Here is a 144179-nt window from a genome sequence, read left to right as displayed (position 1 = left end):
ATGCTTTTTGACAATGCTCTTAGAACAACGAATCATTTTTTTTTTCCTTGTCTGAGTAAATAAAAAGGCAAGCAGAGGAAACAAGACATATTAACCTGAGTGCAACAAAAGCTGGTTCAGATTTCACCTGCAGTGGAAGGTCTAGCCTACTGTTTAATAAGGTTGCGGCTTCAGACTTTTGGTACATGTAGAAATTGTCATGTGTGGTATAAATTCTAAACGTGCCTTCATTAAAACTTGCCCAGATGGGGATTAAGGGAGTGTAATTTGTCAGTGAACCAGAAATCAGTGCAGGGGTTGTGGTTCAAGCTGATAAGGCCTTGAAGGAAATTCCCTCCTACTGTTAGGAAAGCTGGAAAGCGGAAACCTGAAGTATGACTGCTTTAGCTGATAAGAGAAAAATAAAATTATCCTAAATGAAGGAGGTTGTTTCCTTTTTTTTTCTTTTTATTCTTTTTTTTTTTTTTTTTTTAAGTCTCTCTATTGGTTTTATCAAGAGGAAAATATTGGTACAATATATCATTAAGCCGAAACTTAAGGATAGGTAAAACTTTTTTCTTTTTTTTTTTTTTTTCTTTTTTTCTTTTTTCTTTTTTTTTTTTTTTTGTTCATGCCAGCTGTATTAATTAATAAAGCATGACGTGACTAAATTGGTAAGTGCTGTAAGCTGAAGTAGCAAGAGTAAATTTTCAGTTTGTTTGTCATTCCTTTTAGGCGTCTACTTAAAACGACTGCAAATTGCTCAAGTGATGTTAACATGACCCTTCATCTTAAATACAATTATTAAACACTTTGGCTTTATCAGCTGTGCTGTAGTTTGCAGTGTTTGGAAGATGTGGTGAAAGAGTTTTAATCAAAATGGGTAACAGCATTCCCTTCAATTTCTGCAGTATAATTATCCAATTTTCACTTATTTCATACCTGTGCAATGCTTGCCGAAGGACTGAGGTAAAAGTTATCTTTGACTGTAAAGCTTAAGTTACTGTGTACATAAGCTTAAATAAATTAAGAGGACAGTACAAGCTGAGGTGCCAGTTTGCTGTTACAAAAAATCCTGACCTCTTTCATATTTCCTGTGTGATAGTTTTATAAACATTTAATTTAAAACCTACAAATTCTGCTTGATGCTTTAAAATTGTCACTTGGCACACTGTTGCATCATGAAATACCTTTTCATTTGTGTATCCATCATAGCTTGGGAGGTTAGGACAGCAGTGGTCATTTGTACTTGTTCAGTCATCTAAGTGAATTACCTCAGGTGATGGGTTTGCTCAGCCTGGGAGATGAAATTTCTTCCTTTTCTCTGAAATGAGAGAGAAGATAGGGAGTGAAGTGCCCAGGGTAAGACAAACATCTTACCATAGGTGACGAAGGATCCCTGGCAATAAGGGTAGATGAGCAGGGGGGGGAAGAAGGAGACAAAGACACTGAGAAGAAGTACAAAATGCTTTAGCAGCAGAACTAATCAGAAGCAGAAAGGAAAAAAGTGCACATCCTCCCTATGTGAAAACAGAGAGATCTGGTAAGATCTAAGTGACAAGAAGGCTAGAACACAAAGTGGATTCAAATATGTTTGATTGTCACATTAAATTGGATTTTATCTGCTTCATATTTCATGCAAATACCAAATACCAGGGACTTGAACATAAGACCTATGAGGAGAGGCTGAGGGAGCTGGGGTTGTTTAGTCTAGAGAAGAGGAGGCTTAGAGGTGACCTCATCACTCTCTATAACTACCTGAAGGGAAGTTATAGCCAGGTGGGGATTGGTCTCTTCTCCCAGGCAGTTAGCAATAGGACAAGGGGGCATGGGCTTAAACTTTACCAGGGGAAGTTTAGGCTGGATATTAGAAAGAAATTCTTTACAGAGAGAGTGATCAGGCATTGGAATGGCCTGCCCAGGGAGGTGGTGGACTCGCCGTCCCTAGAGGTTTTTAAACTGAGATTGGACATGGCACTTAGTGCCATGATCTAGTAAACGGACTAGAGTTGGACCAAGGGTTGGACTCGATGATCTCTGAGGTCTTTTCCAACCCAGTCGATTCTGTGATTCTGTGATTCTGTAATTTGTTCGGTTTCACTTCTCAGGCATGCAGCTTCAAAATAATTTAATTGTAAACCAAAAGACTCACACTTTCAGTGGTATTTTAGAAAGACTATATTAAAGTTTTGGGTGGAGACAGGGGGAGAATATGACTGAAGAGCCAGTACTGAATGTAAACAAGTTCCTGGAGCTCATCAACTATGAGAGCAGAATGCTGCTGGACCTCTGTTCAGAGCTGGAGTATTCACACAGCCCGAGTCCTTGGCAAACACTTATTTGGTGGCTGAGGTTAGGTTGGACTCTGCAATGGACTTCTGCACTTTGGTACCTGTAACCCATCAGCGTTCACTCCACTCCTTGACAGGAAGCAATGTTGATAATGGGGCCAGGTGTTTTGGTTTAACCTGCTCATTTAGAAATTAAGTACATGAAGACTAGCTGAATTAACATAGAAAGACTCAAGAAGAATAGTTTGCTTACAGCCTTTCTAAACAACCCTCAAAACATATTTGTTTGTTTGTGATTGTTTTTGTTTTGTTTTTGTTTTTCTCAGATCCATTCTTGGCTCTCTTTTAGTCACTGTTTGGAGCTTCCACGGCCTTTCTGTCACTATCTGTGGTGTTTACAAGTGTTTCTCATGCACACTGAAGAAATACTTAGTGAAGTCTCTCTGTTGGCAGTCCCAGAGTGTCCTTGTACATGGATTTCTGGTTAAGATGGTGACTAGTGCTTTCACTTTGGTTTAGGAACTTTTTTCAGAATTATATTTTCCAGTTGCAACTGTTTCACTCAAAGCTATTTTTTTTGTCTGTCAGCTTAAAGGCATTTTAACCAATACATACCAGACTTTTTGAACCATCCTGTGAAATGAAATTGAAAATTGTCCCTAAATACTCTACTAAAAAAAAAAAAAAAAAAAAAAAAAGAGAGAGAGAGAGAAAAACATTTTATAGTGTTTTGATTTTTTACTTTGATTTTTTACATTTTTTACTTAGTATAGTGTTTTTGTAAGGTCATATGCTACCTTGGTATGTGCTGCTCCTTAGGTGTAATGATGCAGGTTGGAATGTAAACTTTCTTCCTTGTTCACAAAATCTGCATGGTTTTTCAAGTGAATATGATGCAGGACATGTTGCTAACTACTAGAGAGGCAGTATTCTATTAAAAAAAAAAAAAGGTGGTAGATAAAAAAAGAAGTATATTGATCCATATATTTTTGGGAAAAATGACATATGAAAATGAATTTTTCCCTCCAAAAAGCCTTGTCAGTGAAATAAGTAGGTAGAGTCTGAAAGACAAAATACCATTATCTTTTGATTAAGGATGATGTGGTGCATGTGCAGGTTGTTGCCACAAGAGGAGTCTCACTCTCTCACTTTCCATTTCTTGGCACTAGATCTGGGAACCAACCCACCAAAAAAAAAAAAAGTCTCCATTCGTTTGGACTGGCTAAGTGAATAAAATAGAGAACTGAGAGCAAAATAAGTACTCAGCAAAACAAGTCGATTCAATGTGAATCACGCTAAAGCCATTTATTACAGAAACGAGTTTCCTTATATACGTAACTATATTCTAATCACGCGTCCGCGCTCCAAGCATGGATTCGCTAAATGAGTATCGTGGGCTGTCCAAGCGCCGGAGTCTCACTGATGATACGTCTGATGATTCACGCCACGCCAGGACCCCGCTGATTGAGGAACGCCCCTCTTTCCCACAGCAGACTCTGTTCTCAGCTTCTCGAAGCGGCCTTGAGATTCCTTTGAGCCTGACTAATTCAGCAACAAATCTTTATCTATCAAAACCCCTTCACAGAGAACAACACCCTGCCACCTGCCACTGAGAACTGAAACAAAAACCTTCAAGTCTGGGACTGAGTTAGACACCATTTCAGTCAGAGACAAATACTCCCAACTAACACAAATACAGAAAGCTACCTGACATTTTAGACACTAGTTTTTCACCTACAGAACTTATTGTTTTCATGATTCCTGTTCAAGCCTCTTTTATTACTACTGAACTGTGAAACTGATGTTTTAAAAAATATTTGTGTTACAGTAGCAGTTTGCAAAGACAAATTTTGCCACTATTCATAAAAAATGTGTACTTTATACTACTATAATTGCTTTTTTTTTAAGTCACAGTATTACTCATATTTGTCTTTTGAAAGGCTAAAACTCAAATAATAAAGAAGATTTTTTTTTTTAATTTTAATTTTTTAGGCTTTGGGATCACACAGTAGCATTGTAACACCAGATAGTATCTGCTAGGGCAATTTAGAGAACTGAAATGAGATTAAGAGTGTTAAACAAAATAGGGGCATGTAGGAATATTATCCTTTAATTTGGGGCTAATGCTCAAATGCATAACATTGATTTCCATTTTGTTCTGTTTGCTTATTTAATTCTCTCCTTACATGTGTTGCAGTCTTTTACATTCAGGTCAGCTGGACAAGGGTAGTTTGGCTTGGTAAACACACTGTGCAAGCACTGCGATGGTATGCAAAGGAATCTGTTTTATTCAGGGCAAGTCTAGAATGTTTAACAGGAAAAGCAATGTGTACTGAGGTTAGTGAGATAGATTTCAAAGTGTTCCACAGCTTGTCGAAACTGTGTAATAAATGGGATACTCCAAACTGGACACAGAGGAGAAATATGTCTTTGCCCTTAATATCTGTATCACTGATAGCTGACACTGCTCCTCTTGACTTTCTTGACTTAGCATTCAGCTTCAGTTTTGAACATCTAAATATTGCTCTGAAAAATAATCTGGCATTGTTCTCCAAATGGTTTGCATTGTTCATTGTAGGCATATTAAACGTCATCACCAATTGTGTACCTTTCTGTTTGTTAAGCAGATATATTTGAGCTACTATTATATTCTCTGGTTTCCCTGCAGAAACACAAATAGAAATAAGTGCACTTAGTTTCTATACAAGTCAGTTTCTATACAAACATCCATAGGCCTGATTCCAGTCCCATTTACTCTTGTTATATCAAACATTGCTCATTTTAAGTGCTGGCATTCTCAAGAGCCAGATGAAGAATTTTTTGTACAGATTAAACAGTAGCAGAAAAGATAGAGATGTGGGATGTGCGGAGAAAGGAGTCATTCCCATTCAGCAAGCCTCCCACCTGCTACTGAAAAGCTCTCTATATTGGGCTCAGGCATTGCAGTGGGAAGAGTGCAGAAGATATCTTTTCTATCTGCTTCAGCAGAAATGCATGATTCACTTAATGCCAATTGACACCGATTCTCTCGGTGCAAAGTATTACCAGACACTTCAATATGTGCAGTTTTTAAGACAACACTTGGAGGAGAAGCACGGGAATGAGCTGATAAAAGTTGTCACAGTTCCATTTCCATTAGTGGAACCACCATCCTGATTTATACCAGCTGAAGGCGTGCTAACAAAACACCCACAGGAATGTTGTATCTAATTTAGAAAAGAACAGCTCACTTTTTTAGAAGTATTTTTAATCAACCATTTAAGGTCTTACAGAAGGGATAGTACTGTTCAGTTTTGCATGATTTGGATCAGATTGTGCAAAACCATTTCTTTATTGAACTTAATTTCCTTATGACAGTCCCATAAAAAGAGGCATGGTAAGTGTCAGAGAAAAAGGACGGAGGATCATTTTGGAGGACCACGCTTATTTGCCTATTTTAGTTAGACTTGTATAAAATGCCTAAATCTTTGGCCCTTCAGATGTTTCAGTCTTTTATATAATAATTATTGCTTCATCCTAGCAATGTTCTAGTGATGAATATAGTTAGATGGATTGGGACCATGCCTCACAGAACAATCTAGCATAGGGAACGATCATGATGGAACAAATAAAATGTATGCCGACAACACTGAAATTTTAGCCTTTTATAAAAACTATGATTAAGGCAGCTGACAAAACTTTAGCACAGTTTATGCATGTGCTCATTTATTGTTAAAATCCTCACTATTTTTTTTTAATTGATTAATAATCAAAGACTTTCTATTGTTTCCAGCTAAGAATGTCAGTCATTTGACTGCGATATATCATTCATTGTTTTCCGTGGACCTTAATGTAAGGTCATGTTGACCTTGTGTAAATTTTGTTTTAAGAACTAACATCTATTAACAATAGGCCTCTTGTGCATTTGTTTCTGTATGTCTTGTTGACATCATATGAAAAGCATTTTGAAAGTATAAGTAAAACCCATCAGTTTTAACAGAAATAATGACCCCATTTGCCATGGAAACTAAAGGACTTTATGAAAATGCACTGAGCTGTTTTCCATACTAAGGTAAAATTATTTTAAAAATAGGATTAGTGCTTGGTGTTAACTGGCCAAGTAGCAGAGATTTTACTTTCCAAGCCTTTTCAAGCAAAATATGAACACCTCTGAATATTTTTTGAGAAAATCAACAACTGATTTTTTTTTTCAATATTGCTTTTCTTTTAAAAATAGAAAGAAGAAATCAAAACAATAAATTACTTTTTTAAAACAGCAGATTGCTAGTATGAGTAAACAGATGAAATTTAAAATGACATTTAAAACAACTCTGTAAGAGAGTAAAAAGGAATATATCACTACAGGACACTCTTGTCCTGCCTTGCTTTGCCTTGCCGTACCTCTCCGTGCCTCTTCTCCCCTTGCCTCTTGCCAAAGTTTTCTTTCATATACACAAGAGTGGTCAGGGACAAAAAAGGCAACTGTAGTAAAATTGCTAAACCAAAGTTTCATGATAGATGCTGTGGCAAGTACCAAGGATTACATAAACAAGTAAGAACTGGGAAGAACTACAAGAAAATAAAAGCAGAAGGAGGTAGTAGGAAAAAAGTATCAGAATAGAAACATTAATATAGGAAATAAACAAAATAAACCAAGCAATAAGAAAAAGGACAGACTTGCATGAACCCCTGGTTTCCCAGGCACTAGAATGGGGAGCAATGTACAGCACGGAATATTAAGTGTTACTCCTGGTTCCAGTCCTCTGATTTACAAGCAAATTTTTTGGAGAATAAAACACAATATCCATGTTAGCTGTACATCTGGCACAACTAGTATAGCTGTATTGGTCCTTGCCTTAAGAAAAGGTGTTTGTGGAAAAATTCTGAGCTCTCTTCCCAAAAGTGCTATTTGGGGATCATGAAGACTTTCACAGCTGTTCTCATGTTTCCAGACAACACGATGGACCAAATTTCTGTCACTGAATCCCCTCACAAAGGTAATGTTCTATTCCTTGGCATGCAGAAAGCCAGTGAAACTGCTGAGCTACTGTGTGCTTCAGTAATAATGGGATTCTCAAAGTGGGTTTTTCCATGGAACAGGACAGGTGCATATGCCACATACTTCATTAATACCACAGTTGCCTGGCATATAGTTGGTTTGTTTCAGATATTTCCTCTTCTTGATTTGGAGCTGGGACTCTCAGACCTCCCTAGTGTCCTGAGTACCCTGAGATATAATGTCAGCAATGTTTTTGCATCTCTTATGTTATTGCTGACAACAGGTGTAAGCAGAAACTAGTTTTGAGAATGGCAAGTATTACTGTACAACAAATCGTTTTACCAAGTTTGTTATTCCTATATCGTGTATGCTTTAGGAACTTGAAAGCATAGCAGTTCTCACAAATATTTCAATATTATGTATTAGGATATATTTCAAAATATATCAGTTACTAGTTGTGGTGTAGTAGCTTGTGGTACTCAACTGCAGAGTCACGAAGAACATTGATTTTATAATAGAAATTCAAATTGTTGGAAAACCACTGTAAGTAGGACATATGAACAAGTGAAAGTAGATCTGAACTGGATAACAAATAGGAAGCCAATTAGATGACAATGGGACAGGACCAAGAAAGTAAGTTTCTACTCTGAACTAGGAGGGCATATGCTGCTGACAGGACTTGTTAGCTGTAAGTTCACAAGCTACATTAAGATGAACTTGGAAGTTACTGGGAAACTGTGGTGGCAGTGAAGTCACTATACTTTTTCCTAACATACTTTGATTCAGAAAAAGAGTTGGGACATGCACGCAGCAGGGACATGTGTGGGTAACTGTGACTAGAAAGACGGATAGGCTGGTAAAACAGGCCAGTACTAATTACACAGTTAGACCAGGACTGGTCTTCTGTCATGTTTGTTGCATCATAACTTTCTTTTAAGTACTGAAATGAAACAGAAATTTGGAATTTCTCCCATGGTCAAAGCTCAAAGGGTCTTTAAAAGGACCAAACTAGGAATACTTCTTTGCAGGTATGGGCCAATGAATGGGATTTAGAGTGGTCTTATGAAGAGTTCTGCGAAAGAGTTCCCCTGAGAAGGGAAAAATTAGTAGGATGAGTACATGACTGAAAGCTGTCAACCAGCTGACAGTGGGAAAGTCCAACAGATTCTTTGTATAAAAAATTAGGTACACACCAGACTGGACAGAGCATTTGACACTACATCATTTCTTCAGTGTATAGGATATCCAGGTTCAGATATTTAAGTAAAAGAACAGTAGGAGAAGAGACAAAGAAAGATTCACCACAAGAAATCTATTCACTTGGGCTGTTTATGGCAGCTGGAAACCCTCCATAGATCACTCTCTCTCCCCAGAAAAGTTTATTTCGGATCCTTTTTTTCCATGGCACACTGAAAAAAAATACCAACAACGGTTTCTTGATCTAGTCATGAGGCACAGGCCTCACCTTCTTCTTAGAGTTTATAACCAGAAAGTTAAGTGGTTCCCTGTGAAATTATTCCACACAAGCTCTGCTCTTCACCGTACTTTGCGTTGTAGAAAAAGCTAAATTAATTATAAAGGATTTTATTAGGCTTCAGGACATCTAAAAGTTAAGTATTGCCTAGAAAGTGTTGCACTGCTTCAGTATCTCTAGGGATTTTGATCTTAGCGACCTATGGAAGATATTACTCCTATGTGTAAGACAGGTCAAAATTTTGCTGTCACTTTAAAAATTCACCTTTGTGATAATGGAAAAAAAAAAAGACAAAAGAAGAAAAAAAAGCTTCTAGTCACATTCCTGTGTATATTTATCAATCATAAACTGATTAAGGAATCTGTCAAAATACACTTAATCTAAGCTTTGGACTGCGTAGTTTAGCAGTTCAAATTTAAAAACCCACAGAAACTAGTAAATCTCAGGAAGGATAGAATTTGCCCTAAAGGCCACCTAGAGATTAAAAAGAGATGAAATGATTACTGAAGCATTTTCACTTTTAAAAAGGCATATCATCAGGAAATTTTCATGATTTTTCTCTGGAAAACTTAAAATTTTCAGAACGAGTCTAAAAATGTGCATGAATGCTTCTATTTATCTTCTTTTGGATTTCTGTGTTAGCAATTGCACTTGTTTTTACAGATGTGTCATTCCATAGAAGAAAGAGTTTAGATGATATTTTGTATAAGCAGAAGTTGAAGCTGGCCTAGAATCAATGAATAATATTAACATTCCTTCAAGAGATCAGTAATTTAATTCATTACATTCATTTAATGTAACTATTCAAATGGGAGTTGGGTATAATTATCTTTTAGTCCCTGACTTTGCACCTCTAGGGCCACAAATCAATGGTTGGTGAGGATGACAACAATTATTCTAATCAAAAGGATGTAATGCACTCTAAGTTAGTCAGTTTCATTTCTTAAAGGGATAAAGTCTTCACAGAGCCACACTGAGGTCTGGCACAGTTTGTGAGTTGGCAGGCTTCGCTCTAAAGAGACACAGTCTGAAATGAGCATCAATGGAGAAGTAGAGTCTCATCCCGCTGGAAAGCTGAAGTGTGGTTCCACGAACAATTAACACAATTGTGCATTGTCACTGTCTGTTCCACACTAGCCTCTCATAAGACCATAAACCTGGTCTCAACTAGCTTGATCCGTAGTAGTTTGATCTTAGCTTCGTCCTTGAAAAAGCAATTATCATAAAACCAGCACCCAGCTGACAATGAGTGAAATCAAGCACTGCTCTGTATTAGCATTCTGATTTCTCTTATTGCAATGGATTTTTTCCTTAATTTCAGTTTGACACTGAGGTATATACAAATATTTGAATTTGAAACACACAATCAAATGTTTATAATCAAGTAAACCTTGTAAAAAAATCTTCATAATGTTTAACCTTTTAGGAATTTTTCTTTTATCTATGTCTATGAAACTAGAAATATAGGACTCACAGCAAGTTAGGAAGATTCAGTACAAAAGTAATCAAGGGATATATAATAATTTATTTATTTTTGTACACTACCAGAAGCTATACTAAACCTTCACATGATTGTATGCCAATAAAGTCACAGAATGTTTTCATAAAAGGGAATATTTATGGGGAACAGAAATGTTTAATTTGAATATATTACATATTCCTTCTGGTTGGGTTTAGCACTGAGACGTGCTTGCTTTAGATGATATCCTTTTAATCCTGGAAAAAATGTAGTCTAGAAGACAGATTACAAAATGAGGAGGAAAGTGTAATTCTGAGAGACATATAGTAATTCAAATTAGGAAATTTTCTTTCCCTTCTTGCCATTTTAATGTCACTTTTTTCTTCAGAATGTTTCACTGAGCTTCCTTGATATAGGAGAAGGGGTTCAGATAAGGGCTTAGTATTAGATCAAGGAAGTGACTGAGGCAGGTATTAGGTTTGACACTTCAAAAAAGGATGATATTTGTCCCTTTTTACATACAGAATACAGAATGATGACACAAGCGTGTAAGCAACAAGAAGAATTCCAGTCTCTGGGCCTTGGCTCTTTGATGTTTAAACTAGTCAAGCAGATCTGGGCAAATCCTTGTAGTTAGCTGTCTTGAAGGCTTATGAGAATACTTTTTACTGGTTTACTGGGTTTTGAAGAAGATTGAACTTAGGGTTGTTTTAAAGTGTAAATACACATACTTTCACATATTGTGGGGTTTAACATGACTCATATCCTGTTCTAGGAAACAGTTCAGTATTTCCCGTGCCTAGTAACATTTCATTATTTTTTAATAAGACCTGGCGATCAAATGGATAAAACCTCTATTGTTTAGGAATTGTTCTAGTATATGGGGTAGCTTGTCAGCTTCTCTGATGATTTTTTAGGATTGTTCATATGTAAAAAATGCCCAGGTGCCTTTCAAGTATTATGATTGCTGTATGCCAGGGGTATACTCCAGTAGGAGTAGTTACATTTATACAGTCCTAAAATTACATTCTGCCCTTTGAAGGCAACTGCAAGGCTAATGTGGGCCCCAGAGAAAATAAGTTTGACACCCCTGCTGTATACTGTAGATTTCTGTATGATGCTTATTTTTCTCTGACAGATGTTGTTTTGTTTAACTAGATCTTACCTGCCTCCTCCTTAGTGGGATAAACTTTAACCATAATCTCTGAATATCTTTAGGATATAAACCTGGGAGAGCTTAATGAAAGAAGTGCTTAGTGTCTGTCCAGGTTCTTGCTGGAGTCATGGTTGAAGACTGCTCAACTGTTGCAAGATGGGGATGGCTCTGAGGCTACTTGGAGATCCTTTTCCAGGCCATCTGTGAAGCATTAAAATGCTCACACAGAAAAAAAAAAACAAACAAAAAAACTCACTTGTTGCTACTAACATGCCTCTAGATTTAAGTGGAAACAAGCAGCAAAATTGCAGATTTTGTTTGTGTTGTATTTGTACCAAATAGTTCACTGTGTTACCTGGATGTGGTCATCAGTTGTAAGTCTCTGACTCCTATCCAAGTTACATCTTCTCTACTTAATTTGTCTGCATTATAGATACTAGAGAGTATAAGAAATGATAGAGCAGGAAAGATTTCTAATGTCTAAATAGATTATTAGATAACTCCAAGTATGTTTTGAATAATGCTATTGAGACATATTCTAATACTAAATAATGTCTTTTAAAGCAGTCTGCACGAAAAGCCTTGGACAAAAAGCAACCTCATCAGAGAATATGTGAGATTTTTTAAGGTACATTATATTCTGTGAATAAAATTACACTACAAAAAAATAAATGTGAAGTACTATGCTGACTTAGTCAATCACAACAGGACTAGTGCCATAAGATAATTACTCAGCAAATTAAATATTTTTTTTGTATTTTCTGTGTTATCACAATGTGATTAAAATTGAGTGTATATTCATGCATTGGAAAAGATTTCACTGTACGACTGAAATTTTGTGCATAGTGCGCCTTTCAGAACCTTTCCAAGAAATATCAACTCAATTGTCTCAGAATGTATGCTAAATTTACATTATAGGCTGCAGCAATGCCAATTTGTTAAAGAATCAGACAAAAAAAAATACCCTTAAGAATGATAAGTCTTGCAAGTAATAGAAAATTAATTATGCTATTCTAACCAGCAAACATGGGAGGAAAAAAAATCTTAAAATAATAACCCACCCAAAGCAAACACCCTCCCCCCCCATAACACAACAATGCCATTGCTATGGAAAGGTGAATAAATACAAAGAATCAGGAAGGAAACAAGTTATGTCTATGTGTTTTTCTTGGATTAAACTGCCCTTCAGACTGTGTCTGAATCCCTTCGGTTCTAAAGCCAAGCTGATCAAAAAGATGAACAATAACAAAGTGAGTTACTGATGTACTTGTCTTTAAAGTGTAATATTTAAGTGCCTTTACAATTCCCCTTTTCATGGACATAGTGGCTACAGAGAGCCTGACTGACTACTTCAGATGTAGACCTTCATAACTGTGAGATAATAACCTTTCATTACTTTTCTGTGTTGACACTGGATGAGGCTAACTTGCAAGGCAGGTGCACTTGTGTTGAACCTCTCAGTTCTGTTCCATAAGCAGCCATATTACAGCACCTACTGAAACCAACCACGCTACTGTTCCTTAAGTCTATGGTTTTCCTGTTAGTTTGTTTATTTGTTTGTTTGTTTGTTTGTTTATTCCCGGAAACTGGCAGAAATGAAGACAGATAAGCAGCCTGACCTGTTAGCTGAGAATTGTATTTTGTTACTTTTATAGGTACCCTTTGATGATAAAGTATACACTGGTGATGAAAATAATCACAGTCACAGAATGGTCAGGGCTGAAAGGGATGTCTGGAGATCATCTGGTCCAACCTATCTGCTAAAGCAGGTTCACCTAGAGCAGATTGCACAGGAATGTGTCCAGGCAGGTTTTGAATGTCTCCAGAGAAGGAGACTCCACAGCCTCTCTGGTCAACCTGTTCCAGTGCTCTGTCACCCTCAAAACAAAGAATCGTCTCCTCGTATTCAGATGGAACCTCCTGTGCTTCAGGCTATGTCTGTTGCCCCTCATCCTATCATTGGACACCAGTGAAAGGAGTCTGGTCCCATCTTTTTGACATCCACCTTTGAGATATTTATAAACATTGATAAGATCCCCTCTCACCCTTCTCTTCTGGCTGAACAGACCCAGCTCTCTGTCTCTCTTAATAAGAAAGATTCTCCAGACCCTTAACCATCTTTGCAGCTCTCTGCTGGACTCTCTCCACCAATTCCTTGTCTTTCTTAAACTGAGGAGCCCAGAAATGGACACAGTAATCCAGATGAGGCCCCACCAGGGCAGAGTAGTAGGGGAGGATAACCTCCCTCAACCTGCTGGTCACACTCTGCTTCATACACCCCAGGATACCATTGGCCTTCTTGGCCACAAAGGCATGTTGCTGGCTCATGTTCAACCTGTTGTCCACCAGGACTCCAGGTCCTCTACTATGCTGCTTCCTAGCAGGAGTCTACACTTGCCTTTGTTGGATTTCATTCGGTTCTTCTCTGCTCAGTCCTCCAGCCTGTTCAGATCTCACTGAATGACAGCACAGCCTTCTAGCGTATCAACCACTCCTCCCAGTTTCATATCATCAGCAAACTTGCTAAGGGTCCACTCAGACTCTTAATTCAGGTCACTGATGAATTGACTAAACAAGACTGGACCCAGTACTGACCCCTGGGGAACACCACTAGCTATAGGCCTCTAACTTCACTCTGCACCATTGATCACAACCCTTTAAGCTTTGCCATCCAGACAGTTCTCAATCTGTGTCACTGTCCAGTCATCCAGCTCACACTTTATGGGCTTACCTATGAGGATGTTGTGGGACACAGTGTCAAAAGCCTTGCTGAACTCAAAGTAGACAACATGCATTGCTTTTCTCTGATTAGCCAGCCAGTCATGTCATCATGGAAAGCTATCAGGTTGGTTCCTTGGTAAATCCATGTTCACTACTCCTGATAAACTTCTTTTCCTCCACATGCTTGGAGATGACATCCAGAATGAGCTGTTCCATCACCTTTTAGGGATGGAGGTGAAGGTGACTGTCCTGTAGTTTCCTGGGTCATCTTTCTTGTACTTCTTAAAGACTGGAGTGATGTTGGTTTCCTTCCACTCCTCAGACACCTCTTCTGTTCTCCATGACCTTTCAAAGATGATAGAGAGCAGCTTAACAATACCATCCGCCAGCTCTCTCAACACTTGTGGGTGCACCCCCTTGAGGCCCATGGATTTGTGGGTGTCCAGTTTGTCTAAAGGTTCTCTAATATGATCTCTAACTTAGTCAAGGGGACAAAGTAAACTAACCTTAGATTTCTGGGTGGATAATAGTAATATGTAAAATTTATTTAGCACACATCTGAAGAAAATCAATCTAAAAATAATTAATTGGTCAAAGATCAAAGAGTCAAATTTGTAATGAAAGTAATGTACATCAATAAATTTTGACCAAATATATGAGAAAATACTTATTAATAGCCACTTATTTCCAAATAATTGTTTTCACTTTTTTTTTTTTTTTTACAAATTGTGAAGAGGTAATTAAAGTTGTGTGTGTACAATTGAATTTAGGGTTAGAGAGTTTATATTTACACACTTTTCTCTAGGGATATATTGAATGGCCTGCCCAGGGAGGTAGTGGACTCGCCGTCCCTAGAGGTTTTTAAACTGAGATTGGACATGGCACTTAGTGCCATGATCTCGTAAACAGACTAGAGTTGGACCAAGGGTTGGACTCGATGATCTCTGAGGTCTTTTCCAACCCAGTCGATTCTGTGTGTGATTCTGTGTGTGAATATTCATATAAATGGTAGCATGAACCTGTTCCTTTTATGAGTTTACTGCAAATATTTATTTCCTAAATACATTAAGAAGGTCAGGATGAGAAAATAAATGGGTTTATTTCTCCAAACAACTTATTGATGATGAAGTGAAAAGAGAAACAAAATGAAAATGCTCTTCATTCTTTCAGTACAACTCACCTACACACTCACATAGTTTGAGAATTGGCCATCTCATGTCTATTAATAAAATCCTGGGCTTACTAAAGCTGTATGAAAACTGTAACATAACAAGCCTAAGATAGAAAAAAACAACCATCCAATCAACCAAACAAAAAAATCAGCAAAAACAGTAAAGGTGGACACCTATAATGAGGCTAGCAGATGCTTTCAGTGTAGATGCAGCTAATTCAGATAGGAAGTGGTTTTATTGCATTATTATTCATTAGTCCCTGAAAAAATAAAAAAGAAATTACCAACATCAGAAAAAAAAAAAAAAGTGCTTGTATTACTGTTTCAACATTGAAGTTTTTGGCAGCACACAAATGCTGTCACTTGACAGAGGCAAGGTATATCATACTAAGGGAATGAGAGCTCTTGCATTAGGAAAAACTAGCAATTACTGCTCAGGTTCCTGGCAGAACCTTAAGAAGTCTGTAGCCATCTAAGCAAAAAGTAAAGTTTGTTGCTTCTACTGAGAACATAGATATTGTTATTTTAATTGCCATATTTCCATAACCTTAACATAACTGATAGCTGACACTTACTTCAAGTATTGGTGAATGCAAATGAGCTTAGGAAAGCCCAGAGACACTCGGCACAGAACATAAACAATAGAAGCACTTGGGGCATGGCAATAGCCTACAAGAATTCTGAAATGGGACGAGATGCTGGGAAAAAGAGTGCCATAAGAGTTAATTTCCTTTCTTTTCAACTAAACACCAGTATAACTATACTTTTGCTGAACTATAATGACTTTTTTTTTTTTTTTTTTTTTCCCCCTCTCTCTCTTACAGATGACCTACAGAGTCTACCTATGAAAATCTAGTCTCTGGTAACACATTTCAGAAAACTGAAATAAATGTCTTTTTGTTGTCCTGTTCTAGACAAGTGGGTGGAACATCTGATCTTCCATTATACAATATTATTGCATTGTCATTATGTCACTTTGATGTCTTTAGGTGGTTTCAGTCCTCACAAATAATGAAGTATCACTTTAAAAAATCACACCCAAGTCTGACATGTAGAACATTCCTGGTAAACATATTTGAAAATTTTCACAAGACAGGACCTTTTTATTAATAACAAATATTTTTTTCCACAAAATGTTGTTTTTCTATAGTCTTTTAAATAGAAAAAATGTTGAAGTGAAATGTGAAATATTTAAGTATATCTCTTATTTTGTTGTTTCCTTTTAGCACTGATTTTTTTGTTTTTCTATGTTTGCATTTTTTTTTCTTATTTAAAGGAAACATTTTAAAATTGTTAAAATAAATTGTTTTAGTGTTTTCAAGTTAATATATTGGGGATTGGGTATTTTTATTGCTTAGGAAAAATATCAAAATTGTGATTACTTCTTTTTACCTTATATATGAGGAATTTCAGAATTCCTTTTGGAATAGACATTTCTTTATAGAACATGAACTGTTTGCTATAGCTTGGTATAGCATAATATAGCTTAACTGAATATAAATGTTGTGAAGCCAAAATTACGAGAGGTCTAAAGTAACTTTACACTTAAGCATTGCCATTAGCACAGATTGATTTCAGTCTTATTCCTATGATGAGTGATGTGGTCATGGCGACAAGACTGTTTACCTTCCATTTACATCTTTGTGAATCTGGTCCCAAAATGTATTGAAAGAAAAGAGTAGTGGTTTTTAGATAATAGTTTGGAAAATGTGTGTCAAAATCATCGGAAAGTGTTGCACTTTTGTAGAGCTACTGGAAAAACTAGCTGTTACAGAGTGAAAGAGAACTACAGAGTTCACCTTAGAGGTGAGATGTTGGCAGAAATAAAGGTTGGAAAGCAAAAAAGGTAATGACAAGAGTTACATATAAATAAAACCTAACAGCTAATTTAAATGAGAAAAAATGGCCTCAGATACTTTTATTCATTCTTATTTACAAAGAAAATGCATGTGTCATACTATATCATATCACATCATATCATATCATATCATATCATATCATATCATATCATATCACATCATATCATATCAATCATATCAGGTGTTTAGCTTTGATTGGATGCTCATTTACAAACCAGTTAATCTGTGGTGGAAAACAGTTTCTATATTCTGTAGAAAGAGGATATTTAACATCTGCACAGTGATTATGGCCACTGTATACAGGTTCAGCACTGCCTTACAGTTGAGTGCTACAATTATGAGTCAGTTATGCTAGAATATTCCTAGTCAGAGGAACTTCTGCATCTGCATACAATATGCTGTATACCTGCTCATCTTAGATTTGTATTACATTTTTTTAATTTCATCCAGCTCTATTTTTTTTTTGGTGATTTGTTGTGGTAGATGGGAGAGTTTCTATCTTCTCTCCAAGAAAAAGACAAAAACAAAAAACACCCCCACAAACTGTCCAGAAGGAAAGCTAAAGCAAGCAAATGTGTTCAGAAGACAAGACACAGGATTATATGTAAGGCAATGCTTTTCTTCCTACTTCCCTTTTCACTCATGAGCTGCTCCTTTATTTTTTTTTCTTCTTTATTTTACATGTTATTTTTGTGTATGTGCAGTATGTGTTTTTCACTGTTGCAGCAAAGTATTTTAATACTTTTTTACTTTATACTAAAATTAGATAACACTTAAAAGTAAAAGGAGGGAAAATTCCTTTCTTGCATATTTTGTTTCCAATCTCTGCAGGTAACAAATATCAGCATAAATGCAACTTGCACAGGTATTACTGAGACTCAGCCATGGAATGCTGATGAGCTGCCATGCAGTATTATCCCTGTTCTGCCTTTGGTGTACATTTGAAATGATTGGCAGGAGAATTTAGCACTTAGAAATTGCACATATTCCTTTCTTGTGCCACACTTCTGAGGAAGATACTGCCTTTTCTCTTTAGCTGTTTATAACAAAATGTACTGTGCACAGTGTGTATGCACATGTGCATCCAATTTGGGGTTATGGAGACAGTGTTTAGCTTCAAAAACTTGTCCTGAATGTGAAGCCAAAACTCCCCACAAAACACTTGACCTGTCAACTTAGCTGTTACTGAAGAGACAGAAACAACAACCAGTCAAATAAATTTAAGATATCCATTGGTTACCCAGATGAGTGTATGTTGAAAAATGCTATCTATTTTCAAAACTTATTTTTTAAATCTACTTTCTTTAACTGCCCTTAGCTTGGGTAATTCTCAAGCCTGAAATTCTTCTTGTCCCTAGACTCCTTTCATTCATCCTTCTGTCTAGTGCTACCATATCAGATCTCTTTAAGAATCAGTCACAGACTTCGACTTTTCAGTCATGCCTTCCACACACAAGTATTCACTTGATTTTCTCATACCTCCTCCCTTCCTATCTTGCCTAACATCAAGTAATCCTAAGATAAATGCTGACACACAATATGCTATCTTCTTGTTAGAAGGATGTTAATATTATTTTTTATTTATAAAATTTATTTTTTTTATGTTGATGTCTTTCTTTTTTTTTCTTATGATAAAATGTCTTTCTGTGTATGCGCTTTCAAAACTGTAAACAATTTTTTTAATGTTTACTTTCACCAAATCTCTGATTGAATAAAATGCAGTGTGTTAAGGGATTCTTCACTATTTGTTCCCCAGATTCCTAGCAAGTGCGTTAATAGATCCATGCACTGTGAGCCAGTAATAACCTCTAATTTTCTATGTGTTCTGTAAGAAAACACAGGGTAGATCCTGACCAAATAACATCTTTCCCTCCCTTCCTCTCCCTTTACTGTACTGTAATATACCAGCATAGGTGTTGAAAATCAATTTATTTTATTAAGCAGAGAAGTTAAAGAAATGTTGCTTTTAGTAAGTAAATGACCAAAGATGTGCTTTGTGCGTTGACACCAGTGGCCAATTACTGGTTAAGAAATAAGAGATAAAAAGTCTTATTTTGTGGTGTTTTTATTTTATTTTCTGTGGAAGACAACTTTAGCGCATTTGTTAGTGTCGATCCCCTTCATGTTTTCTTTCTTGGTCTCACATTTGATTTAGCAATAATGGAAAGGGGAAGATATAACCCCCTGGATAATATAACCCCTGTTTCTGAGGGACTGGTTGCTGGCAGGAGGAGGAGATTAGAGGTATGAGTCTGCAGCCAGCTCAGACTTGCCAAAAGAGCTGATAATTTCTGTTTACAGGTAGGTTGCCATAGGTCCCCCCCAAACAACTTTTTTGTAGTGAAGTGATAATGATAGCCGTATTCATATTTTGTTTCTCATTCTTGAAATTTTTCAAATATCAGTCACTGAAAGTAATAGCTTAAGCTGAAGTAACTTCAACCCTTTGAAAGTAGTTTTCTTTGTCTTGAACAAATGCTTTATCTTCAGGATTATAGGTGTGGCTGAAGTCTGAGTGTTACTAATCACAGTAAAAAATACAGAGATTGCTTATAGGAATGATAGTGAGAATCACGGTAGGAATTTACATATAATCTCAGCACTGAGCTGAAAGATTTCATTCTCACTATAAGGCGTAGGCAAGGGGAACAGAAGAGGTGGAATGTTTTCTTCTAAACTCATCTAAACTAATCTGCTTTTCAGGTAAAATGAAAGTTCATTTCACCAGCCTTTACTGCTTTATCAGAATCCAAGGGAAAAAAAAAAAAAAAAAAAAAAAAAAAAGAGAAGAAAAGAAATGCAGTGATGCTTTTTTTTTTTTTTTTTTTATCTGTTAAGCTTGCTGTCTATTATGATTAAAATAATTAAATAAATGGACTCTATCAGGTTTCCTCTGCTGTCTCCTCCTGGGTGTATTTTCATGTAGTTGATTGCAAGTTAAATTGCACTGAAATTTTTTTCAACAGTTTACCAGATGTTAAACATAAATAGAATAACATGTTTATCTAAATTTCTTACAGTTTTTTAAAAAAACTGATTCTTTCTAGCCCTTCTCCATTCAGCTATGTTTTACTGCTGTTGGGGAGAATACTAGGTGGATCTCCCTGGCTTTATAGGCCTAAATATGTCCAGATCTAAAGATTGCAATACTCTCTTTCTTTCTTGATTTTGCCTATGACTTCTTTCTCCCCATATTAGCTATTGTTGCATTGATACAGTGCACAGAGGTACATTTTGGCATTGCTATCTGTTCTTTGTATTTTTTTTTTCTTTCACATAATTCAATTTTTATGTAAAGTATTATTTTATCATCAGCATTTTTCACTTGGCTTCCTTAGCTGCCAATAAGAAACTACATGATTACAGGCAAAGTAGAAGACAAGATTATTTGCAAGAAAACACCTTTAAATAAAACAAATTAGGAAAATATTTACAGAAATAACATTGTGAAGATGCAAGGTGTTTGTTTGAAATGCCTGACCATACTTTTCCTTTAATAGTCTTGATGTTTTTTGTTTTTATGTGAGTTGAAGGCCCAGAATCAATGGCGAAAAATTAACAAAATGACTAGCAGTCAAGTTTTCAGAGTAAAATGTTATATTTATTTATTTAATATTAATTTTGCTGTGCTTATTCTGATACCTCCATGTGTGACTTTATTGTACCCAATAAGAAGAAATGAGATGACCCAGAGAATGTGTGTCTGAGGTGTGAGTACTGACGCTGAGCTTGGAAATCCCTAAATGAAATGAATGTTTATAGTATTTGAAATTTTTTAGGAATGTGATCACTTGCAATTATTAGTCATATTGAATGTGTGCTGATTTGACTGAAATGGAGGTGATCATCTTTATGCAGTTAGAAATTTTATGTTTTGTATGGAGCACTGTCTTTGTTTTGGATTTAGAATAGGAACAACGAGATAACAGTATCACAGTATCACAGTATCACAGTATCACAGTATCACAGTATGTTTGGGATTGGAATGGACCTCAAAAGATCATCTAGTCCAATCCCCCTGCTGGAGCAGGAATGCCTAGGTGAGGTTGCACAGGAACATATCCAGGTGGGTTTTGAATGTCTCCAGAGAAGAAGACTCCACAACTTCCCTGGGCAGCCTGTTCCAGTGCTCTGTCACCCTCATTGAGAAGAAGTTTCTTCTCAAATTTAAGTGGAACCTCTTGTGTTCCAGCCTGATCCCATTACCCCTTGTCCTATCATTGTTTGCCACCGAGAAGAGCCTGGCTCCATCCTCGTGGCACTCACCCTTTATATATTTATAAGCATTAATAAAGTCACCTCTCAGTCTCCTCTTCTCCAAACTAAAGAGACCCAGCTCCCTCAGCCTTTCTTCATAAGGGAGGTGCTCCACTCCCTTAATCATCTTTGTTGCCCTACACTGGACCCTCTCCAGCAGTTCCCTGTCCTTCTTGAACGGAGGGGCCCAGAACTGGACACAATATTCCAGATGTGGTCTCACCAGGGCGGAGTAGAGGGGAAGGAGGACCTCTCTCCATCTACTAACCACTCCCCTTCTAATACACCCCAGGATGCCATTGGCCTTCCTGGCCACAAGGGCACAGTGCTGGCTCATGGTCATCCTGTTGTCTACCAGGACCCCCAGGTCCCTTTCCCCTACACTGCTCTCTAATATGTAATTTCCCAACCTATACTGGAACCTGGGGTTGTTCCTGCCCAGATGCAGGACTCTACACTTTCCCTTGTTAAATTTCATAACACTGCTTTTTTCTAGGACAGAGTAAATATTTTTCTTTCAGTGTCTTTCCAGTGTTTGAGATTTGGTATGAAAAGAATGTAAGAACTCTTTGATATTTTAGCTGTTGTTGAGGGAACCAAGGTCTTTTCTCAACTTTCCACTTGCAGGTGTAAGTAAAGGCAGCTGAGAGGGAGAACAAGTGAGACAGTATCTAGATTGATTGTCATCCAGATTGATCAATGAAATATTCCATACTATTAGCATCATGCTTCATATATAATTGCAGTTGGCTTATCCAGCTAGTTAGGTCAGTTCTTTACCCTGCTTGGGTGAGGTGGGGGAGTGAGAAAAAGCCTAACATGGTTCTTATTTGCAAGCTGGGGTTAAGCTGCAACAGAATGCAAACCTAAGGATGCACAGAAAAGGAGAATAATATCTTGACACAAAAGATTTATTTATTTATTTATTTATTTTTTACCCTGTCACATTATAAATAAAAGGAGAAAAATAAACAAAAAACCCACAAAAAGACCCCTCTGTGTTCTTGTGGTAGTACAAACAGCAGCAGCAAAAGTGAATTAGGGATCTTTTAAGAGCTTGCTATGTTTTAGCTATCATTGATTTTCAAATGCAGCTGCTTTCCATTGCTTCCTGCTTTTTTCCATAGTTTCCTGCTTTCCCAAAGTTGTTTTTTTTTTTTTTTTTTTTTCCCACCTATTGTCTTTTCATCACAGGCTCTAGTTAATAATGCAAAACGAAGGCTGTGATTCTCCAGCTAGATACTTATGGTCATAGTCTTAATAATTATTTGTATACTTCATTTCATGCATGTGAATACATACTACTGGTACACAAAACTCAATTTGTTTAACAGAAATGACACATATATTTATTTTATACTGAAAATGGTTATATTTCTGTTGTTAGTGACTGCTATTGCAGAAATGCAAGGAGTGAGCAGGTAAATTTTGTTTCTGTAGATGCACATGGAGTAAATTCACTGTTTTCAACATAATTACTGCACTGACAGGCATAGCTACAGTCCTGATCTCACCTGACAACTAAAATGGTTACTGTCGCCATCAGCAAAATTAAAGCTCACAAAAGAACACATAAATAAAAATAAATCCTATAAAATATCTTCTCTGAACATGCCTGGGCCATGAAACAAGCTTCTGAGATATTGGCTCTTATTTAAGAGATGTTTCCTTCAAGGTCAGGCTCCAGGCATGTTAACAGCATTTGGAAATCATGCCTGTTACTGTCTTTTTTCTATGCTCCTTGTGAAGACAATAAAGGGCTCTCAAGTTCTTCATCCAGCATTCTATGAAAGTGCACAAAATTGAAAAACTGTGAGAACACAAGTCTTGATATAAATTTGAAGAGGAAAATATACAAGACAACCTCTTTCTTTGTGGAAACCACCCAAGGAAATATTGTTCAATACATTTAAATACACCCTCTAGCAATTGAGAATCTCACACAAAATTTGCTAGAATATTAAGATTCAGCACAAAAAACTAGTGTGCTGAGACTGTACTATTTGTAAATGTTCACAAAACAATACAAACTTTATAAATTAATTTTTAATAATACAAGGCATATAGGTGGGCATTTTGAAGAAGAGTCAAAGTGTTTGGATATGGGTATGCAGGAGTAGATGCTAGAATATGATAAAAATGTTTTCACTAAATTGGTCTGAAAAACACTTAAGTTAGGCATTGAATAAATAAAAGAACTGCAACCTAGCTTCAAGGAAAAATCTTTGTAAAATAATAGCAGCCATGTACTAACAGCTTCTGTCTGTCCCATCTAATAAAGGACTTGGGCTAAGGGCTTGGGTATTTTGCAATGTCCACCTTTTGAGTATTTGGTGCCAAAGTTGAATTCTGTGTTAGATAACCCATCTCCATGCATAAAGAGCAACTCAGAATGTCATCTACAACAAACAGCAGAGGAGAATGTTCAACTTTTCTAGAAGTGTAGGAGGATGACAGGTCAGTGTCCAAAGGTATAGCTTTCTAGGTTATTTGACCTTCTTGAGCCAAAAAAACTTCAGATTCATAACTTTGACTGGTCAGGATGTTTTCCTAAAAAGCAGAAGAAAAGTAACTGAAGTAAGAGTTTTACCTTCCTCCTTCTTTGGTGAAGTTTTTCCTTAGGGAAAAATCCCTAAACTTTGTGTCTGATGGGTGGAGTCACCCACTTTAGTTGAATGTTGCTCTACCTTCCAGACAAGGTCTTCAATGCAGATTCCACAGAAAATTCATATAATTGGGTAGGAATATTTAAGAACAGCACACAAAAACACATACATAAACTGCTCAGCATTTTTATTTTGATATTTCTCAAGTCTATTGACATTGGGTGTGTCTGTGTCAGTGTTTTGCTTCAGATCAGGGCTGCACTTTTGAAGTGGATCTCCCAAATGTCCTGTCTTATCCTGCTTTGGCTCACATTGATAAGCAGTCTTGGAGTGCGAATGTTAGACTTTTTTTTTTTTTTTACCTTAATGAAACATGTTTGAAAGGTATCCTCCAGGAATATATTTAGTGCACTTTCAAGGACTGATAGATGGTCAGTCCATTGGCCCAGGGTGCAGCCAATCCAAAACACATCACATGTAGATGTTAGGATTTTGGCATAAATTTTGCAGATCCACTGCTAGAAATATATGTCACGAGAACTGGCAAACAGACTATGTGAAGTAAATCCTCTTTAGACACCTGCTCCAGTCATTATGAAGCATTACCTTCAAGATTTTTTCAGTTCTTAATTCCAGTGTGGTTTGCCTTCTGGTGTTGGGATGTCCAAACTGTAGGTAAGACAATGCAAATTTACATTCCAAAATCTAGGCTGATTCGTTGTTGTCTCTCTTTGTATCTTAACTGGTTAATGGAAAAATAAGATTACATTTTGATAAAATAACTATAATAATTTTGATCAAGTTAAGACCATCTTGATGTGCAAATGATCTCAAGCCTGAATCGGTATGACGTTCTTAATTATACTTTTTATTTTGACCTATGCATTTCCTGGATAGCAAGCAGAAGAAGGTACTCTAGAAGTAGTTTTGTATGCTGTCTTTGAATATTCACTGACTTTCTAAAGCAAGATAGACTTAGTAGTATGCACAGATCAGGAGATAGTAAGAAGGTCAGGGATAGTGACTTCTTCTTGATCATAAAGTAAAAGAAGAACAAAAGGAAAAACCTGGGAAAATCCTTCTTCAACAAAATGATTATTTGCCACACTGGAATCATGGCGAGATTGAGTACAAAATATATGGCTTTTAAACTACCCAAAATAACTTCTCTTTTTTTTTTTTTTTTTTTTTTTCCTAAGAATATACTCAATACAACTGTTTTTCTCTGGAATGTAGACTGTGAGTCATGGAAAGGATAAGGCAAATTCCTCTGCTGTAGCAAATTCTTATTGTGCCTTTGAAAGCAGTGGAATTGCATACATTGATTTTCTTAAAATTATATCCACATATAAATTTGATGCCATTTGGATTTTAGAAAACTAACAGAGATTTTTCCCAGTGTTGAAAGTCTATTTCTAAAATAGCCTGTTATGTTTGTAATACTACAGGAGTCTGTGGAGAGTAACATTAAATACAATGTCTTTATAGTCCCAATGAAGTTTTTCCATCCATTACTTTTGCAGGTTTTTACATAATTATTTTGTCAATCTAGAAAAACCTTTTCCTTCACAAGTGCAATACAAAGAGTACTTACAATTTATGTTCACTCTGCAAAACAAACAGGAGAGATAAATTGCATCAATTTCTAGGATAAAGTAGAGTGGATTTTGAGGTTTATAAGAATCTTATTTTAGAGCCAATGTTGTGTGATTTCAGTTTAGTAGATTCTAGAAAAAAACTATTAGTTCATGTGTTCATTTTGAAAAGTTAGAATAACACTCATAGAAATTGTGTGAACTTAAAGCTCTTGAAAATGAAATATTAATACAACTTGCTAAGGCTAAGTATATTCTAAGTATATTCCAGACAGATGTTCGTAGGTCAATCCTTCAGTTGTGGCTTTCTATTATGTTCCTCTTGTTAGGCTACCTCTGAGATGTAATTGTGTAAATCTGAGGCATGTTTGTGTGATGCGGAAGTGTGATCCAATATTTATATGTGTCCATGTTTTATTCACTGTAAGTCATTGCTGCTATTGCATTGAGGGCCAAATTTTAGTCTTCAGAACTGAAAGGATACTGAAAGGTTCTGGGTAAACTAGTTCTTCCCTAAAAACACCCATAAGGATTGACTTGGGAAAATAATTATCTTATTAAGTATTTTTTATCATAAAAAATTACTTCCAAATATAACAAATAGATAAAAAAATTATAAAATATGTTGTTACCAAACAAGGAAAGTTAGACACCTGAATTTTTACACATGATTATTACTTAGCAGTCAAAGAGAAAAAAAAACAATTAAATGAACAAACTTGTTTAAACAGAACTGCAGTAGCCATGGATTTAGAATATAATTGTACATTTTCCGTACAACGTTTACAGAATGTGCCATTGTGTTTTTAATGACCGTAGGTGGGTAAGTGTTCTATTTCATGTCTCGTAAAACAAACAAACAAACTATGTCATAAAAGAAAAACCTCCAACCTTCATGCATGGTCTTTGAATCATTTTTATGATATTTAAAATACGGAATGTACTCCTGTTATTGTTAGATCTGTGTTACTTCAGAAAACCACCTGCTTTCTCTCTGCCACTTTTCATGCCACTACAGTATCGATACAAGTTTTTATGTTGATCCAGTCTAGCCTTGCATAGTTTAGCAAGTACAAATAAGTGCCTGGGCTGCTATAGCTACTGATAAGTATACGAGAAGAAAACTACTTGGAAGGATTTCTCCTGTTTGTTTCAGCTTTTCACATCAAGAGAGCTGTAAGTGGGAATCTATCTCTGAAAATATGTTCAGAGCTTACAAAGCTGCAGTTGGTCACCTTTTAAATGTGTTTTAAAGAGAAGAAGCACTAGAAGAATATTTAGACTACAAGATCTATTTAGACACCCTATCATACTTTGTTCAGTATGATGGGTCAGAAGTTTTTGTCTTAAAACAAGTGAAGTAGAAGGTTAGAAAGAAAAAAAAAAAAGTTCTACCATAGGCTACTAACAGCAGTGGAAACTATACTATTATACTTTTTCCAAGCCATTATTTTGGGCTTCATTATGGACCCCCTTACCAGATATGGAGTGTATCCAGATTGTGCCTCATTGTCTTTCCTTCTGTCTAATTTGCATTCCACCTTTAAAGGTAAGTTTAAGAGCTAAACTATCCTTTAAGGCCAATACTATATTTTAGTCTTAGGTGTAATTGTACTATATCATATAGCATAACTGAATAATTTGGCTACAACTATAACCAGAGTGTTAAGTGAATATTTTATTCACCTAAAGATATGCACTAGTGCTTTTATAATTGAAAATACACAAATATTTCATTTCGGTAAGGAAAAACTTTGATTTTTAATCTTTTCACCTCTATTTTTTGTTATACATTAATTTAATATTTTATAACACTTTTTGTTATTTAATTAAAATAAGATAACGTAGTTGACAACTAATATTAATATTAATGTAAAGGTTAATTTTGTATTATCTGTCATGGTAATACATCATAACTTTTATTATGGGCTCAATATTCTGCTACGAGAACAAAAAAAGCACTATTCGTCTATTTTATTTGGAATATAAACATTTTATAAGCTTTTTTCCATGTTTTTTCTTTTAAAGCTTACATTAATTCCCCAAAAGAAGAAAGAATTTTCCACAGAAAGAAAGTTGATTTTCTGATTGTTTCTACTTGACAACCTAGACTCACAGTTTTCCTCCTTTACTCTAAAACCCCAAAATAATCTATTACTCATCCACATGAAATGATAACTTCTATTTACTAGTAGAAGCCATTTTATTGAAGGTGCTATAGTAAGTAAATAGGGATAAACTATAACTACACTGTTTTCCTCCCATTTCCACCATTCCTTATTGTCATTTTAATCACTTCCTGTCTGAGAATGAAATTATCAGGTACTATACAGCTGTACAAAGCTAGTGACCGAACAGGTTATCCTGCTTTGCCCTGTGTTCTCAACTGCAGTTTTGTTTGTGAATTATCTCTTAAGTATGAAGGTGATCAATAAATACTAATCTCTACAGTAAGCACTTGGGAGCAGATTGAGACACAGTGTTGATAAAATATTTTATTTAACAAAGACCATTTCAGCTTCTTTCAATTTTTGTTTATCTTTGGACCCTTCATCATCACATAACAACATTCAGATACTAGTTCTATTAATATTCTTACATTCACAGGACAGTTATTTGGTAGATGATTAAGAGACCTGGGATTTCAGGCTTTCCCAAGAGTGAATATTGTAACATGCATTATACATCTCTTTCAGTTCTTGCTGTATTTTTCATGGACGGTGAAAAAGGAATACTGTTTATTTTTTTAATAATCTGTCTACAAATTGCTTTTGCTTCTCTATCACTGAATAAAAACATCTGTTATTCATTCACTTCACAGTTGTAAAATAATTAAGACACACCTCAGAAGAACAAAGCTAGCCAGATGAAAAAGTAACGTGTGCAAAATATCACCATGGATTTGAACTGACATTTAAGAAAAAGATTAGTGTATTTTATTTTTGAAAAATGCTGTACCTGTGTGTTAATTCTTTAAGATACCCTGTGGGCAGAGTTTGATGAAATGAAATGTGTCATCCAGCTGCCTCCCTCCAAGACTGATCCATGGAACTGCAATTTACTGTCCACTTCTAACTTTTCAGTACTGTTTTACTGTCTGAATCTTTCTTGAAAGTTTAGCCAACACAAACTACACCTCAAATCTGCTTTTGCAGCAGTATTGGATGACTTTGTTGCTGAAGACGAAAGGCCCACATAGGTTGGGTACCCTTAATGTATCCTGAATATTCCCCACCTATTTCTTCTAAACAAATGGAAGCATTAGAATGGTTTCTGAAAATGTGCTTTTATCCAAAGTTTTATTTCACAGGTGTTGTCTTTCTTATCTATTTTCTTTTCTGTTTTCTAGAGCATATGCTTCTTCAACCTTTTGCTTTGACAATCTGTGACTCTACATAAACCCATGTTCCACCTTAATGCTTCCTAGGTTTTCTGTCTACCACACAAAGGAAGCTGAACTAGAATAACATATCTCCCCCTTTTTTCCTTTTCTAAGCTAGCAAAAACACTGCCTCTGCAGGATAACTTTTTGTACTTCTATGTGACCTGTGATAAGGTCACTCTTTGAAGTATTTGTGTATTGAGTACCAAATAACATTAGAAGGCATGCTGGTCTGTAACATATATCTGAATTTCCTTCACTGTGCTCCTTTATTTCTAATTACTGTTTAGTAGGAAAAATATGTGACACAATAAATACAAAATATGAAACACAATGATTTAAATAGCATGTGGTTGCATCCAAGCCACAAGTACTAGTCATGTTTTATTTAACCAATGTTTAACAATAGAAATTTTGAGAGTACATACATTAATTTGTGCTACTTTTCTAATGACATCATTTAAAGGCTCATTGTTTTCATTACTACCTGTCAGAAAAAGAAGACTGTGAAGGATTTACTGTGCCTAAATTTCTTGGAACATAGGTTTTTTCACTTACAGTGGTAAAAAAAGAGTGATTAGTGATTTAAAGTTAACAGAGTGGAAATGTTTGCTGAATTTGAACAACAGAACTTATCCCTTGTTTTGATCTCTGGATTTGTTCACTCAGAATGCATTTTTCAGGTCCTCTCATTATATCACCAGGTAGATATTTATTCCTCCTAAAAGATATAAATAGATTGATTTAACTAAACCACTCATGTTCTTGTATCATAATATTATATAAATATCTGTACCAGTTCCAACAGTTTTTCTGCAACAAACACAAAGTAACAGTCAAAATCATCATAATCTTCCAAACCTTCTATTGTGTCATTTTATTGTACTAATACTTTATTGCTTTTATTTATGAATTATGTCTGTTTGATTGCACTACTTTAATTTTATTTCTATATTTATTTATTTTTTTTTTTTCACACCAGGTTCAACTTTTAATCCGGGGAAAACTGCAACAACAAAATACTCAATAAAGCCATCACCTTTCAGTTTTCCCATCTTGCTTTAAAAAGCTCTGGTAATTTGATAGCAGTTAGGCAGGTCATGTGCATTTCTTGATGATTTGCTCTCTCACCTCTTTCCAAACATATACCATTTACTGAAAAAAACATCAGTATTGCAGTGTCTGTAAATGTTCACAAATTCAGGATGAAGAAGTAGTTTCAGGGAAGAAATAAAACAAAACAAAACATATATATACACCTGTATATGTAGAAGAAAAGAGGCAAGAATGATTCCTGATGCTTCTTTCCAGCCTTGCTTAATTTTTTCTAAAGTGGTAATTTTATTTTGATTTTTTTTTTTTTATGGAAATAAATATTTCTCATTTTGTTCCATTAAAATATTTTGGGTGGAACCAAGTGTTGGGATTTTTTGGTCAAATTACTGTCAATTGACCATTCAATTACATAGATGCATTATTTGTACAGTTCTTGCCCAGAGCTGACTTATTAGGTAGCGATCACAGGGTTAGCCTGTAGTTAAACATTCTATTGTTTCTTTTAGTTTTGTTCACAATCTTATCTATGCTGTCAAATTTCTTCCACTGCTTTGTTTGTTCTTCCCAAATATTCTGGTCCTATATTCTTTGGAGAAATGTCTTATTCTCTTTATGTGTATACTGTTTTTAAAATGACAGACACATAACCTAACAGAATCTAATCTATTGTATACATGAATGATAGCTCTCTCTTTTTTTTGTAAAAGATCTCATTATTTATTATAGCAGGTTAATCATTCTTCTGACATATCCCACTGAAAGGGGATCAAAAGTATTCTTAGCAGTGAAGAGAGCATACTTCAGTAGAGTTTTAAAACTGAATTATCGTTTATAAGAAAAACGTGATTTTATTGCCCATGTCCCAAGACTTCCAAATGTATTTCATACCTGCAGTGCTATACGCATAGAAACAGAAATCAGTGAGCTGAGAAAGAGACCTATATTTTTCAGAGCATTTGAACAGGGATTTAGTTTTGGCACAATTAAAAAAAAGGGTTACCTGTGATAATGATGATTAATCCTGTCTTTGGGCCATCAAGCTATCACAGAGTTTGGAGGAAGTTTAGGCTAATGCAGTGTGGATGAAACCGATGTACAGGATATTTTCTCTGAGTTGGACTGGAGATGCTAAGTACTAGAATTAAAGTTAGTTGTCTGAATTACCTGCAACCAACCAAAATATGACCCTTCTTACTCTCCCCAGCCACTTCTACTCAATTATTATTAAACTGTAGAGATGTGCAAGGTTCTTAGTGTAGTTATTTCATGATTTTTCTGTGTTTCTCCATTTGTATACATATACATTTGGGGAACAGATAGAGTGAAAACCTACAGATATTCCCAAACTGTTATACCTCCAGTCAGATCTCACACTTAATCAGGCACCAATGTCAACCATCCACAAAACAAATCTAAGGAGAACAAAACTTCATTACTTTTGCTGCTCAAAGAGCTACTTATTTTTCTCCTGAATTTCTAATTTCATATTCTCTCTAGAACACTAGTCTCTAAAGGTGGAATGGATCAGCTACTGCAGTTTAGATGGAATTCTGAGTTCTGAATCTGACCTTTCCAACACTTATTTTTATTTATTGATTTGGAAAATATCAAGAAATATAATTCTTTAAGATATTTATTGAATTTGGCATCACCTCTGTAAACCAATGTGATTGTAAAATATTTATATATATATATTCATTTCAGGAAAAGGTAATATCTCTGTATTAAAATATTTTATGCTATATATGATATTGTATATTTTATCTATGATTAGCTATGTCTAGTACTTCTGTTTTTATTGTACTTGTCTTTGTATTTTCTTCCAGTTTTCACAGAATCATAGAATGTCCTGAGTTGGAAGGGACCCACAAGGATCACCGAGTCCAACTCCTGTCCCTGCATATGACAACCCCACAGTTCACACCATGTGTCTGAGGGCATTGTCCAGTCTCTTCTTGCACACTGCAAAGCTTGGGGCCGTGACACCTTCCTGGGGAACCTGTTCCAGTGCTCCACCACCCTCTGGGTGAAGAACCTTTCCTAATGTCCAACCTAAACCTCCCCTTGCACATCTTCCTGCCATTCCCTCTGGTTCTGTCATTGGTTACTAAAGAGAAGAGTTTGGCCCCCGCCCCTCCTCCTCCCCCTGTGAGGAAGCTGCAGACTGTGACGAGGCCTTCTCTTAGTCTCCTCCAGGCTGAACAAACCAAGTGAGTTAAGTCACTCCTCATATGACTTCCTCTGCAAACCCTTCATCAACTTTGTGGCCCTCTTCTGGACACTCTCCAGTAGCTTTGTATCCTTTTTATCCTGTGTTGCCCAGAACTGCACACGGTGCTCCAGTTGAGGCCGCACCAGTGCTGAGCAGAGTGGGACAATCACCTCCCTCACCCGACTGGCAATGCTGTGCTTGATGCACCCAGGACACAGTTGGCCCTCTTGGCTGCCAGGGCACACTGCTGGCTCATGTTTAACCAGAACCTCAGATCCCTCTCTGCAGAGCTGCTTTCCAGCACCTTGTTTCTCAGTCTGTATGTATAGCCAGGGTTGCCATGTCTCAGGTGTAAAATCCGGTACTTGCTCTTGTTGAACTTCACTAAAATTATTGAAACAAACATTAATAAGCTATCTGGAATATTTTTGTAAAGTTTTGAGCCATAAATGCAATGGCAGGTGTGGCACAGAAGTTGAAAGCTATCAGCTGTAATAGTATTCTGGAACTATAGTAATAGTTTTCAGAGAAAGGCAGTACTTCTAGGAACACTGCCATGCTTCTTATTATCTAGTGTGGATTTAGCTGGAAACATTATATGCTGTATCAAGTTTGATATCTACTTCATGTCATAGAATGTTAACTAAGTCAAATTTACAAACTGAAGCAACTTTAGAATGCCTTATTTATATACACACATACCTAGGGAGATAATTTTTAGTAAGAAAAAATGAACAAATTCAGAGTATTTTGTGATGAGTGAGCCAATTGCTGATTACAAGCAAAACAACAAATAACAATCTGATTAGAGCTTGGAATTTAATCTGAGGCTCAGCTGTGCTAATACAAGTGACACTGACAAGCAGCTGGAAGTTCACATATACCAATTCCCCTTTCAATAGTACCATAAAGAGACTATAGCATCAACATCACTATATTGTCTACCTGTGAAGTCAAAAGCCAACCAACAGGCCAAAAAGATCACTGAGTCATGATTTCAGTCAACTGATATAAAACATTTTGGTCTGAATTTAAAAATGTGGCCCATGTGAATAATTTCTAATGGAGACTGATTTTGGAAATATCTGGAAATAGCATTACAAAAAAAAAAAAAAAAGGTTTGCATTCTGTGTTTGAAAAATAAAAATGGTCAGAACTCCTCCTTTCTGCCACAGACATTATTCTGTAAAATTGGGGTAAATGAAATCTCAATTTTTAATAGGTCTTGAGTCAAGACTGATCCTTGAAGCAAACTAAGACGTATTTTTTAAGAAAACCTCTGCGCCTTCTGTTTCCATTCTGTATGCGTTACCACTTCTATTATTTTATTAAAACATTATAAATTTTCCTGTGTAATCCTGTAAATGTAATAATTCTTATAAAATTTATCTGGTAACAAAGTAGAATGGCCATAGATATTTTTGGAGCTATAACATCAAGAGGTGTCACATATCACTTTAAGTCAAAATAATATAGAGGAAATGAGAAGGTTTATCCTGGATGTTGACATAAAACAGTAACATTAAAGTACAACCAGTCATTGAATTTCAGAACTAATTTAATTGCACAAATAAAGTTTTAAATTCAATGAAGTGTTCATCATACCAGAAAGAGAATAATATCATATAAAGGGAAACTACCTAACACAGGGTCAATTAAAATTTTGCATTTAATTTTCCTGTGTTGTTTTATTAATTCATTATGAATTTATTAATTCATTAAATATCATTAAGGCCTCCATCCTGCAAACTGTAAAAATTCTATGCACAGAAAGGAGTAATGTTAGAGCTTTATTGGTCTCAAAGGTCTTCTGGTGACTGAAGTTCTGTTTCTAGGCATAAACAGAAGCTCCTCAGTTTTGGTCAAGCAGAACAATTTGGTGCCTGCAACACATTAAACGCCTTTCTTAAACCAAGACAATAACTACCCTGTACCTATTGCTCATGTCAGGTAGTAGTTTCTAGTAGTTCCTTGTTCACCTTCTTGGCAATCACTATTTTACCTGTTTTTCCTTATAGACAATAGAATCTTGTATCCAGTAGAACTAATGGCGAAATCTCATGGAGTTCTATTGGTCAAAATAGATTTTGACACAAATTATACACGTAAAATTGTATCTCTACAACAGTCAAAAAAGAGCTTTATAGTGTATATGTAGGTGCCTAGATAAATGTAAAATAGTACATAATTTATTTAAAATGAGGAAAAGTTCAAAAATAGGTTGAACTATACTTCAATATATATATCTGAAATTTTAATATATTGTTATTTATTGTATGTATGAGGGACTAACTTTTTTCTGTCAATGCTGTCTTTTTCTTACAGCATTGCATAACATCAGCACATGGTATTTATTCATTATTTCTTTGATTTTTTTAATCACTTCACTCTGTAAAATATCGGAAAGTGCTTGGAGCTAAGAGCAGAAAGTCACGATAATTTCTCAATATAATTACTAATAAAAAATTATTGAACTAATCTGCACATTCATAGTGTTTTTAAAAAGAGTTAATGTAAAGTAAAAATAATTTTAATGAGTGTATAGCTAGCAAAATTCAAAAAATATGAATAATTGTATAACAATTCACTTCATTTGAGGAAATTTTTTGAACTTATTATTTTGTCATTAACAATAAGACATAAGTGTGTGTTGCTTACTAATCTTACCACAGAGAAAACAAACTTTTGTGAAGAATACTAATTGAACTTTGACATTTTTCCATGTAGCACTTTTTCTGTCTTAATTAATGACAGATATTTGTGATGCTGTCATGTAATGAAAATTAAAACTTTGTTTTAAAAACAATGCTATTGACAACAGAGTAAAATGAAACTTTTTTTAATGCATTTGAATGGAGTCCAAAAGAGCCTGCATGAGTGTTCTCGTTTTAACAAATTTAACTTTCATGAACTGTATTTTATCACCTTACTTTAATTCCTAAAAAATATTTACATTAAAAATGGAGAAGTAACTAAAGTTATTTTGGTAATCACAATGCAGATATAGAAAATGAAGTTTATTTGAAAATGTCTGCAAATTGCCTTGTAAGGCTTTTATTTGCTCTGGTATATGATTTTTCTGATACTTTTTCCTTGGTTAGACTCAGAGCTGTCACCACAGTTGTTCTTTTACTTTAATCGCACATGTAAACTCAAGAAGCAAAAAACATTATGATAATGAAAGAAATATTACAAATTGTAAACTGCATATCAGTTGTATTTGCTCTGACCCAATTCAGGTTAAATTTTGGTGAAGGAGGCTCTATGGCAATATTTGCCATTACTTATTTTCTAATAGATTTCTGTGGAGTTCCACTAAATAGCACTGTGGTTTCCAGTTCAAAAGCAACATCTCTGCATGAGAAAGCAATTACATGTAAAGTGGATAATATACAACTATAAAATATTCTGGGTTCCTTTCCTTTCCTTTCCTTTCCTTTCCTTTCCTTTCCTTTCCTTTCCTTTCCTTTCCTTTCCTTTCCTTTCCTTTCCTTTCCTTTCCTTTCCTTTCCTTTCCTTTCCTTTCCTTTCCTTTCCTTTCCTTTCCTTTCCTTTCCTTTCCTTTCCTTTCCTTTCCTTTCCTTTCCTTTCCTTTCCTTTCCTTTCCTTTCCTTTCCTTTCCTTTCCTTTCCTTTCCTTTCCTTTCCTTTCCTTTCCTTTCCTTTCCTTTCCTCTCCTCTCCCTCTCCCTCTCCCTCTCCCTCTCCCTCTCCTCCCCCTCTCCCTCTCCCTTTCCCTTTCCCTTTCCCTTTCCCTTTCCCTTTCCCTTTCCCTTTCCCCCCCTTTTTTTTTTTTTTTAATAGAACAACAGTTGGTCTTAAATTTCTACTCTCTAGTCTTTACTAAAATTTGTTGCAATTTTCATGTTGAATCAGTAAGAATTAATAATGACTTTATTTGTCTTTTATCACTCTTTATCATGAAATCATGAAGATGTGTAAAGTGAGTGTGTCACTCCATCTCATGGAATTGATCTTCATGTCCGAGGTGAAACAATTTTTTCTTGTAGTTCTCAAATTGTTTTTATTAAAAATTTTAAAGGTTTTTAAGATTTATTTTTATTTTCCTGTGCATTACTGAATCTGCTGACAGTGAAGGAAAAACAAATGGAAAAATTACCAATTTTCATTATTTATTTTTACTGTATTACAATAAGCTTTTCAGATTATACTGTTCTTAGCAATAGGAGGTAGTGTTTACCAAAGTCTATTTTCTTTATGTTCATGGAAAGAAAATATAAGATTAAAGAATCCTATGTTTCAGCCCTCATTTCCAGTTGTGTACTTGAAATCAAACTGACTCATTGACAGCTGATTTCCCAAAACTAATAAGGATTCTGAGCATACTATTAATCCTAAATATTGAATTCTCTCTTGGCTGTAGGTCTAGTACTCTAAGTGTTGATTAACTAACGTGTGTAAGTATCTGTAAAGGGTAGGTAATTCCAAACCATGGGAAAACTTTGATCCATCTAAGGGGCTACTTCTCCCATTTTATTAATGTTTTCTGGACTTCTGAATGACCTAACATTGAAAAACAATCACAAAATGTCATAGAATGGCCTGGTTTATGTAGCAACAGTTTAAACTGAATTTGAAAGTTCAATTTCCTGTTGCCTTTTAATTAGAACACTTCCTTTAATTTTCTACAGTGTTTATTGTTAAAATGTCAGACAGTCATAATTTCTTTGTAGGTTTGTTGTTTTGTTTTGTTTTGTTGTTTTGTTTTGTTTTGTTTTGTTTTTCAAACATTTGAAAACACCCTACCTAATCCTGATGTTGTCCTGCTAGGTTTGTGTCCTGATTAGTCCCCTGGAATTAGTGAAAAAATCTTTAAGCACACGCACCTGAGACATAACATATGTTAATTTAGATACATCAGGAATACAGTGGATCTGAAATGATTTTCCACTTCTTGGAAGGAGATCCTTCTCACTCTAGGTTAAAGTAATTCTGAAATGGAGTAACTCAGATCCTGCTAGTGCTTTAGCAGATGTTTAATTATATAAGGGAAAAATTTAACATTATAAGGAAGGATTGATAGAACTGTATCCCAGACACCATATAGTTTAGTTAAGAGCCAGTATATTGAAAAGGTGGAACTAGGATGGTATTTCAACTGTCAACAAAAGCATCCAAATCCCTTTACCATAGTTACAGTTGCTACTGCAACCCAGAAAAATGGTATTTGTCCGTTGCCTAGAAGAATCATGCAGCAACTCTAAGGAGCAGTGAGGAAGGCGTACTTTAAATGCCGGAATGATTCACTGCAGCTCTAGACAGAACATAGGTTGGACTTGGCAGAATTTTCTCATCTTTCATATTTGCCTAGGGAAATTATGTCCAAGGTGAATATCCCAGCTACAGGGGAGGCTGAAGCCAGATATGACCATTTTTATTTTCTAACAAATATGTAACGTATCTCCCCTTCAATTTCCTCCCCCTTTTTCTGCTCAAGAAGAGAGGATTAAAAAGATAAAATTACGGATTCATCCCAGTTAAGTGTAGGCACTTAACTGAGGATCCTATGTTAAGATCTGAATCATCCTAGGCTTATCCTAAAGTTAATGGAAATAAAGTTGCCTCCTGGGAGCAATTAAGACCTCAGTTGACTGAAATAACCAGCTGTAAAACCCCTTTACTCCCCATGTTATATCTCTAAAGCTCGTGGGATAAATCTGGACCAAATATTTAATTTGGGGTTTAACTGATCTGTTATGTTGAATGGAACACTTTTTCCAAGGAAGAAAAATAAGCAAGCAGAAATATTTCAAACTACCCATTCCTTGAGCTGTTAAAAAATGAGCAATTTTCCCTACTATACTCAGCTTACTATGCATAAGAATTGTTGTATTTATATTCCTCTTAAAAATATATATTTATGTTGAGGTGAGTTCCTGTTAGCATATTTATAGGAGTGTTTATAGCTGGTCACTTTTTACTTCAAATTGAGAAATGAAGCAATGGATGGTTTGCAGTTAAAAATATGATACTGCAGCAAAAGCAAGCCACTTGGTTTTCATTGAAATGCCTATTTTCTTCTCACTTTTTCAAAAGGATCTTCAGTAAGACTTTAAAAAAAATATTTTGTGAAACTACAAACATTTCCCATGTTTCTGTTAGCATCTAGTATTCTCAATTTCCTTCTTTTCAAGCCATTAATTTACACCTGCCTGAGCATCAGCAGAAGTCATCACTGTCTGTTTCTTCAAAGAGTAAACAAGTTCCACCATGGTAAGTTGTGAGTCTACTGTTTATGAGAAGCAATGGTATTGCTAATAAAAGAAAATAAGCCTGTGGTAAATTAAGAATAAAACAAACACAAAATTTACTCAGGCTCTCTGTTATTGTTATTTTAAATGCTAGATATCACATATAAACTTGCAAGAATCGTCTAATTTCTGCTTTTTGAAAGACTTCCATATATCCTCTAATATCTTTATGGTCTATGAACATGACCTTGGCACAATGATTTTTACTTCTAATACTAATACGATCGTGGAAGAAATCTCATGCTTAATGTTTATAGCTTCCATACTTTCGAAACCTGGTGACCACTCAAACTGAGTTAGCTTATGAATTCCAAATAGCAGTGCCTTGAAGACAAAGATATACTGCTTAAAGGAGCAACATCTGTGTGCTGTCACAACAAACTCAAACAAATTGAAAATGTTTTCTTCCTAACAATGTACAAGCCTAGCCAGGGCTTGATTCAAAACAACTCATTGAACTGTGCCTTTAAAAAAACTTATCATATTTTTCAGGTCATAATTTTGTGTCTTAAATTGGGTTTCTAGAAAAACCTATAAAATTTTATTTTTCGAATGACATTTGAGTTTGTGATTGTCTGTTTTGATCAAAGTAACTTGGTCTGTTAAAGAGTGCTCAATTCAAATTAAGATATTTAAGACAAATTGTTCTGTTAACAGTAGTTTTACAATATTTTGTTTTCTGACTTACAGCTGTCCCTCCAAACTGCCCACCACTTCCATTTATAACATATACTCTTCCCCCACCAACTCAATAACAATGTCCTTACTTCTTCTAAGAACCTACATGCTATAGTGTATCAAGGTTGTTTCCACTTCCAAAGACCATGAGTTCATTCTCACACTCTCTGCTCATCCAGGTTCTCCCTGATGCTTCTTAGGTTCTCACATCATCATACACTCAGCTTCTTCCCCATCTTTCACTAGTGCTACTTTACCTGCCACTCAAAATAAAGGCAGCAAATGCTGCAATTTTTTTGGAACTATATGCAGGTTTTTGGCTCTTTAACATGCTTATGCTTATTGGTTGTCTGGGTGCTACCATCCAGTTGACGGTTGACCAGATGAGACGCTAATTTCTCACTAGAATGCTGTTGAATGGTCCCTTTCATCAATTTGTTTTCTTTTAACCACTTGTTTTCATAAAACGTCTGGGCTGGTAATACCTTTGAGAATTCTATCTTTCTGTTAAATTTGATTGAAATCGGATGATGTAGTTGTGAGTTACCTTCAAGAAAAGAGGAGTGTCGAGAGGCAAAGTGCAGTAGCATCAAGTAATCTGGATATTCAGACAATGTTAGAAAGCCTGACTGCACATAGAATATCTGCCTTATTTTACCTATGATTAAAGCATAGTTCTTCAAAAGTGTCCTTAATAAAATTGTTTTAAACAAGGCACGTCTGTTACTAGCAGAAAGCACAAGAATCTGCAGTAACAAATCCTTTCAATTCTCATGAAGGGCCATAGAATATTCTAATATACATAGACAGAAATCTGTCCCACTGAAACAGATGATATTCATATTTTAAAATCTGATTTTAGTGGAATTCTGTGAGAGCACTCAGAACACATTGTAGGCTAAAAAATCAATTTCACCAACCTCACTGACATTTTTTACTGGGATAAAATATTTTAATAGTCTCTTGAAACTCCAGTAGAATTTATTAGTTTTATTGTGCAGTTCAAGATTTAAGTTAATGTCATATTTGGACAAATTATTTAAAAAGCATTTTATGTATTGGCTAAATAAAAACTTAATTGTGTTGAAGTTTTGCTGCAAAGTTACTATGTAGAAGAATAATATGGCCGTTACTCCTGCATCTTATATGAGAAGCAGGTTCTGTCTACAGAAGACAAGCTACAGTACTATTAAAATGAAAAAGCAAAAAAAAAAAGTAATTTAAATTACATACTGCACACCAAATATTAAACTGAAAAACCTGGACATCACGGGAGGACCTCACTTCATAACTTGTTATAACATCTTACAAACAGCTTTAGATTCAGTTATCTTGAACAGTAGCTTTCATCTGAAATTTTTCTAACATCGCTGCTCATCACTAGATTTTTCCAGAACATATATGAATACCTTGAACAGCTTATAAACCAGGAAAAGATTCTGGAAAGATTTCTACTGACCTCTGTCCATGGTGGAAATGGCTCATTTTCTTCCACTGTTTGTTTTCTGTACTTTTATTTCAGTACTTTGAGCATTTAAAGCCCTTGTGAGTCATTCTGTGACAGACTTTTTTGAAAAGACAAATATGCATACCAGCCCACTTTATTCACATACTTGTTGATTCTCAGACAATAGATACTAAAGGATGACTCTCCTATGCAGTAAGTTTCTGTCCCTTATGAGTTACAAATTTTAAAACATTTTTAATAGGTTTAGAAAGTTCTCACAGTTTTTTTCTTAGTGTTATTGTATATTAAATTCACATGTAACTTGTCATGTTTTATATAATCTTTTAGTTTTCTTATTTTGTATATTTATCCCATTTGAAGGTGGTTTGTTTGTTTTTTTTTTTTTCTTATGTCTACTAAGATCTCTTATTCAGTTGTTTAAGCTTTCTTTCAGCCACAGTGACTTTTTGCTTCTCTCAGAATTTCTCTGATCAGCACTATATTTTTATTTTAAGTGCCTACTACTGACATTTTTAAAAACTCAACAACCTGCATGTAAACATCTTGATCTTAAAATTCTTAGTTTAATGCTCCCATACTTAGTTCATGTTTCTTTTATGTTATAGGTTTTTTATAGGTTTTTGCAGTTTGAGGTGGTGTGGGTTTGTTCATTTTGTTTTGTTTTGTTTTGTTTGTTCTGTTTTGTTTTTGTTTTTGGTTTTTGTTTTGGTTGTTGACAAGAAATTGATTTAGAGTGTATTGTGATCAGTGATACAGAAATTTTTTGGGGTAGCTACATCTTGAACCAAAATATTATATACAGATCAAGAATGATACTGAGCAAATGAACTATGGACTATCTAACCACTTTATCCAAGAAAAAAATCTTCCACTATGTCTAAATTTTGTTGTGCCATGGAGAGAGACATGTATCAGTTTATACACCAGCAATCGTAATTTCTATTTTCATAGCATCTCTAATCTTGTTTAAGTATATCACGGAGTGCCTGTCATACTTAAAAATTTGAGTGATGTCCTGTGAGATTTTTTCCAACCCTATGTTCTCATGATTTTGTGAAATTAAATTTTTTTTGGTTTAAGAAGATAAATACTTTTGCAGTATCAGGGTATGTATTGTAAATGAATTAAATTTGGGTGCTGCCTGAAACATGTAATTATGATTACTATACAAGTATGTTCTTGTTGTTATTAAACACAATTATATAATTTAACTGCTGAAGATATTTATGTGATTACTGAGAAATAATGATCAGAGGTAACACAAGCAACTGTGCATTTAAAAAAAAAAAAAAAAAAAAAAAGAGTTTTATGCATAAATAATGTTTACCAGTGGAAAAATCACTGTGCATTACTGAAAACAGTTGAGTTCTTCCCAATGACATTGTATGGACAAGTATTAAACATGTAAGTACAGGAAAAAAAAACCTTCTTTCATTAGCCTTTCTGTGGGATTAACAGAAGATGAGAAAGTTGCTGTAGAAAAGTCACTTTCTTACAAAGGGGCATATGTTTCAATATTGTAGCTTGTTATACAAACAATATTTGTCAATATTTGAACACTTAAGATAGCATTTTTTATAGAAAATTGTTTCAGTGTAAAGCATAAGTTAACAGATACTTCCAGTTCACATTATTTACAGTGGAAATCATAAATGGTAGAGAACTTGTCCTGCTCACCATTTAGAAGCTTCTGCCAACAGGAAAGCAAAATTTTTTGTTGTTACATATTTTTATATTGGTATGATATTGTTAGTTTTGCTTTGGCAGAAAACCGGAATTGCATAGTAACTTCTGCATTTGTACATTATGTGTGTGTGTGCCTCCCCGCCAAGTATTCCTACTACTGTGATTAAACACAAAATTTTCAGAAAAGTTGAGTTTTGTAATTTGCCTGACTATGGATGATGTTTTCAAGTCAGCTACTATAAAAAAAAAAAAAAAATGAACTTTAGGCAACATCTGCCTTGTAGAATGTTTGAGATCAGAAAAGGGATTTGATTTGTGATTTCTGACTGCACAATTTATCTTTGAAAGCATTTTTAAACCTCAGGCCATAGCTGTTAGTCATCTCTCTTTGAATTAATCCACTCACTTTTGTCAGTTTGGGCTAGCTCTGATTCCCAAAGCAAATACAATTCACTTTTGGCAAATGTTTTAATGTAGAAGACCATGCCTTAGAAATATCCATCCCATATCAATGGCAGTTAATAGAGACTAACAAAGAGTGAGTCTCAAGATCCTCATTTAGAGCTTAAACATTTTTGAAGAAGAAATTTTTCTTCAGACACTGCGGGACCTGATATGACTGTGGACACAAAGTATGTTGTCCAAATTAAGACATGCACAGGTCTTTCCTAGGACTGTAACTGGAGTCCTGAATGCAGTTCTGGATCCCAAAAGATCCAGATAATTAAATATGATTGAGCAGATGAGATTAACTTTCTGCAAGGTCTCTCGGATTAATGGTTGCTGCCACTGCTTGGACAGCTCCCCCACTCTTCTCAGTACTCAATACATTTCAACACTTACAGCCTTTTTCTTTGGCAATTTACAGATTCTCATTGTAAGGAGAGAGGCTTGTCTCATGTATAGGGTTTAAGAAAACTTCATGCTTATTTCAACACATCTATTAGTTATTTAATTACAAATAACTGGCTACAAAACCTTTTTTCATAATCTGTTTGTCCTACCACCAATTGAAAGCCATTTATTAATTGTTAATTGCATTAAAATATATTCACATTCTGTTGATCAGAAATGCTCCACACTTTCAACACATGCTAATGACTTCTGTTTATCTCAACATTTATTCATTAGAGAAAAAGAACTACTATCAACATAAACCAGCCAAAGGCAGGTTGATTCTTTTAGTAAATTAAGGGAAAAGTATATAAATGTAGGACAGATTCCATTTGTAGCTAAGTTTCTCTATAACATTGCCCCATCCTGGTAAAGCAGTATGTCATGTGTCTTCTATTTTGGTCAGAATTGCATGGTGATAGCAGAAGACTGATGACACCTTGTTGGCTGTCATTCTTCCTTAAGGTTTTAGCATTTCATGCCACTAATTTGAAATATATCTCAGAATTCTTACTCTAACAGGGAAGGAAGAATCCTGCAGGAGGCCATTGAAAGTTATGCACCAAATGGAGAATAATGTCTAGCTCTGTCCCAACCAGAGCCTTGAGCTTAACCAAAACTAAGACTGGTTCTCAATTGCTCGACCTCCAGCCATGGCCGAGATGAAAAAGTACTTGGGGAGACAGCCAACCCCTTTCACTGGGAACCTATTAAGAGACCCATGAAAAATGAATCTTCATGCTTAGTCTCTCTTCAGGCTATAACTTTAACTGTAGAACTACACCTCAATGTGACAAGTTCCCTTGGAAGTTTATGTGGAGCCCAAAGAGCAATGGAACATGAGACTTTGACTTCTGCAGCATACCAATTATCTTGGCAGTGTCTTTGCAGTCCTGCACCAACAGGAGCTATGGGCTTTGTCGTTCCCCGAACCCTAACCCCAAATCTAGGCATGGGCTAAGCCTTAGCCAAGAAGCCCCAGCCATGACCCACATTATACTCAGGCAATAAATCTTTCTCCATCATAACCTTTCCCTTGGTAAACCATTTCAACACACCACATAAAGCTGCATGCTTTGTCTTTCTCTTAATCCCCTAACCCCAAGGGTGTCCTGAAGCTGAACAAATGACACCCAACCAAGACCCACCTGAACAGTTTCACAGGGGAGATTGCTTTCTGTAGCCTTCCCCTTCTTTTAGCTGTTTCACATCAACTGGAGCTCCATGTTTTGTCTGTCAATATTAACCACAATCCAAGGTTAAACATGATCCAAGGCTAGTGCTGAGTTTTATCCAAGGGCAGAATCACAGAATCCTGAGGTTGGAAGGGATTTCTGGAGATCATTTAATCCATCCTTCCTGTTCAGTACCATGTCAAATCAGGCCTGTTCCTCAGAACATTGTTCTATTGCATTTTTAATACCTCCTAGGACAAAGACTCCACAACTTCCCCGGGCAACTTATTTCAATGCAGTCAACCTCGGAGTAAAAAAGTGTTTCCTAATGTTCAGACAGGAACCTCCTGTGTTTCAGTTTGTGCCCATTGCCTCTTGTCCTGTCACTGGGGACTGTTGAAAAGAGTTTGGCTCCATATTCTTTACACTCTGCTATTAGATATTTCCATGCATTGATGAGATGCTTCATGAGCCTTCTATTCTCCAGGCTACACCATCGCACCTCTCTCAGATTCTCCTTGCATGACAGAAGTTCCAGTTGCTTCATTATCTTTGTGGCCTTTTCTGAATTTACTCAAGTAAATCCATGTACTGGGGAGCCCATGGCTGGACCAAGAATGCTAGGTGAGGTCTGATTTGGGCATCACCTTCCTTGATCTGCTGACCATGGACACATTACTGGTTCATGTTCAACTTTGTGTCTCTAGCACTCTTCCTGTGAAAAGATTCTTTCCAGCCAGTAGGCCCCAGCATGTACTGGTGCCTTGGGTTGCTCCTAACCAGCTGCAGGACTTTACACTTCTCCTTTTGAGCTTCACAAGATTCCTGTCAGACAAGTTCTCGAGCCTGTTGAGGTTCCTCTGACAGGCAGTTCAAACCTCTGGTGTGTCATCCACTCCTCCGAGTTTTGTATTATTTGCAAGCTTGCTGAAGGTTTTCTTTGTCCTATCATCCAGGTCATTAAGTAAGATATTAAATAGTATTTACCCCAGTGCTAACCCTGAGATCCTCTACTGTGGCTGACCTCCAGCTCGACTTTGTACCACTGATCACCACCCTTGAGTCCAGCCATTCAGCCAGCTTCCAGTACAGCTCACTGTCTGTCTAATCTGTGCTTCCTCAGTTTGTTTATGAGGATATTATTTGACACAGTGTAGACAGTCTTTTCTAAAGTTGAGTAGAAAAACAGCCACCAAGACAGTCTTCTGATGATGTAAGGTTGTCTGGTTGATCAGGCAGGACAATATCACACAAGGTTCTTCAAAACAAGAAGCAGATCCTTGAAGAAGCCATAGTGAGCCTTCCTGAGGTTCAGGGGAGAGTTTCTAATTTTAGCCTTGTTCCTTTCCCTCAGGATCCTTAAGTCCACTATCTCACAGTCCCTGCAGCCAAAGCTGCCCCAACCTTCACATCCGTAATGAGTTTTTTCTTTTTTTCTCTAAGAATCAGATCCAGGAGAGTGCTACCCCTCATCCACTGCTCAATTACATGCGTCAGGAAGTGATCATAAATGCATTCCAGGAAACTCCTAGATTGCTGTGTTGTCTCACTAGCAGATATCAGAGTGGTTGAAGTCACCAGTGAGGACTACGTTCTGAGAATGTAAGGGTTCTAATAATTATCTTAAGAAGTCCTTTTCTACTTCTTCCTTATCAGGCAGGCTGCAGCAGATACCCATCATGATATTGCCCACCTTGATCTGCCCCTTATCCTCACTGATAAACTCTCAGCTGTCTCACCATCCATTCCTAGACAGAAGTCCAGGTAGTCCTGTGTCTCTCTGACATAAAGGACTATTGCCCCCTCCTCACCTTTCTGGCCATCCCTTCTAAAAAGCCTATTCCCATCCATTTCAACAATCCTGGGAGCTATCCCACCATCTCTCTGTGATCTAAATCAGATCACAGCCCTGCAAATGCATGCACATCTCTAACTCTTGCATATTCCCCATGCTGTGTGCATCAGTCTACAGGCACTTCAGGTAGGCACTTAGCTCTGTGGACTTCCCAAGGAAAGGGCAAGATCTTCCCCCATAATGCTGTCCTCTCAGAATTCACTTATTTATCTACATACAAGTAGGACCCCTTGAACCTTGTTTCCTTGGCTTCAGGGTGTCTTTTGTCCACATCACCCTGTACTATTTGCTTGCAAAATCAGTCTGCCAATTCCTAACTTGACTGTGGGCACTCACCTATGGCACACAGGGAAATATTCTCAGGGGATAAATCTTTCTGCAGTATAACCTGCCCCTTGGCATCTCCATACCAACTGGAAATGGAGGCTTTTTCTCTCTCCCAGACTTAATCTTAAGCCTAACCCTAAGCCTTGGGAGGTTGTGGAGTCTCTTTCTCTGGAGACATTCAAAACCTGCCTGGATGCCTTCCTGTGTAACCTCATCTAGGTGCTACTGCTCTGGCAGGGGGATTGGACTAGATGATCTTTCGAGGTCCTTTCCAATCCCTCACATTCTGTGATTCTGTGTATGGGCTGAACTTTATTCAAGGACCCTAAGCCCTGACACAGATTAAAACATTTTCAGAGGAAAAATTGTCTCTACCTTTTTTTTTTCTGGAGAGGTGTTACTTTGCCAGTATTTATGTTTTGGTGAAATTTTCAATTATACAGTGTGAAAAGAAATCTTGGAGTCAAATGCTATATGGTCTTTTCAGCCTGTTGAACTCAAATATTTTCTAAAGATGAACCTTATTGTCAGCCTTCGCCTGAATGATCACTTAGAGAGAGGAATAATTTGACAAATGTTATGACCATGAATCTGGACTTGTCCGTTTATGAACTTTATTGTTTATCGCCATTGAGGCATGGTGGCAAAATGACTACTGTATTGAGATCTTCTCGGACAGAGGTACACCTGCCTGGGATGGGAATATTGTGAATTTATGCTTTCAGAGCAACATGATTACAATCACTGTGGAAATGAGAGAGTTTCTTTGAAAAATAAGCACAAATAATTCCGAGTAAAAATTAATGTATTTTCTGAAACCTAGCCTTCTGAGAATCAGTTTTCAGTAGAAACTAGCCATTTCAAAGCACTGTTTGCTGACTTCAGGCCTGAACCCCTGGCTTGATATCCTACCTTGAAGTACTGTCTATGAATAGTTATTCTTTTTCAGTTCCTGGTCCAGGCTTGACCAAAAGGTATTTTATGAGATTACAGTATGTTTTCCTTAAGTATAGTTTCTGAGGAATATGCCATTTGAAGTAATGGAAAACAGTGTCTATTTCCTTTAGAAGTAGTAAGTAAATCAGATTCGTAATACACTTGCAAGCTACATGTTCACAACTTGTCAAACCAGTTCTCATTTTTAGTGCTGTTAAAGGTAATTTACCTGGGAGTAGTGAGGTGCAAAGAAGTGTGTCATTCCTGGAGAATGCTCCACTGTTCTGATGCGTCATTTTCTGAATGTATTCTGAATACAAAATGGGGGGGGGGGGAAAGTATTTTATTCCCAATAAAACAAAGCATAAAAGGTACAAGTTGTGTTACTGGACACCTTTTCTAGCATTTCAAATTGAAATAGAAGCTACGTATTATCACAGAATATAAAGGAGTTCTTTTTTTATAATTTACATTGAAACTGGGAGCCTGCAAACCTCAGCTTTCTAACAGTGGAAAATTTTTGAAAACCTAAATTTGAGATGCACTGCGGCATACTGTAAGTGAAATGTAGTTTTTATATTTTTATTATATTAATTTCATTTATTGAATAAGGTTCATTTTCTGAAGATCACTTTAGAACTCTTAATCCCCAAGTTTACAGATCTAACAGATCTTCCACTCCGTGTTTAGCTCAAAAGGCAACTTTGATTACTTTTAGAGTATTCTCCTGGACAACATCTGTCTACATATACTGCATAAATCATTAAAAAAAACCTTAGGGATCAGACTAACTGATGACTGATCTGTATTGGCTCGATAATCTCTCTTTTCTGTTGACCTGCTTACGAAAGTAACATAAAAACAAGAAGTTCCAGCAATAAAAATAACTATAAAATATCATTATTCTTTAAAACTAAAAGAATGTGCTAAGGAGAATAATCTGTTGATGACACCAAGAAAGGCCTGTATCATTTAGACATTTTAAGGACTGTTCAGTGAGAATTAATTAAAGAAGCCCCAAACTGAACGTTCTATTTTTAGCAACTTAGGTGGAGTTTAGAAAAATATGAGATGTGTGTTATACACACATGACTGTGTTAAATCCAGTGATGCCTTTTGATCCTGAAAAAAAATTAGTAGCAAAAGCCTCTGTTCCTCTGAGTACTCTTTTTGAGTTTACATCTTAATGACCTCAACAAGATTAGTCAGTGCTTAAGTGATTTGGATTTTCTTTAGCAATATGTTGAAGATTCTGAAACTGGTTTATCAAGTATTTAAGTGTGAGCTTTAACTTCAAGCTCACAATTGTACTAAAGTCAGTAGTACTGCTTACTTGCCAACATTCTTTGTTGAATGAGCTCATGATCAGTCAAATTTTTTTAGACTAATTTTAAGCAACACATACCTGGGATCAATGTCTTGAAAAAAATAAGGGTATCTTCATAAGACTCTAATATGTAGCAAAGCTCATATAAAACCAAGTCATAGGGGTACTCAAATAATTGTTAATTTTCATTCAAGTGTTTAGCTATTTTACTCAGTAATGGGCAAAATTTAGAGCAATTTTAAGTAAATGGATTGGAAGCAAGCACATTTTATGAATTCCCCACCTTGCTGTGTAAGATTTATCGCTTGTAAGTCAGAAATACAAGTAAACCCACCAAAAATTAGAGTAAACCATATTTGTTACAAAATCCTGATCAATTATATCTACATATTTTGCAGTAGTGATTTTTTTTTTTTTTACAATCAAAAACATTAGTACTAAATTATCAAAGTAAGATTGAAAAGTGTTATTTTTTTTCAATAAGCTTCTACCCAAAAAACTGGTGAAGAGCAAACACAAAGATAATTACTTTATCTTGGCTGATGGCTTGTAATTTGCTAAGCTTGAACAGTGTGCCTGTATCCTTGTCTCTGCTAATGTAGTCTCATTTATCCCTACACATGCTAACACATTGTCAGATTCACTTATTTTCAGATTTTCTGCATGTAACTCCCAGTTGTACCATTCTAATTGTGACAGTCTCCCCAAATTCTTATCCAAAGGCGGGGCCTCTTCCTTCTCCAACCACCTCACTGTTTTCTTCACAATTTCCCTCTTAGATTTTAATTCTCAGACTCCCCCTCCCTCATTTCCAGGCACCACCTCTACTCTACCATGATTCCTTATCCTTATCTTGTTTTCTTCTCCCGTTCCAGTCTGGCTGTCTTCCAACTGTGTTCAAGTCACACATCTTTCTCTTCCTAACATCCTGGGAAACAGCAAAGAAGAGGAGGCTAAGCTAATAGAAGTGCAAAAAAAAGTTTTTGTTTTATTCTCTCAGTTCCAGTTCTCAATCCCCTCACCACTCACAAGAAAAGGAACTGAAACTGCAAGATAGGGAATGTCTAAGTAGACAGTCTATAAGTAAATATCTGAATATTTAAAAGTTATATATTATGTAAAATACAGTCTGAATACCATTTTTTTTTAATTCAAATATCTTTAAGCTCAAACTGCAGAACAGCAGATAAGTCCTCCAAAGGTATTCACAAGATAAATCAGTAAACTACAAATTTGGATGTTCACGTTGCAAAATGTTTGTTTGTTTGTTTAATTATCTGTGTATTTATATTTTCCTTCAAGAGGAGCATTGCATGCTTCCGTTTTTATTGTATGTCAGAAATAAACAGGAAGCAGTGTAGGTATCTGACAGTAATACGAAGCTAGGATAGTTTTGCAGCTGACTTTGAAAGTAAACAAATTCTTTATGTGTTTGTTCATTTCCTGAACCATATTCTTATTCTCCTTTGCAACTAAATGACTTTGTATAATAAAGAGTGCTTCCAGACAAACTTCTTTATATGCATATGAATAAAAAACTGGCATTTCAAGCTTTTTGTTCATGAATGAAAATATACATTGATACATTTTAGAAAATATAATGAAACTGTTAGTATCTGTTCAGGAGGGAGATTTTAATTAAATATAATTTATTTTCTTATGCCTTAGCAATTTTTACTCTTTCCTGTGTGTGCAACCATGGAAATTTCACTATTCACATTAGCATTTAGATCTTTGTTTCATTCATTGACTGCTTCTGCTAAGAATTTGCTGGATTTCCATTAAGCAGCACACAAGTAAAAGAAAACAGTCTCTGAAAAACAAACAAGAAAACAAACAACACATTAGCTCTACAAAACCTAAGGAGGACATATCTCAGAATCCAATTTGGGAATGAAAGCTGGTAGAAGGTAAGAATTTCAATGATTCCTGCCCCTCACAGACTCATGTCTTCAGTCCAACACAATCACAATTTTATCTTCAACCACAAATTTACCTTGAGGAGGAGAAAAAATAAATCATATTAGAAAATCCTTGTTTGAACTCTATAGTGTTACAGATCTGAAGAGCTAGAGAGCATTTGTTTCAGCAAAAGTGTCTGGATCGAAAAGTGAGGTAAACAAGAGTTGACGTGTGCAGGGTAAGTAAAGGAGCTGAAGGAGGGTGATGCTCTCCTCTGGTACAGCTTCCAAACATGCTGCTGGCCTATTGATAGCATTAGGATGCATAACAAGAAGTGGGAGCTGTGCAGCATTATAGCATCTTGACAGCGTCCCATCAGACAACATATGTGGGAGAAATTCAAATGAGTGGCTGAGCTTCTAATATAATGACTTCACTCCTCTTCTATCTACCTTCTATTTGCCTCTTAAGTCTCCTCTATATTACATTTTCATTCTATTTATAGTTTTGTCTGACAGGTCCCTTTGAAACTTTCTCCCAAGCATGCAAAAGGGAAGGAACGGCACCTGTAAGTCACTTTGACCTCTCTCAACCAGCACAAGCCGAGGCCAAGAACCTTGTTCTGTGAACGTGCTGCTGTGCTGCAAGACAAATAAACAGCTTCATTTGCTATATGTTGTGCAGACCAGGAGTGAAGGGTTTGTTAGCATTTGTACATCACTTCACGAATCAGCATACACCACTCATATCTTTTCTACATTGTTTTGTTTTTTTTGAAAGGAACTACAAAATTGATTCCTTCTTAATTCACTGTCAACATCTTCTGACATTCCAAGAAATATGCCAAATTCACGATACGTGGATTATTGGTGGGTCCATATCTTATATGAGTTTAACAAACATGACAATATTGAAATGATGAGGCACTACATAATTACAAACATCCTGATTTCCTTCCTCTTTCAAATTCTCACTGCTGAGTAAAGAGCTGGTTCTTGGTTCTCATTCTGCTCTGTGCTGACCATTACTGCCTTGATGTTTTTGAGGTGCAAATTAAGCAGATGACAGAAAAAGGAAAAGACGCAACATATGAAAGCAATCAATCTGGTATGCACCCATATGCCTCAGAGATTTTTAATTGACACTGGGGGATTTTCAAGGAATTTCTAAAATTAATTGCAGAGATACATACTCATACTCCTAAGAATTGCATGGTTATGTAAGAACACTATCAACTATCTGTAAGGACCAAAATTTTCACAAAAAAGGCTGCCAAGAAAACAATGCTCTATTTAACTTAATGATACATAAACAGATGCATGCAAGCAAGTGCAAAAAACAAAATTCTCTCGAAGATTTTTTTGTACATCTAGAACACTAATCAATAAGGAAAAATAAATCGGAGGTGCTTACTGCTTCTCAACTAAAGTCATATGACTGACTAAATTACACATTTCTGACTTTTTAAAGATTAGTCTCCAAATGAATTAGTCTCCAACTGCTGCATTAATGATTCTCTCTAGTTACCTGCTGGAAGACCTGCTAAGTCATAGGATGGAGTGAAGTCCAAAGAAATCAACATCCCCAGACAGAAGACTTTAGTATAATAAAGAAGTAATCGAAACAAATTATTTCTCTAATTTTTTTTTGACATTGTTTTGTTTGGAAGGTTTTTTAATTATATATATATATATATATAAAGAAAAACAATAAAAATAAAATATTATATATGAAATTAAATTTAGTATTACTTTATTTTGTAAAAGATTATCCATTATTTGTGCTTGGACATGTGGTATGGTCAGATCTGATAAAATTTTGCACAGTTCAAGTTTTGATCTGTATTAGTTATTTAAGCCTTCATATTATCTGTGTTAACAATCCTTCCTTTGGTAATTCGTATTATACTTAAATTAGGTTTTATCAGACAAAAGTGTATTTTATCTGAAAAAGGGGCTATCTTTTTTTCCCAGCTGTTATAACTGTGATATTTGGTTTTGGAGAATATAAATATGGAGCACAGATCCATATGTTCTGTAGTTGTTATTTGCTTTAAATTGTCTCTTGTTCCACAGGGAAGTAAAGGAAGAGAAAGAAAAAAAGTAAAGTAGAGTGATGTGTGGTGTCTAATAGTATTAATGTCTTCCCTGTAAGTTGCGTTTTTTTTTTGTGGATTTTTTTGTGTTTTTGTTGTTGTTTTGTTTTGTTTTGTTTTGTTATTTTATTTTGGCTGCAATCACAAGAATACATTGACTTCAGGACTTTGAGATAGAAACTAAGTACAGATGTGCCACCACAGGCTCCATGTCTGTAGAGCTTTTCCTGGATCATCCAAGATGAAGCTGAAAAGGTCCCATATGTAAAAGATAGCCGTTTGAGAACAGTTGAAAATCCATGTACAATTGCACTTTCGATGGACAAAAATAATTGTTTTATGCTGTTCTGGGTCGTATTTATTTCTTTTAGTACCATAGCCAATACCGTGGTTTTCTTGAGAACTTTTGTGTTGCCTACATTAGTTCCCCCAGACACAGCAGCAGTAGAAAGTATGGAAGTGTATTTTTCTGTCTCAGGAATAGAAGCATCTATTTGAACTCTTGCTGAGCGTACCTTTGTTGCAATAGGACACCAGCTGATTTTGCACACTTTGAAGAGCTTTTGGGAATACTGATCTCTGGTGGTTTGAACTGATTGTCTCATTCGAATTCATGACACAAATTAAGTGGTTTAAGCTGTTTTGGTTTTGAACATTAAATTAAAAGGTGATTTTTGTCTCAGACCTTCAGCCCTCCATCTTTTTTTGGTCTTTCCAACTACTTTCTATAAGATTACATAACAGAACAAATCCTTGAGAAACAAGCAGTTTCTAGGGAAAACACAGAAAAAAAATAATTAACATCCGATTGACTAGGCAAGAAAATAAATGATGAAACATGAGAAAGGACAAGCTATTTCTTAACAGTGTTTTTGGTTTGGTTTTCTTGTAGTTTCACATCTTATAGTTGAAATAGTGTATGTTCCTAACTGATATTTAATGTTGTCTCTTTGCTACATTAATACTTAAAGAAGCCTAAAGAGTTCTTGCTTTTAAAATATTCATGGTTGCTGCTCTTTTATGTGAAACAAATTTCAAAGGAGGAAGCTCTAATTCACTTATTAACCAATTCACATCTTCTCAATAGCCTAAACAATTTTTAGTGTTTTTATCCACGAATCTGAGTCATAGTGCAAATTTGATAATTGTACTAAATTAAATAACGTTGCGTAGATTTACATTTGGAAGTGTGGCAATCTATTTTTTTCAGCTTTTATATAGACAATAGAATTATATGACTTGGAAAAGCAGATATTTTCAGGGAAAAATATTGCAAAGAGTTTATCTGAAACATATCTTCAAAGCCTACTTTTACCCTTCAAAAATTTCTCTGATCTCTTTTAATAACAAATATTAAAACACTATCCTAGAGGTTGTAGCAGTGAAGGACCCTCAAGGAATGCAGATAATTTTCTCCTTTGGATACAGATTGGATCAGGAAAGGTAAGAATTTGCAGGATAGTATGGTAAAGTAAGGGTGGGCAATGAAGGCAGGAGTCACTGAAAATTGGAAATTACAAGAGCAGAAAAACAGGGAAGACATAGTTTGATGTTCATCTGACAGCTCCAGGGAGCAGAATTGTTCCTCAGCACTGGCTGCAAAAGTAAAATCTTCAACATGTGACCTCACTGCTCTTTCAACAGAGACTGTCCCAAGGAATGGGTAGGTAGCAGAGTTCACGTGTTCATTCAACTCTTTGGTTGCAAGTCTCCTGGAAAGAATACCAACTTCTGTTGATATGAGTACAAGATATGGACAGTATCTCTGAGACTACCAAGTTGTTTCACATGGAGAGCAGGTAACAGCTGTTGGGCCCCGTTGGTCACTACTACTCTAGTCTGGATTTACCTTGGCAGCACAGACGTGGAGAACTCACATCCATTATTAGCAATATGTTCAGACAGGACTTCCCTTAGTCTTGTTTTCATTTTCAAATGTAGTTTGTTAAAATTATTCTATCTGCTTTTCAGATGAGCATCACAAGAGACTGATGCCAATCTGCAGAAAATTTTACTCCAGCAACATAAATTTGAGCCCATGGCAGACTCTGCAGAGAGTTCTGTTGGCAGCATCAGAGATACTTCTGTGTTTGCCACTTAATTAACTGTTGATGGACCATCTGGGCAGCTTAGTCTTTATGCATGTCATTTTCTTTGGTTCATCTTGCAGACTAAATAAGCAAGGGACATTCATTTATCTAAAAAAATTAAGTATCCTTTGTGGTCAATGTCTAAGCACTATTTTGAAGGCCATATTGTACCAAAAATCTGTTACATTAGCCAATTTGCATACTTAGACATTAAGAAGAGGGGTGAGATGGTTAAAATATTATTTACCACTTTTTTCCCTCAATATTTTGCTCAGTACCTGCACAATAGTTTATATTATTTCTCAGGGAAAAATCTGAACTACAATATTCCATTGATGTCTTTAATTTGGTCTTACAAGATTTCAGAAGGTGAAAGCCCAAAAGATAGTTTCAAAGAAGAAGTAAAAGTTCACTTCTCATGACATAAACCCCAATGACTACGTAAAGCCTTCAGTGTATAAAGTGTATAATAAAAGTCATCATACCACACTTTATTTTGTATAGTAACTTTTCCAAAGTAGAATGAAATATTATTTTTGAGTTTCTTCAAATATGCTGAAGCAGAGTTTATAGCTTTGTTTTCAAAAAACCTAACTTCTAATTCAGGATTCACAGTTTTGAAGATAACAACAATAAATGCTTGATTTCAAGTGTAAGTGATGCCTACAGTTAAAGCTAATGAGAAGTGTGGAATTCAACTCCTGGGAGGGGTCAGGGAGGAGGAAAGATTAAATGATGACCCTACTGAAGTTAGCAGGAGATTTTATACCATCAGATTAAAGTCAGGAAGTCAGGTGGTTATTGAATGAGGAGTTCAAAATGCATATCTGAGCTACTGCAGTTACTCCAAAGAAGTTCAAATCTGAATGATTTACAGTTCAGATAAGTTCTAGTATTCGTCTGTTGTTACATACTCACAAGACAGAATTACCTGTTAAACGTATGTTGAGTGTTACCATGTTTTAAAATTATGACACCTCATGAAGTCAGATTTAGAAGATTGTTTCTTTTATAACAATAAAAAAGCTGTCTTAGATTTTGACAGATTTACCACTCATAACTGAGACACCTTTCTTGAGAACTGTGATATAAAGGATTTTTGTGTTTTCTTTTTAAGATCCTTGCTGGAGTAGATTTTCTTTGTATTGAAGTTCTAAATCACCTAAGTGGTCTAAAATATCTTAAAATACTATTTGGAGACAGCTTGGACTGTTTAGCCTGGAGAAGAGAAGGTTTAGGAGGATATTATTAATGTATATGAATACCAGAAAGAAGGATGCAAAGAGGATGGAGACAGGCTCTTTTCAGTGGTGCCCAAGAGGCAACCAGTACAAACTGAAACACTGGAGGTTCCCTCTGAACATCAGGAAATACTTTTTCGCAGTGAGGGCGACTGAACACTGGTACAAGTTGCCCAGGAAGGTTGTAGAATCTCCATTCTCAGAGGTATTAAAATCCATCTCAACACAGTCCTAAGCAACTGGCTCTAGGTGGTCCTTCTTGAGCAGGGGTACTGGACAAGATGACCTCCAGAGGTCCCATCCAATCTCATCCATTCTGTGATTCTATGAAAGACTGAAAAAGTCAAGACTTTTGTTTTATGTAGGCCTACAAACATATTCTTTCTTCAGAGAGCTGGGGTCAGGTGTAACATTATTTGCCCTTGGTATTGCATGCTTTTTCAAAAAGATATACAGGCTAAAAATGTTGCATGTCTGCACTCAACTGTGTTTTTTTCTTCTGGATAAACCTTTTTATTTTATTTTATTTTATTTTATTTTATTTTATTTTATTTTATTTTATTTTATTTTATTTTATTTTATTGGTTGGTGTTGTTTGTTTATTTGTCTGTTTCTTGGGGTTTATTTACCTACTATAGGTAAGAGATTATTAAAATGTTTTCAGGTTGATCAGTGTTTTCTCACACCTGCAAGCAGTTGTTTAGCTATATAAGCACTAATTTCAAATCCCTTTTTAGACATATTGAAATCTGGATGCCACATTTCTCTTAGCACACCCAGGAATGTTTTAAAACTCTTGTCCATTATAATAAGAGCACACTTCATGGTTTCAGCACTGCAGCATCTAGAGATAGTGGATTATTTGCACACTCATTTCTGCAATAAGGGAAGTTACGGATTTAATACAAAATTGAATCTTTTTTTCTTTTTTCTTTTTTATTAAGCATTGAGAAGCAATGATTCTCTGATAATGAAAATAGTTGAGAAGGATGGTAGGATGTGTATATTTCAAAATATATGGTTCAAGAGCCATAAACAGGAATTTAGCTTAGAAATAGAAGCTTATAAATAAACTTCATGGATATGACTCTTGCTATGCTTTGTAACTCTGAACAGAAAATTTGTTTTTTAATTCCTTTGCATTGACATATTTTCTCTCTTTTTTTCTAAAGAGGGTTAATTAAAAATAAGAAAACACTTATAAGATATGGACTAAAATAAAAATAAAAATAAAAATAAAAACAAAGTGTCTAAATTATAATTCAGGACAAAATTCTTAGTACCAAAAACTATACTTAATTTTTTAAAATTCTCTCTAAAATTACTCAAATTCTTGTGGATTCTTCAATTGATGACACTCAGGTTTTCCTGAGTCACCATACAAAAAATAAAATCCTATATCTGTAACAAAACCAATGAAGGAAACAATGGAAAACATAATCGTTAAGAAAATACATGATTTTGCAGATCAGGATTGTTCATTAGAAATGTTCAGATGTTCTGATGTGTCTGTGACATTTATGGTGTATTTTTTAAAAGGATATTATTTTTTATCAACTTTCTCCTTTCTCCATCGTCCTCTTTGAATTTAATCTGAACTATTTTTAGTGCTTGTGTATTTCAGTGAAGTCAATGGAGTTTGTTATGCTGACCACATTTCCTTGAAGGGCTCTAAATCAGAAAGAAGAGAACTTTAGGTTTGCTCCAGAGATAATTCAATATCTACACATTTTTGCAGCACTATGTTCTAGAAGAAACTGGAAGACAAGTCCCCTACTCTGACATACAGAGTTACTACTTGAATTAATTGTGATCATAATTTAGTTTGGAATCAACAGTGGATATTTAATTTTGTTTTGTTTTATTAACCTCCCGTTAGCTGTGGCATTATACTGTATTGTAACTGCACTGCATTGATAAGCAAGTAATTGAATACAGTCTTTTACTTTGTTTTACTTTTTTGTTATCCATTATCCATTTCAGGTAATATTGTACTTCATACTTCTATTTTTGCCTTAAGAGATACTACGGCAATTCTGAGCTGTTTTCCAGTGATCAACAAAGCATGTATTTTTATCTTCTCAATATTATAAAGCAAGACAGATTATTTTTGAATGTCTTTAGCCTAACTCAGGTTTGCTGCTTTTCCTTATTATTATTTATTTTTTGTATTGATATAGTGCCTGGAAACAGGTTAAGGCAGGTGGAAGATTTTATAGTTGAATTCTTAACTATTTTTACAGGCTGTGACTGAGTTATGAGGAGAAAAAGAGAACTTAGTATTTTGAAAAGAGAAGTGATGGATGAGCCATAAAAATGGTGTCATTCAGAAACACATTAACAATACAGAATGCCATCTGATCCTTCTGAACCTTTTAGGGGGTGCACATTTAATCCTGGTTTCTGAAATTGGATCCTCATGAGCAAACTCCATGTATTGGGCTTTTTGGAGTTTCCATTAACCAAGTGCCACTCTGCAGAATAGCTGGCCTTGCCTTTGCAAAGACCAGGTTGCAGAACTGAGACAGTTCATTAGGAACTTTCAGAGGCATGTTCAAGCCATTTCAGAACCTGCTAGAATAAGAAATACACACATACACAGACCCCCAAACCCCCTTTTCCCCAACCATAAAAGAAAGAACATCAACAAAAAACAGAAACACAGTTTCTTTTAGTTATTTGGGGTTTGGGGGGCATTGGAATGAAATAAATACTAGATACGAAGCCACAGTACTTAGATTCAAATAAGGTGTGTAAGCATCAAAAATGTAATTTCTCGCAGAATCAAGGTCCTTGGTTCTCATATGCAGTTCTGAAAATGTCTTCCAGCCACTGGGTCTGCAACCTGCTCCCTCTTCCTTATCCATAGCTATTGAAGAATGCAGTAAGAGTTCAGCAGAGTTCTGAAAATTTATTTGTTGGCCTAGGTGGTTGTTGCTATGAAAATAATTTTTTCTTAATATTCAGGAGGAGGAGAAAGAGGAGAAGACAATTTCCTGAAAAGATGTTTAATTGGTTACTGCTTTCTCTTCACAGTTCTTACAAGGTTATGATCAATACATTGGCATTGGAAAGTAATTACTCCTCCATGGCTACCATTTGCATTCACTGCATGCTAGTGGGCAGGTAGCATTTACCCCGCTAAAGATGCATTTATTCTTCTGATCTTAAGCAGTTAAACGATATGCCTAAAGGTTTTATTTTCCATTCATTAAAAAACGAACACAGGGATGTAGGTACTTCCAGATGGTGACACATATCTCTGTTTATTGAAGACACTTATTTTCCTTCATGGAAAACACACATTTCTAGGATGACTAGACTTAGAAGTAACATGTTATTACCTATGTAAATTAGGTGACAGGAATCTGGATCTCTGGAAGAAATATGTTTAAAAGCAAAAGCAAAATATAAAATTTGGCATTTCTACTGTTGGGATACTAATTTGTAAGTTAATATTTTTGTCTTTTTGTTTGTTTTTCCTTTAATTAAAAGCTGCAAATACTGCTCAAAACATTGAAATGCAGTTTTAACTGTTATCTCTTTTGTGTATGTTCCTTTCATGTAGCACTTCGTATTGTGTACCAGTCATCTTTAAATTATATCATAAAATGTTCAGAATTCTCTTAAAGTGGATTCAAAATCAGTTACACTGTTTAAAAATTAGACATGTAACAAGAAATAATACAGAACTGTGGATTTTTGTTTTGTTTAGATTGGGGTTTTCTTGCATTTATCTCTCTAAATATATTTGATGTTTGCCTTACAGAATTGCTGGCTGTTTTTCAGATGTTTCATTTTAATGGAAGGTTAACTTACTGAAAAATAAAGGGCTCAACTCAGCAGAAAATTCTACTTGAATGAACAAATTCATTTTCCATGCATATCATATTAGCATAATATAGACTTTATAAACTAAATTCTATCAAAAAATATAAATGAACTAGAGGCTATGCAATTCAAATTGAGGCAAGCATTTAAAACTTTGTAACAAGCATAGACTTAAAACATGCATCTAAATAAGAGCATAATTATATTCTGATGCACAAAAATTATCACAACAATAATAGAAGCATAAAAATAGGAGTGTAATAAGCATTTGTATGACATATTTGCACAGTAAATGAGATGAATTTCAGAGTGAAGTTGCTGTGAGAGAGTTACAAGAATCTTTTCACATAATTTGTCAATGTGCAATACATTTTGTTTTTAAACAGGAAGACAAGAACATTAAGTGTGAGGGTAAAAATGGAAGCTAGATTCATAGCATAACATTTTACTTATTAGCACTCTGGGTTCTGTAGTCTGATTATGACACAGCTACTGATCAAGCAAATAAATATATTTTCTTAGTAAGCTGAATTTCATTTGTCTTTATTTCCTTTTTTACTTAAGACATTTGATATTGCAAGGCTGCGTCGAACTATGTATATTTCTTACTTCACTTGGAGTGAAATCCCTTTATATCTGTACAGAATGAAATATATTCTTAAAAATGAGGGATCTCTAGATTGGGACTTTTTACACAAGTGTCCACAGAGAGGCCAAGCCAATAGGAACCAGCCACATGGGCTACTATCAGTCATAAGAACTAAGTGTCTATTTAATTAGTTTTCTCAGTTGTATTTTTTTTTTTTAATTATTTTCTCTTTGATGTGTTACAGGGGGACACAAACATAATAATTTCATTGTGGTATCTCTATTTGTCTCATTTTTATGCTCAGATTTACCTTCATGTTTACTTACAAAATACTTGGCTTTCCTATTTCAGTTTCCAGAAAGCAATATATCTGCATGCACAAGAGGACACATGTGCTGATTTGATTGAAAATGAGTTAATTTTCTTCATGTAGTTAGAAACCTTTCTTTTTCATAGCTAGCATGGTCATTATTTGGATTTAGTTTGAGAACAAGAGATAACACTCCAGAACAGAGTTAAAGTTTTCAATTGCTCTGGTCTGAGAGACAAGGACATTCTGAGCGCTCTGCCCACAGGTGTGAGGCAGTGAGGAAATGAGGCATGGATGAGGCAGAGCTTGACTGACATCCAGACTGATCAATAGGAGTATTCCATCCATTAGTGTCATGCTTCATATTTAAAGACAGTCAGGATCTTCTGGTTGTTCTCTCTCATTCTCTTTGCTCTCAGACACCTGTTCAGGGGAGTTCTGTTTGGGACTTTCTTTAGATCAGTCTTTGTCATCCTGCTGTTTTGCAGAGGCCTTTGGGCCTTTTCTGTTTTTTTACTCTCACTCTCTGGGATCAACTATTGGTACCAGGTGCTGCTTCCTGGGACTGGTTGCTCTGTGTGGACAGTTTGTGTGGAATTGCCTTGAGTATCTTTTATTTTACATTATATTTATTTTATATATAGATATATTTACTAGTAGTGTACTAGTATTTTGTTATTTTATTAAACTGTATTTACCTCAGTCCAAGTTTCTCCCTTCCCTTTCGATTCTCTCCCCTATTTGTAGGTAGGGGAGGAGAGTTAGTGAGCTGCTATTGTGGTTGTATTGCTAGCTCGGGTTGAACCACGAAAACATGTTAGAACTGAAAGAGTCACACCACTGGAAAACACATCCTTTTCGCTCTCTCCCCAGAAATGGCTGCTGGGGATGAGAGTGTTCTCCTCTTTGGGACTGGCTGCTCGACTCAGTATCACTTATTTTCTATTTTATACATAGTAGTAGTAGCATAATAGCAATATTAGTATTAGCATATTGATGTTATTTCATTGTTTATTAAACTGTTTCAACCTCAGTCCATGAGTTTCTCCCTTCCCTTTCTATTCTCTCCCCTACTTGGGCATGAGAGATGGGAGAAAGCAAGTAGTTGTCATGGTTGTGATTGGTAGCTGGGGTTAAATCATGACACTTTAAAAAGACTAAAATCTAGAATCTATGTTTAGTTAAAGTTAGAATTTTTGTAATTTGTAAGCAGGCTTACTTGACTCACAAACATAAAATCTGAAAAACAGATTTAGGAATTAATGATACATGTGTCAGTCCCTCAGAGTTATCAATACAGAACAGATTTAGCACAGCACTAAGTTTTTTGATTGCTATCACAGTGTAGGACATCACTGAAATATATTTTTAATAACCCACCATGGAAATCTTTTCCCAGCACCCACCTAAACCTGGAAATGTTGAAAATTCTGACATTACCTATGTTTCATATCCCACTCTACAACTGCTCATGTAGCTCTAATACTATTCAGGACATTCATGGTCTTAAAAGAGCTGAGCTCTAATAATCTCATAGAGACCCTCAAAATTAATGTTCTGCTAAAAGTAGTTCAATTCAGTGCCTGTTCTGAGGGCACATCTAAGAAGCTGAGGTCTTCAGAGAAGCTGGCTAAAACTAGTTTCTTTTAACTCACATCAGTAGGAAGAGGTAGTGCACTACCTAAATGTGAAGGTAGTAGAGCACTGAGCCTGGGCATTGCAGGCCATGGGTAAATTTGTTCCTATATTCTGACTTTGTTTAAAGATCAACGTATTTATCAGGTTATACATTGATGTAATGAGAAGCTTTAGTTTCTTAAATTATTAAATATAGATCTGATCTGTACGTGGGCTGTTGTACAAATCACTTGGGAATTTGCTCACTTCAGAAATACGGAGTGAAAACATAGCTGAAAGAGAACATCTTCTCTCTCATATTTGTTTTCCATTAAAAACTACATTTTCCTAACAGTGAAATTTTTAAATTTAAATTTTTTAAAATTTCTATTTCCCACCCCTGTCCAGTGGTCTCCTTAATTATGTTTACAAGTTTTTCTTGTGGCAGATTTGCAGTGTTGATACTTTTCATTCTGGGTTATCTCTGCTTTTGTGTTGTCTGTAGGCTGGGATTATCTTTAGATTTAAACTTCATTGCTAAATATGTAAAAGCATTACTGGCAGATGATTAATAAAAAAAAAAATCATGTTTATCAGCATCTAGAATATTGATAATGTCATATAAGAGAGTATTATAAATATTATATGAGAAACAAGCAACCAAATATTTAAAATTGATTGAAAGATTCATAATATTGATAATGGATTACAAAGACTCATCACAAGGGTTATTGCTCTAAATAAGTCCAGGTCAATAGGATACAGGCATTATTGTCATATAAGAGCTTTTTGTTTTCCTTTTTCCTTAGTGACCACGTCTGGACTTTTCTAACTTAGTAGGAAAACTTCCATTGGCACAAAAGTTTCAGGACATTGGTTACATTCTAATTTTCACTGTGCTTTAAGGAAAGAAAATGGCTTCCTATAAATGAGTATGTTTAGGCAGTGATTGTGGTGGATCTGTTGAAGGTGAAAAACTTCACTTTTGCCAGATGCCAAGGTAACAAGAAACACGCAGTGATATTGCTTTCATTTTATCTGATGATCAGATTTATTTTCTTAAACAACCTGCTGATAGGAATATAAAGTTAAATTATTAATTGACGTTCATTTTTATTTCAGAGAAAATGAAAAAAATGCATCAACTAAACCAAACTTTTAATGGAGACCTTTGAGAAACCATTCAACCTTTCCAAGTTTTAAATACCAGAGGACACGTGAGTGTTCTCCTCAATTTAAAAGCAGGAGAGAGACAAATAGATCATAGATGTTCTCTGCATTAATTTCCTTTTCAAAAGCAGAAAATAATTGTTTTCTCATATTTAATGTCCCAGAAATATTTACTGTAGTAAATTCAAATTTAGTACAAAGTTATGTAAATCCATACAAGAACTAACTAAATCCATAACTAACTAACTAACTCTGACTTTTCCATGCCCTTCTAGTCCTTTCTTCCACCAGCAAACTCCCCAGACACAAGGCGTCATGATATCTTGTAGACAATAAGCTGCATGTTTAATATTTTTTCTAAAACAATTGGGTGAAAAGTTATAAAATGCTAGTGATAGTGAAAGATTTTAGTACCATTTATTAGGGGATATTGAAGTTCACAGAACATTGCCAGAGTTACAGACAATACTTTCCAACTGCCAGCTTAAAAGCAGAAGAAACCCCCTCTGTTATTCAACAGCTTTCATTTGAAATATTATTCAGTTGCTCACATACACAGCAGGAAATAAAGAAGGGAAAATAGGCTTCCAAAAACAAATATTAAAACTAAATGTCTGTAGACTTACAGCAGATAATGAGCAAACAAAAAATATTAATGACCTTTGGTATAATTTACTAAACTATGACACAGCTGGAAACACTGAAGGAAAAACCCATAAGCAAATCTTTCAGTAAATATAAATTCTACTTAGCAGGGAAAGAAAAAGGATTGCTCTGAAAACCCATTAAAACTCACAGTATGAAATTATACGAAAAATTTTAAAAGGCAACATAATACAGTAGTCTAAAATCAGCATGTTAAATGGGAAATTGATAGAGATCATATCAGCTGAAGTACTTAATGTACTTAATATTTCAATCTCAAGGTAAAAATCTTACCAAACCACGTAATAATGTCAGGTGTTGTTGGTTTCTGTTGTTGTTTTGTTTTGTTGTTTGTTTGTTTGTTTGTTTTTAAACAACAGGTTTTGTTGTGGCATATTTTTTGAACTCGCATTTCAATTTCACTGAATTTTATCAGACATCTGACATAACTGAACAAGTTATTTGACGCTATGCTTAAATTATGACAATTTCTTATGAAAATTACAGTTTATTCTGGAAAATTTATTCAGGAAAATATTTGCAGGAAGGGACAAGAAGGTAAGGAATTTAATTCAAAGTTGATTTTGAAATATGGAAGCTTGTGACGCCTACTTTTATTTCTGATACTTCTCACCTTAATTTTGGACTTACACTCTTAAATATTTTCCTATGCAATGCTAAATCTTGCAATGTGTGTGCTCATATTTGTCTAGCTAGAACTTTGGGGAAAATAATACAAGTACAACAGTAATTTGGTTCTGCATTTTCTGTCTCTCTGTAGGTTCATAATGTAACACAAGTCTTTAGACTTAAATTGTGTTTCTGTGGCTCACCATAATCAGAGTAAAACTGTGTCACAGCACAGAGACTAGCACAGAGCTAGTCAAGTTAGTTTAGATGTCAGAAATAATGTAGTTGTATTAATTTAGGGATTAATGTGCTACACTTAAGTGAAGTGAAGTAGGGTATCTCTGCAATGCTATCCATTCATATGGCCTCAGTTTATTGCTTTTATGGCCCAGTACTTAGTCCAGACCTGGGGTTCAGCCTAGAAAAGGAAGAAAATGCAGCCTGTGAAATACTTTCCAATATTTGAAATTAGGGTGGCTGTTCCAGACTGATTCTCAAGATTTCCTGAGCAGAGCTGTATTTCCATGCAATGTGAGCACAGTAAATTCCATGCCAGAATACACCAGACTAGCTGCTCAGCATACGCTGTAGTCAGTATGTGCATTTGCAGTAGCCATGAAATGTCCAGGATAGTTGGTCATCCAGCATTTTCCTGCTACTAACCTGGAAACACACCCAGAAATCCTGCAGAAATGCTTGAAAGTGTTATCTATTGGGTGTTAGACAGCACACATGCTAGCCAGTTAAGCTGATGATAAGTATACCTTATATATGAAAATAATAAAATGACAAGATTAAAATAATAAACACTGTAAAAGTACTGGTATATAGTAGGCAGGGATTTTTCTTGTTTCTGCCATTGGTTGTTATATCGAGCACAGAGAGAAAGAAGAGCTTTCTGAACATTTTTCCTAAAGCAAGAAAAGGTAAATAGAAGGATAAATGAAATAAAATTTCCCCTTATGTACCCAGTAACCCTGAAGGAGCTGTGGTGCTAAAAAAAAAATGATTACTTGCAAAAAAATCCCTCACAAGCTAGAGTCCTTTCTTGTCAAATGGAAGATTAATTCAAAGGCACAACTGGGAGAGGCAGAGGAGGACTGTAAATGCTAGATTAAATAAAGGATTTAGACACAGAAAGATTACACAGTATAGTGTCTAACTTTTAGCCACTCTCATAGGAGTATAAAAGCATGGCTTACAAGCTTCCTACTCAGGACACTGGAAAAGTCAGAGTCCCAGACCTTCAAAAACAAGCCTGAATACACAGTTGGCCATAGTTTTCTGTCAGGACATAAATCCCAACCCACTGTTATGTACTCCAGTCTGGTTACTATTTGTAAGTAACCTCCTTCCATATAGTAGCTACACTTTTTATATAGAGTTCATTCTTCAAAATCATCACTGAAGGCCAATAAATGTTTAAAATGAGAAGTAAAAGCAATCTTGGACACAGGTTGAAAACCATGGCACACCCTTATGTATGTAAGAAAAATGCATTCTGAAGCCGTTAGGAAAAAAAAATAAATATATATATATATATATGTTTTATGGATAATTTCATTTGTAACTTGAAAAGAAAAACCCTTCTAAATTTAGAGACAACAGGGGAACAGAAAACTTCATTGTATCCCTGTAGACATTTGAGAGGGAGACCATGAAGATTTGACCACTTTTACTCCAGGGAAACACTGAAAGCAGAAATCTCTGCTTTCTGGATGATACAGAAGTTATGCAATATTCTCACCACCTTTCCTGCTTTAGCAATACAATAATATCAGCTAGTCCATGCCATTTTCTATTTATATGTTCTTCACATCTCCCTTCTGAACCATCTGCTAATCAGAGTTTTATGATGCTGCAGTCACACTGAAGGCACAGCAGCACAGGTGATCAGTCTGCTGTTCCTGCCATGCAGATGGTTCCACAGCATCATGTGTGCTGGAGTTTTAAGCATAATCTATATTGCAAAAATAGTAAGGTCTTTATCAGAATTACCAAATAATCTTTAAATGTCCCATATGCTTTGAATGATGCTTTTAAATGCACGCACATGCGTATATATGTGTGTGTATTCATGTGTATTTGTATCTCTAAGTGTCTATAAACATATAAATGTGAATGTGTGAATATACATGTATGCACTCAAAGATTCCTATTCATGGGGTGGATTTTTACTTTGAGCTTTACTTATGATAGGGACAGACCATTAATAAAAATTGGCATAGCTAAGCCAAAATCAAAAGCAATAATGGGCTAGCAACAGCTGAAGATCTGGCCTTACAGTCAGAATTTGAAGAAATCAAGTCCTTTCAGTAAAAGGTAGAATCAACCACTGAGGAATTTTTTATGTTCACTTAGTAGGATTAAAGACTATGAGAGCAAGTACATGCTCATCACACTACCTGTGTCACTGCAACGGTGGTTGAGGGGTGTTAAGACCCTTACATGAACCTTCGTCTCCCCCTTTCAGAGCATCTCAGTGAAAACAATCGGTCAATCACTGGAACTATATTGGAATCAGACAGCACAAATTTTAACAATATGTCACCAAAGGCTGTCTCTCAAATGTATGTTTTACAGTATATTCTGCTCCTGTTTACAATCTTTCAATCAATTTCTGTTCTAAGCAAGTTTGAATTACTGGTGGCTGAATTATGAAAGATAAATTAAGAATACTTGATTCAAATCAGTGAATCATTCTACATGGGCAAATTGTTTCCATAGTCTGTGAATGGTGTGGATAGAATCAAATTAATTTAATTCATTTGAAAGACATCAAGATTGAGAAACAATTTAGGGAATATTTGACCAAAATACCATTTGTAAATAAGCTATTAGAAAATGTATCTAATTCTGTAATAAAATCCAAATAAATTTCATCCCGTGGGGCTCATCTGCTTCTTCTGTCAATGTGTCAAAAAATTTCCATTGATTCTGCAAAAGACTTCATTGCTTATTTCATATGAATTGATTATTTTTCCATAATAATTTATTTTTCCTCTTAATATTAGTTCCATGATTTTATTACAATAAATACCTGTTTCCTTCCTTTACTCTGGTACTTAAGAAAAGTTTACTCTTTAAAAGAACTCTCATCTTTTTGATGACTATCTAAAAAGGTCATTGGTAAAGAATTTTTTTTTACCTTCAATAGTCCTCTGGTTTGATCTTACTGACATGTATGTTTTTCAAAGACTTGTCTCATTTTGTCTTATCAAAGATTATAACTATAAGTTCTCAATAAAAAATAAAATGCATTAATATTTAGGTGTGCTAAAGGAGGAAGAGGGATACATGCTAGAAAATATAAGCAATGAGACATGGATACACAGGTTAATTCTGATTTTTTCTAAATCTATTTTAGATGCAACAACAAATAGTTATCTACATAGCTTTTAGTCTCTTAATTACATTTTCAGTACCATCAGGGGGTTGATATCTGGGAGTATGGTGAGAAGAAGATAGGACCTATGATTATTCTAGTTTTCTGTCATCCCACAGTTTTTCTTTATGTTACATTCCTAGCATTTATTTCACACTTTTTTTTTTTAATTATTATTATTTTTTTATTCCACTAGAGAAATTGTATCCTGAAAAGTTATCCCACTGCTAAGACAAAAATAATGACTGAAAAATCCTATAATCAGCTTTTTGTCCCATTTCACTGTTTTAATTCCACTGAACTTGCTGTCCTTAAGTACAGTCATTCTACAGCAGTTCTTGAAGCCATTCCTTCCTATGCCATCTTTCAGTAACTAAAGATAACTTACCATTTATTATAAACATTCAGTTCTTCATACACTTAGATAAGTGAATATGTGTATGCATGTGCTTATGTCACTGATCTTAGAATCATAGAATGTCCTGAGTTGGAAGGGACCTACAAGGATCACTGAGTCCAACTCCTGTCCCTACATATGACAACCCCACAGTTCACACCATGTATCTGAGGGCATTGTCCAGTCTCTTCTTGAACACTGTCAGGCTTGGGGCCGTGACACCTCCCTGGGGAGCCTGTTCCAGTGCTGCACGACCCTCTGGGTGAAGAACCTTTTCCTAATGTCCAACCAAAACCTCTCCTGGCACATCTTCCTGCCATTTCCTCGGGTTCTGTCACTGGTCACTAAAGAGAAAAGTTCAGCACCTACCTTTCCTCCTCTGCTTGTGAGAAAGCTGTAGAGCACAATGAGGTCTCCTCTTAGTCTCCTCTTCTCCAGGCTGAACAAACCAAGTGACTTTAGCTGCTTTTCATATGATTTTCCTTTGCAAACCCTTCATCAACTTTGTAGCCCTCTTCTGAACACACTCCAGTAGCTTTATATCCTTTTTATCCTGTGGTGCCCAGAACTGCACACGGTGCTCCAGGTGAGGCCGCACCAGTGCAGAGCAGAGCGGTACAATTACCACCCTCGCCTGGCTGGCAATGCTGTGCTTGATGCACCCCAGGACACAGGTGGCCCTCTTGGCTGCCAGGGCACATTGCTGGCTCATGTTCAACTTGCCGTCGACCAGAACCCCCAGGTCCCTCTCTGTGGAGTTGCTCTCTAGCACCTCGTTCCCCAGACTGTATGCACAGTTTTTTTCACTTCCCTTATTTAGTGGGAGAAGATCTCTTTCTTTATATCTATTTTTTAATACTTTTGTATATAACGAAGCAAATATTTATGTTAATTAAGGCCTTTAATTATATCTAATGTATCTAATTATTAAAGTCTAATCCATAGAATTTCCATTATCATACATACAAGTTTTATTATAATTTGCTACTATAGAAATATTTCTGATAGCTTTTCCTCATTTCTAACCTTCTCCTTAGACTTTTAAAGTCTGTATCAATTATTTAGCTTAGTATGTCATGTTAGCAGTGTTTTTCTAAATTTTCTATTGCATAATCACTTCTCACTGTAGTCTTAAAGGCAATCAAAATTTAAGAGGGATGCTTTTCACCTTGAAAATCAGACAAGATGTTACACAGAGTTCTTCCAATTTGTTTTACAGGTAAGAAAATTAAGTTGGTTATGAATTGTTTTGTTATTTAATAAGATATTTAAGGGGGGGGGAAGTTTAAAAAATATTAAAGCCAAATAATTATTCAGATTATGTAAAAGATTATATAGGTCGTTTCTTAGTAAAATTGTACAATTGTATCTTGTTTATAAGTCCTCCTGTCTTGAAAATATAAGTGGAGGTGTAAGAGACTGATGACTCTTATAATGAAACAATAAAAAAAAAAATGTCAAAACAATACTCACTATAACATAATAAATCGTTGTTGACCCAAAGGAGGGATCATTTTGATGGCAAAGGAGATGAAACAGCATTTGGTTACATCTTCTAATGTCATTTCCTCAAAGCAGTATAACCACTCAGCTATATTTCTGGGGAGAATTAGTTTTATTTTTCTGAGTTTTTTTGAAGATTTTGAACAGATGCATCTGAAATAACATTATGTCCTAAATGTGTACTTAAGCTCAACTTGAATGATTTCTTGGTCAAGTGAAGAGAAAGTCTGCACAATACTTTCTGCATATCATGGTATCCCAATTTATTGCAGTACTTCAGAAGAGTTACAGAGATCTAGTAAAAGGATTTACAATCTAATAAGAATTATTAAAGAAAAATTAAAAAGGGACTGTATGCAGAACTTTGACTCAAGCAGTAAGTATTTTACCACTGTGGATAACAAAAGAAAAAAAAGAAAGAAGTAGTTTCAGCAATATTACTAAATGCATACATCTCTGCTGAGTTCAACAGAACTGTACTTACTTGCATCAACTAATCAGTATATAATTTCTTCTTCTGCCACACTCTATGTACTTTAGAGTAGGCTTGTTTGATCTGTGAATTGCTTGTTCTGTAGCTAAAGTATTTAGCTTTGAAACTCAATTTGTAGAGAGTGACTGGGGGCATTACGTGTTCCTTTCAGCTCGCCTATTTGCCATCGGGTGGATAAAGACTCTAGACCTAGAAAAAATGAGTAGTTAGCAGATTCTCAAAGAGAGTATAACAAAGAGGGTTTTCTGGGGAGGGGTTCAGGGTTTGTTCTTTGTTTTGTTTTATTCTTTTATTTTTGGTTGTTGTTGTTTGTTTTAATAAGTGCATCCACTGTTTGCAGGCCTGACAGAAAACAATCTCAGTTCAATGGGATTTATATAGACAACTGTATGTGCAAGCTATAGCCTTCTTTATAGTCCTTTCTTTTAAATAAGACAATAAAAGGTGAGTGTTTTGTTTTAAAAACCTTTTCAACACATTCCTTTGACTGTCTTTTGTCACAAGTCTTTTGAGAAAAAAATGCGTAGAGCTAAAACCAAATGGGCCAACTGATTTGGATGTAACTGTGTACAGGTACAGTGAACTGAAGATGAGTAATGGTTCTATAGGCCTATGATACTTGTTAGGGAGGAGTGAAGGTTTGTCAAGCAGAGACTTTAAATGGAGATGAAAAGGGCATTAAAAATTAGACTTTCATCTAGAAATGTGTCTTTAAAAGTCATTTTTGAAATATACCATTTCAGGGTTATGAAAAGCAGCAGCAGCAATGACATTACATTTTTGCATGGCAACTGATTTGCAACTAAAGCTGTACTGGAGCAGACACACACAAGTGATGATAACTGTGTATCCACTAGAAAAAGCAGTAAGTGGTGTAGAAGTTCAGAGCATTACACAAAACTCCCAAATTTAATTTCTTTTCCCAGTGATAACCTGCTCCAGATGCTGTGCAAGCAAATATCTGGGAGTGGCTGTCATTCACAAGGTTTACCGTAGTTATTTGCCTTGGTTTAGGAGATTAGCATCTTCCTCTAATATAAGCCTCTTTTTGGAGTCTTTTAATGCATATAAGGGTGACAAAGGCTAGTCTTAAAACTAGGTTTTATCTCAGCTGACTTTACCTGCCTGTGGTTTCCATTCCATATGGAGGTTATTCTGCTTATCTAAACCTCTCCCTGTGGAAAGAGAAAAAGGTACCACTAAAATTATTTTCTGGAAATCCCTCTGAGCTCCTGGACTAAATTATGATGGAAATGGCAGAATGTAGAATACCTGAAGCACAAGAAAAAGCAAAAGTTTATTTAAAATAACAACAAAAAAAAAGAGGTTTAAAAGTATTAACTATGCTACATTTTCAGCGGGATCTACCAGGAATCATTCAGTATTTGCACAAGTGCAAACACTTAGAGCTCTGTTGGGCAATATGGGGTAAGAAATACACAGTGACAGAGGTCACCGAACAGGCATGATCTCTATTAAATAGAGCAACTCAGGCTGGAGATTTTCAACTGAAGTGCATTGTATGATCTTTTGAGCACAAACTCTCCTGTGCAAGTAAGACTGCTGTTTTCTGGAGATTAAAGTGCTCGCTTAAGTGTTGCTTTCATTTGTGTGAAAAGATGGGAAATTTTAAATGTCTATTTTTTTGCCTGAGCCTGTATCCTCTGCCTTTCTCCTCACAACCCTGCAGCTCACACTGATATTTCACTTTATTTTGGAGGGCTGAGAAAAACATTTTCCTGGCAGATCTACTTGCAAAGGCCTGGTGAAAACAGAGATATTTTTATTACTTATTATTACAAAACAAGGAAAAAAACTTTGAGAAAATTGTTGCATTGCCTTTTATTGTCTCCTTTTTCATTTTAGCTTTGCTCTCCTTCAGACATCCTGCAGATTCTGTGTGATAAAACTATTTTACATTTAAGATGCAATAGAGTTTGCATTGAAATGTGAAAGAGAAGTCTAAGAGGAGATATCTATTGAAGGTCTTCAACTACCTAATCAGTGGTCATAGAGAAGTCAAGGCCAGACTCTTCTCAGAAGGTGCACGCTGAAAAGAGGCAAGATGGTGGACACAAGCTGCAGCAAAGGAATTTTCTTTTAGATATTAGAAAAAAAATCCGCAGTGGAATAGGTTGCAAACACCTTGTTCAGAAAGGCTGTTTCTTTGAAGAGATTAAATATTTAAATATTTTACAAGGCCCTGAGTGACATCATTTAACTCTGAGGTATGCCTTCTTTTCAGTTAACACTACGCCAGGTGATGTTCAGAGGTCCCTACCAAGCTAAATCATTCTCTAATTCTGAAACTAACAAATCACATCTATTGAAGAGAGTTGTTGAACTGTTCAGTGAGAATACCTGATACACAAACATGATTCAATATTTGTAGAAATATTGTAGAAAGAGATAAAAAAGAAATATTGAGGGTGAGAACATGAAAAACCTAGGGCAGTGTCTATTATACTGGAAATAAAAACAAACTACACTGTTCTAAGTTGGAGTTTCTTGTTTAATTTCTTTTTACTCCCGGTCTCCTCAGACTTTAGTATTCTGTAAAGTAATTATGTTCACCAGTTTATCTGTCCCAGTTGTTTTGTTTCTATTGGAGTGTACCTTTTAAAGCTTTATAAAAAACTTACTATTAAAAAAATCTTCCTTAGGAGACTCATTCTTGTAGTGTTCTGTACACATAAGTTGCATGCATTCTCAAATTAACTTCCTATGTCTTTATATATTTTCCAAAATCAGCATTGTATTTAAGATTTAATATTTTCCCTTCACTACACAGAATGGTGTTTTTCTGGCAAATGGGGATTACAGTGCAGTAGTATCAGACGTTTTCTGCAGACTCCTGCCTCCATCGGACATGTGTTTTAAATAAAAGTTACCATGGGTCCCACACCGTATCTATTTTATTTTCCTTAATTCTGTTGTAATAGTTATTCTATCCAAATTTTATCTCCCGGCAATAAATGTAAAACTTAATTTAAGCTATACCAATTAGATCTGCGTTTGTGATTTTATCTCCTAGTTATATATTTAATAGTTGATTTAAGCTACACAAATTGCTTTAGATCCTGGGGAAGAAGGGGGTGTGATCCTGATAAATCATACCGGGTTTCAGATGAAGTGCAAATGTGCTTGGTTGGGAGCTGCTGTTACTCAGGTTCCCTATGGCTTTCTTTACACTAGTAATTGAGCAAATTAAGGGTCCAGTCCTATAAACCCTCAGCACATGGAACTTCTGTTTCCAATAGAAGCTCCAGTTGCAAGAGGCTTGCTCCTAATCCTGGGGCCAGTCAAAAGCGAGGGGTTGAGAGGAGGGGAGGAGAGGCAGCACACAGCAGCTCTGTCCCAGGAGCAGACTGAAGAGGATGGCCACTCTTTCACAGCTTCCCTTCTGCCCTTTTCTCCTTGCCTTGGAGAGGGAGCAGAAGAGAGACTAAATTATTTTACTCCTCCTTACTTTTCTCATTGTGCTGTTTGTCTTGTCTCTCCACCTAATATGTGGGTGACCTTGACTTGATCTTACCTCTGCTGGCTTCAGTGTCAGAGGATTAGTAGTTTTCCCACTCCTGACTACAATCACAACACAAAGAGTGAAATCCCAGGGGTTTGAAGAAAAATACCTCTTAGCAGGAACAGGTGCCACATTTCTGAAACAGCTCTGAAGAAATCCTCTTTGGGAATGAAGTTTAGGTGTCTAATAAGTAGAACAGCACCTCAGATTGTCTGCATATTTCACTCTTTTCATACTACCTGCTGACAAACCTGTTTCTCACACTGAGGGATCATTTCAGCTCAAGTCCATGAGACACTTTTCTGTATTAGGTTATAGCATTTTCACACACATTTTAGTAGAAATCTATCTTTCCACAAATGGATTAACTTGAGCACAGGTAGTACAGAGGATTCCAGCCATTCCCAGTTAACTCAATTATCCAGTTTTGCATTCTTGTAAATATATAGACAAAATCCTAATAATGCAATTTTTTAAAAGATGACAAAAGTACATGCCAAAGGTGATCTCAGGGCACCTGTGTACTCCAATACCAAAACTGGAATAAAGAGTTGTAAGATTTCAGTCATATTAGGTGGTTATCTCTCCACAGTGCAGAGCCAGAGTAAAAGCTTGTACTTTGAGGATGCAGCAACTCAGAGATATTGGACATCTACTAAAAGAGCTGGTATGGGGAAAGGAAAGACTTTAAGCAGGAATGATTCTAGGATGCAAGTCAGCAAACTGCACCCCAAGGAAAACTCTTCAGTGAGAAAACTTTCCCAGAACTGGTTCTGGAAGTTCTGAGGACTTCTTTAAGGAGTTAACTGGGAAAGACCCTGGAAAACTAGCTGACATACACAGTTTCTATTTAAAATCACATACTGTTTGGAAAGTAAGCCTCATAAAAAAACCAAGATACAGGTACTGAGCCAATTTGAAAAAAATATTTGCAAGAGTATTAAAAATAGCAGAAAAAATAGCAGACTTTCTGCTGAGTTTTTACCTCAAACGGAAAACCAAACAACTTAAAAAACAGAAAAAAATGTATGACAAATCAGGTTCCACAGCCGAATGCAATCAAGAAAACTGCAAGATGCATTCTTGCTTGTAAACTTCAACCTGCACACTCATTTCTGGGTACATATGGCATCCTTTATGCCAGTTAAGATGGACTCACTTTATGTAAGACAGCACATTGGGCATAGTCCCCTGCATGCATACACTCATGTTCAAGTTTAATGGTACTGTGTAAGGTAGAGGTGGCCATTCCTGTAAGCTGTAAATGTTTGCAATTGTTAGCAATCAGTATTTCATAGTCAAATTGTAGATAATTGCCTCTGTGAAACTTGAACATCTCACTGGATTTTCTTCTGTAAAATCTATAGTATGATTTAATTGAATGATATAATAACTATTCTTTAAAATACCACAGGGTGTTCACAACCTTTTGATAACATATTTTAAGAAACAGTAACTTTAGATGTAAATGATAAACCTCTTCAGCACCTAATATCATTTGCTTTCCCCTTCTTCCTACACTGAATCCATGATATTTATGGGCACTGCATGTATTATTATCTCTTAAAGTAGTAGTCTTCTAGACTTTTTTTTTTTTTTTCTCCCAAGAGGAACGGCATTGCAGAAATAACCCACTCTGTTGTTACTCAGAAACCTCCTGCAAGATTGAATGCCAAATACGTTAACAGGGATACCAGTGTAGGCAGTGATCTGCAGAGCGTGGTACACATTCAGATTGTGCATCTAATTTTTAAACTATTTATCTTTTCTCTCTATAGTTTACATATGGCTACAGATAGATGGATCAGGATTTGCAAGAGTGGCTATGCTAATTCTTTTCTTTTGTTTTGCAAACATTTCCCCTCAACATATCTGGTAAAGAGGTAGAAGAGAGTGGGAGAAAAATCACTTTAGTCTAATTTGAGATGTAAACTTTAGTCTCATGTCACAAATAAATACTAAAACAGATGGCTATTTTGTCACAAAATTATATATATTTTTTGTGTAGACACGCACATACACCCAGCATACAAGATTACTAACAAAGTATTTCAAATTTCAAATGTTAAAACTGTGAATTCCAATGCCCTGTTGCAGTAATTGAACCCTCTTATTTATCCCTCAGGTCCCTTTGGTCTGGGAAGAGCATGAGATGGAAAACAGGAGAGAGATATGTTGAAACAAAATGTACTAAGGTACCTCAACAGTGAGGAGTTACAGCTTATATTTCGTTTTGTAAGGAGTATGCCCCACCATTTTTCGAAGAAAGAATATATTCCTGTTTCATTAAAATATAAAAATCTGAGGTCTGTTTGTGCATCCTTGAAATCAATAGATTTCTCCCATTTCTGTTACCAATAATGAAATCCAGCCAAAGTAAATATTCACCTAGATATTTAGTGATCTGAACCTGGTAGAAACTTGTGATGGTAAAAGTATTACCTTGTCCTTTTTTTGGAGCTGTGTTGACATACAGCATTAGACTCGCTGAAATAGGTACAAACTGGGCAGAAAAAATTACTTTGGAAAGATAATTTCCTATATTCTGCCAGGACTACTAAAGGCTTAAGAATCCAACACTAAGCAGATTCTTATTTTGAATGTTCTATAAGCAGAAACAGAAAATGAAAATTCAGTCCACTAGTTAACTTGGGCATTTTTTATGTATGATGCTGAAAAGTGTGATGAATGGATAGGCCTTGCAGGAGATTAGATACATGACCAACAAATCTCGCAGAAACAGCCAAGGGAACTAAGTAAACAAGACAGAGATGTGAAAGGCCAAGGAAGCTAAGAGATTATGTTGAGATATCGGAGTGGCATAGTGAGATTATCTCAAATAAAAGCAGAATAGATAAGTGAAGGACATTATGAAAATGTGAGAATGATCTTAGATAGCTAAATAAAAAGAAAATGTGTGGTCAGATTTGAATGCATGAAAATATTTTACTTAAGGAACTATTGAAGGAGTTCAAATATTTTACTTAAGAAAATAGTCCACAACAGCTTAAGCCAAAACATGAAATATAGTCTCACTTATTTTCAAATTACAGAAAAAGCTTACTTGTGGTGACTTATAACCTATGGCGACTCACAATTTATGAGATAATTTATGAAATCCCATATTTCAGCACAAGACAGCATTCTTTACTATATGGTAAAGAACTAAATAAGGAAGTAAATACGGTGTATTCAAACATTACAAATTATCATGGAGAAGGCAAAGAGAAAGGACAGGAAAAAAGCACTTATAAGGTTCTATGAAACACAGTTTTTTTTCACCTGTTCTTGCAACTTTATTTATATCCAGCAGAATTGAACAACCCCAATGTTTTTGTGTAAATCAAAGATGTAATATGGCAATTGGTTTGCATTCTGTCACATTTCATTGAATTTCTTCTCAAAACTTGCAAAGAAGTAAGAGCTTTATAGTGTCAGAAGCATATAACCTTGTAAGGGAGTACAGTTAAGAAAAAGTATCTTGTATTGGTTCTAAGGCTGAAGAAGGCAGTAATTTCAAATAAATACAGGAGTTGCTGATGCGATACCTAATTTTATGCCCACATTTAATTTCTTTCTGTTAATTAATTTCCATTAGCTGACTCTGCTCAATGAATTTTTGGAAGTGCTTTTGTGCAGCAGACTATTTCAGAGAGCTGGCACCCTGACAGGATGCTAACACTCTCTGTAATAAACTCTATATTGGCAAATAAGCTGCAAGATCTCATAGCTGCCAGCAGCCAGTGGTTTTACAAATATTTGCATGGTTGATTAGAAGAAAATGATTACTTACTGAGCTGTCCATTTTATAAATCTATCTAGCTGATGACAATTCAATTTTGAAGCTATTTTTTTTTTTTAATATGCTTAAATTCCAGAGCAGAACCAAACAAAAAGATATATTAACAAAATGATGAGTGCAGATTTTTGCCATACCATTCCTTTTCAGTTCAAAAATCTACTTTTTTCAAGAGAGAACTTTTATGTGCCTGTATACTGGCATGGGATAAGAATGATCTAAGAGTTTAATGTTCAGCTAGTTTTATTTCACTCTGAATGAGACAGAAAAAAGTATTGAACAAAGCACCTCCTGAGATAACTTCTGTCTCAGACATGACCCTCTATGACTATGAAGAGATGAAGGGTCCAAATTTAGATGTCTAACTTTCAGCAGATGGATCTCCAAATTTTCTCATTTTTCCTCTTTTTCTGAATGCATATCTGTGAGAGTTTGAATTTTTGTATATATACATTCTTAGCAAAAGTTTTTTGTACAATCAGCTTTGGACCTTTAGATATAGGCAGAGAATCATGGAGTGACTAGTCCTCTGGTTTATTATGCCTTCAGGGATGTGAGAAATTGAATTTATGCCAAAAAATATTCTCATAAGGAAGTCATATTCAACATTAACCCCATGATTATTTGTGCACAAGCTAAGAGCAAATGTATATATTACTTGTATTACTTTACTAGACAAACTGAACTGACCTCTTGTATGGACATAGACCATTACTGAGTGTCTTAGAAACTCAGAGAAATGCATGTTTGTCAGCTGTGGGAGGTGAGTAGGAAGAAAATATGAATATATTCCAAATTTACAAATCAGTGTGAGGTTCATCTCCTGTTTCATTTTTGGAGGCTCAGTTTGTAAAGAAAATATCTATAATACCCTTTAGCACCTCTCACTTGGTGATCCATGATCCAAATTAGAAATAGCTTTGCAAAGTATAAATCATTCCAGACAAACATGAATACTTTATTTTGGTGAAGTGACAAACGAATTGATGAGGGAAATGAAGTAGATGTGATATATCTAGCTTTTACTGAAGCATTTGATATAGTGTCAAATGAAATTCTACTGACAAAATTAATTCAAATTGGCATGGATATGAACACTGTCACACAGAATGAAAACTTGCTGAAGGACTGCAAACAGTGCACAGATAAATGGCAATATATTCAGTTGAATTTACAGCATGTAAATGAAATTCGGAGATAATACTAAATTCATTTGGGAGGTGTTACGAAAACCTCCAAGGAAAGTGAAATTGTATAGAAAGAGACTGAGAATTAGTAATATGCATATAAAATATCAAAATGTTTTACAGTTCCATAAATTTTAAGACCAGCAGGAACTATAATGATCATCTAGTCTGACCTCCTGCATAACACATCATAGAATTTTAACAAGTGATTTCTATATAACTTTAGGATGAGCAAGGCCTTCTATTTGAGAAATAAATCTAATCTCAATTTTAAAACTTCACCTTTTAGAGAATTTATCATGACCCTAAGTATATTGTTTCAATGACTAATTATCTTTACCATTACTAAAAAAATTCCACCTTATATGAGATTCAAAGCAGAAAAGTTGCAGCGGAATACATTTGAGAATATATAACCTATAACAAGGGTATTAAATAAAAAGGAAATCGTGCAAAACACTAAAATGGAAAAAACATTGGGATGCCAAATAGCAACTTCAATTGGAATTTGGCCTTTCCAGTGGTCACAGTGAATTACGACAAGGGTACTTTGAGCTACAGAGATAATAAGTCATAAAGCAAATGTATGATCTCATTTGTGATATATAGTTTTGTTGAAGCCACTGTTTGAATTCAAATTTAGGTACTTTGGAACTAGCTGCATCTACAGTGCTGTTTAAGGTTGAACAGAAGTGTGCTTTGAAAGTAATATGTCTCTCATCCCCACTTAATTCTCTTTGGTTTGCATAGTGGGGCAATATCAGAACACACAGCTGGGTTCCTTTCACATAACTCTGGACAGGAATACGGATTCAAACTCAAGGGTTTTACATCTGCATAACCAGAGTCATTCTGAAGTTACGCTTTAGAATAAATCCAGTGTGAACATCAGGTCCTCTATATCAATGATTTTGCTGTACAGGTTAATTTCTGTTGTGTCACTCCACCAGCTATTGTAAAAATACCAACTCTTGACCAGAGTTCCAAGAAAAAATAAGTTTAGAAATTAAGCGGTGATTCATTCACTCGAGCATTATACACAAAATTAGCTTTTCAGCCTGTAAGAGAGGGGATATTGCCATGTAAAGTCCTGAAGGCTACATACACCAATAATAGAACAAGAATTACTTTGAGTGGTATCAGTGGTCTAAGAAGGTAAGAATGAAAGTTCAGGAGGGGTATTTTGTTTGAATGTCTGTATAAACTCTCTGACGAGGAAGTGTGATTACATTGTCAAAATGACTGCTAAGAAAAGTGTGGAGACTGAAGTGTGGAGGACACTTAAAACTCATCTGGACAAAGATACTGTAGAAAGCAATATTTCAGTGCCATGGAAACAGAGTGAATTACCAATTAGAAGGGTTTTTTCTCTGTCTATGGTTCCACTGAGTACACAGGTTCATGATTAAATATTCATCTACTTCAACAGTGAGTGATAGGAAACTGATAAAAGAAAAAAGGAATAAAGACAAATTTAAGTTATAGTAAAGGCAAAGAAGTCTAAAATATCCATTATTCCCTTTTAGCTTTGAATATGCCTAACCTCTTCTGCTCTCTGCCTTAGCCCTGCTTCTCCCCTCCAAAAAGTTTCTAGGCCAGAATTCAGAGCAGTTGTGCTGCTCAAACTTTGTCACTGCATTATAGCACTATCCTGTGTACTACTGTCACTGTTGTGCAGGATGTCAAAAAATATGTGCAGAGCAGCAAACAAATCAGTCTGAAAATGAGTACTGCTCAGCTGTGCTGACTCAGTACTAGTACTAGAAGCCTGATGAACATCTGAGATCCGTTGTGGACTACTTTCTGGGATCACATAAACTGCTACTTTATTTAACAACATTAGTTATTCTACCTGCATGGCCTGAGTACATGAGCTACTTGCTTGGTTGGTTATTCCCATGCCAAATTATCTGTCATATGACAATGAAGGTGCTGGTAGTATGAGCAACCAGGTAATAGCATCATCTAGGTTCTCCACAGACATCTGGAGTCTTATAACAATAACCTCCATCTGTTCTTCTCAGATACTAATTCACACAGTGATCAAGGACACTAATTGCAGCTAATAACTAAATAACCAGTATGAACACTAAATCTTGGCATAGACTACAGATACACTGATTACGTCACATTTTTAATTATATTTTAAAACTGGGTGAAGATCATGGAAACATAAACTGATGTATTGTTAGAGTTGCCATATCTGAGCTGAGACAATATTTGACAGAACTATCACAAAGATAGAAATACCTTTATTAATGGTTAAGCAGCATGAAAGAACAAAATAATTTGTTCAAAAAAGTGAAATAGTAGTATATTGTCTCAGGAAAAAAAAAGCCCAAGTCTTAATATATAATTTTTGCCACAAAGAAATCTGTTCTTACTGAATTAAATGCTTATTTGTGGTTTGCAACGTGTAAAAAAAATACACAACTTCAGCACTTCTCATGTGAATTACATTTGATTTACTTTTTGAGATTTATTTTGACAGTATAAAGTATCAATTTCTACTTAAAAAACCCAAATAAACAAACACAACAGAAAAAGCCCATCCAATAAAAACAAACACAAAACCAAAACAAAAAAAACCTGAAGTGATTTAATGAAATAGTACATTCATCAAGTAAAGGAAATTGCCTATCTTTGGTATAGCTTTTCTGAAGATATCTTTTCAACAGCTTTCTCTTACTCAGGTTGTTGCTTTTACAGGTAAGAGTAACAAGGTTTCTTCAACTCTTAAAGAATGTTGGTTCTTAATAATAGCAATAACAATGAATGAGTCATGTTCCCTAATGAATGTTGTGCTGTTCCTTGGAGAAAATAAATACTTCCACCACTTCAGAGTGTTCTGGGGAGTCAGGGGGTAGGAAACAGGTGGCAAAACCTATTTTGATGGATGAGCAAAAGATGTACCTCCATAATAAACATCTTTCAGTACTGGAAGGAAAAGGAGCACTCTAAAATGCAATAGATCTTCTTGGAACTCTGACCTTTTATCTGCTGAATTCCTGGCACCTGGAGAGCTTGAGAGGCACTCCTGTACAGAACATGAATCAAAGCAAAAATGATATGCAGAAAAATTAGAGATAACTCAAAATTTGCAACAAGGTCACAACTCTGATAGTTTTGACTCATTCTTACAGTTTTTGTCAACAATTGCAAAGAAAATGCAATGAGACATAAATTACTTCCTGGTGGTATAGATGGTGATATAAACTAGTAGAAGGATATATCATAAAGCAGATGCATAAAATGGGTTGCTATCCATTGAGTTCCAAGGATTTATGTTTAGAAGAACATAAGAAAAGAGCAAGAAAAAGACCTGAACTCCAGCAGGAGATCATGCGAGATCAGGCATTGGCATTTTTATAATGTGTTACTGGGGATCCCAGTTCAAGTTTCTAACTGAGTTATAGAGCACAAGAATAGGTGCAGTCCCCACTGCAGTTTCTGGTTGTTGTAGATTAACCCTGGTGGGCAGCTGAGTATCACACAGCCCCTCTCCCATTCCGTCAGTGGGATGGGGGAATCAGAAGGGTTTAGATGAAAAAGCTTGTGGGTTGAGATAAAAGCAGTTTAATAGGTAAAACAAAAGCTGCATGTGTGAGCAAAGCAAAATAAATAATTAGTTCACTAGTTTTCATTGGTAGGCAGATGTTTAACCATTTCTAGGAAAGCAGGGGTCCATCGCATATAACAGTTACTTGAGAAGATAAATGCTGTACCTCCAAAGGTCCCCCTGTTTTTCCTTCTTTCTCCAGTTTTTATTGCTGAGTACAACATACGGTATGGAATATCCCTTTGGTCAGTTGGGGTCAGCTGTCCTGGCTGTGTCCACTCCCAATGTTTTGTGCACCCCCAGCCTACTTGCTGGTGGGGTTGTGTGAAAAGTAGAAAAGTCCTTGATACTCTGTAAGCACTGTTCAGCAGTAACTAAAACACCCCGATGTTATCAACAGTGTTTTCTTCACGATTTCAAAGCATAGCCCCATATCAGCTGCTGTGAAGAAGTTTGACTCGTTCCTGGCCAAAATTGTTACAGTGGATCAACTTGTTGCAGCCTTTCAGTAATTAAAAGGCACCTATAAGAAAGATGTGGACAGATGTTTTTAGCAGGGCCTGTTACAACAGGACAAGGGGTAATGGCTTTAAACTAAAAGAGGGGAGATTCAGGTTAGATGTGAGGAAGAATTTTTTTTACAATAAGGGTGGTAAAGTGCTCTAACAGGTTGTCCAGAGAGATGGTAGATGTCCCATCCGTCGAGACATTCAAGACCAGGCTGGACAGGGCCCTGAGCAACCTGATCTAGTTGAAGATACTCCTGCTCATTGCAGGGAGGCTGGACTAGATAACATTTTAGGAACCCTTCCAACATAAACTATCCTATGATTCTGTGATTCAATGAATTTTTTAGACTATATTCAATAAAGGAAGTGCTTAAACTTAGGAAGAGCTAAACAAACTTAAGCCCACTTTTACTTCAGTATTTTTACTATTGTTCAAAAGTTACTTAAGATCAATGAATACCTGGAAATTTACTAAACCAAGTATATACTAAACTAATGTCTGTAGTATCAGCCAGAAGTTTTCTAGCATGTCTACAACCATCAATTATATGTTCACTATAAGATAATGCAATATAAAATGTGGTAAACAAATGCAAAACTATTTTCTGATCAGTTCTTCTCCTTATCCCCTTGGGCTGACTGAAAATCACCTGCCAAATATCAGTAACAAGAGAAATAAAATGAAGTTAAATACTAAGGAATTGTTGGTATGAGATAATGCATGAAGTATAGAGAATAGAAGGAAAAATAAAAAAAAAAAAGGCCTTTTTTTTTTCACCAGCTGACAGAACAATTTCAAAAAATATAAAGTCTGAGTGGGACACATTTTACCTCACTGTAGACATCTGGCTAACTTAAGCTTCCTACTGAGACAGCTGAAAAGCTATAACTTTCCAAGGCATACTTCATTTAATAGTAAAGAAGACCAAAACCTGAAGTGAACTGCTCCTTAAAAGTGCCTGTTTCTTTCCCAGACTGCAAAAAGAAAAAAGCTTATTTTGAGAGGTTTGAATTTTGCTGAATGAACTTCATTTTTCATAAGAGCTAGATCAATGCAAAAATGTGACAAAACAGGCTCCCTTTTTTCTTTTTTTGTTTTTAATTTTTTGTTCAGCTACTAAATAACTGAAATGCTGGGAAAATACAATTTATATTTTGTTATTGCTTCTTGGTTCAAATTGTGCAACAGATGTGGAAATTCCTACAGCTTTAAACGAAGAAACCAAGATCAAAGAATAGGAACCCTGGTGATGCTTACTTTGGCTAATACTATTTATGTTTCCATTTGATCTAGTGCTTATTTGTATTCTTATTGAAGCAAGCTATTACAGTTTAAAATGTTGATAAAACATGTAAACAAATATGAACAGTTAATAAAAAAATTACTCAGAGTATCTAATTTTATGTTGCTACCTGCAATAGCTCTTTTAGTTTTCTATCAAAATCAGAAATGTTAGTGCCAATGTGAGAGCTTTTGCTATATGTCTGCCTTTTCCTAATATTTGAAATATTAATAATTTCCTAAATTTTGCAATAACAGTTGATAAAATCTGTTACATGCTTGTCCTGATCAAAAAGTTCCTTACAGAAAAACCTCACCTCAGAAAATCATTATCTAAAGTATTTAGTGAAAATAAGTTCACGTTTTATATTGTGAGGTTTTCTTTTGCGAATGTGTATTTTATTTCAAATGTGATATTTTGAAAGTGACATAGTATGCATAAGGCATCTTGCAGGTTTGCAATATTTTTACTTTATTTCTTTATTTCTGAAGTTCATAGTCAGAAGTTTTGTAAACTTCAAGGATTCATCTTAGCTGACATTAATGTGAACTACTACCACTCTACTGATGGAGTGTGTTGAAGGCTGCACACCGCTTCTTAAAATAATAAGCAAAAGTAGTGGTAAGCCATCTATTCATTTACTTTAAAGACACTGTCTCGGTTTGTTTTTCTATCACACTCTTTAACAAAACTAAGTATGACTTGGCAATAGCGTGTTCGCTTCCTCTACCTTTGTGTTACGTACAAAAGGCTCTTAAAAGGACATCAGCTACAGTAATGGAATATCTACAGGTGTGGTGCTTTTTGTTTTGTTTTGTTTTGGTTTGGTTTGGTTTTTTACCTAGGAGGAAGAATTTTTAAGATTTCTATCTATTTATCACCTTCACGGTTTTGAAACTATACAGTTTAGAAAGGTGAATGGGAACTGTAGTAATTTAAAATAATTTGTTAAAATGAAAATTACTCAAAATAGTTGTGTATACATTCATTGAGAAACAAGGTGTAAATATCTTATTTGTACCATACTAATCTGCAGATATGTATTCATGTACTTTTAAGAGTTCTGATGAAGCTGTGGATTTATTTATATGGGATGTTAAATTTATGCCTTGTTACTAAATGGATCGATAACTCGTTCACAGTAATGGTACTGAAATACAAAATTACAATAAGGAAGTAAAGAGAAGGGTATGTAGTTTTATATTAGTGCCTTCACTTTGTTCCTCAGATTTGTCATCTTTCATGTCTGAATTTTAACATGATACAGACCATTCTGCCAGGATTCTCCCACTGGCCAAACCAAATGTCCATTAATACATTAATATAAGCTTTTCTTCCTCTTCCTTCTATAATGATGGCAACCATTATATGGTTAAGAACTATCGATGTTAAATGTCAACCATTTAATGGCTTTCATATTATGAAAAAAATTATCTTTAGCAGGAAATTTATCAGTACTTCTAGGGAAAAATGTGAGTCTGCTAGTTTTGTTTGTACATTCGGCTTCTAATAGGACAAATAGGTCGATCAAGAGTAATGCTTTTTTAATCTCAATTAAAAGTCCTGATAGACATTAGCCTGTCCTTCTATCATATTTTCTTCTGCTGTGGTCCACATTTGACCTTACTTCATATCCAGAAGACCTTGCCTCTAAAGGATGAGTGTCCTAAGAGAAAAATTCAATTTGCCATTAACTGATGTGTCAAAAAATATATGAAAATTTATAAGAAACATTTTAAACTTCCCAAATTACTTTATGTACAGTTTTTATCTTTAAGGAAAAATCAAAGCATGTATTGGGCAAGACCTGCTTCCTTTTATCCTGGAATTCCTCTTTCACGTCTCATGAAAAGAGATTCAACCTACAACAGGTGTTTCATTCAAAACAAACAGGAACATAAACTTGTTCTGTGAAGTAAAAAATATTATCTGAAGAGAGATAAAATTTCACACAGCCCTACTTCTCTTTCTGCTACTATGCTACATGCTTTCACACTAGTCAGTTTTCCCTTTTATGCATCCAGAATTATTAGCACAGTCAAGTAAGGTGGAAAGAAACCCAGTGAGGATGAAGGGGTAGAAAACAGACATCAGTTATTTAAATGCTGGTCAGCAGTTGGAGAATCACAAACTGGAGCAATTCTGAAAAGATTCAACATGGCCCAGACCACAGTGAAGGTGAATTAATATAAATTAAATTAAAACACATGCAAGAAAACAGGATATCACTGAGACTCAGCTGATATGCAGTTACTTGTTAAACTATGGTAACTTGACCATGACTCCAACTCTTACTCTTCTCAGTAAAGTGCCATGATTTTCTTGACAATAAAAAGTGTTTAGTGTTGTGTTGTTAATATTTTACAGTTATTGTACAACAAAAATGAAGGAATAAAAAATCAATTGTAGTCTATTCCTTACTTATGGAACTTAGATCCTCAAACTAAGCTGGGTTTCATGTTCAGATTCTTGATGAAACTGTTTGAGAGTCTTTTTTGTTTATTTTTTTTTAATGTGACTATATTATTTTTCTTAATGAAGACTGATATGTATATAATACAGTAAAAATAATCATGGGAGTGATAACTAATCTTCAAAACAGGGTGGGTTTTTCGCATAATACAAATTATTGATGTTTTGAATACAATATTTGTACTCTCTACATTTATTCCAAGTTCTAAATAGCTAGAGAAGGGATTATTCAATAGTTTAGGGCTTTATGTAAGTTATTTCTATTTTGCCAAAACCATCTTTTGGCAATTTGGCTTCAAAGTCCACGTTCTGTGTGCACTGCATGGGGAGAGTTTGGCACATAAAAATATTTGTCAGAAGAACAAGAGCAATGTGTATGGGGGATGCATAAGATTAGCAAAAGCACAAAATACGAAACCATTTTTAAAATCCTTTTTTTTTTTTTTTTTCTCCCCCCTGTAATTAGGCATCCTGAGTGAGATGGCCTTGTGAGACTTGGATCACAGCTATAAACCAAATAACTGTTTTGGGTGTAGACATTTAACTTATTCATTGTTTTCTAAATTAGTGTTTCAAGATATATTTAACAAAACACCACTGAGTGGGATCACACTGATGTTGTCATGCCAGTATCAGAGGGGACTAAATTAGGCAAAACTGTGACCTAGGCTAAGCACCAGTTGTTCCAATATGGAGAAATAAATGAGATTCATGGATCAAGGAGAGGAAGCAGCCAGGTGTATGATTCCATAACTGCGTGTCATGGACTCCCAGACCCTTAAAGCCTGTGTTAAACTACCATGGTGAAAAACACAGAAACTTTGTTATGAGCAAGAATTGGAAAACAGAGTTTCCATCACTCTCATGAGCTCCCCCGTGACATGACATGAAATCAGGCCCCTTCGTGCTCACTACTTTTTGTAGCTCCCATGAATTCTGGATTCATTCTGGTAAAGTATGATACATCTCCAACGGATGGGGTAATGGATGTTGGAGAATGGGAGGATGTTGAATGATGATATCCACCTCCCATGTCTGTTGACTTCAGTGGGAGCTGAGAATGCTCTAGTTCGGCTGACTAAATGATTCGGTTTCAAGAAAGATAGACTCTTCTTACTCCTTTGCAAGGACACTGCACACTGAAATTCAGTCTTAGATCTTGCATGTGCTCTGCCAAAGGTATAACTGAATTTGTTATCTGTCCTCACAGATGTAAAACTAATTTTGAAGAATTGTTTGATCCATGGGCTTCGAGTGGCAGACCTCCACCAATAATACCACATTCTGAAAAGTATATGAGGCTGCTCAAACCAATTCAAAACGACTAAAATGGAACATAATGCAATTTATTGTCATGCAGTTCCCTTTGAATGCTATATTAAAGAACAATTTATGAAAAGACACTAAAGGATTGCCATTCTTGGAAGCTTTAATTTTAGGATATTTTATTTTAACTTTGTCATTAAATTAATTGCATGCTAATTAATCATTGTATTGCAAAAAAAAAAAAAAGGGGGAAAAAAAAGAGTATTTTTTTTCTATATTCTACATCCCACATTAATACAACAGTCCAAAGAGAATAATTCTAGCTAATTTAATGAATAAACTGAAAGGCAATGATTTATCTACATGAACCACATACATAGCTAAAACGCGTCCTATGCCAGACTTGCTTTGTTCTTTAGGCACACATACACACACACACTCTCAAATATTTTCAATGGAAACAAGACAACTTCTTGGAGAGTTGGTCATTTTATGCTCTAGTGGATTAAGAATATTTAATTCCCAGTTCTTTGGATAAGTATTTTGTAACCTAGGAGTGTTGCCTCCTGGGGAGGAGTGCAAGCAAACCCCTTAAAAAAAAGATTTTTTTTTCTTCTTTCTGCTTTGTTTTCAGTTGCAGTTCAGCAAAGGCTAAATCATAAAGGCTCACCATGTGAAGAAAATTATGAAGTAAGTAAGGAAAAAAATAAACCAAAGTAAAAGGACAGACAGCTGGCTACTTTGTCCCTTGTACTTCATAATATCAAACTGTGTTTTGAGTTTATTTTGCCCTTTACTGAAACTTGGACTGATTGCTAATTTCCTCTACTTAGAGGTGGAATTAACTAAATAAGTTCAAAGTATCCTGCTCTAAAATAAAAAGGTTGTGTGTCCTTAGCATTATGTTGTTTACCATAGATTGGAACACAGAGTTGTATTTATTTTTATAAAATAAATGTAACAACAGACAAGTACAGAATTAAGCACTGCTGATTCCTATGTTAGCTGATAGTTTGTAGTCATGTTGAAAATTGCAATTAAACAAACTTCTTCCACTTTTCTACTTACCAGCAGGTTTATGCCTGAAAGAATACATTTAGACACAGGAAAAAATGCTACTTTGGAGGTCTTCATGTATAAAGGTTAAAAGTTTACTGAGCGATGTAAAGCCAAGGTTTCAGAACCCCGTGATATAGAATTTCACTACATGATTCTATTGTTATTTTCCCTCATGGAACAACACTGTCCTCGCATAACATAAACCACGCATTGTTTGATCTTGTTTGTGAAAACATGCATGCCACTAGTCCTTGCAGATACATTACAAAACAGGAACATATATATTACCTGCAATAACAAATGAAGAATAAGCAGACAATAAAAAGATATAGCTTCTTGTAATTAATGAATATTTTTACTCTGATTAGTACCCATGGTATGAGGATGTCATATGCTTATAATAGAGTATAAACAAGTGAGCAACAACCTTCACAAGAAACATTTGGTGTTAGAAATTTAAATATAGCCATTTGAATTAGAGAGCTAAAAAACAACAAAAAAAGGTAAGTTAATATTCAGAGAGGCACCTGACATTCCATAAGAGTGCTTGGTAATTAACTCCTCTCTTCTTAACACCATAGTCTGGCTTTCTAGCTGAAAATCATAAATTAAGAGCCCCACAGTCACCAATGGTTCTTTTCCCATTCTATCCACTACAGCTACATTGCCTTTAACAGACTTCTGGTTTATCACAATAGTTCTGGAAAGATTAGGTTTCAAAGAGATTTTGCTAATGACTTTTAAGATATTATTTATGTGAACATTCATAGTTTCATTTTCATCTATTGTATTTCTATTAAAGTGGGTAAGAACAACCTACAAATGCAGCCCACCCACAGTCATCTCTGCAGCCCTCTGCAAACCTGTGTTGATGGAAATACATTCTAAAATCTGCAAATGTCAGTCAAATAAAAGATATAACTAGCCTTGATTACTGCTTGTGCTGAATCAATTTCTTTTTTTCTTGCTGAATAGTCCCTGTATTTAGATATACTTATTCATAGTTTGTCTAGTGGGAAGGCATCTAAAAATAATAAACCCCAGAAATTATGACAGTTTCCCTATTAGTTCTGTACATTTATACTTATATGCATGCTTGTTCTGAAGTCATGATCTTGGAAATAAAATTTTAATGACCTAAAGGAGACAGAAGTTTATTGTAACACTTCCCCTGAATATATTTCAATAGATGTAAACACTACCCTAAATTTTCATTTAGCAAACATGGTTGCTGTCACATTTGTGTCGAAACATTTGTATCAGGAGATGCTGAACCTTTGATTCCTCTGGGAGTTAGTACTTTAAAAATAATATTGAAATATTTTTTTTAAAATTAACTCTAATAATTACTTTTTGTCACCTTTTCCTCTTTAAAAAAAAAAAAAAAAAAAGTTTCCAGAAACAGGAAATTTCTTTCTTGGTGACATACTCTAGGAAGACATAATGCCTCACAGATATCCTTAAAATTATATAATCTGGCAGATTAATAGACAAGTTTTTAGGTGGGTAATACATAGACTTTGGCAGAGGCTACTGAGTGAACCTAGAACAGAGCTAGTTATGTACAGGAAGGGAACAGGTAGATAACATTTTCTTATGACTTGAGACTGGGAATATTTTTAATATAGAAAATATCAGAAAAATATTATGAACTTGGAAGAAATGCAAAGGAAATCAAATTTACATGAAAAACTACAAGACTTTCCAGTTGGATTCTAACAGAAATGTCTCTAGTAAGTCATACGCCATCCATTGGGAACTTTTCCTTGAGGAAAACAAAGACCTTAATGTATTTAATGACATTAGGTAGTGATAGAATGTAGCTATGGAAAATAAAATGCATTCAAAACTGTGTTTCAAATACGTCAGGAAAATACTGGTGATATTAGACAAGATATTCATAATACCTCATCGGGAAGACAGTGCACAGCTGATCTTGCATATTAAGACAAGACTTAACTCCAGTTTTGGCAGAAAGGCAGGTTAAGAGCATGATCAGGAGTGTGATCACAGCAACAATAATGAAATGCTGTCAAATAAAGTGCATTTTAGGCAGAACTTTATGATGACAGGAAATTATTTGTCTAACTGCTGGGTCTTGGAGTATTAAGAGCAACTGAAGCCACAGCAAGTGTGCAGGGCACAACAAAAATCTCTGCTTCCACAGGTGTAGTCAGAAAACAGAAGAAAACATGGACTTCCAAGAATAAGTCCATATACCCATCCACATATGTGTTTCAAGGAAGATGAAATTAAGTTATTGTTCAAGTTAAATGAAAAATTGCCTAAAGATTGTGATGTTAAGTTGCCGTTCAGCTAAACCATCTTTGACCATTTGTTTTAGATATCTGTGCATAAAATATGTTTTGGCAGACTGGCACGTTTTTTTCTATTCTTTTTACCTATATTTTAAAAATTATTTTATTTGGCTTTCAGCCTCTCAAGCTGTTCATATTTTTCTCTAGTCTTTGTATTTTTATGAATAGAATCACTATAGTCTCTCTTTTCTGCGTCATTGTCCTCAACTTTCAATTCGGACTTCTCTTTCACATCCTTTTTTTTTTTTTTTCCATATTTTTGCCTGTACTTTATCTGTATTTTGTCCCTGTTTTTCTGTATTTCTTCACTCAGTATGTTTCTTATCTTACGTTTTTTTTTGCCAGGTTAATAGCTTGTTCAGCTTCTGTGGTTGCCCTCCCTGTATTATAGATCTCACAAAGTGAACTATGTTTCAGTTCCAAGCATTCTCAAATTTTTCCATTTTCTTCTAGATCAGGCATGGGCTCAACTTTGTGCTTGCAGAGATACATATGCTTAAAAATAAACAAATAAATGTCTTCCATTAGGTATATGACAGCTCAATTAACAGGCAATTATTCAGACTGTACTTTATTTTCATTCTTAGAAGGAATGAGCATCACAATGAAATTATATATTGACCTTCAAGTAAACATAGACTGTCTGCCAAATCTGCCTTGAATAAAGATAATGCCTAGAACTCCACCTATCAGTTTTCAACTTTCAGTGGGTTTAGTATTTGCACCAATAATAGCGGGTGTCTTGTGAGAGCTCAGTTTCAATTTTGAGCTATTTTCAAACAGTTCTTCAAGCCATTAAAATGGCCAGACTCAATTTCCTTTCTGGAAAAATCAAGATGCTTTCTGTGTCCAGGAATATTCTTCTGCTATAGGCAATCTATGACTGCAAGTGTTTATTGGTTTATTTTGTTGCCTTTTTCTTTAAGATTTTTTTTTTTTTTTTTTACACAAGAGTGAAAATTCTGCCTTGACTGAGTGAGTTCTCAAGTATTTCCATAAAATTCACCCACAAACAAAATACACCAACAAATTAACTTTAGAACTGCAGTCTCTTCCGGTAGGGAAATTGGGATGACTAAGAGAAAGTTAGATCTTAAAGTTGATTACCCCTTTGGCCGTAGATTCATAAAATGTTAAGTATTGGCCTCCTACCATACAAAGGTCCCATAAATGAAAAAAAAAAAAAAAAAGGAAAATAATATTTAAAGGCTGCTTATAAATGACAGCGCAAATAGGAGAGGATTCTTGTGCAAATGCTGAAGGAAACAGCTGATGTGCCTGCAGCTGTATGCTCTAAACCTGTTCCTGGTTTGGAAAAGTCTAATTCTATTTCTGGTTTGCTAGAAGAAATGGGTTCTATTGTATTTCAATGGACTCTTGGAATATATTTGGTGGAAATACAATCTTTAAAGAAATTTTGGTCATAAATGCTAGCACCGATCTCCTTCTGATCTTTGTTAGCAGAACGAGAGAATTATTCAAAGGGATACCTTCCTGCTTGTAATATTGTGATGAGTTTTGTAACTTCTCAACACAAAATGCATGCTTAAGTCCACAAATTAATGCATCTGGTCTTGTTCACAACCTTTAAATGATTGAGAGAATGGCTTAAAACCCTATTACTAGCATTGTTCTCTTTTATTAGTGGACATTGTAAGATCTTTGTGACTTTCACCTCAGTTGACAGATTGCAAGCACTCTCTGAGAATTGTAATGCACACATATTTATTTAATGTATTTGTATTACTACCAAAAATTACTTATTCCAGAGAGTTACTTTATTTGTTTGGTCTCACATTTTTCAGACTTGTGTCACTGGAATACTTCTGTGTTACGTATCCTCATGTACATGCCAAACTGAGAATGTGGATAATTTAGTGTCTAAGAGTCTTAAGGGCTTATGACAAAATTAATGATCATAGCATTCTTCTTTCTTAAAAGACAAAGAGTTTTTTAAGCTATTGGTAGCTTTAGGTGCAAATATAAGACAATTAGAAAATACTTGATTCTTAGAAGGCAGACACTGAGCATGTTTAGAAGGAGTCCCTGTACAGTGTCAGGTTTAAAGCTATTTCTCCTTAAAATATCTAGTTCTGTCAGGTTTAAAAACAATTTATATTGAAGTTATTTGTCATATTATTAAACTGGAGAAGTATAAGAAAATCCCAAATAAAGCTTGGCAAATGGCGAGGAAATCATCTTCTGAGGAATTAATGACCTATCATCCAGAATGAAGAAATGGTTTTTGACACCTAACTGTTTCAAACTTCTCAATTGCCTCCGTATCTCTGAGTTACTCCAGGGAAGAGCACAGCTTGCCTAATACACACTGTTGCTTTCTAGTATCTGGCCTAGTTCTGCATTACACCAATTTATTCAGATATATATCATGGTCCTAATGTAATGTACACAACTATACAATGGCACACTCAGAAATTTCATCTCAATAATCTTTCTACATACATTTAAAAATTAATAAAAATATAACAGTAGAGTCTTCTGCAAGGTTCATTTAAAAGACAGATCAGTAGCTCTTTCAAACAGTGTTTTGTCACTAGAAGGCAAGCTGTGGTGAAGGTTAGTTTTGCAGTCCAAAAAGGTGCAGGCTGCATATAATAATCTCATGGGGGACCTGTATTTTGCATAGAATTTCAGTATATTTATCTCTTGCCTTTCCCATGCTATAACCATCAATCTGATGCCAGTATGCTTCAGTTTAACTGGTATTTCAGATATATACTCATAAACTCATAGAGATCTAAATGTTCTTTTAGGTGTTTTCCAGGCAGGTTATAGCCTCCAAGGTGTTAAGAAAATTTGCAGCTGGGGTCTCAACAAAGACAGAAATTGAGGAAATGAAAGGTTGAGGGTAGGGGTGAGGCAACAATGGGAATAGTAAAAATACAAAAAGAAGAAAAAGACTTATTGGAAAGCAGAAAAAAAAAAAAGTAGGCAATCTCAAAAAGTGAAAAGCTACTTAGACTATAGGAACTGAAAAACATGCAATAAGCAGATGGTGAGGATGAAGCGAGAACTAGGGCAACCAAAGGAAACCCTGAAAGAGAGGAGTGAGAAGGAAAAATAGTATGATGCTAGGTGGTAAGCAACAAGAGAGAAACAGGTTAAGGGCAAAGACTTGGCATGCCAGAAGAGGACACTGAGAGAGTAAAAATGAATTTTAAAAAAACCTTCTAGGAATGAAGCCTGATTTCCAGAGAGGTGTTTAATGGTGGCTGTCTGCTTAGATCTTCTTAACCATTTTTGAAAGCACCTTCACGCCATTTAATTCATGTTTGAGAATAGCTTAACTGATAAATGGTTTCTAATGCTAACTATGGCATTTTAATTTCCTCTCAAATATATCATATTTTGTTAGCCCTCTAACAGAATGTGTTTACCACATCAACACTGTAGAGGAAAGGCAAAGTTAGTAATAGTAGAAATTATCCAATGCCTTCCTATCAAATTAAATCCTGCAATTGGAATAGTAATTTTTGGGGAAAAACAGAAGCAAAACTATAGCTCATCACAAAGCAAGCCACTTTGCCAGTAATAGAGTGGAGCACTTTAAGGGTGAAGATAAACAAGAAAATGAATGCATAACTCCATCCTCAAATACATGGATATTTAAATGACACAGTCTGTGACAGACTAGTCTGTGGACATTCTGGGAGTGAATTCTGCCCAATTTATGGTTTCTGAAAGAGGATGAAGACTGCTTTTTTGACAGGGCTTTATGTCCCCTTAACAACAGGTGTCCATATAATGCTCAGACGCTGCTGAGTTCCCAACTTAAAAATAATGCCCTGAGAGCACTCTGTGAGGACTGTACTTATTAGCTTTCCACAAAAGGAATCAGTATCAAATTTCTGAAAGCATTTCATCTTCATTCATTTGCAACTGAAGGTAGAGTCTCCCTACCAATGGTTGGAAACTGTAAAGATAAATATTATTTGTTAAACCTCAGTCTGCTGCATGATTAAACCCCCTGACTTCCACGGGATTCAGTTAAGATCATGAAAGTATCAAGATGCTTTTCAACACTTATTTAAGTAACTTACACATCGGTGAGAGAATGATAGCTTTAATTTCATTGCTATCAGACATTCTTTTTCTTCATACAAAGGAGAACAGTTTCATGGTCACAGAGAACACAAATAAGAAAAACCCCAAATGTGTTATTTTTCAGGACTGTGCAGTTAGACAGACAATGGTAAGCTGCTTCAGTTTTTCAATGCATAATGCAAAATGCACATGATCTAATTCTCTTACAGCCTAGTGATTAAGGAATTATCTAAAACTACTGCAGATGTGATTCTGAATCTCCTCGGGCTCAAGAGAGAACTGAATATTGGCCTCCCACTTTTTTGGTAATTACCATGTCATTATAAAAGTACACTTCCCACACCACCTACATCCTTCCCTACGTTCTCCACAGTCCCCACCCCAATCTACTGTGCTCTTCATAGATGCCTAGCTTTACAGGAGTTCTCCAGCTCAAGAGCCTAAAGCGGTGCCTAAACAGATCCTCAAATCTTTGAAGAAAGGATGTTTTAGGATATTCTTGTTACTAGGATTTTCTCCCATTGCTGCATTCCTTGAACCATCCTTCGCCAGCATCTCCTTCTCTAAGTGCATCATATTTCTTGATGGAGTTAATCTAGATTTTTTGCATTCCACTTTTAAAGGGGTATCTGCCCAGGTCCATGAGATGACTACTCAAACTCATACATAAACATTCCCCTTGCCACTCAGTTTCCCTTCATACCAGCTGTTCTGATTCCAGAGCCAAGAACCTGATTCTTACCTTTTCCAATGAAGAAGAAACTGTCTCAGAAAAGTAAATTTCAGTGCTGGAGCCTGACCTCTAACAGTTAGGTGGTGAGGCTGTATTACTTTTGCAAAGCTGGGATTCGTGGCTGAAAGGACTCAGGATCAGAAACAATACTTCCTGCAAACATACAAACAACCCACAAAATTAAAATGTAATTGCATTCAACTGCTGTACTGATAGATTTACTCAATTGTCAGTGTAATTGTCCAAAATCCAGGTTTCTCTTGAGGTCATAATTATGCTCTATGCATTTATTTCACTAACATCTAATTGCTTTTTACTTTAATTCTGTCTCCTATACTCTCCAGCATTGTAAATAATCTTTCTCCTTTACCTCTTCAATTCTGTCCATATTCATTGTCTCTTTCTCTATACATTTCCTTAGGTTCTCCTTTTCCCATTCCTTTTTATTTTTTCCCTGATTTGGTATTGACACTTTAGTCCTCTTCCAGGGAGTCATTGCCTTTGGCTACTCTTCTAAGTCTTTGCTCATCTTGGCAGAAAAAGAAGTGTAGATATTGCATATCTTTCTTTTAGCTGATGACTGAAGAGAAAAAGCCAGAGTTATCTGCTGAGAGGTATACAGGCAGAAAGAACATCTGCTCAAAAGCTTGACACTAAGCTTCTGAATAGATTTGCTTTACAGACTTCCTAGGGTATGCAAAGAAACAAGGGAATCAGTTGAAAGGCAAACTTCTGCCTGCCACACATCATATGGATGGGCATAGGAAATCTACTGCCAGGTATTAGCCCTTTTTCACAATGTCTAGAAAATTTTAGGAAAATATGTACGTTTATGGGATTAGGCTTCAAGTTTTCTTCCTAGGGAAAATTTGAATCGGAAAGATGTAAGTAAAAACAATTAAAGTTTCCATTTTCCTAAGAAAACATTTAACAGAGCATGTGCACTATGTTAGTTGAACCTATGTTACTGACATGTCCTACCACTCCTGTGTCACAATGTTTGCTTTTAACGTGAGCAAAGCTATGTCTCCAGTTTTTGTCTGGGCAGTGAATGTCATTTTTTTCTGGCCTTATTTATTCAAACTGACATAAAGGCATTTAAATCAGTTTCTGATTAGAATCACTTCAGCCTTTTATGCTCAATAAGTTAATTATTCTGACAGAATTCACTGAAGTTTTGTGAAAGAAATTCCACAGCTATTGACTAAAAACCTGACATTTTTGAGCTTTTATGCAACATTATTCAGAAAACAAAGCAAAGGTCCTAGCACAAACTAGTAATTTGATCATTTTTTCATTAATTTAATTTCAGAAACATAGATTTATACAAAACTATCATCACCAATAAAGATGAGAAAAAACTTTATTTTTTTTTAGTCTTTCTTGAAATCTTGTCTGATTCTCTGATTTTACTGCAGCTGCCAGCCTTACTAGTACCCATCTACTCTGTTACTCACATAATTAAACTCATAATTTGACCCTTACCACACAGTAGTTCATTAGACTACTATAGAAATTTGTAGGTAGCCTAAGAAAGCTATAAAGCTCTGTCTGCTTTAGGTGTATGTAGCCACTGTGCATAATTACAAAAGCACTTTTCCTCATTTTTTGAATATTAAATTGTGTTTTTCTTTTTCTTTGCTGTACAGAAACAAACATTTTTGCCTCCTTTCACAATTATATGCAACAAGACCAAGTTTTCTGACATCAAATTTATTCTATCTGCAAGCATAAATGTTTTAAGAAGTCTATAAAAAATAAGAGAAACGAAAGATCAACCTAGTGACAGACAAGTCTAATGTATAAAACCTATATCACTAATACTTGTGGTCCCTTTCGGACCATTTCCTTACCCTAGCCCACAAAGTGAATGATTTTCTACATTTAAAAAAGTATTCCCAACTTGTTTAGTCTGAATTTCTGTTCTCAGGTCTCAATAAATGTTCCTTGTGATTTGTGTTTAAAAACAAATAAACAGAGAAAGCTCTTCAACTTAGGAAAAACCTGCGTTTATGCTGAGGAACCATGAAAGTGGAGGATTTACATAATAAAATGTCTTCATATGCTCAAATCATGCAAATTCTTAAAACCATTTTCCAGGAATAGATTTGTAAATTACTTCTGTTGCAATAGGAAAGTATAACACCTGCACCTGAAATCAACCTTTGTCCAAGCATAAGACATCAAAAATACCCTTCCAAAACCAGAAATAACTCTAATTCCTTTTAGTAGATTTTGGACAGCTAATTTTTTTTTCCTTGTCTTATATTCCCCGTCTCTTTCTATTACCCTTAAAAAGTAAATGTCTCAATGTTAGGCATTTCATTAATTTTTAATAAGTTTTTCACTATATACACATTTTCTGTCACTTATTAACTTATTTTTATACTCCGATTTACATAACCAATATAATAAATAATATTTATGTATAATAAACTGTTGGGTCTATGTAGCAAGGTTTTGCTGTTTTGGTGGCTACAGGGGCCCATCAGAGACCGTGGCAGTGCCTCTGGGATAACTTATTTAAGAAGGGGCAAAAGTTTCTGCACAACAGCAACTGCAGCCACAAGAGAGGAGTGAGGATATGTGAGAGAAACAACTCTGCAGACACTGAGGTCAGTCAAGAAGGAGGAAGAGGAGTTGCTCCAAGCACTGGAGTAGAGGTTACCCTGCAGCCTGTGATGCAGACCACGGTGAGGCCAGCTCTCCCCCTGCAGCCCATGGAGGTCCACAGTGGAGCAGAGAACCACAGTGGAGCAAAGATCCATGTGCACCCCGTAGAGGTCCATGATGGAGCAGAGATCCACATGTGGTCTGTGGAGGACCCCACGCTGGAGCAGGTGGTTGCACCCTGAAGGAAGCTGCAGCCCATGCACAGTCCATGCTGGAGCAGGCTCCTGGCAGGACCTGTGAATCTGTGGAGAGAGGAGCCCACGCTGGAGCAGGTGTGCTCACAAGATTTGTGACCCTGTGGGGGCCCACACCGGAGCAGTCCCTGAAGAACTGGAGCAGTTCGTGAAGCATTGCAGCCCATGGGAAGGAGTCACACTAGGGAAGTTCTTGGAGAGCTGTCTCACACAGGAGGGACACCAGGCTGGACTAGAGGAAGACTGTGAGGAGGAAGGAGCAGCAGGGACAACATACAAAAAGCATACCATACGAGAAATCAACTGCCCAAAACCCCCATACCCCATCCCCCCACACAGCTGGGGATGAAGAGGAGCCCAGGAAGAACGGATGGGGAGGTGAGGATAGTGTTTTAAGATTTAGTTTTTGTTTCTCATTACTCTAGTCTGATTTTATTGTTGATAAATTAAATTATTTTTTCCCAAATTGTCTCTGTTTTGCTTATGATGGTAAATGGTGGAGGATCTCCTGGTCCTTATCTCGATCCACAAGACTTTCGTTATGTTTTCTTTCCCTTGTCCATCTGAGGAGGGGAGTGATAGAGCAGCTTGGTTGACACCTGGTATGTAGCCAGGGTCAACCCATGACAAATAATTTTCATATAAGCATTGTTATAATCTGATCATACTTGGATTTCACAACATCAGAACATGCTAACCAGCATCAAAAAGTGTTAGCCTCCATCGACTGAGAACACAGATTCAAATAATATACAACATTAAAAAATTATGCATGAGCACTGAATAGTGATCTGCTATAAAATAATTATTTGGTTTGATTCTTTTTGAGTCAAACATTAGTTCAAGCTTTCACTCAAAGAAGCTTTTTGAATTTGCTGACACCCTGTGGGAGTAACATTTCTCAGCTCCCCTGGCCACAAGCTCAGTGGGTTCACATGATGGCAACAGTCTCAATTTGCTCAGCCTGCTTTTTTCCAGAATTAGACAACAGGAACTTCAAAGGCAAACAGGGTAGAAACACTTAACTAGGTCAGAGACAAATGTGATGGATGGAAGGTAACTATCTCTACTCCACAAAGGGACCATACTTCAGAGTGAAAGTGGGTTAAGCTGAGATTTTGTGTAAGATAAACAACTGAGAGAACTGTATTTGTAGCTACCATGGTATCAGGTATACTGGTGGATACAGGCGTTTCAGTGAAGAGATACAACATTGCAAAAAGCAATAGAGTGATAATGGAAGTGAATTCTGTGCATTAGAAACTTCACTAATTTGCTTTGAAAGCAAAACTTATCTCATATGGACTTCAAAGAGTTGGACTAAGTCTGATGCATTCTTATTAAAAATAAAATAGAATAAATGTATTAAAAAAAAAAAAAAGGGAAACTTGAAGATAAACCACAATGTGACGAAGTATTTCTATATCCAGAAAGATTCTTGGTTCAGAGAGATAGAACAAAATACATTAAAAAAACACTTACATATAAGAAGAAAAGAGTATTTTTTTTTAAGTGTAAGAGCAGTTTTATACATATTATAAATATTATGAGACTATAAGAATCAAAAATAAATGTATAGTTCCGTCTGTGTCTGAGATACAAAAGCAATACTTGGCCATATGGCATTTTTAGAAACTATCGTTACATTTAATCATGCACAAAATACTGCTGATGGAAAAGTCACAAAGAAATAAACCAGTCTTTTTCTTTACAGCTCCCCTGAAAAGAACCATATCTTTGACTGGCTTTTGAGAGGCATTAGTACATGCTTTTGTTTGCTGTCCTTCACAGGATATCTTTAGCCCACCTGACATGGTGATTTCTGCTAGGATTATATGGGTTCTCAGTGTGAAGGGCTGAATCCAGCTACACCTTTGCCCCAGAACATTTTCAGAGCTCTGCCAGCAACCTACAGACAGCCATATAAACCTAAAATATTGAGTGCATTCATTAGAAAAGTGGTGCCAGTGTAGCACTCAAAGACTCTGCCAATTTGTCACATTCACTTCCCTCCAACAGTTCCAAGAAGGAACCAAATCTGTAAATGTTCATTCAGAATGGGATCCAGTTATGAGGTTGTACAACCCAGTAATGCGCTTCCTTCTACAATACCAGTTACTTAACCCGGATCACCTCTTTTTGGAAATGGTATTACAGAATTTCAGGGTGTTTAGAGAAGGGTGAAAAGAATGATGAGGAAATGGGCTGGGGGCAGGGGCAGGAGGGAGGCAGAAAAATCACACATCAAGAAAGACAGAAGAGTCTGAGGGTGTTTTTGGAGCTGGATAAAGTGTGAGATAAAATAATTCTTATCAATTATCTTGAGTTTATAAACTGTTTCAAGCAATGATTGTTCTTTATTGTTTTTGTTGTTGTTGTTCTAAGCAACTGTCATTGCATTTCCTGGCAATTTACTCATAATAACAACAAACTATATACAGAAGGCAGAAGAGTATATACCATTTTCATTCCTGTAAACACACTGGAAGTTTAATGAGAAATTATGAAGAACTGTGAATTAAAAAATGCCAAAAGATGGTAAGTATGTAACTGTAGAACACATCATCACATCATGGTTTTAAAGTCAAGTAGTTAACTAGGCTCAAAGAGAACTGGACATTTGTAAGAAGAGTGACAGTTAAGGGTGTAAGTGTTACAGTGTTAAATGCTTCTAAAAGGGAAACTTAACATCACCTTTCACGGCTAGTTGTCATTTTACTTAGTAAGAATTCTGTTTGGACTTATAAAGAGAGGAAAGAATATTAAGAAGCATATCTGTCTATTATGGAATTCCTGTACTTCCTGCCATGTTTGTACTGAAGAAGTCAAAGTATGAAATAAAATGGCAATTGAATCAAATTTGGAGATTCATTCCACCAGCTAGAATATACATGGAAGCAATATTCTTGGTCAATTCTTAGGACAAAATAGTCAATAACACAAGATCTTTCGAACTGTTGAGCAGGAAAACACATCTAGATATGTGTGAATCATAATCTGTATACATCTTAATATATTTTACCGTTAAACTAACATAATTTCTCTCACTGGAGGTGTTTAAAAAACTAATAATACGTTCTAGACATCCAGAATGTTATTGATGAATGGCTTATTTCTTAAAATATATGCAAATTAATATTCTACACGTACACTTCTACTGTCCATAGTTGAGCTTTATCCTCTTTTAAATTCAGTTGAGTTCTGACAATTTTTTGATCGGTAGTCAGTTTGTTAAGGAAGTAGCAAGCCTACCTTCTGCCCTAGATGTGTGGTGATTTTTCTTTTTGTTGTTTTTTGTTTGTTTGTTTGTTTTTAAGTTGAATCTCTATTGGTCCACCAAGTTCTTATAATTATCTTGTTTTGAGTCTACTAAAATAACAACCAAAATGTCCATGTCAATTAACTACTCATAGAACATAAAACCAGAAATCACACATAAGAATGCTCACATTCTTTTCACGTGGATTTGTCACTATCTTACTCTCTGTGAATTACTGTGGGGTTTTGTTCTGTTGAAAGTAGAGTTCTAACTTGAGTTGACTATAGGACTGTGTATGCTATAGTCAGAATGCAGATAAGAATCTGTGGGACACTTCGATTTATTTTTCATAGGATTAAAATAGATAGTAATGAAAATGTACTCTTCTCCTTTATTTGCTTGAAAAAAGACACTTTTAATAAGAATTCAACATTGGAATGTAGGAAAACAAAGCTTTAGGGTTTGCAATATCATTTTTTTTTAAGAACAAGAATTATAGGTGTTTGAATTTTCACTTTAAAAGTTATGTTTAGGTTTTCTCTATATTTTAATTATAAATTGTTGATAAATGTACTATCTTTAAAATGCTTTGGCATTTGTTAGAATTACAGTGCTGGGCTGTCTTCAGTCTTCTTTTACTGTGCAAGACTTTTTTCTTTGACAGCTTCTGGCAAAAGAGACAAAAAATACCCAACCAACCAACCAACCAAAACCCAAAAATGACAGCAACAACAACAATAACAACAAAAAACACAGTTAAAAATGTAGAGATATTAAAGACTTTTTTAGGAATCTGTGCAATTAATTTTCCTCAAAGACTTTCCTAAACTATCTTCATAGGTCACAAAAAGAGGGATGACCAAGTAGAAAGCAATTCTAGGACTAGCAGGAAAAAAAACCAAAACATATCCTACCATCTGATAGCACACATGAAGCTCTAAAATCCCTAGCTCTGCAACCTGGGAAAACTGTTAGCAGTGATAATAGTTGTTTTAGGATTTTTCAGCACAGGGAAACATCTATTTGCTAGGCATATTGAAGAACAGGTGAATAATAGGAAAACTCTTCTGGGAAAGGGAAAGTGATCTCTAACTAAAATTATGGTAAGTTGCCCACAGAGCAGAATTAAAGAGAATAAACAAGTAGGTAGCATTTCCGTTTGTGCTAAAATATAGATTAAATGCAATTTTGAATACAGTTATTCTAGTGTTCAATCATACTCAATACCTGCACATCAATTTATCCTATCAATTCTATTAGAATCATAAATCATCTCACTTTGTGGATGGCCTAGGACATTTGTTTTATCATGCTGTATTTAGGTCTATAGTGAAGATCAAAATGAACCTGTAGTTCAGTAATAATGTGTAAAATGAAGCTAAAATGGCACAAGAAGTGCAGCTGTCTAAGATTAATCAGTAAGTATTCTTTACCTTCTCTTTAAACTGTGAACTACTTTTGATCAACCATTCTGTAGGAGTATGTATTTAACACAACTGCCTAAACACGTACTGCTATGTTCAGTCAGCACAATATTACCAGCCTAAATTGTCACATCTTTTTTTATGTTTTGGAGTCATTAGTTAAGTCATATTCTTAAATGAAAGTCATTAAGTGCACCAAACAATTTGATGTGTGTGTCTGTTTGCTAGTGATAATGATTAAATATTAACCTCTTTTCCCTGTGTATTACAAAAGGGACAACAAAGCCAAAAGAAAAGATATATTATTTGCCAGTTTCCTTTCATTTTCAACAGAGACAAGCACGACTCTGACAAATTTTGTAGCAGAACTGCAGCTGGGCGTAATCAGCAGAAGGGGAAATTTTGTTTACTAATCCAAATCTTTGCCAAACATTGTCTGATTAACATCTGTAGTAACACATTATTTGAAGAAGAAGAGTAGAATTCTCAGGAAAACAGAAGCCCCAGGTTATATTTTTGGTGTTGTTAAAAAAAAAAAAAAAAAAAAGAGCTCTCTATAGCATCATTGTTTCATAGTCCTAGTGTAGTCCATTGCTCCAGATGAACATGGCAGATGAGACTATTCATCTTTTCTTGTATTTTTGTATTTTTACATTTTTGTATCTTTACAATTATTACATCAAAACCCCTTAGTCTGAAGGCAGTATGTTCTCATTAATAGCTCATATAAAGATCATTGTTCTAAAATTTCCATTCTCCTAAGGATACAAGATTTTTTTCCAGTGCTGCATGTATTTGAGACATGTCATCTTCACCCTCCACTCCTCAGGAAATTTGCTTTTTAAAATAAGAAAAGACTAGGCACTCTACTTTTTAAATTGTCCTTAGTAGTTCCTGGAAAAATTACTATACTGATACAAGCCCTAGCCCATCAAAGCACCTAAACATGTATTCAATACACATGACACAGTCATTCAAGTCAAGCCTATTCTATGCTCATAGAAAAATGTCAACAGTTACAAATAATCCTGCAGGTTTTAACTGCCATGTAGCTTTATTTTATTATGTTATTTCAGATTCAGTTGCTTCCTTTTCAAAAGATTTATATTCTTTCAAATAAACTCCTTGCTACATCAAAACCTAGAGAGTTTATTGTTGTTGAATATTCATCAGTTTCTTCATTGAATATCACTGATAGTCCATGTCAGTGTCTCATGATGAGGGAAAAAGCAGCACAAAAACACAGTCTTTTCTTCCATCTTTCCAGCTGTCTGTGTCTAGCACAAATATACTAGTGATAGATGATTAAATTAAGATTTCATTACAGACAGCTTCAAGTATGATTAGCATTTTCCATTGTGAGATTCATAATATATGATCATAAGTTTTAAAGGACAGTAAGAAAACTGTACAGTTTTGAGTTATGTGCAGTTTCAAGGCATGTGCAAAGTTAGAAGCTCACTTAATAAAATACAGTGATTTATAAAATTTGATATTCTGTATTATACAGAAACTAGTATATAGGACTATTTTCTCAGTGCCATTCCTGAGAATAATGACAGCAAGGTTGAACTTAGTGTTAATGCTCTGAGTGGCATTTGCAAGAAAGAACAAAGATGAGTAATCACATAAAGGTAATAGTAATTGATGGCTTTTATGATTGCAAATGAGTGTACTTGACTATCTGTAGACAAAGACTTGAAAAAAATGATTTGACAAAGCAACAAACATAAATGTAAAGTACCACTTCATAAGATTCCTGTCTTAGACAGTTTGATTTTTCATATACATGTGGTGAACATTTTGATGCATTAATTCACAAAGGGCAAGAAATGCTGTCCATGTCACAAAATCATGTACATTCATTCTCTTTTTGCCTTACTTCTTATTCCATTGTTACAATGACAAATAATTAGAATGGTTTAAATGAGAGTATGACATACATAATTTCTAACAATCACAGTAATTTTACTTGTATGTACTCAAGTGTCAGCACCATGGCTAATTGTGATATTTGTATAACTTGATTTTCTGGATGAAATGTATTTTTCTGGTCAATTTGCCTCAGAAATATCCATTAAAAAAAAAAACAAAAAACAAAAAAAACAAAAAACAGTAAAGAATACCATCAGTATCTGAAGTTCTTGAAGTACAGAATTATTTTTTTCAACCTTTTTTGTTGTGAATTATGTTAACACAGTGAGGGAGTCTGAGTACTGCTGTGATAGATAAAAGAGACAGAGAGAAAACACAAGCCTGAAATACTCACCTCACACCACTTAGCTGTTGCTTTACTCCCTGACCAATTTGAGTGGCTCAAAATACACCTCTCCAAGACAATATCTGGGCATGGTCTAGGGATGATTCACTCGAGAACCATTCATGATGAGATTGTAACAATGGCAGTTCTGTTCCCTCTTCCAAGTCCTCCAAAACTTAACCCAGCAACCTGTGCATTTTAGGAAGCCTCCTCATATCCTCATGCCAATACCTAGTTTCATTCACTAAAAAACCAATTAATTATAAAAGTCTTCACATTATGTCACATTCCTCGAAATGAAAAAAAAAAAACACGAAATAACAGTCATGTTTCAGGGATACCATATGGAGTCAGAGAAGCTTCAGGTCCAAATGGTTTGTAGCATGGATGCAGCATCTGATCCAAGAGAGGTCATTCCTAAGCACTGTGAATGTGAACCCCTCTACTATATCTGGCCTGAAGGGCATGGTTATCTAGAAATCCATACAAAGCTAGATATCTGAAAGTCATGCACAGTGAATACTATTCTTAAAACATTTTCCAGTAAGGAAAAAATAAATGACAGGTTTTTAAAAAGGCAGTTGTAATGGTTAATGTAAAACATGGAAAATTAGTGTCCCAGTATGGCAGGATAGCATAAAGCCTCAATGCTGGCTTCAGTTTCTTCTGGACCCCTTTCTGTGCAACAAAGCCAGCAAGGCTGTTATAATCTACTCACTGTCACCAAAATTACCAGTCTTTTCTAAAGTAATAATAGTAACATGATAATAACTCTTATTGTAGAGATACAGGAAAGACATTAGGGGATAGATTACTTTCCAGCATCTGCAACTCTTATTTATCACAAATGTGTAAGAGAAGATGCTTGAACTCCAATTAAAAGAATAATGCTAAGCAAATCATATAGTAGAATATGTGCTTCTGAGCTTCATTTTCATTACTTATTTTAAACTTGTCTACAAGTGTGACAGCCCCATATTTGAAATGGACACATGGACGGTAATTCCACCATTCTTGCTTTAGGTATGTTATTGGCTCTTTTCCCTCTAAGCCAGAGTTTGATACTTGAAACATACATCTGGTGTGTTTGCACAGCACTTAGAAGAAGTAGAACAGTATGTATTTTTTCTTCTACTGTTGTTAGTTTAGGAAGCAGGCCATAGAAGACATGATATTGAAGCTTTTATCCTGGACCATAAAATATTGGATTCTGTGATTTGACCAATCATTCTTTGTCAAACCATGATTATTTACTCATAATTATGGTATCAGGACAGTGATCATGAGGACCATTTGCTTATTTTTTTTTCACTCAAAACCATAGGTATAGTGTATATATCTATTGGGATTACCTCTCAATTAGGAATATGGAACTTCAATGGTGCAATATTTGTCCTAACGCACAGACTAGGTGGGAACTGTGACACATTCTACCAGGTATAAAGGGCTCCACCATCTACAGGCAGTCCTCACATTTGATAGACTTCACAGTCAACAGAAAAGGCCTCCATGCTAGACTAAAATTATTTTATTCTGTCATCCTTTAAAAGCCACTTTCCACTGACTGAAGGGGGACCAGTGCACTAGGCACATGAAATTAGACAAAAAGTTAAATGTCTTGATGAGGTAGACTAGATCCTAACTCTGTCTTAATCAAGAAGTCCTAGAAAAAAACTTGATCTAATTCATGGCCTGATATCTACATATGTTTATAATTATCAAGGGCATTTTGTTTTTCCACTCGTTAAGTTGTTTTTGGAAGACAGTAGTCCTATATTGCATACATTCATACAAAATTATCACATCAGTGCCATTTTAAACAGTAAACTAACATGTCTACAAATCAAATCTTAGCACGCTGATAAGAGCATCACAATACATAAATTAAAAACACAGAAAACTGTTTTTAATTTCATGCCTTGAAATCTGCTAAAAACAAGTTTCATTGTGTTTGATGTCTACTGGGAGATTTGAATATAATCTTGCCAAATGCACCAGCTATTAGATCTTGTTATTCAGACTATGATTTATTCCTTATTTGTTTTAAAGGAGCAGATTCATATAGTTCACACAAATTAGTATAATATATATATAAAAGGAAATATACAATGACCAGTTCTAAACTTACGACTGTTACTGTTTGCTGCTGTTCAAAAAGACTTGACATACATGATATCAGTGCTTTTTCTTATTGTTATGCCAATAACTAACATTTTGTGAGGCTTAGAGCAGCATCCTCAGTCTGATAGGTGCACTTGTTTTTGCAAAAGATTTCTCTGCAAAACCCTCAGAGGTGTCTATTCATCATGGTGTTGAGGTGCAGTGATCTTTAAGGAATAATCTAACTAACAGAAAGATCAAGGGTAAGAACAAGTGTTCTCTGCAAAATAAAGTAAGTCCTCAGTATCAGGTAGCATATAAACTGTTTCTTTGTGTTCATTTGCTCTTTCCAAATGATATGCTTTTTTTAGATGGAATGGCTAAACAGACAAGAGGAAGCTTGAACCTTTGTGTTTCCCTGGCTGTTGGTTTCATGTTTGCTGAATTTTTCTGAAAGCAGGGACGGATGGCATGTTCTCTATCAGAACATATGGATGTGATCTTTTGATGTAACATCAGGCATGTGGTGAGACAGCAAGTTTTGGGACATACTACAGGCAACCTGTGGCTAGACTAGACACCTGGAGAAATAAAGAAGCGTCCTTAGAGATGGAGATACAATTGTGCAGAGTTTGTTACGAGAATGATACATTTTCAGACCTTGGTTTGAATCTTTCTCACATGACTTATCTGAAGTTGTCTAATTATGCTCTAATGATGCTCAAAAGGTGTTTCTTTTTTTTTTTTTTTTTAATATGTAAAATTAAAAGCAGCTTTAATTTTAGCAAAATGGAATAATAGAGTTATAAAAATGAAGAAATGTAACAAAACATGTTATCAAGACAATTCTTCCCTTCCAAAGCATTCCATGCTATAGATAAATTTCTTCTGTGTGATAGTTCTTGTTTGTCTATGTTGGGGAAATGACCCCATTTCATCCTGTGCCACCCTGCATGCTCTTCCTCAGAACTGACTTTCTTGGCTACTGTCTTCCACTTTTGCCCTGAGATCGTTAAATAATTCTATCATGAAAGTGAGTGAAACCTTCAAATAATTTATTCTAAATAAGTGACTTTTCCCTTTAACTTAGAGTAGGAGGTACCATAGTGCCTTAACTCAGACAAAACTATCCTGATATGCGGAGGACTCCTTGTATTACATGTTCCTTTTTACTGCATTATTGTATAAATCACATGATTGTATAGTGCAAAAGTGGATTTTTCTTTTTTTTTTTTTTTTTTAAACCATTTATCACAGGATATTGGCTTGAAATTCAGACTTGTGTTCTGATTTTTTTTTGGCTAGTCTTTCTTACTTGTGCATTAACTATTTAGTTTACAACTACTGCTTAGAAATCATATCTCAGAAGAAATATTAACTATAGAAACAATAACTCCATATTTGACAACTTACCATAACTTTTCACTGAGCCAAATATGATACTTTAAATTAATAGATGAAGTGCAATGAGTAACAAGCTGGTTAGAGTAACAACATACCATATGCTATTAGGTCTAGGAGATCAGCCACATCTCTCAGTAAGTGTTCTGCCAAGCACAGCAAAAAAAGTATTATACAAACATGACTCTGTCCTAAGAAGAAAACTTAGATATTGTGAGAATGCAAGGTGTTGAAGAAAGACATCTTGGGTAGGAGACAAAGTCTGTTTATGTTAGGAATCTGTCTGGACTCTAATTAAGATATCTCTGAGGTCATGGAGTAAGGATGAAGAGAGGGAAAGAGAGACGGATTGAGAATTTGAGTCTCTACTGGTATCTTAAATACCTACCTTGAGAGCCTCCTCCTTTTGCCTTCACTGACTGGAGGTGTGACGAGTTTAGACTTGAAGACTAAAGTTTAAACAGTTGATTTTAGGTGAGCTACTGATAAATACAGCCATTTCTACCAGAGTGGGAATGGGTGATACATAAACAGTTTCACTCTTCACAGAGTAAATAAAAATTTGTAAATGTCCACAAGTGTGATGCCAACAGTGGAACTATTCCAAACCATGGGAATGTTGAAGGTATCTTTATCCTCTCTCCTCCTGGAGCACTGAGAATCTTCATTACGGGTTATGTGATCTCTTCTTCAAAGCTTTGAGCCTCGCCCCTTTTCTTCAAAATGAAAACAAAACACTTATTAAATATTTAAGACAGCTGAAAAGTTTAAGTCTGTGCATGCTGTGATTTTTTTTTTGGCTATGTTAATGAATATACCGTGTTGTTATATGATGCAGGGAAAAGCCCGAGTGAACAAAATGAATAAAAAAAAAAAAAAATAAAAAGGAAAAAGAAAATTCAGGTCTTAAATAGAAGACATTTCAGTCTTCTTTAGTTATTTAGTCATTTCAACCATACCCCAAAAAAAAAAAAAGTAGTACTTGGAAGGGATCTTGGAAAATATGCAATTACTCTATGTCATGCACCATTTACTTAGGTATATAACATTAACATTTCTCTGCTTTGTTCTACTTACATTCAAAGATTTTTCTATTTAACTACTCAGTCAATTAAGGTCCATAATTGTAATGTGTCTATTTTTTCTTTACTTAACCTTTTTTTATTATAAAAATGGCTACCAGGAGATCTATTTAATTTAAGTTAAATATTTGGAGACCGTCTGTTGCAAAAACCTTTCCTGCAGGGAAAATTTACCAAAGTCTGATTTCAGCTCCATTTATCTTTTGTTATTTAGGAAAATGACATAATGCAAAATTTTAAATGCAGCAACTTATATTGATCAAATTGTGTGTTCCAATAAATACAAACTTTTTTAATAAGAATTTCATGATTTTTATATAGTAGCATTTTCTGTCCTTTCCACAGTACAATAAATTTGTACCATGAACAAAACCAAAGGTGTTCTACTGTTTTCCATAAAGTATGTTGCTTCCCTATAATTAACAAAATAAAAACAAACATACAAACAAAATAACACAAACAAACAAACAACATAACAACCCAAGAGACAGTTCTAATTATATTTGGCCTGTACATTTCTACAGTAATATAGTATTGTTTTGATTAAACAGTTTCCAGCATTTCAGAAACAAACATGAACTTGGGGTACCGATATTAGTTCTTATGTAACAGTTACCTGGATCTCCTTTCATTTCCAAATCCAGTAACACTGGAAAAATTTCTGCTGTACAATCATCACAATAGATCTGTATTTCATAATGCAGGAATACAATATTCTGAGGTAATTTTTCTTTTACTAATGTGGACCAGAGGAGAGAATTTTGACCTTATATATCATCATATTTTCTCTATGAATACTTTTTAATAAATAACAGAGCTATAGACATAGCAATAATAACTACAACCTTGTGTAAAAACACAGCAAAATATCTATAGACAAATGAAACAGTTCTCTCAAAAGGCCAATAAATCTGAGAAGTGTAAGTACAGAAAGGTAGAAAGAATGTGTGAAAGACAGAGTTTGGAAACAAGTGATAATTTCTTTTCTGTAGATTTATACCCTGTTCACATGAGTAATGTGTTTTCATGTACTGTTTGGATGTTTACTGAGCTGTACATCCTGTATGTGCTGACCTTCGTTATCTAGTGAACAGAGAGAAGCAGGTAATGTTGCAGACCTCCAGAGAAAGGTGCTATCTACCTGAATTTAGATATCTAGTACTGAACTGAATTCCTAATTCACCTGCCTCTGACTGACTTGTCACTTACGTTGTTAGAACTGTTTCACTAAACAATGAAACCCTAGGTTCACTTTAAATAGTCTCATCTGCAGATAAATTTGTCTCTTAAGAGCGAATAAAAAAATATGGCTTCACATTACAAATGTAACTGACAATATTTTTGAGATTAAAATGTGTTATCAATTTTATTTTTAAATGAAGAATAGAGAAAGTAATTGATATATACATAACTTCACAAGAAATCAGACACTCCTGAGCTGTTTTCAAGGTTGTACCCCCAATGACATTTTCCATGAGCTTCATTAGGTGGTTCTGCACTGATTTCTGTTCTCTGAAGTTTATTTGGCTCTTCTAACTGTTAGTTTTTTTATTTTAGGAGCAACAGGGATTTTTCTTCTTCCAATATTCTTATTTCCATAGTAGTGTATTTTTATACTGGTTCCAAAACATGTATTTCAGGGTAGGCCATACTAAGAAAAGTATGAGAAAAAGACATGAGAATGAAAAGGGACTCCAAACCACAAGGAAAGATTATCACAGAACTCAAACTCAAAACTTTTATATATGAAGCAGGAACCAGAGAATAAAATGAATGCCTCACTGTTTTGTAGTATCAATTTCCAATAAAATGCCTTTAGACCAACCCCCAACCTGTATAGTTCTTTTCACTGTTACAGTCTTTTTTTTTTTATCCCTTTTTAATTGAAGTGTTTGGTCTTTTATTCTTGTAACTAAAGGAGAAAACAAGAACACGTAATTGCTTTTAAACTATTTGTTATTTTATACTTCTCAGTCATGTCATCTGGTATTAATTTCTTCTTTAAACTTAGTGGTCAAGTTTTCAGCTGCTGTAAATTGCACAATACTAATAAAATAAAAGGCACCACATCAATTTTAATCATCTCTTCATCTGGCTTCAGAATTCTGTCGTATTTAATAACTTGTTAGAGTACTACAATAAAGTAAGTAAAGGTTTTTGCTGCCTTTCTCTGAATTATGTACTTGCTTTTATTATATTAAGGAGAAATTTTGTTTCTGACATATTTTCAGTATTTTAATTTATTCATTTTGTAATATTTTACCACTTGCTTTCTCTCATAGACAGTCAGTGGGCATTGAAGAGATGTTCCCCCTGAGCTTTTTATAATTATACTTGTTTGTTATTTCACTTTTTCTAGGATAGTTATTCTTTATTTAGAATCCACCAGTTTGTGCAAGTTCAAATCATTCCTTCTATTATACACTATCTTGCATTTATCTACAGTGATTTTAATTTGTTTTCATTGCCCAGCTACCATGTAATATCTCAAATCCTGAAGCTCCTTATAACTTTCAAAGACTGAAAACAAGTGGTGTCATCCAAATGTTTAACTCACCTCAGCCTCTGGATTTCTGCTTAAAAAAATATGTACTACGTTAATACCAATCTTAGTATTTTTTTTCTCTTTTTCCCATTTCAGTGCTTTTATTTCATTTTAATTGTTTCAACTCAGTGACAGGCAGGACTTACCACTCATTAGTTCTTCTTTTCTCCTTTTATAATCCATAGGTCAGTAACTTAAAGGCTTTTATGGCAAGTATGCAGCAGATATCCTGCAATTATTTAGTTGATCACTTCTGCTTTTAGCACTTCAAAATGTATTACATTAATAGAATCGTAGAATGTTGTGAGTTGGAAGGGACCCACGAGGATCATCGAGTCCAACTCCTGTCCCTGCACAGGACAACCCCACAGTTCACACCATGTGTCTGAGGGCTTGTCCAGTTCCTTCTTGAACACTGTCAGGCTTGGGGCCATGACACCTCCCTGGGGAGCCTGTTCCAGTGCTCCACCACCCTCTGCATGGAAAACCTTTTCCTAATGTCCAACCTAAACCTCCCCTGGCACATCTTCCTGCCACATTATATTCCTGTCTACATTATATGCATTGAGTTTACTGCTTAGATTCGCTGTACATTTGCTAAAATAAGTTGGACACCTAAGTGTATACAAATTTGTTGTTAGCTTTGTGACAGTGCTGAGAGTGGCCAGGTAGCAATATTTTCAATAAAGAGAGAATCATAGTTCAGGCCTTTCATGAACTATGAAATCACCCATTTGGAATACTTCTTTCCCTAATTACTGTCTAGATAATGTAGGTTGCTAACTGTGGGGCCCCTTTACTTAGATGCATAGAATCTGTGCCTTAAAATGTGTTTTCTTTTTGCAGTGCTTTTGTATTCAGATATGTTGCATTAATGCAGCATACTGTTGAACACAATGAACGGGTTGCACATGCATGCAACTGGTAGCTGGATAGATATAGCAGTTCTGTATATTTCTAACATGTTAGACCTCTGTGGAAGAAATTAGGTTTTGTTTTGTTTTGTTTTGTCTTACTGCAGTATTGTAAAGACAACTGAGAAAAGAGAAAAAAAAAAAATAAACAAATCAGTGTTTGCAGAAACTAGTAATCGTTTATGCAAGAAAAAATTCAGATCTGAATCACTTTATGATAGGCAAATGATCTTATACCTAAATAAACATAGGTTTCTCATATAAGAATTGGATGTGCAGTTAAGGCCTAAACTGATTGTCCAACTAGAAGTCTTGCATTTTTGACTGAAGTCGCTATGACTGTGGTTAACCAAGAACACACAAAAAATAATAGAGAAAACAAAATATCATGTTTGTTTTGGGTATCACAATACATTGAAACAAAGCTCACTAATATTCTCCAGATTTAGCTAACGAAGTGCGGATGAAATACAATAACACTTAAGCTTATTACGGATAAAATATTTCACTGTTTTGCAAAACCAACTGCATTTGCACGTTATTTCCCATTAACATTTTAAATGTAGGTGGGATATAATTTTTTTTATTTTTATTTTTTTTTAGTTGAAAGCTATTGGATTCTGTTAACCATCTATATTACATGTAAATCAAGAATACATTCCCTAGAAGAAACAGCAAAAATTACCAAAGGTAGCCAATTAATGGTTCAAAGCTGCTTCAGGAGAAGCTTAGACTGGATGTGAGGACGTATTTCTTTAGTGAGAGGGTGGCCAAACCCTGGAACAGACTTCCTACAGAGGTGACTGCTGCCCCAAGCCTGCCACTTTTTAAGAGGCATTTGGTCAATGTCCTTAATAACGTACTTTGACTGAAGCGGTCAGGCAATTGGACAAGGGGACCATTGTAGGTGCCTTGCAAATGAAGTATTCCATGCTATCTATTCTAATCTTCCTATAAATATTTTGATAAGCTCAGTTCAGTTCTGTTAAAACACTGTAAGATCACTTATGAAACACTCTAAGATCAGCCAACCATGTACCATGGAAAATCACTGTTCACCTGGAAAATTTCAGTAATTTGGTTCATAATTTATATTTTGATGCAATATTAGAGACAGAATCTGGTTCATTATCTGTACCCAGAGTTCCTTTTAGCATTGAATTTTAATGCAGTACAACTGACAAAAAGAAAAAGTCCACCATGAAAAAAAATTGACTATCCTTTCTCTTAATCTGTTAAAAGCATAATCAAGCCACTCTATTAGATTGGTTTTCTTAACACAAGGAGGCTACAGCCAGGCAAGATCCTGGCAAGTAGATCTACGTTTTCCTCTTTTCAACTTGAATGTGTTATCTCTAGGGAACAAAAAAAAAAAAAAAGATCGACAACAATTCAACAATTAAACAAAGTTGCCTTGTATAGGGAAAAGGTATTATGTTCAGCCTGACCTTGACCTACAACTTTTGACATCAGCTCTCAGCTCTAGAAAACGTGTCAGTTTTCTTGCCTGGTTTGTTCAAATGATGAAGCCTTACTACTACTGTAAGGCATACTTTACATACACACACAAACACAAGTGCACTTATTTCTAAGAAGTCAGAGGCAACAAAGCTGTCTTTGTATCTAGCAAATATAATTCTTTCCTCCTTGCATAATTGCTTAGATGTTTTTGTTTGAAATTCTATTCACACTGACACTTCATGTATGTGTGAAACTGGTTTGAATGATGTCTACATTCATTAGTTTTTCCACAGTAACTATTTCCCTTACAAGGTACATGATCCCAGAGCACAGAAAAGTTAACAATTTAAAACTCTGAGGGTGTCTTTGTTGGGACCAGTATAATTTTTTAATTCACATTCCTTTCACTTACTTAGTTCCTGTAATCCCCAAAGAGAACAGAGTCAAACTTTGTGTTTTAATTAGGATCTTCAGTATTTATGGCCTGGAGCAACGAAAGAAAAAAGAAATTCTAGGGTTGTTGTGGGAAAAAGGAGTGGGCCAAGGTTGCATTCTTGTGACTGCCATTTACATTTTCTAAGAACAGATGTCAAAAGTGAAAATGGTTCTATGATTCACAGCCCAGGATGACTAAAAGTAGTCAAGAGGAATTTCCATGAAATATCAGTAAAAAACATCTATCAAAGTTAATGAATTTAGGCAAGGAATGTTAGTCTATGAGAAAGAGAATAGACTGGAACTATAGCAATGATGATAATAACCAAGGTTCAAGAATGAAAATAAGACAAATTAGAATGTTGCTTTTATAAACACAGATGTCATAGATGCATTGTTTTGCTACCAAGAGCTGCAGAATTTAACAGGGGCAGTTGAGAAGCTGATCCTGTGCCAGGGAACTGAATCTTACAAGAATTTTAAACCTGATAAATGTGCATAGATTCACTACAGTACCGAAATATTAAAAGTACGTCTTTGCCCTCTTTTGCTTTACAATGGAAGTTTATTAATGTGCCAGCTGTAAAGCATTCAGAAATGCCAGATGAATGAAGCGTAATGATTTGGGTTTTGCTTAATTATGCAGCTTCCTACTCTGTCCGTGTGGGTACCTGATGTACTCGATTGTTTCTTGACAAATGCTTGATGGTCACTATAGGCCAAACTGTGTAAGGGGGTCAGGATAATCACAATTGTTTTTTTCTCAGTAAATACCATGCAAATCTGGTATAGCTCTATAGTAGTTTAACAGAATAAGCTCATTTCGAGCAAAAACACCATCACAATTCTTTCTCTTTTTAGTGAAACTTTATGCACTAAAAATATTCAACCGCCCCCCCACAAAAAAAAAAAAAAACAAACAAGCAAAAAACACAAAAAAAATCTAGTATAATAAAAGCAAAGCTGCAAAGAGTAAGTATTTGAAGAGAAGGAAAAAAGAAAAAAAAAAAAAAACAACGAAAAACAAAACCCAGAAACCTTTGAAACTAGCAAAGCTGTATCAAAGATCTAAAGGAATAAATTTATCATTAAGAAAAAACTTCATCATCAGTACCCCCAGAATGAAGTTTTATTTTCTGAAGGAAGGAGAGAAAAAAGAGAGGTCTTGTTTAGTGAAGAAGTTGTGACAACTCTTTTTGCTGTTTTTTTTTTTTAATAAATTTGTCTTAATAAATAGAAAGGTAAATCTATATGAAATTACACAGTAAAAAAGAAAAAAAAGAAAAAAAGAAAAAGAAAGATAAACATTATGGAAATGGATTTTTGTTTAGTAGATCTGTTTGAGGCTCTGCTTGCTTGGCACTCTAGATACTCTCTGAGAATGTGGGAAGATTACTGTTGAAAACACTCTCGAGAGGACAATCAAAATTTAAAGGTACCAAGCACCCACCCACCTGGCTTTTGATGCTACTTAGATGCTTAACTACTAACCATGCCTTTGAATATTCACACTACAGTTTAATAAAAGAGACTATAAAACAAGCAATTATAATTAACAGTTGGAAAAGGAAAAAAAGAACAAAATAAAAATAATGAGAAAAGCATAGCTACCTGGATCAGTTATATGTGTAGATTAACAATTCAATATTACATGAAGAGTGTGCTCTTCCTTAGTAGAAAAGCAAGTGTCTCACTCAAGAGAGTCATGATTAGGTGGCTGGCTAAGTGTTTATTTAATTTAAGCAGAGATGAAATTTAACATAAGACATGAAGGAGGACTGTCTTTTGAGGCTGTTTTTTAATGTTGTAATGTTTTAAAATTAACAAATAATTTAAGCTCAGATAACTGCAAATCAAACATGAGATGTGTGTCACTAGAAAAGGATTGGAGAAACAAAACCCATTTAGCTATACTGTAGTTGATGGATACTCACAATGTATTCCAAATAGGCCTTTATCCCACCCCCTCTTCATCTCTTGAAGTGTAGACAAAATTTCTCATTTTCCATAATCCATTAAAAAAATGTCAGTTTGGCAAAAATGAACTTCAGCTTGGTGTCAAAAAGGAAGGGTAACAAGGAAAAGTATCCACAGAGATATTAACAGATGCAAAACTAACAGATTCAAAGCTGAAATTTAAATACATCTGCCTCACTTCTCATATGAGTATTTAGTATTTGAAGGCTGCTGAGTACCCTTGAGTTCAACCTCTCAGAAATCTGAAAGTGCTCAATATTTGCACATATATTGAAAACAAACAAACAAATAAAGAAAAACCAAAATGAACAACAACAATCAACCAACCAAAAAAGTCTCTATCGTCTTCTGCTGGACGGGTCTAATGTTGAATGCTATTTAGGTCAGAATGACAGCTTCTGAAAGCTCTATTAACATGTGAAGTAACTTGCAGAGTGTCAATACAAACTTTGCCTTATTTGTGACATCGACTGTCATTTGTCTTTAAAAATGCCATCAAAACATGAGAATATGAAATTAGTTGTGTCCTCATACTGTTCATCATTAATTGAATCCAAGTGAGATTTGGCAGTTGTCCTTCAGATCTTACTATAAATAAGGGAAATGTGGATCAAGACTATATATTAAGATACATCTTAGCATCTTATGTGTTTTTCAATTTTTTAAAGTTTTGGCCAGAGTTTGATGAACTTAGCTGCGTGTTTCTGGTGCAGCACCAGAAACACCTCTAAACTTATCCATACTGCACTTGGTGGAAATTCTCCCTCCATTATATGCAACATTTCACAGTAATTTCATGCTCTGGGGAGAAGGGAAGGCAATGGGAGAAAAGAGCCTTTCTCACATTTTTCTGTGGATTTAAAACCAGGACGTAGATCAATGTAGTTGACTTAGTATTTGGAATAAAATCATCCTACAAAGATTTTACAAGTGTCGCACTTGGTAATTCTTGTATTTTCGAGCATTATGTATCTTATTCTATAGGATGGGAAAAGAGAAGTACTGGGCCACATTGTGTGAAAAGGAGGGAGGAAGAGAGGAAGGAAAGAAGAGAGGAAGGGAGGAAGGAGGAAGTAGGGAAAGAAAGATGGAAGGGGGGATGGAAGGAAATAGGCCAGTTGTTGCCTATGTTGAAGCACATAATGTTTAGATTTTAAAAACATGAAAACTTTCCAGCTAAATCTCTTCCTCTAGGCAATCTGTCCTTCTTGGCTAAAAATAAAGATCCTGCTGCCATAATAACATATTGTTCTTGATTAAAAATGCTCATTAAATGAAATTTAAATTCTTATTACTGGCTAAAATTATTCCCTAAAAATAAATTATGGGCTCAAACTAATAGAAAAATTATACGGCCTAATAATGGTTTGGGATAAAGGTTTATCCAAATAAACCTTTTACTTATTTTAGCGTGGAAAGACCTTTAATATGGTAAAACCAGTGTCAGACCTAAGGTGGATTCCAGACACGTGGAAGGGCGTTTTCTAACCTACCTGTTTAAGAACTAGATTGTAGCTGATAATTTTGAATGACCTTATTCTATCCTTTCCAGTTAGTTTAGGTCATGTTTATTCATTATTGCATTATTCACCATTGCAGAAGTTAAGTTTGAAGAGTGGAGGAAAAGAGCAAGACAGAATTGCAACTGATTCCTTTTGGGAACACCTAAACCCTTCTAGCAAAGAGTTGGTTTATTACACAGTTATGACTAAGTTATGCAGATTCAGCCTTTATGAGGAAAAAAAAAAAAAAAAGGTTACCCTACAGAATGACCTGCTGGGACTGTGCAGAGATACCTCATCTTCCTATGCTTCTGGAATTCCGCAAAACAAAAGGTTAAATCCCTCTCTCTTGCATAGATTGAGACAAGCTCTTATGCTCATTCTCTGCAACTAAGGAGGAGGGCCTTAGTTAAAAGTGCTCCTGTCTTTTGACATTCTTTCAATAATCATGGAAATAATTACTTTACTGATAAGTCAACATTTTCTTCCTCTGCTATACTGTTTCCGCACAGTCACATGCCATCACTTATCTTTATCTCAAGCAGGGCAAATATAAAATTAATTATCTATAAACACATTATAAATGTGTGATGTAAAGAGCACATGTAAGCAAACTGTCACTTAGCTCAGCCTCCTATTGATTCTAAACATCACTAATGGACTGATTTCTTTTGGGCAAGGGTAGCTCTGAGTCTGGGATTATATACAGTGGCTATAGGGTGAGGTGAAGAAAATCTCTGATTAATAATATGAACATCTACAAAACTAAGCAGAAATGTCTCTTACAGTATACCATATTTTACCACTAAAATGTAACACTTTTACATCCATAATGTGTGTTATATTAATAAAGCAATTATTTCATCTAGATAATCTTCCAACATTTATAACACATTTATGATGTAGGATTTTTCAGGCAGCTGATTAAAGGATTATTAACAAAAATGTTAAAGTTTATTAGCAACACCTTCACACTGATATAAAGTTTCCAGACTGAAGAGCCATAAAAAATCAATATACTTACATTTTAATATGTGCTAATCATGTCTGTAAAATGTGTTGATTCTTTTTCTCATATAGCAGGCAGAATAAAGAAATTAAAGCTAAAAAGAAAAATGTGTTCACTACACTAGAATAAAATCAAAATATGCCTAAGCTGAGGGGGATGGGAGGAAATACAACACAGATGGCACTGATTTAACAAATAGGGACCTCATTCAGTGCCTATTAAGTTAGCAGAAAAAAAAAAAAAAAAATAAATCAATTATCCTCATAAGCTCCAAACTGTTTTCACAGACAGGTATAGGCACATCTGAGCTCCTCCCGTACAGCCATCAGGTGTCTGGTTTGGCGTGGGGTTGTTCTCGTGGCACTGGATGCCTGTGGCTGGCTGAGAGGTCCATCACTTTTCCATGGCTGTGTTACAGCCCCTCAGAAAAAAGACCAGAGAGGATCTTGTTCATAAGCTTAAGTTTCATGTATTTCAGTTTACATCTTACAGCAGTTTTAGTTCTTATGTTCTTAATGACTGTGCAAGTACCTCCAGAAATAATTCCCTAGTTAACGCAATTTAAAATATTGACATGGTGAGGCAAAGTGCTGCAGTGGTAAAGGTACAATACATGAGATTAGTAAAATTAATAGAGGAAATATAAAGTGCTGTTAACACCTATAGCTTTGTGGGCAGTGTTACAGCACATATAACTGCTAAAACTGTGATTAAAAGTACTACTTGTTAGGAAAAGGCCTTCTATTACTGGAAACCTATTAACTAGTAATATGTCGTATAAAACATCTATTTGTTACCCAAACAAAATGTCTGCAGAAGAAAACAGTGCTGCAGCATACTGATCTCCAGCTGCTACATAAAAGATTGGGCTGGATCCAACAGAAAACAGATATCGAATCAGATATTATTATCCATTTTTCTACAGTAACTGCTTTTTAAAGCTATTATTTTTATTCTCTTATTCCTAAGGGTCTATTTTTGGGCCTTGATTTTTGCATATATAAAACCGTGGAGTCTATAGACTGGCATCACTGTGAATGCTGAAATTTGATAAAAAACTACTTCAGCCAACAACAAATTCAGTTAATATATGAAAAGGGAGGGCATCTTTATATAAAAATTGATAGTTTAGTTTTGGTTTGGTTTGGTTTGGTTTTTTCCCCCTAAAATTTTTCTTTTTTCATGTCAGAAGAAGATTCATATTGAGGCAGTGCCTTAGGGATAAAAGTTAGAGCTGGTCTTCTTTTCATTTGGATAGAACATAGATCTGAGGGTTTTTTTACTTTGCCATGCCTGCACCTCTCTGAGCTACTCTATGAGTAACACAATAAAGTAGTGGTACAGAAAGGCTCTGTCAACAGTTTCTATCATCATTTGAGGATGTATTTGGAAGAGAAAATCCTTTCACTTTAAACCTTTTCCTAATTTGTTTTCTTTTGTATAACATTATTTTTCTTACAAACAATTATCTTTAGGCTTAAGAGATCTGTTGAGAGATCATAACTTGTACTGTCACATCCCTGGTGTCTTCTGTTCTTGTTGTCAGACATGTAGTTTCCAATTTGTTTGTTTGTTTGTTTTGTTTTTGTTTTTGTTTTTGTTTTTGTTTTTGTTTTCTTTTGTTTTAAATCCCCAAAATCCTCAAACTGACTCACTAGGAGACCAGGTAAGTCATAGACTTAGCACAAGAAACATATGTCTGAGGTGTGAGATTGTAACAACACTGACTTGTGCTGTCATGGAATTGGAGCGTCAGTCATATCTCTCCTGAATACAGTCCATAAATAATTTTTTGCTTGCAAAACATAAAACATAATGAACATTTAGTGTACCTGATAGGGAGCATATATTTGGATGTGATTCTCCATGGCCAAAGTATGTTGTGATGTTCTCTTCTATTTGCTGTTAAACTTGGAAATGGTGATATTTTCCTTGATCCTGCAGGTGATGGGGAAAATCTCTGGTAAGAATGCTTGAATCCTGCAAGTTAACAATAGACTCTAAGACTGATGCCAAAGCCATGTTTTATATTTTATGTCCATGGCTCCCTTACTGAGAAATGAACCAACAGAATAAAGATGTTAATAAATTGGAGTGAGTCCTGGGCCACCAGGATGGTCAGGGCTGGAGCCCTGTTAGGAGAGTCTGAGGGAGCAGGGCCTTCCCAGCCTGGCAGCTGTAGGGGCACCTCACCGATACCTTCCTGTATCCATGAGAAGGTTACTGAGGAGAGCCAAGAATTTTACTACAATGCACAACAGCAGACTGAGGAACAGTTGTCATCAGTTGAAACAACAGAGCTTTTGGCTGCATACAAGTGATAGGAAGTGACAGGGGGCACCCCTGTGAAAAGAGAAAAACTAGTTTTGTTAACTTAGTTTCTGCTTAGTGGCTTGCTAGTCTTCTTATATGCAAAGCACAAAAACTTTTCATGTTCCTGAAAATACAGTAATTAATTTCATGTAATGTACAGTTCACCTCTTACACTACTAGGTCTCTAACAGCAACATAGACTTCTAAGGAAAGTGGGAAACATTCATCTAATAAGCTTTTTATTCTCCTTTTCACACTCACATAGTTATTTACAGTAAGGAAATAATACATTAATATCTCAAATTATTCTTAAAAATATTTTTAGCCTAATAATAATTTAAATATATTCCTCTCATCTGAACAGAAAAAAAAAAATCAGGAGAAAAACCTGTTTTATTTTAAATAATGCCTATAAGTCTCAAAATGTTCTATTATACATGAATATCAGCCTGCTATAAAACCTAAGAAAACCTAAGAAAAGCTGTTGAGCAGAAATTAGCCTTTAAATAAAATTTAAAGGCCTATAGAGAGCACTCATATTGAACAGAAAAGGTAGCTTTTGTTCTATAATTGGAACTCGTAATGTTTTTCCCTCTAGATCTTATTAACCTATGTATGCAATACACAACAATGCACAGTATGTTTTAACCACTTTAGTCTTTGTAAAATCTTGCAATTATAATCTTCAAAACCTTTGAAGCTGTTTTATAATGTTAATTAAGGGTCATGGAGTATTGTTGCTTACATGGTGTTACTAAGCTGGTGGACTGTAACATTTTGCTAGAGTTTTAGTTTGCACTCTATTAACTACACCTAAGTGGCTTGCTTATCTTCTTTGTTCAGCAGGTCATTTGACACTCAATAATTTTAAGTTATAAAAGGAAATACATAAAACTATGTGCATTTACAATACAGCAGGGTTTGTTACTTTTTTTTTTTTTTTTAATCTCTCCCAGTCTGTGCATGAATGAGGAGAAAAACAGTGTATTAATGTAGACAAAAAGTTACTGTTATAATGAATATTTCTCAAATAGCTGTGATGGACTAAATTCCTCCTAAAATATGGCTTTTGTTGTCAAGTTTTTAAGAATTTACCATAGTATCTCCACAGGTTTGTGTAGCCCTTTAGAATATAAAATGCTTTAAAATGTTTAACAGAGATGCTGTGTGGTTTTGTTTTTTGTTTCTTTGTTTGTTTGTTTGTTTTTGTTTTGTTTTGGTTTGGTTTGGTTTGTTATATTTTAAAAACCTTGCAAGGAAAGAACTAGATACACTACGGAGAAATTGAGGTCAGATTTATCACCATTCTTCATTATGTGGCATCATTTCCACACAGGTAAAACAGGTATGAAGTGGCAGCACATCAGAGTGGTATTTGGCTAGGACACTGGCTAATCTAGTCCTGGATTTCCAGTTTCCTGCTCCTCTCTCCGAGGTTCACAAAGTTCATCTGAATGTCAGATGATGAGTCAGTATTTAGCTGAAGTAAGTGGTTGCAAGGTTCCCAGCAGTAACAAGAAGTGACAGACTTTTTAATAAATGTTCAATAGCAACTCAAAATAGCAATAAAATAAGTTTTAAATCAGCCCTTACTGATTTATATGACATTTATTCAGTAAGTAAGCATCAGATGGAAGCTCACAGTGCCCTTCTATAAGTCTTCCTCAAACCATTATTTTAGCCATGAAAATTCTCTCAACATTTCTTCACTTATGTGGAAACACAAATGAGAATAACAGAGTAACAAAGGATTTTTACACCCCTTGTGTAAGAAAACATGAAACTGATCTTCTCTAAAGGGTCACTTTGTTGAGTTTATCATCCTGCAAAGGATGATCAAAAGATTATTGCCTTATTGACACTCTATCCAGGCTGACAGAAGTCTCTGTCTTTAGTTGGATAAGCTTAAACTTCTGCTAATAAAGATATTGTTCTGGCAAATGACCAGGAGCACATTTTCTCCATTTCAAAAAAGAAATTGAGGCACCATTTTGTTGTGCTGAACAGACCTATTCCTCTCTTTCCCCTTGCTCTCTCTTCTTATTTTTAAGAATCAATGTAAAGGAAAATAAATATGTAATGATAAATCCCACATATTTTAATTTAAATTTCCAAATCAACATTGTTTGTATACATATCAGTTCTACACATTATACAAGTTATAAAGATAATCTTTTATATTATGGAGACAGTAAAAATAGACTGACAGAAGCATAAATATTTGGTCATCAACACAAAATAAAAATGTTGGGAACAGTTGTGTCACATGTTGAAACAATTGATAGAGATGGATCATACTTGAGTCATACTGAAAATAAATATCTGCAGACACTTCATTATAATTTGTGGAAAAAAAAATGACCCCCAAAATAGAAGAAAAGGAGACAAGGGGCAGTTACCCTGTTATCTAGGCAGATTAAAGCACCAGCTGCATATTTGTAAGCCCCTAGTATATGAGGTATCTAAAGTAAGAATTTAAACTTCCACTGTAAACATTTTGTAAAGTGGAAAGAATCTATATTTTATCAAACAAAACTGACTGAGAAGAAAGCATCAGAGAGACTAATTAAAAAATGACAGAAAATAAAAAAATTCCCTAGTGAAGACCTCTTAATGTCTGAAATCTGTGTCTCCTCTGGCAAACTGTATGTTCCACGGCTAAAATCTCTCTGAAGGGTTTATTGAAAGGCAGGTGGTCTATAGTAATACTATTAGAAAAAACAAATAGAAATGCACATTTCATAACTTACTCTCTGTTTTACTAATGCTCAGTGACTGCGCCTGATTAATGTCAAAGTATATTTCAAACATTTGACTCCTGAGACACCTTTCTGCTATGTCATTATGTCACTTGTAATAACCCTTTAAAATTTTTCAGTATTTTCTTTTGTTGTTGCTTTAAAGAAGAGGTATTTAGTAATTCTTTTATCTGCAAACTTCAGAATGATATTATTGTTCTGGATTCTAAACCTGACAACTTGAATTATGGCCTAATTTAATTCCACTTTATGCTCAGCTAAGACATTTAGCTGAAGCTACCAACTGGTGACTTAGCTGCTAAAAACATTCTGTAAGGCTACTCAAAATCAATTGCTTTTAGAGACTTTTCTAGGATTATAAGGCTTCCTAACTCAGTGTGTCCATTTCGAGCCACAATTGAGACAGTGTGAGTCCAGGCCATTGCTCTCTCTGTACTTATATGTTGTCTCTATAAATAAAATATGACAAATTGAGAGGTTGGGAAAAGGGGGCAGGGCTTTGGGGAAAGGTTTATTAATGATTATTCTGTACTTGAACATAAAACCCAAGCTAAGAAAAAAAGAATTTCAGAAGATAATGGTAAGAGAATAGAGTATCCACTGGAGATGGTTATTGCCAGCAACATTATTTGCACTTACACTGCAATCAAAAACATCCAGTGTTTGGAATGATACAAACAAAAGAGAGGAAACCTTACCTCATATATCCAAAACAAATAGCAATCAATATTTGTCATCACACTGTCGTAAATTATTCTGAAAGCACCAAGAGCTTTCAGACTCAATTATGTCAATTTTTCCTTCACAGAACTGAGCACCAGCCCAGCCCTGAACTTTTCCTAATAATTTCGGAACATCCTCATGTTTTAATAATATGGGGCAGGTGGCACAAAGGGAATTGTGTTTAAATGTCTTCTTGTCTTTCCTTTATTTTTTTTTTTTTTTTTAATCTAGACATGTATGATACTTTCCATGATCACTGCTATATGCATCATTCATTTGGAATATCTAGGCATGTTTAGACTTGCAGTTTCAAAGTAGTACTTGCTTCTCACACACACCTCTATAGTACTGTTTCACAAATGTATGAGTTAAAAAATCACATAGGTCGAAATCTCTTGGAGAAAAAGTCATCAAAGAAGAGAAACTGATTTGCTTGCAGAAAATTTTGTTATTAAAAGCAATCCACCTGAACGCTTTCCACATATCTGAAACAGTTATCAGTCCCTAAATGGTATGATTTACCAGGTAATTCTGCTCTGAGGCTTTGTTCTGTGAGCAAAGACTTATTAACAGGTGTTTACATCTCTAAAGTAGTTTAAAATACTTTTGGAGATCTTCTAGATTAAATGGATAAAATCAAAACAATGAAGCAGAAAATGAATAAAAAGGTTTTAATGTTTGACTTAAAGCCAAAATTGTCATTAAAGCTGTAAATATCACCACTAAATACATAACAATATAAAAATTCGTGTAGATCAATAGAAATGTCTATATAAACCTGTTTAAGAAAATCTATTTTCAGTGATTTGCAGCTCTATGGATCCAGTTGTGCTGTTCTTTCCTTTTTGAAAAATGTTGGTACAAGAGAATTAAAGTTTTAAAGAAATAGGCATACATAAAGTTAAATGCTTTCAGACACTATTACAATGATTTTTGTTCAGTGGACTCATATGTATTAGAAAAATGGCTTCCGTCCATTATATCTGTTACTCAGGGGAAATTATCCATCATTCTTCATTGAATAAAAGCTTCTCCTTCTAGCAACACCATTTTAATGATATTAGTGAAGTTTTTCAGAAATAAAATACATGGCACGCAATGACTTCATTTTCTTCACTTGAATAACCCTCGTGTTATCAAGAAAATATTATAATGCCACATTAATATTCTCAGCGTGTGACAATTTGAGCCCACATGATAAATATTTTTCAAATATATTCCTTTAACTTAATATTAAAGAGCCATATCATACATTTATGCCACATAGATGCTCTTTCAATTATAGCTACTTCATCAACAGGGCAAAGTTTTTAAGAAAGTTATTTTGTAGGAGTTCTTACTTTTTTTTTTTTTCATACATTAAATGCATTGAGATTTCAAAATAAATAAAGTCTTCAACATTAATCTGTGATTTTTTTATGTAATGATTTATCTTTTAAACCCCATGGTGTACTAGTGTTTATTTTTATGCTTGGTTATGCAAAACCTGAATGTGTGAGGGGCATGGAGCAGTAAAAGGGGAAATGGACAAGATATAGTTGATAACCCTGACTATTGTCTGCTATAATTACTATAACATACAACAAAAACTCACCTGTAAGTTCAGGATAGGTGCACTATGGAAGTGACAGTTCTCATTACCCTGATATAATATTTTTTTATTTTATAAACTGGGATTAGTTAATTTGTTCAGACAGTATTGGTTTTGCTCATCAAAAGGATGAAAGAAGGGAAAAGTTGAGGTCTGCTTGGTAATTCTCTTGCATTTCGTTTCCTGCTGTGGTTATTTACTCTCCTTTTTCTTTAGAAGAAAGTCTATGGAAAATACTTAGCATATGGGAACTAGCTATAAATAAATACAATTTTTCAAAGAGAAGTCTCCATGGTGTACATTCTTAAGAACATTCCTAATATAATAAAATAATTCATATACTACCAAACATACTTTTTACAAAACATATATGGATTACAAAATATGAGCCAACAGCAGTGGCCATGTCTGAGAATGTAGGAGAAATTTTCACAACTTGTTTTCCTCTTGTGTCTTTGTTTGTTTGTTTTATTTTATTGTGCTGCATCTATGTTATTCACTGAAACATACAAATAAAAGACACAGCAGATTAGAAAAGTACCAAACGAGGAAGAAAGAGGTGATCCCAAAAATCCATTTTCCCATGTGTAATGTACAGCAAAGAAAAATATCAATTAGCAATATATCAAATCCTCTGACGTGTTATAGCCACTACTGCATAGAACAATTAATTTCATAGTTTGACTAAGAAAATGGGAAGGGAAAAATGGTGCATGAGAGAGGAGGACATAACCATTCTGCGTAATCATTCACAAAAGAAGAACATAGAGAAGAACAGTACATCACACGCAAGGAAGGATTAATCTCTCACTGAATTCTGGTTTCAAGTGAGAAAAAAATATGATGAATCTGTAACACAAGTTGTTGTAGCAAGACATACAAAAATGTGATCTAAGGAACAAGGAAAAAGTGAGAGTTTCTTAGAATCACAGAATAGATTTATATTAAGATTTCTTTTTTTAAAAAAATATTTGAAAACATAGTAATATTTCACTCAACGAAATGAGCTTTTTAGCAGATGGAAGATGGAAACTCCTAGAGTTGTATTAAGCCATGAGAAGCCATAATTATTAATTAAGTATGTTTTGAAGCAGAAAAAAATCCCATGAAAAATAAATTATTGACTCTTAAATAGATGCAGGATATATTTGCTACTAGCTAAAAATTAAATTTGAAAATATAATGCAAAGAGTTCATTTAAACATGGAATATCTTTGAATGTTTTATCTATCAAAATGCTGAAATTTCAAAATGTCATAAATTTTAGATAGAATCATGAAAATAAAATATTAAAATTAAATACTTTAATATTTTATATTTCCACTATAGCATTTATACAAGCAAAACAAGCCGAAACCAGTGTTACTTTCTAAATTTGCATGGAATTTTTGTTGGCCAAACATTCAATTTTCCACAAAGCAGCAACATTTTTCCTTAAAAGTTTATAAAATATTAATATTTTCTCATCAGTGATCAATTGTTTTGCTATGGCTTATAAAATTGCTTTCTTGGAAGATACGTATGTATTTCCTAGATAAAATTATTTTTCAATTATTCATTCAGAAATTATAAAATTAGGGGTTTGTACTCTGATTACTGGAATCTATCCCATCCAAAATCACAAAGAGTATTTCCACACAGATTTTCATGAACCAATACATATTACTCAAAATAATGTACACAGTATTTGCTGTTATTTGATGTCACACCTCAGAATCTCATGAATTTATCGACACCAGTTTTCATGCATTAAATGTACTTTCTGGATTAGATATTTTTTTCCCTTTAAGGAACATAACTCTCAAACCATCAACATTTTTCAACAGAATTTATACTTTTTTTCAGCAGATTTGTTCACTATCTTGGTATCTACTAAGCCATGTTCTTCCAGGATGCATAATATACTGGAAAAACCTCATAAATGTGTCAAGATGATACTTTCTTTATTTTTTTTTTTTCTTCATAGAACAAAAATAATAAAAAGATTCTTCCCTCCTAGACATTTTGAATACAAATTATTTTTTCCAGTTAAGTACAATTTTGATTTCTATTCCATAATGCGCTGTTAAAGATTTTGTCATTTCGTAAACAACATACTCACTTCAGAAATCTGTTGATTTTATTTAAAGTAATTTCACAAATTCATGCAAAGTATTAGCAGTAATGCACGTAGAGTGGGTCCTACAGTCAAAGCAAGGTCTGCTTGGAAAGAATACTAACCATGTCTAACTTGTCACAGGATAGCTACATGGACAGTTAGACATATGTCTGTGTCCATAGCTTACATTAGCTGCATATTTTCAAACGCTGCCTATCCATCTCTACAGGCAGAGCAAAAGCTAGCCAAAGACCAGTTCTGGACCTCTGCTCAATTTTTACTGTCTCTGGAACTGCCCAGTTTGCAGTCTTCTCCTACCAACTGCCTTTCCATGAAGAGGTTTTTACCCTACTCGACTTCCACTCTGTTCCATTTCTTTTTGTGTCTTTCATTTGCTTTTCAGACTACTACAAAGTGCTGACAGCATCACTCCCGCCCTGAGCTGCAGGCAGTTGATCCAAAACCTTCAGAAGAGCATGGTCAGAGAAATATGGTCTCAACTTGATAAGTACTGCGAAGCACTGTAATTTTATCACACAGTCAGCTCACTACTGAGGCTTGATTTTGATTATATTATTGTCCCAGAAGGACAGCTAGGACAAGGAACTTTATAAGAAGAAACTTTCTGTTTTAGCACTGTTTTGTTTTGTTTTGTTTTGGTTTGTTTTTTTTTTTTTCCACAAGGACCCTGAAGTAACACATGCCAATGGTCCATGTACCTAGCTTTCATACAATTTTTTCTTATAGGACAAAGATTTTACATACAGGCAAAAAGAGATGAGGGGTCTACTTTTGTTTCATCTCAGGCCATGCAACTATTGTTAAAATACCTGATGCTACAATGGTCCTGTAGGAACCTGAGCCAGGACTTCCCTTCTTCATTGTGTAGCCTAGTAGGACTCTCTACTAAAGAGTTTCTTTCACTGAGGGCAAGTGACATTGCCTGGTCAGGTGTATGTTAACAAGTCACTTAACTTCCAAAACAGGACAACAGCATCTAGCCTGCCTGTTGGGATGAACCTCTGAATTGAGATAGATTTCAAATTCTGCCTAGGAATTATATGGTAGAAGACCAGGCAGCCTGATGGGTGTCAAAGGCTGATTTAACATGCGAGTGGTCCAGACGAGAGCTGTAGATCTTGAGCCCATGATCAGGCTGCTACAGTACTAACCTTGGGGCACCTCTTCAGCAGAAAATACATGTATCTTCTCATGTACAGAGTCTGTTGCACACCTTTATTACATGTTTTTTATAAGAGGGTAGCTGATACATAATCAGTGGGTAGTGAAGCAAAAGAGGATTTTACTTTCTTTGGATCTGATCATTAGTAGTTTAATGTGGGAATTATGTAGGGATAATGTGATAATGCTCAGTGGTTACTCCTCATCCTTGCTTGTAAATATGGCACTAAGGCAGAAGGAGAAATAAGCAAAGCCAAGAAGCATATGGTTAAAAAAAGAAGTGACATGCTATACATCATGTAGTAGGACTATCTCAATGACTGTAGTATCTTGCATTGTCATGCAGGCATTGTTCCAAAATAATTTTTATATATTCATTCATATATGTCAGTGACAAACTAAGCTTTGGATAAGAATTTCAAAGGCCGATTAAGTGCTCTAACTCTTACCTCATTGAAAGTGTGAACAGCCCTTGCTAATTCATATTGTTGGGAGAGAGATAATTTCCTTTTTTTGGCTATAGTTTTAAGGACAAAATATGTTAAGATTATGAGAGTCAAGTCCAAATGATCGATCCCTTTTCTCTTACTCTGCATCTGTGAATGCTGAAGCTGGGACATCCTGCTGACAATGCTGCAGCAAAGAGAAACTATCTTCCAAGCACCGTTGTGTAACAGACAGAGCATGGGTGGTAGGAGGAGCACAGTGACATGCTGGAGAAAGACGATCCTTGTGAACAATCGAAGTGCGAGTTCAGGTGCAGTCCACAAATGGACCACTCTAAACAACTTCAGTGTTGTTCTGACAAAGGAGAAGTCTAAGAGGGAATAAAAAGAAAAGAAGACAAGTATCTCTTCTCCTTTTTTCCCCCTTGGAATTTAGGCCTTTCATAGTGTGTATACTTTCCTCTCCACTCCCATTAGATTCATCTTCATTCATTTGGTTATGATAACACTGTTCCTACTAAGTTTATGACATCTCTTAGTTTAATAAAGTTCTCTGTTGAAGCTGTTACTCTTACTGGCCTAATTACAATAGAAAAAGAAGCCCTTCCAGAAAGATTTCATTGACCTTCGATAATAGATGAAAGAGTTTGTAGAGCTCACTAAATTGACACTATATTATTCCCAAACAGCATGTACAGGAAGACATATTTAAATCAATACATTGTTCAACAAGCAAATCAGTGTTTTCTGTCTTCACATACCCAATCCATAAATTTTAGAAAGGGAAAATGCCACAGGAGTACTTCAGACAGGCAGTTCAGAAAATTATTTTGAGAAATCTAAGCCCTGATGTTTTGCACAAGAGTATGTTGTCAACTGATAGTTTATTAGGCATATAACTTTTATTTTGAGCATCCCTAGAACAAGTATGTTTTTCAGTGGATAACTTCCATTAATTTTTCAAGTAAGTGAAAATAATTAGAATATGAATTATGTATTTAGATAATGTATGTATGCATACATGCAAATGCATCAGAATTCCTGGGAAATTTGCCTACACACACATGCGCACACACAGAGGCATCCTAAGATAAACCATTTTCCTCCAGCCAGATAAATTTCTATCTACAATGTTCTGTCCCTGCTAATCCTGAAATGCATATTCCATATGTCCCATTTTATCTATATTTGGCTTCATAAATCAGTGCTTACAAGGGTTAGCAATGCCCTGGCCACAACATCAAAAGGAACTGAGATCCTTTCCTAGTCAAACACTAAACAACTGACATTATACATCTACTCAGTTTTCCCCAAGTTCATCTTCCTTCATCTTCCCTCAACCAAATAAGAATCTAGTACTGTTTCTAGCTAATTTATTGTGTATATTTTCTATAATATAAACTATAGGCAGAGATTTTCCTTAACATCTCCAGCATAGTCTGAAAGTTCTACTTGAAAATCAGGTCTGATTTCATGTCTGTCTGTAATTTCAGTGATTCCCAAGTGGAGAAATTCTCTAATATCTAAAAACAGTAGCAGTCCAAGACCTGACAGAGAAAGCCTGTCATAGACCACCCTGCCAGGATGAAGAGGGTGGGGAACTTCACCTTACCAGATGTCTGCTGGAAATACAATACAGCAGAGAGGAAGCAGCTTATGAGGTTCCTGGATTATGTGGAAGAGAAATTCCTGATGCAGCTGGCAAGTGAGCTGACTCAGGAAGGAATCCCACTGGACCTGTTGTCTATGAACAGAGAAGGGGGGTGGGTGATATGATGGTTGGAGGTTGTCTTGGGCATAGTGATCAGGAAATAATAGAGTTTTGGTTCTCAGAGAAGGAGGGGGTCAGCAGAACTGCTACCTTGAGCTTCCAGAAGGAAGACTTCCACCTGTTAAGAAGACTGGTTGATGGAGTCCCTTGGGAGGCAGTCCTGAAGTACAAAGATGTCCAGGAAGGCTGGACAATCTTCAAGAAGGAAATCTTAAAGTCTCAGGAGCAGACCATTCCCATGTGTCAAAAGATGAGCTGTCAGGAAAGAAGACTGGCTTAAATGAACATAGTGCTTTGGCTGGAAATCAGGAATCAAATGAAAGTTTATGACGTTTGGAAGGAAGGAGATGGCAGTTCAGGAAGACTACAAGTTTGTTGTGAGGTTATGCAGGGAAAAAACTAGACTGGTTAAAGCTCAACTAGAACTTAGTCTGGCTAGTGCCATAAAAGACAGTAAAAAATGTTTTTATAAATATGTCAGCAACAAAAGGAGAGCTAAGAAGAATCTCAGTCCTTTATTGGATGCAGAGGGAAACATAATGGCAGAAGACAAATGAAAGGCTGAGGTACTAAATGACTTCTTTGCCTCAGTCTTTAATAGTAAGACCACTTGTGCTTCAGTTACCCAGCTTCCTGAGCCAAAGGACAGGGACAGGGAGCAAAATTAAGGCCAAATAATCCAAGTGGAAATGGTTGGTGACCTGCTATACCACTTAGACATGCACAAGTTTATGGGTCCAAATGAAGTCCACCCAAGGCTAGTGAGGGAGCTGGTGAAGGTGCTCACCAAGCCACTTCCTGTCATTTATTAGCAGTCCTGGCTAACCAGGGAGGTCCCAGTTGACTTGAGTTGGCAAATGTGATGCTATTATATCTACAAGAAGGTCTGAAAGGAGGATTTGGGGAATTTCAGGCCTGTCAGTCTGACCTCAGTGCCAGGGAAGGTCATGAAACAGATCATCCTGAGTGCCATCACACAGCACATACAGGACAGTCAGGTGATTGGGACCAGTCAGCATGATTTTATGAAAGGCAGGTCCTGCTTGACTATCCTGACCTCATCTTATGACAAGGTGACCTGCTTAGTGGATGAGGGAAAGGCTATGGATGTTGTCTGCTTAGACTTTGGTAAAGCCTTTGACACCATCTCCTACAGCATTCTCCTGGAGAAACTGTCTGGTCATGGCTTGGACAGGTCCACTCTTTGCTGGGTAAGGAACTGGCTGAATGGCTGGGTCCAAAGACTTGTGGTGGAGTCAAATCCAGTTGGCAGCTCGTCATGAGTGGTGTTCTGCAGGACTCAGTATTGGGGCCAGTTCTGTTCTATATCTTCATTAATGATCTGGACCAGGGGATTGAGTCTAGCTGCAGTAAGTTTGTACATGACACCAAGCTGTGTAGGAGTATTGACATGTTTAAGGGTAGGAAAGCACTACAGAGGGATCTACACAGGCTGGGTCAGCAGGCTGAGGCCAGTTGTATGAGTTTCAACAACGTCAAGTGCCAGGTCCTGCTCTTGGGTCACAACAACACCATGTAATGCTACAGGCTGGGGAAAGAGTAGCTGGAAAGTTGCCTGGCAGAAAAGGTCTTGGGGGTGTTGGTCGACAGCCGGTTGAACATGAACCAGCAGTGTGTCCAGGTGACCAAGAAGGCCAACAGCATCCTGGTTTCTACCAAGAATCATGTGGCCAGCAGGACTAGGGAAGCAATCACCCCCCTGTCCTTGGCACTGGTGAGGCCCCACCTCAAATATTGTGTTCAGTTTTGGGCCCCTCACTACGAGAAAAACATTAAGGTGCTGGAGAGAGTTCAGAGAAGGGCAACAAAAATGAAGAAGGGTCTAGAGAACAAGTCCTATGAAGAATGGCTGAGGGAGCTGGGGCTGTTTAGCCTGGAGAAAAGGAGGCTGAGGAGAGACCTTATCTCTCTCTACAACTACCTGAAAGAAGGTTGTAGCATGGAGGGGGTTGGTTTCTTCTCCCAAGTAGCAAGCAATAGGATGAGAGTAAATGGCATCAAGCTGTGCCAGGGGAAGTTTAGATTGGATATTAGGAAAAGGTTTTTCATTGAAAAGGTTGTCAGGCACTGAAACAGGCTGCCTGGGGAAATGGTTGAGTTACCAGCCCTGGAGGTATTTCAAAGACATGCAGTTGTGTTGCAAGTCAAGACTGATTGGTCCATAGTAGTAGAAAAACCTTATTTCACTAGTGTATGTCAGTTCTCCTCTAGGGAGTGTCACTGTACGCAAGAGACCAGACTGGCACAGATCACTTGCAAAAAGTATATTGGCTTCCTCTGCTACATGCACTTTCAGATCTGGTCTGTCTGATGCTTCAGTGCTACCCACACCTTTTGGATTTAGAAACTCCCCCCAGAACCTTGTACTGTCTTTTATGCATCTGCTCCATGGCATAATCATTTGGATTGCAGTTCTGAAGAGATTCTGGTCCCATTTAATATTTGTTTGTTACCAATTCAAGTAGTGTTATTGTCATGGAGGCACCACCAAATGACTCCAAGGAAATGTAAGCTCAAACTGACTAATTCAGAAGTGAAACTGAAATCATATGACAGACCAAAAACAAACAACAGAAACCAATGCAAGCAGGAGGGTAATCCAGAATCAATCAGTATTCCAGCAACATTTAATAAGCTGCAGGTTGGATATGACAGTTGGGGATAACATTACCATATGAACACATGACAGTGATGATCTACAGCATGCACACACTCACTGGAAAGAGAAGTGTCTCTCACAGGTACACAGAAGAAATAATTGCTTGCCTGGGGCAGGGCCAGGTCTCACTCAAGGATATATCCAGGAGAAATAATCACTCACCAAGGAGAAGGCAAGGGTTCTCGATCATTGGAAGTCTCCTTAGACGGTTTTTTGCTCTAAGGAGAGGGCTTCATTTACACTCTCGTTGCTCCAAGAAAAACACTAAAAGGAGGTCTTTGGCAGGGGCCCCATTTTATAGTGTTGTCACATCTGGTTGAGGTCATGACGAATATGGTCTAGAAGATTCTCTGGGCCTGGGCACCTCATTGGCTGAGGACCCTGTTTGTTGACCCCATCCCATCCCTCCATTTCCTTCAGCTGGGGGGAAGGCATACATGACTGGAGTCACCATGATCCAGGGAGGGGAGTAGTGACAGTCAGCATCAACCAAGGTGTGTATATGAGGACAGCCCCAGTGAGGCACAAAAGGTGTTAGAGTACCATCAACCGTCATATTGAAATCTCCGGATCTCATTGGGCTATGTGCAATTGCCACGCTTATCACTGAATCATTCTGTCATTCAAGGCTGCAGGCACTGAGAATGACAATGACTTCTGTCTTTTAAGAAAGACATCAACACAATTTCAGAAGGCCTCCAACTTGTTAACATAAGGAACCTTACACATATGACACCTGTCGTAAACACACTGATGTTCATTTGGGTATATTTCAATTAAAAAAACGGAGAAAGGTGGGTCACAGAACAATAGTCTGTGCTATTTTCTGTGTCACAAGCTATGACCTGTCATCATGGTCATCACTGTCACTTGGCTATCTCAACATAACTTGGTGAAATGTAAGCTCCTTTAAGTGCTCAGTCTCTTCTCAACTTTCCACACCATAGTACTTCTGTATTTTCTCAGGGAGCCCTGGTCATCAAAGCACATAGGCAAGGCCACAGTCCACCTAGTAATATTTTTGACACAAAGAGGGAGAAGAAACATGAAGAAATATTTTCCTTTTAAGAGTATCTGGATGTCAGTAACAGGGAGCTGGATATGCATTCATTGTATGGTTCCTATATCCAAATTAAACAATTATCCATATAGAGAAATATTCATAGAAAGAAAAGAATGAAGATATTATATAATATAAAACCTAAAGAATAAAGAGAATAAAGCAGATAACACTTTCTGTTGTGCTTTATGGAATTCTCCACTGCAGCAATAATCTCTACCACTTCTACTAACGTCTTTTATTAAATCCGACTCTTCAGCAAAGCTAACACTAAGGAGTAGGAAGAGTCTTATGATAGTAGAGATTAACATCAATGTAGTAGGAAGATAAATTCAGGAACACTAGTGGGATCAGATACACAGTAATGGATACTAAATTTTTATTTAAAGTTTGCTAAACCTAAAGCTACATTATGAACAGGAGCATCTTTCCTTCCTTCAAATAACTTATCTCATTCCAAGCATGAATAACAGCATGATATCTTCATTTCGACCACTGGCTTTTGTGGCTATCAGGACTGAAGCTCTGATTAAGTCCTCTCCCCATTTTCTTTCATGTGCTTAACAGGCCTGGATCACTTATTTTGGCTGTTCTCACTGTCTCATGTTTTCAGACACATTCATTTATCACAAAGCAAGACACTTTCCTGTTTGTGTTTCCACTTTACTCTAAAGGGCACAAAGAGAAACATTACAGGAATGCAGAGTTGCAGCAAATAAATTGTCTGCACTTAGTCTGCAATATGTCTCTACAGCCATTCAACCTTGTATGATTTCTTGTTGCAGAGATAGAGTTAAAAGGTTTCTTATAAACAATCATTTAATACAGCATTTTCTGATGATGTGACTCTTTGATCTGATTTTCTGCTGAGAATTGTCATATATACTAGGGAAACTTTACGTTCTTTGTAATGAAATGTCTTAAAGTCTCATTTAATAATGCAGCTGTCTATACATCTCAGAGATGTATGATGTACAGTAATTTAACTGGAATCAGATTGCCATGCAACTCCCACAAATCTGAGAGTTTCATGCCAAAGTAATTAAAATATCAACAGTTTCCAGCAGGATTAAAAGATCATCACAACTTGAGGTGTTGACGAGCAACACTAGGCAAAGTAATAGTCATTGCTGCATTTGCTATGCTTGTTACTGGAACAAGACTGCAATAAGATAGAATCTTCTCAGTAGCATTCTGATTTTAAGGCTAACCACATTTTTATACATTGCCTTTCCTTATGAAAAACAAACAGACAAACAAACAAAAACCCAACAAAACCAAAACCAACAACGTGCTGTTCACAATACAAAAGATTTGTACTATACTGTAGCTGAATTGTTCTTTTAATTACTATATGAAGTGATTGGCTTTGACAGCAGAAGTGGCCTTGTAGTAGAAGGCAGATAAACTAAATTCTTCATTAAAATCTTCCCTTTCATTCATATCACTGTAACCTGCAGTTACAGTTTCAAAATTAAATAAATGATTTGTAATTCCCATTAATGGAACAGTAAGTTTCAATATGACATATATAGACACCTTCTCATGATTTTTACTTCTGTTTTCATTATTATTATCTTATTATGTTACAGTATATTTTTCTGTTTATATCAAATTCTATTTTGAAAATACATAATTACACTGAGTTATAAATATTTGGAAAACTACTTGTTGAAAAGTCTGTTAGAAAACAACAGAGTAGCTGGTTTAACATAAATGAAACATGCATTTTAAGGTCTTTTTGGAAATTAGTATTTATACTTTTTAAGTCTTTTTAGTTGTTATTGTTTACTTTTTGTTTTCATTTTACAATGCATATACTTTAAAATAAAAGCAAAATTCTTTGTTTTGTTTTGTTTTGTTTTCTTTTATTTTCTTTTCAGAATGAGTCTACCGTAGCCAAAAAATTAAAAATAAGCAATGCAGAAAAATTTAATGTGTCTTTAAACTCTGGACTCTCAACAAATCATAACACCATTTTGCCTTTTTCTCCTTTCATTCCTCTGCTGAGTAGGTAAGAATTCACTGTAATTGTCTGTGTTTTATGTGAATGGTCTCATTCAGAAGATACCAAAATCACTGCTTTTCAGGTTTGTTCTGGTTTGTTTGTATAGCATGCACACAAAAAAAGCAATAGTTTGAAATTGAAAACATCTGATGAAGTAAACTTTTAAGCTAAGCCAATGCTTTTGTATTGTAATAGTATTAACATTTAATATATTTTTATATATTGACAATATTCTTATACTTTTATTAACTTTTTTCTTTGTTGAGAATCTATCATATTTAAGGGGAAAACATCTTAAGGCATTGGCAGGGGAACTAATCCCATCAGACTTCAAGTAGATTTTAAAATTTTTGTTTCCTTTTTCATCTTCGAATATCCAAGGCAAGATTCAGACCACCTAAGTTAGGAAAAACAATACCTAAGTATTGATGTTCCGTAACTATCTATGCAAATACAGTATATTAAGTCAATGGATTTCCTATATACTTAATGAGAGAGCTAGAAACTGCTGAATAATCACTTAGAATTTTCTACACTATCATGAGAGCTGTCTGGACTTTCCTACAGGGAACTCCAGACACAAGGTAAAATTCTGAGCTTCTCTGAAGGTCACTGATTTGTGCTGTACATCTAACATTCATATTCTGAAATTCATATAGAAATCCATGCATAAATGATCTGGGCTCCTAAGATTACAATGTCCAGTTTAGGAACTCTGAGACAGGGTATCTGCTGAGGAATTGAGAAATCTATCTGGCCCTAGTCCAGGGGAATATAAGGCAACAACTCCCACATCCCGAAGAGGAGATCTTAGTCACATGTCCTGTTGTCCTGTTGAGGTACAGACTACACTTTGCACTATCTGTGCAAAAAAAAAAAAAAAAAAAAATAGTGCTTGCTAGCGTCAAAGATATAAAGGAACTGAAAGGAAAGTACACAGAAAGATTAAGGCACTCAGTGTAGGAGAGAAAGATCTTCAACAAAATATTATTTTGATTGCTGAAAATAAAAATAAATTTACCATGGTGCTTTTGTCCCTGACTCTGTGCTTACTACAATGTAGATAATCATGTTACATTGCCTCATGTTCCTTTCCATTGTTCAGCTACACAGACATCTTCAGTGTTTTATGGGATGAGGTCTAATAGAAAATAATGACGACTACTAAACCCTCATCTTCCTTTTTAATTCTATTTTTTCTGATACTCGAAAATCAATTAACATTAAATAATATTGACACCAGGGTTTTGAGAGTTAATAATTTAAATGTTGCTTGTCCATTTTTAAAAGAAGAATCAAGAAAGAGATAAACTTAAATGAGTTCAAAACTTTGGTTTTGTGTCTCTAGAAACTGTATAAGGAGGGGAGGGGAAACAGAAAAAAATAAATAAAACCCCAAGGATATTGAGCAATTGTTGTTGTGAGGGCTAACCACAGGTTCTGGTTCCAGTGGTTTGCATGGAAGGATAGCCCCCAGACAGATGCACAATATTTTCTGATGAAGACTAAGCAGAATGTTATTGTCAACCCTTCATCATTGCATTCCCTGGGGTATTTAATTCTTCTGTAGTTAAAAGCTGAGTCAAAATACTGCCAAATTCTGACACTGTGTGAAATTCATCTCTTTCTGCACAATTAATCGAGCTATGGATTTGGAATGGCACTTTATCTGATTTTATTTAGAAACAGAAAGGAAAGAGATAAGAGATGAGATAAGATGAATATAAATGAAACAAAAAAGCTGATTCCTGACATTTCTAAACTTAAAGTTTTAAAAGTCAGTAGGAAGGATTAAAAAATCTTTTTTAAGATTTAAACTATTCATATATCTAGAGTCAATACCACTGTATCACACAGATAAATACTCTTCAACACCATTTTTTCTAGTGATTAAAATATGTAAAAGAAAATATGAAATTTCAGAAAGGTGGCAGCCCAGAGTAGTTTCAGCAAAATTTCCATTTGTATTCCTGTCCATACCTTTAGAGGGACATCTATTGTTCTTTTCAGCTATGATACAAAATATTTACTCTTGCTAAATTTACAGAAATTTACTTGGAGGACTAGAAATTCACTGAATAAAAAATCTAAAAAAACCCCATCTATTGGTTATGAGGAAGGGAAAAGAGCTCAGGAATATACTTTATACATAAAGAGTAAATATTCATTATCTTTAACACAAAACGAAATCAAAGTAAATAACTCCTTCAGTTTCCTCTTGTCCAGCTAAAAGCAGAACAAGTAATTTGTTCCTTAAAACTTTCGTATTTGTATTATAAATCCATAGCATCCTTGGATACCTTTCAACATTGGTCTGATTTTTTTTTGCTGTTTTACACCTAACTATGTATTGCTTGTTTACATGATTTTCCTCCCTCCTCATTTTTTGAGTGAGATATCTAGGATGCTCCAGGTTAATCAGGGTATGGAAATCCAGTTTTAACTAGAATGATATAAACACAAGAATTTTGACTGAGAAAATAACACATATGAACATATACTTGGTTCTGATTTGAGAGCTGCAAGGTGTCAGCTCCCAGAGCTGAGTGTTTAAACCACCTGGGAAATTACAGGTGCTGTTCTCTGCCATTAAGGAGAAGTAAGACTGTAAGCTTTAGCAGACTAATTTTGTCCCTTTCAGTATTCTCTCAGGCAATCATTTTGAGGGTGAATTTAATTTATAGATTGAGTTCTAAAGATTGTGTGGAAAAGACTCAACCTGGATTTATTTGCTACATAGGAGGAAGACTTTAGACCTGCTAAGGGAATCAATGTTGCCCATGGTATTATGGGAGAATAAAAGTAACTGATTAACCTCAGTAAGTTTTTGGCCTGCCATTTCAATCTGTGTCAATGAGGCCTGAAGAATGTAATTTGCATGTCAGTTCTTATGAATAGGCACCAAAGTGTTATTTTTTCTTCTTCTTTAATACTCAGATTGTTGATATTTCTAATATTGCTTTTTCTGTGTGTGTTGTAATTTGTTAGATAAGAAGTAGAAAATGCAACAAATAGTTTGTCTGTAGATTTATGTATGTGCTTTTTAAAATATTTAATGAAAAAAAAGAAACAGTGTTAAACCACGACTTTGGTGTAATATGGCCTATTTCCTGGGAATAATTGATAGAAATATAGTAAAGTGTTAGTGGTAAATTTGAAGTGGCATGCACAGTATGTGTTTAGAATGTTTATACAGTCTCCAATTGATTCTCAGGGAGCTCAGACTAATTGGAAATAAGGTTTATGTGCAGCGAAGCAGTGAAGCAGTGATATGGTGATACTGCAGAAGTGATTCCTGCCTCTGGCAATATTTTTATATATATCTGCACAGCTCAGGCATACTTTATAATTCTGAGTTACCTAAATAATAAGAACAAGTAATTTTGTAAATGTATCTGGGTTTACAGTATTGCCAATACCCAACTCTCCTATCAGAGAGAGAAGGAAAGATTAACACTCTGCCTTTTCTCCTCTCCAGTGCTTTTAGAAGGAACTGTAAAACTTACTTTCACAAGCTGTGCTAATGGTAGGTGGTATCTATATGCAAGGATTTTGAATTCTGGTTATCCATCGCTTCCTTTATCAGGGATAAGAAGTGATCAACAGATAGTAGCTCATTCTGCAGGTGTAAAAATGTTCAGAAGTTTTCAGCTTAATAATAACCTCAAGCTGTTATTCAATGGCTTCCAGCCAATAAAACTGTCCTGGCTTGCAAACTGACCTTAGTGGAAAAGACTGTGGCTGTGATGACCAGGATTAGGGATACTAAGACCTTTGTTAAGGATGTTAGGACTGGGGATGTTAGTACTGGTAGGAAACATATACTTAAATAACAGTATTTATTTCAGGATTGAATAGTAAGGGTAGAATTATGAAAAGCACCTAGAAGAATTTTTTTAAATGAAATTAGACATCGAAAAGCTACATTACTTCTTGTTCACTTTCATTTTTACCACTTTAGTTCTTCTCTTCCTCTTCTAATTTCTTCTATGGATGTTTACCTTTGTCTCACACCGCGCACTCATTTTTCAGCCCTGACTGCTCATTCTAATTCATGTACATGTGTTATAATTTCAGTTATAGAAGTCTGATAGGAACAGCTCTCAACTCAATCTCCTTTCTTAAATCCTCACATTTAGGACTGCTTTCTGTCTTTAATCCAGAAAGAAATTTCTCTTCCTGTGTTCCTCTAATCAAGGCTGTTTATTTCTTTGCATATACATGTGTGGGTACGGAGACCGTTAGATAGCAAGGTCTATCATGCTTTCTAACTAGTCCTTTATAACTCACATCCATGGAAGGTACTCTGGTGTTTCCAAGGCAGTGCTTCTCAACTACAGTTGAAAAAAATACCATAATTTTCTTTTCCATTGCTTACTAAGTGGAACAGTGAAAAAGGAGGCAAAACTGTTTCTGCCTTCAGGAGTTCATTTCCAAGACTAGGAAGGTTTCCTCCTCTCTGTTTCCTGTCTCTTCATTTCTTGCAAAGACAGAAATAAGCAGCCAGAGTCTCATGATTTTAGGTGGGGCATACTAGAAAACAATATCGTAATGAGACATCTAATCCCATGAGTTTATTTAGCTAAGCATCCTTTGACTGCAACGGAGAGGGGGCAACACAAGGAAATTAGAAGAGGTAAAGAAACAAAAAAGACCAGTATTCCAAACTGTGCTTTTTCTAAAATAAAAATAAAAAAAAATTTCATTTTTTTCTGCAGAAAATAAACATACATGTTCCAACATTATATTCTCTCATGGTTTAAATAAACAGTTTGAGAAACTGGTTAGCCTTTTTTCCAGTGTCTTGTGCTTTGCTGTTTTCTCTTAAT

This window comes from Columba livia, chromosome 1 (assembly GCF_036013475.1).
Source record: "Columba livia isolate bColLiv1 breed racing homer chromosome 1, bColLiv1.pat.W.v2, whole genome shotgun sequence".
Taxonomy (NCBI): domain Eukaryota; kingdom Metazoa; phylum Chordata; class Aves; order Columbiformes; family Columbidae; genus Columba; species Columba livia.
Note: the sequence above shows the minus strand (reverse complement) of the source record.